General features: G+C 45.5%; 1 protein-coding gene across 1 annotated transcript; it reads left to right on the top strand.

The window, feature by feature from the left end:
* Positions 1-34697: 34697 nt before the first annotated feature.
* SOD1 (superoxide dismutase 1) lies at positions 34698-99232 on the top strand. Its single transcript, XM_086934004.1, has 5 exons — positions 34698-34851; positions 48646-48739; positions 59126-59195; positions 73418-73535; positions 98873-99232. Exons 1-5 carry the CDS (start codon positions 34777-34779, stop codon positions 98981-98983), a joined length of 468 nt encoding a protein of 155 aa, XP_086790130.1. The 5' UTR covers positions 34698-34776; the 3' UTR covers positions 98984-99232.
* The last annotated feature ends 44947 nt before the right edge of the window (positions 99233-144179 follow it).

The following is a 144179-nucleotide window of genomic DNA, read 5'->3' as shown; positions in this document are numbered from 1 at the left end:
CTTCAAAACATTAGCCGGCATATATTATGCATGGAGAGATGTACGCAAGCTTCTCGGAGTTGGCAGATATTCCCATTATACGAGCCTCTATCAGAACTATAATCTACCAAATATTTTTTCTGATAATTGTATGAAACAATGGGTGAATATTGAGATCACTCGAAGTGGCTATTTTTTTACATCAGTAGGCTTTAAATCATTGGAAGAATTAAAGAATGAGGTCGGCTTAGAACACAGAGATTTCTTTAAATTCCTTCAAATAAGAGACTTTTTAACAAAAAAAGGTGGTGGAAGCGCGGAGTTCCACAAAATTAAGACAATAGAAATCCTCAATAGAAACACCACAGCAAAAATAGGGGAAATATATAACAACCTAGTTTCCTTGCTGCCAGACGATATGGATAAACATACTATCAAATGGCAAAATAAGCTAGATATGAATGAGGACACGGTACAGCGAGCATTCAAACTCTATCAATCATTTCTAATGTCACTCAACTTGCAAGTGCAATATTATAAAACCTTTTTCCAATTATATCACACACCATACAAAATAGCCAAATGGAGCACAGGCAAAGGTACCCAGTGCACCTAGACGCTCGACACCAGAGGCTGATATAGTCCATTTATTTGCCACATGCGATACACTAGGACTCCTTAGAAGCGAAATATCAACATTCTTATCCGAAATCTGGAATTCAAACATAGAAATCACAGCAGCAGAAATTATGCTAGGAATGGACGGGGATATCAGGCCAAAGAGAATGCAAGGGCTCATATTCGTTTCCATGGCTGTTTACAGAATCTGCTTAGCATCCAGCAGGCTGGATCCAAATCCCCCGACTTTTTCACAGTGGCGGGCAAGACTTCTAGCTTCATACACTCTAGAGATAGCAGTAAATCGGAGGAAGGGAGCAAAAAGAAAGAAAAAGGGCCTTGAAATCTGGAATCCCCTTACACAGTGGATGCAACACCAAGAATTATAAAATAGAGTGTTATACTTATGAAATGAAGCTAATATGACCGTAATCTAATGTTTAATGTCGAAGCCAGGAAATCATGTATCAATGTTTTCTGATTTGGTTTATTCTTTGTCTTTCTCTTTCTTTCTTCTTCTTTTTTCTCTTTCTTAATTTTCTTTCGTCTGTGACATGTAAACAGCTGACCGGATCAGAGGGGGGGGTCCCGGGGTGGGTGGTCTATGTTGTAAAAATATCATAATAGAGAAATGTTTTATAAAAAAATACAATTCAAACCACCACAGGATTCTAGCCAAGAATTAACTGGTAAGGATGAGTGGGCGGGGCATGAGAGAAGAAAAACTGTTTTTGAAAGAGAAGTTTCAAGCAGAGTGAGGGGTGTTGGATGTAAGGCTGGTTTTGGATATCATTTGCTTTATGAAGGCTGGTGTTTGATATATAAGGTCCCTTTGAATACTGCGCTGATTATACGGATTTAATAAATAAAGGAGGATTTAAAAACTTGAAACTAACACTCAAGTATGGCAATTTTGCTGCATTTGTATAAACCATAAAAATATAAATAGACTTCCCTTAGGATACATTTTATCAGCATTTGTACAGCACTTTCAACAGTTAATGAAGCATTGAAGAGGGCCTCAATTCAAGTGCCTTTTTCTAAGGTTCTAGGATTTTCATGCATAGGCTGTGCATGGATGTTTGCTCATATTTGGTTGGGTCTAGTTAGTAGCGATTTGTTGAATATCCAATTTGCTTATGTTTTGTGTAGTTAATAAATATGTTTGATGTGTTAGAGGTCTTTGACTTTTTTATATATATGGATGTAAAGGCTTTGCCACTTTTCTTTGCGTTAGGAGGTCAATTGCCTTATACAGTTTACCTACACAGCATCATCAGCCAAATAGATATTGTACACAAAAGGTTTACAATATATGCATTAACTTTATTTGAATGACTTTAAGGTGAATGTTTGTTTGGTGAGGGAGAATGTTGTTGATTTGGCAGCGTTTTGCCAACCACATGGCTTTGCTGGCATATTGTGTATATGAGAGTGTTAAGGACTTATCTTGAGTATTTTGTTTGAGAAAGGCAAATTATCAATCGACAATCGACCCAACATGCCAGGTTGCACACTGCCTGACCTCAGGATGGCCACTCATGGCCTCCATACAAGACTCTCCCCGTTGCCCAAACTCCACCGATGAGCACAGGAAAACCCAAGGGAACACCAACACACCCCATACTCAACCGCGACAGCAATCAAGGTGATTTGGGCCCGCTGTTAAGCAACTGGATGCCTGACCCCAAAAGAGTGGCTCACTAATTCAAGCAGATCACTATCCTCGACCTCTCTCAATACCCAAACAAAGGCAGCTCACTAACTTAGGCGGAGCACTGTCCTCTACCCCACTCTCTACCTCCACCACCATCACCGTCCCACCTATCAGGGAAATAGCCAACTACCGATGCACAGACCCCCATATACAGAAGGCACACCTCACTACACCCCTGCACGCCTCATGTGACTTGTCCCTAGGATGGCGGCTCCCGACCATATTTAACGTACACCATCGGACAAAGCCCCTGACTCCCCCAGTGGAAACGTAACCCAACCTACCCCTAAAGGAACTAGCCCCCCGTCCAACCTGGACAAATTGCCTTCTATCACTCCAACCCCCCCACACTGAATTACCTAAAACCACATGGCCCGAACTCTTCCTCGATTAGCTTTCCCCCCAACCTCTCACCCAAAGTGAAAAAAAACTTCAAACACAAACTGATTAGACAACACCCAGAACCACTATTTGCGGACATATATCACTGCTCCTCCAAAGTTCAAAAAAAAAATCGATCTCATTTTCCACACTGAAGGACCCGAAAAGGGGAACTTCATCCTCAGATCACAACTCCACATTTCCAAAACTACTAACACTCCTCACAGCTGCAAACTAACGAGCTCAATCCCTAACCACACAATGCTGAGCGGGAACACCTCTGTGACCATCTAATCCAATAACACTGTCCTGGTTCAAGCCACCAACGACAACCTAGAGGCATTTGACTCACTCTTCCCCTCACTTTGGACTGCCCTCTCTCACGCACATCTCCCCCACCCAACCCACCCCTTCTACCCAGACAGTCGGACCCACCAGCAGAGCAGATCACATCTACCATTCCCGTGCCCTCTATCACTAACACCAGCTTTCCACCACAAGACACCACCCTCACCTCTGCCACCAAGAACAAGGCTCCCCTTTCCCCCTCTGACCGTCACCTTGACCACCCCCTGCTTACAACCTCCCCCAAATAACAATGACCGACCTAAACACACAATCAAAGACTCCCAACTACTTCTCTATACCCACATGCAAAAGAACGTGGAAGCCACTACACGACCCTCCACATCCCGCGCCCACTGCCCTGCTCAAAGCCTAAACGGACAGCACAATAATAACCAGATGGCAACACAGCATCGTCAGGCCATCCACCTCTTGGGATGACCAGAAACCCCCCACCCCCACCTCTGAAGAGACGGGACAGCATCTCACCCTGCTCAAAATCCAGATATCAACTATAATCCAGGGCTTTAACAAATTCCTAACTAACCTCGCCACATTCCCAAAATCCCCACCATACTCCCACCTTCCCCAACCCCACACACCAAAGGCTTCCCAAGGCTCCCTGCCCCAGTTGGATCTCAACCCCCCTCTCGATTCAGATACAGAGACCCAAAAGAACAAGAGAGGCTGTGTCCTCAATTGAAGCGGCAGATCTTGCCTACTCGTACGACACCCCATCTACTGCCAACCCCACAGTCCAAGATTCAGGTGATCACCGGATTCAGAAGAGACCACTCCCCTACGAAATCCCCAAGACCCCCAGCCTCCCTCACTAACATCCCCATGGCCCCTAAGGAAGACCCCGAAAAAAGTGGCACCCTCCACCAACTGCATGCTCATAAACTGCAGATCAGCCACCAAACATGCCACAGAGCTAGCAGAATCCATCCTCACCCATGAGATAGGCATAGCCTTCATCACCCAGACTTGGCTAAATGACTGCTCACCACCAATAATGGATACTCTTGTGCCCCCAGGCTTTGCAATCATCAAAAAAGATTAAAAAGACCAAAGAGGCAGGGGTGTAGCAATCATTCACAACAACAACATGTCCGTGACGGAAATTGACATCTTTAACTATAACACCTTCGAATGCTTAACTGCCAACATTAACACAACCGACAACCAAACTCTACACTGCCATTTCCTATACCATCCCCCTGGCAACACCACCACATTCACTGAACACTTGTCCGACCTCATTGCGCATTGTTCACTCAGAAACACCAACAACCTTATTCTCAGTGACCTCAACCCACACTGGAATGAAAACAACAACTCGCTAATCCAAAACCTGAACGAGCTGCTACACAGCAACAACCTTACCCAACACTGCTTGTATAAAACCCATAACAAAGGAGCAATCCTAGATGCCATTATCGCCCAAAGTGACACAGTCACAATCGATCACATCCTGCCCGTCAACTGGTCCGACCACCACCTAATCCTATTCCACATCACCCAACCGATCACATATCAACCTCCCACCCAAGACCCCCCAAATGGACGAGAAATCTAACTCAGATCACCATGGCCGACCTAGAGGAAAGGGTAAGCTCGCTCCTTCCTATCTCCATAGATGATCTCTCCACAACGGAACTCACCTCTCACTATAACACAACTATGACGTCCATCCTAGACCAATTAGCCCCCTGAAATAAAACAAAAAAAACAGGAACATTCCATCCAGATCCTGGTTCAACACAGACATCAAGGCTGAAAAAAGACAACTAAGGGCTACAGAACGACTATGGAGGAACAACCCCTCCACAAGCCTAAACAAACAACTCAAAGCAGCCCCTAAGAAATACAAAAAACACATCAACAACGAAAAAAACACCTTTTTCTGCACCGCTCTGGACAAAGCGAAAAAAAGGCCCAAAGAACTCTTTAACATCATCAGGCAACAAACTTCCAAGCCCTCTGCAACCTCAGTTCAGACCTCCAAAGACCTGTGCGGTAACTTTGCGAACTTTTTCAACGACAAAATTACCAAGATTGAGCTCTCACTTGACATCAACCTCAATCCCTCTTGCAAAAGTGCAGCCACAGAGACAAAAGTCAGCACACACAAGCACCCCACGAAAGCCTGGAAATCCTTCACCCCATCCCTGAAGCTGAGATTCTCAAACTTATCTCCACCTCCAAACCTGCATCTCACGTCCTAGATCCTATACCCACCCAATTGATCAAAAAGCTGAAAATCTCCCTAGCCCCGTTCTGATGCAACATCATAAACAGCTCCCTGAGAACTGGCGGCATACCAGACTGCCTCAAAGTCGGCCAAGTCACGCCACTACTGAAGAAACCAGGCCTTGACACCAACGATCTGAAATACTTCAGACCCGTTTCCAATCTCCCCCTCTTATCCAAAATCCTCGAAAAGTGCGTTCTCCTACAACTGACTCAGCACATGGACAGCATCAACCTTCTAGATCCCCACCAATCAGGCTTCAGAAAAGGCTGTAGCACAGAGACCGCGATACATAACGTTGTGGACAACATCCACAAGTCTCTAGATACTGACCAGTGCTGCCTACTCATTCTCCTGGACCTATCGGCAGCCTTTGACACAGTTGATCACAAGAAACTAATCAAGGCTCTTCAAGAAAGGGTAGGTGCAGATGAGGTGGTCCTAGACTGGTTCTCCTCCTTGCTACACAACTGCTCCCAAAGGATAAAAACCAAAACGCTTTCGTCCGACCTACACCCCATCAGCAGAGGTGTCCCCCAAGGCTCAGTGCTCTCCCCCCCAACTGTTCAACATATACATGGAACCCCTCACCAACCTTCTCAAAAAAGCCAACATCTCCTTCCACCTTTATGCTGATGACACCCAGATCTATCTGGAAACCTCCTCCATTGATGACATTCAGAGACTCAATGACACTGTAAGAGAAGTCCAACACTGGTTATCAATTAGGAATCACCCTAGACCCAAAACTCGATGTGGCAAAAAACATTAAGAACTCTGCAAAGAGTGCCTTCCTCAATCTGAAGCTACTCAACAAAATAAAACCCTTCATCCCGCCCAAAGACCTCAAACAAGCCACCCGATCACTGGTGCTATCTAGACTCGACCAAGATAATGTAGTCCTCACCGGTACAGCAAAATCCCACCTAGCTACCCTCAAAACAACTCTCAATGCAGCGGCCAGAATGGTCACCGGAGTTAAGAAATATGATCACATCTCACCCACACTCAGAGAACTAAAATGGCTCCCAGTCAAAATGCATGCCAGATTCAGAACTACCTGCCGCCCGCATAAAGCCCTGCACACAGGCAAACCTGACTACCTAGACTCCAAACTCAAGAAGGCTGGTCAGACTAGGAACCTCAGGAGCTCTAACACTCTACTACTCATCCTTATGAAAACACGCAAACAAAAAAACGCTGCATCATCCTTTGCTGGAAACTAGCCCAAAATCTGGAACTCCATCTCAGCTTATATCAGGAGTATCCATTCCTTTCCTCTTCCTCAACCAAGCCTTCCCGAACCGATAGCTGATGCCAAAGCGACAAGCCTGCACTCTGCAGCACCATGACACTGTGTCATTAACACCTACCTCTTCCCCGCACCACTACACCTTCCTTGTTCCATCCTCCCTGAAAGAGGTTCAGCCCAAGACAATGTGCACTCTTCAAGGTTATCTCAGGACTTCCTTACCACAATGTTGCACAGCACGCTGGGACTTCCGAACTAATATGTATATCTCTGCCTTACTGTGTGACTCTTGCGTTAAAACTGTTGTAAAGCCCTCCGATACCCTCGGGTCCGGCACGCGCTATATAAAACTCCTTAATAAATAAATAATCAGTGTGCTTGGAAAGGCAATGTGTAGAGGGTGTTGGGGGAATATGCAGCTGAGTGCCCTATCGTGGCTGATTGGGTACACAGTCAAAATATCGAGTTTTAAATTTCGACCTACCAAAATATCGTGTTTGAAATTTCGAAGGTGCAGAATATCGATGTCAATAATATCGTTGGACAGAATATCGACCCTAAGGTAAGTAATATCGAAATTCTTTATATCGATGTAAGTAATATCGAAGTTAGTAATATCGATAGCATATATATCGATGTAACTAATTTCGATGACACTAATTTCGATATTTGTATTATTTTTTGTTTTTTATTATGTATGTGTTATATGTTTTAGTTAAGTATTTAAAATAAATTATATTATATGTGTATTAATTTTATATATGAATAAATGTATTTATAAGAAAATTATATGTTTTAGTACCGGAGCGGGTTGTGTGTTTATAGGGGAATAGGGTGGGAAGTAATTTAATTGTAATTAATAAAATATTAATTTATGTATAATTTATTTTGTAATTAATTAATTGGCAATTAATTATTTTTATTGATAAATTAATTATTTAATTGGTAATTAATGTTAATTTGATTTAAATGTAATGTTTTAGTACTGGAGTGGGTTGTGGATTTATAGGGGAATAGGGTGGGAAGTAATTTAATTGTAATTAATAAAATATTTTTTTATGTATAATTTATTTTGTAATTAATTATTAATTGGCAAATAATTATTTTAATTGATAAATTAATTATTTAATTGGTAATTAATGTTAATTTTAATTAAATGTTATGTTTTAGTATCTGAGAGTGTTGTGCGTTTATAGGGGTATTGGGTGAAAAGTAATTTTATTGTAAATATATAATTATTTATACATTTTTAGTTATGGATAATTAATGTATTAAATAATTATTAAATGGTAATTAATTATTTTAATAGATTAATTTTTAAATTGTCAAATAATATTTGTAATTTGTAAATATTTTTTAATAACTACAAAAATTAATTAAATAATTGTTAAATATATATATATTAATTAGTATAATGTATTTTAATTTTTAATATTGATTTAAATTTAAATAATATTTTATTGTTATGATAAATAATTTATTCTTAAATATTTATTATTTGGTGAGTAATATTTAATAATTATTATTTATTGGTGTTTGTTGTTAATTTATTGTCAATTAATTATACAAATGGAATTTGTTTTATTAAATATTATTTGTTTTTAATTGATGTTGATGTATTTGAAAAATTAATTATACATTATTTCAAATATAAACATTATTTAGAAGTATGTTAAAATAAAAATCTATGTTATTAAACGCTTTCCCTACTGTTGCACCCACTGGAGTGGGAATAGTAATTTTTACCCGTACGCTATCCAACGCTTTCCCTACTATTGCATTCACTGGAGTGGGAATAGTAATTTTTACATACCCGCTATCCAACGCTTTCCCTACTGTTGCACCCACTGGAGTGGGAATAGTAATTTTTACCCGTACGCTATCCAACACTTTCCCTACTGTTGCACTCACTGGAGTGGGAATAGTAATTTTTACCCACCCGCTATCCAACGCTTTCCCTACTGTTGCACTCTTTGGAGTGGGAATAGTAATTTTTACCCGTACGCTATCCAACGCTTTCCCTACTGTTGCACTCACTGGAGTGGGAATAGTAATTTTTTACCACCCGCTATCCAACGCTTTCCCTACTGTTGCACTCTCTGGAGTGGGAATAGTAATTTTACTCCCTACACTATCCAACACTTTTCCTACTGTTGCACCCACTGGAGTGGGAATAGTAATTTTTACCTGTACGCTATCCAACGCTTTCCCTACTGTTGCACTCACTGGAGTGGGAATAGTAATTTTTACCCACCCGATATCCAACGCTTTCCCTACTGTTGCACTCTCTGGAGTGGGAATAGTAATTTTTACCCGTACGCTATCCAACGCTTTCCCTACTGTTGCACTCACTGGAGTGGGAATAGTAATTTTTACCCACCCGCTATCCAACGCTTTCCCTACTGTTGCACTCTCTGAAGTGGGAATAGTAATTTTACTCTCTACACTATCCAACACTTTTCCTACTGTTGCACCCACTGGAGTGGGAATAGTAATTTTTACCCGTAAGCTATCCAATGCTTTCCCTACTGTTGAAATGAATGAATGAATGAATGAATGAAATGAAATGAATGAAATGAAATGAATGAAATGAATGAAATGAATGAAATGAAAATAAATTTATAACGCGCAGAACTCAGCCCAATGGGCATCAAGGCGCCTACTGTTGCACTCACTGGAGTGGGAATAGTAATTTTTACCCACCCGCTATCTAACGCTTTCCCTACTGTTGCACTCTCTGGAGTTGGAATAGTAATTTTAACCCCTACACTATCCAACACTTTTCCTACTGTTGCACTCACTGGAGTGGGAATATTAATTTTTACCCGTACGCTATCCAACGCTTTCCCTACTGTTGCACTCACTGGAGTGGGAATAGTAATTTTTACCCACCCGCTATCCAACGCTTTCCCTACTGTTGCACCCTTTGGAGTTGGAATAGTTATTTTTACCCACCCGCTATCCAACGCTTTCCCTAATGTTGCACTCATTGGAGTAGGAATAGTCATTTTTACCTACCCGCTATCCAACACTTTCTCTACTGTTGCACCCACTGGAGTGGGAATAGTAATTTTTACCCGTATGCTTTCCAACGCTTTCCCTACTGTTGCACTCACTGGAGTGGGAATAGTAATTTTTACCCGCCCGCTATCCAACGCTTTCCCTACTGTTGCACTCTCTGGAGTGTGAATAGTAATTTTACCCCCTACACTATCCAACGCTTTCCCTACTGTTGCACCCTTTGCATTTGGAATAGGAATTTTTACCCTTACGCTATCCAACGCTTTCCCTAATGTTGCACTCATTGGAGTGGGAATAGTAATTTTTACCTATCCGCTATCCAACAATTTCTTTATTGCTGCACCCTATGGAGTTTGAATAGTAATTTTTAGCCTTACCCTCTCCAATATAATTTATATTTATTAATGTATTTTATAATATTTTAATTATGTTACATAATGTTGTGTTTAATTATTGTTTTTAATATTGAAAGTATATTTCATCGTTTTTATATATTCAATATAAATATTTATTATTTTTTATGTTATTATTTTATGAGTGTTGATGTATTGGTAATTTATATTATTTGTTAATATTTTTAAATTAATTAAAAAAATAATAAATATTATAATTAATTAAATATATATTACATATTGTATGTTTAATTTTAAATAAATGTTTAACATTAAATATGTATTATTTATTCATTTTAAACATTCTACAATATTTTAACATAAGTTTAAATTATATAAAAGTATTATTTACTTTATATTTCTTTTTTAACAACAAAAAACCCAATATATTTTATTACAATATTTTTAACATCGATATTTTTGTTTCAATATTTTTGTACTTACCATGTTGTAGATAGGGTGTCGATATACTTGCCTTCGATATTCCAGCGTCGATATTTTGTCTGTCGATATCCTGTATCTCGATATTCTGTCAGAGATTCGGCTGATTGAGGCTTATCAAAGGTACTCTGGGTGCATGGTGCGGTCTATCTATTTTGTACTTGTAGGGTGATTGTATGGGCGGTTTTGGAGTTGGGGCTGAGGTTCGTAGCACAGTAATAGGTGACAATCCTGCAGATCTCTGGAATCTGGTCAGCTCAAGAGCAGAAAAAGTTAAGCGAGGTGGACTGGTGGTGAAAGAGAAAGCGTTGAGAAATGGAGATGGCTAAATGGAAGGATGGATGGAAGGACAGGAAGAGAGAAATAGATAACAAGAAAAAGGAAAAGTGAGTGACAGCAAGAAATGGAATAAGTGAGAGTGTGAGGGTGTGTGTGTGTGCATGTGTGTGCATGAATAAGTCAGTGAAAGATTGAGTGCCTGTCTCTCTTTTTGTGGCGTTAGGCCATAATGGCAATTGAAGATAGCTTTAGAGCCCTAGGAAAATCTCATCTGAAAGTCTGTACTCAGACCAGTCTTCTATCTGTACTTGATCGATATTGTGGGAAGTGTCTTGTGAGACAGGGGTTACTGAGCTCAAATTACTTCAATCAGACCCTTTTACCACTGGTGACCTCAGGCTTAACTTTACTGCTATTTCCAAAACTGAGGACCCCTTTAGCACTTGACCCAGTAGGGTAGTGCAGTTGAGTAGCAAAATGCTTACTCATGGAGGTGGTGTAGGTTAGAGACTCATAAACCCTTCGCCAGCACCAAATAAATTGAGGGACAATCAGTGATTTTCCCTAAAGCTAAAACTGCTTTACTTCTACACACAACACTGTACTGTACATAAGATTCAGAAATGTGTGCATTGTGTTTGTTAGATTCGTGCGCTTGGGGACACAGCCCCTGCTGTTCCCTCTCAGGCAGAACTCTTGTTGGGAAGGTGCAATGTTCTGTCTGGTCTCACGGTTAAGGGCCGCCCTTGCAGAACAATCTGGTCTTTGAGTGACTCTCCCTACCTCCTTCTAGTGCAATCATGGCAACTCCCCCTCATCTCAGGAGATTAATCAAGTTTAAGGCTGGCAAGTCAAATACCTAAAGTTCTCCCTTCTAGTTGTACGCCCTCAATTGCAGAATACCTTTGATTTCTGTGCTAAACTGCTAGCCGAAATCTTGTGGTAAACTCTCTTTGGAAAATTTAGTAAATGTGGCAGAATTACCTTTAATTACCATTACCCTTTTTCTACACCAATATATATTCTTGAGGTGATGAATCTTTGCCACCGCATGTTGACCAAAAGAGCTCCTTTATAAACACAAGCATGTAGTCAGATAGAAAAATAAATATTTTTGTTAACAATGTGAGATTGTGAGTAGTTTTAAAGGGTTTTATTTTATCAGTAAATATAGAGTTTTCTCTGAGTCTTTATTGAGGAGTCAAATATCAACCAGCTTACAGAATTGATAATGAAAAAATATAATTAGTGAAACTCATATTAAAATAAATATACAACGCGTTCCATTAATGAAAGAATCCCTGTTCAAAGAATTGGGACACAAATGATGTCAGTCAGACCCCATGAAGAGCTAAAAAATAAATGCAAGTGCCCGCATACCTGTGTTTCCTTAAATTAGTGCTGGCTGCTTAGGGAAGACCCACAACACCACAGCATTGTTGCCCTGAAACATGATGGTCTCCCTAGCAAAGGCATGCACTCAGTTGGACAATGTCGGAAGGAAAGTGGGTGGGGGGTGGGGTTTCTTGTTTAATTACATATGATATCTTATGTTAATTCATTTTTGTTCACTCTGAGCAAGTGCTTCGCTTCCATTGCACACAGCAAATCATTGGCATGATTGTTATTATTCCCCACTGGCTATTCTCCATATTCATAACTTATTTCGCCACCAGGTTTGTACCCTCATGCGGCAGCCCATTTTGGGTTGTATGTGACATGCTGTGCACCGTCCCTTTACCCAGAGGTCACCTGGTTAATGTTCCAGGTACTGTTTGATAGTCTACATTGGAAAGCAGTTGGGGTTGTAGGCGACTTATTGTATAAAGGTTCCGCTTTATTCTCTGTCAATAAGAAGATGTAATCCTTAAAAATATAGGCAAGAGTGAGACTAACATGTAGCTAATAAATCAATAATTAACAACTGCAATGTTTCCCATAAAGAGAAAATAAAGCACAGACCAAATAAGCCTTGGTACAGCCAATTAGTTAAAGCATACATCTTGGGATTTTAATAAATGTTAAAAGTCACACAGCATGTCATTCTGCTCTGCAGCTTTGTCTTCCCCACTCCAGCGGAATCTGCTCTCCGTTTTCAGAATCTCTCTTCTCCTTTGCTCTTGTCTGAAGGCAGTTGTCTCCCCTCTAGTTCTGTTACTCTAACTCCTAAACTAGGAACGCGCTTAAAAATCTGTAACTGTTACAAAACATGTGGTCTTTTCTGGTTTTCTCCAATTGAAATCCAGCATTCTCCGGTAGGCACATCTCCTCCTCCTTCCTGTCCACGCATAATTCATCAGGCGCTGGCTATCGCTTTGTGCTTTGTCCTCACATCACATTTGAAACTTATTTAAAATGACCTACTTTCCTAACCGTGTTGTTCGGACTAAACACATTACATTTGCTACAAGAGAAAATTATTATTTAAACAGGAACCATTAGAACATATTGTGGCAATGCATTTTGAAAAGCGTGTGTGGTATATTCCTACAGTCAATAAATGAGGCTTTAAGTCAGTTCATGAATAGAACTCTTGTTTAAAATAACATTCTACCAGCAACTAACACAATATCGGGAAGTCTTCTGAGGTCATTCTGAGAATCTCTTGTGCGAGTTTTCTTTTTATTTCAAGTTAATTTAATACAAACTATACACTACCACTGTACATATGTTAAAAAATTATTGTAAGTTAAGAAAACACATTCTGTTTTTAAAACAAAATCTAAACTAGTCGCATTGACTATGAATTATACTTCCACATGTTTTAAAAGCGCTTGACTTATTATAGGAGAAAGCGTCAGTTTAAAGGCCTTTGACGCCTCATGTTTTTATTTTGTGCACCGAATGCCTGCATGTCATTTTTAAAAGTCCAAGGCAGATTGTCATTTTAATTTGCTAAGGAAGTCGAATTTTATTTTTCTTCATTATTTCCTACATCTGTCTGTGATGTATCAAATGTCTGGTCTACACTTCCCCCAGTGGTCACTGGGCTTACCATTTCAAATGGCGTGCTCCATGCACAACTGATTGAGTGGGATTTTCAGATCAGTGCCCCAGGCCTCTGATGTTTTATGGTGAGCATTTCTGGTGCAAGTGGACACCAAGTCAAGTGAGAGTCTGCAATGCTCGCACCAGCAATGGACCAGCTGACCTCAAGATGTGCTATTCGGGGTTTGGCTGCCATTGGCTTCCCGGTTTTTTGCTGAGGTTTCCTACTCAAAACAAAGTTAGGAGCCCATACCAGCTGTAAGAGCTTGTTTGGCATAGGTTGATGTCTTCCTGATAAGCAAACTCATGAAAACGGCCAAATTCACTGCGACTGTGGGACACAGTCAGGAGTGGTTCAGCTCCAAGTTCTTCTAAGCACTCCACCCAATAGGTTTACCACACAGCACTGTGAGTAACATTTAGGAAGGCCCCACAGACACGGTTGCTTGCAAAGTGACTTTTTGGACAAGGGAGTACCCATTATAACAATAATTGTGATAAATCCCGGTTCAAACTCTCACCGAAAATCACTCTATTCTGTCCCCCAATCCCAGCGCTTTACTGTCAAAGGTCAACCTACCACAGTGTAGTTTCGCCGCCCACAAGCCAATCACTGCATGGCATCTGGGTAGCCACGCGCTTTTCAAATCCGCTTCCAATTCCAATTCCAATCTTAATATCTTAATGATGCAATGCCCTAATCGCTTCTAGATCCTTTTTCAATCTTTTCTCTATTTGCCTGCTTCAACTACACAAAGTTTTTCAATAACAAATAGAATGCTACCTGCTTCCATAGATCAGTGAACACTCAACCTGAGAAAGTCATTACTCTCAGTGTGTCCGCCTCCCGTGCACTAGAATGAATGAATGGTAGACTTTACTTAGTACACGGCTACTCAATGAGTGTTCCTGGGCCAGGCAAAAAAGATCGGACGAGGGGTCGAACGAGGAATGAGTACCATGAATTAGGGTGTAAATAAATAAATTTTCAGACATTTCTCGAAAATTACTTAATCCGCAATAGACCTGAGTTGGAGATGTATCTGATTCCAGATCTACGCAACCAGAACCACAAAAGAGGCCCCCACCCTTATGTTTTTGTCTAAAGTGGGGAACGTGCATTACTTGAACGCAATGCCCTACCAGGTCTGTTCTCAAGTATCTGTTCCCAGTTTTGTGAAGTGCTTGATGAGCTATTGTTAAAACCCTAAACAGGACTTTCTTGCGGACCGGCAGTCAGTGTAGCTGCTCATGAAATTAGGAAACTGAAGAGTGCTTAGACAGCTTGTACAGAAAATGGATAGTCATGTTCTGTATCGCCTGGAATTGTTGTAATAAATAGTCCGGAACTCCCAGGTAAGGTGCATTGACATAGTTCAGCCTCGAGAGAATCAGTGCCCTAACAGTTTTCTGCACATCACCTGGAAGAAAGTCTAGGAATTTCTTGAGCATTCCTAAAATCCTCATTGCCACAATCTGGGCATTGAAGGAGATCTGAATGTCAAACAATCTACCCACATTTTTGGCCACCTCAATTGGAGGGATGCAGGGGGCAAAAGAGTGTTGTTGTTAGCTCAGACTTCCATTCAACCTGGTATCTGGTCGGGGTCAAATTACAGGCTCTCTGTTTTGCTTGGATTGCATTGTAATTGATTCATTCTAAGCCAACCCAACAGTGCATCTATGCAGAGTGTAAACATTTCTTTTGCACTTGCTGAATCACCTTCATATGTGAGCAATAACTGTGTGTATCAGCATATGATATGACCTTAATGCCACATAGCTCAACCAAGAATGCTAGCGGAGCCATATAAATATTAAAAAGAGTGGGGCTCAGGGAAGAGCCATGGAATGACCCCATTTTTAAGGTTTTATTTTAGAGGAAAAGGATTTCAGCCAATTTCACTTCCAGGAAGGCTCCTATCCAGCTCAATGCAACTCAAGCTAACCCCCACAGATTCCACCCTAGTAGTAGGATTTCATGGTGTACTGTGTCAAATGCTACTGACAAATCTAAGAACTCTAAGGCCACATTGGCACTAAGTTGAGGCTTGATTTAATGGATTCTGAAATTTCCAATATTGCTGTCTCACTCCTATGTCATGCCCGGAACCCAGATTGAGATGGGTGCAAAAGGTTGCCTTCCATCAAAAAAGCTGAGAGCTGGGGGTTTACTATCTTTACAAGGGTCTTAGTGGCAGCAGGCAGTAGAGAGACTGGTCTAAAGTTAACTAGAACTTTAGGGTCAGCATTAGCTTTCTTAAGCAGGGATATTACATTAGCCCTCTTTCACGAGTCTAGTACAACCCTAGAATGGAGGGAGGCTGAGAATAGCTCATGGTATGATGGTGTAATTGAGTCAGCAATTTGTTTCAGGATATACAGGTGGAATGGTTCAGAGGAGGACCCAGATTTACATCTCAAAAATTGGGCCTTCAGATCCTCTATCTTAAGTCGCTGGAGTTGGACCAGTTTCATCTAGGCCCTAGTATATTTTTAGACACTGTCTCTGGATCGGTACTGTTAAGGTTCAGTAAGTTAGCTTGGAACCTAGTGATCTTATAATAGAAAAAATCACTTAGTCTATACAAAGGTCCTGAATGATGTCATAAAGAGGTGCTGTCGCCTTTGGATCCGTGAACCTAGATATTATATTGAAAATCTCTTTACCATTATTGTCGACGACATACCCATCACCATGGTAACTCCCTCAACAGGTTCTACCTCAGCCCCAAGCAACTCACAAATAACCAAAGTCAAGACGGATCTTTACCCATTGAAAAACAATGCAAGTTGGTCAGAGTTCAAACAATTGACAGAAGGAGAAGTTCACAAGATAATTGAAAACTTGAAACCCACATTCTATACCTCCGATCCCCTCCCCTCCTCATTAGTACAGAACCTTAACCACATCATCTTGCCATTCTGGACCAAAATCATCAATGCCTCTATTGTATCGTCGGGCTGTGTTCCAGAATCCTTTCAACTGGGCCAAGTCACACCTATTCTTAAAAAACCTGCAGCAGGTGAGCCTAATGACCTCAACAAATTCAGACCTGTCACCAACCTTCCTTTCCTAGCTAAAGCGTTGCAAAAATGAGTCTTGATCCAACTCAATCAACACATCGACAAATTCAACCTTCACAACACCTTCCCATCAGGATTCAGGAATGGCTGTAGTACAGAAACTACTATGTATGATCAATGTATCAGACAACATTCTCAGATCGCTAGATGAAGGCGGCTCTTGCCTCTTAATCCTACTTGATCTATTGGTGCCATTTGACACAGTCAACCACAAAGCTTTACATGAGACCCTCGAGAATAGCACCAGTATCAATGTCTGGAGATGGCTTACGTCCTATTTACAAAACTGCTTTCATCAAATAAAAATCAGCAGCTGTCTTTAACAACTGACTCTGTTTTCAAAAGGAGTTCCACAAGGCTCCATCACAGCTCCAGCCCTTTCTAACCTCCACATGGAACCCCTCAGAATTATCCTGAACCAAGCAGGTGTGACGTATCACCTATATGCAAACCACACACACCTTTACTACAAGATATCTTCCTACAGTGGCATTTGCAATCGGAATACCACACTAAACAAAATACAAACCTGGCTAAGCACCAGCCAACTGAAACTGAACCCCAATAAAAGTGAATGTATACTCATCTCTCTCAATGACAAGAATTATCAATCCAAAAACGGTTTGAGAGCCTGGATGCTCCTAACTATTCTCTCACAATCTCCAACTCTGTGAAGTCCCTTGGAAACGTCCTAGATAAAAACATGTCAATGAAACAACACATCAACAACTGAGCCAAATGGGCACTAAAACATCTCTGGAAAATCAAACCTTTTATCCCTCCGAAGACTTAAAAGACTGTAGTACAATCAATAGTCCCCTTGAAACTTGACTACGGCAACGTCATAGCCACTGGGACCCCGACAAGCCACCATGGGCCTCTAAGAACAGCTCTTAATGCAGCCACCAAACTCCTCACAGATACCAAAAGATTCTAACACATGTCACCCGCTCTCAGGAGTCTCAAATGGCTCCCCATAGAAGGAAGATGCATCTTCAAGACAGCCTGTATCACCCACAAAGTCCTTCACACTGCAAACCCTAAATATTTGGAAAACAAACTATCAAGAGCGGGTAGAAATGAGGCACTGAGAAGCTTCAACTGTCTCCTTCTCATTCCCCCCGCCCCCAAACTGAAAAAACACATCCCAGAAGCGTTTGTTCTCAGGTAATGCGCCACAGTTTTGGAACTAACTTCCCAAAGGTCTCCACTGTAATCTCTCCTATACTTTCTTCAGACCGAACCTCAAAGCACTACTGCTCAACAAATACTACAACCTACCCCAATGAGCCCGCAACACCACCAGGATCATTGACCCAGCATTTGATCATGCACGAATCCCAATGATGGATGATGTTGTACTTTGATTACCTTTTAATATACACATATAATTTTTTTTTATTCCCTTTAATAGACCATGTCAACCTTGAATCCTTGTATTAATGCTGCAATCGTTGTTCCCATGTACTGTAGAGCACTCGAATACACTCAGGGTGAGCTAGCGCTATATGAAACTCTCAATAAATAAAAAAATTGTCGGTCTCCTGGATGCATTGAGAATAGAAAGCACTGTGTGTCCGCTTTATATTTCTGTGATACGTATTAAGGGCCTGTTTATATAGCACCTTGTTGGCCTCCTTATAGTACAGTCACCAGGCTCTTTCCAGCTTTTTGCACACTGCTCTTATGAGAGCAAGCTCCTGTGAGAACCAGCGATCAAAGCGGGCTTGTACACCGCCACTAAACTCGGTTAGTACTTTGGCGCAAGAACTGATTATGTTTCTAATTTGGTGTAACTGATAGCACCTCACAGTACACCTTTCCTAGCCGGCATTTTTGCCAATTCAAAATTCAACTTGAGGTACCTCTCTTTAAAAGTTCAAAAACATAATCAGAAGTACAATAATTATCACTACAAGATATCCGACAATCAGAGCCACATAATATTTGTTTTCAATTATTGTCCACTGCATCCCCTTGCTCTGTGCTTACTACTACTCCCAACATGCACTGCTTCTTACCTACTATTTCACATGCATTCTCTATTGATACTCATGTTGCTGTTCTTTTCAATCACCCCCTCTCACCAGAATCAGGATCGCATTGGGATTGGGTCAACTTAAATCTCAGGGTAAACCATCTGGACCATAAAGGTACAGTGCTCGGTTCTATGGCCAATTCATTTATCAAAATTATGGGTCGGCTCCAATCGAAACTATCACCTCTGCTACCAGATCTGCTGGCACACAAATATATTTAAAATTTTAACTCATGGAGGCGCCAATGTATAGGAACGGGAGCAGAGTATTCCCAATACGACCTTTGGTGCTCCCCGGCTGGAGCGTCACTTTTTCTTGCTAGGGAAATCCATATAACAAGGCTGAGACATTCTATTAAGAATGACAGACAAGGATTGTCGAAGAGAGGTCTCTCTAGTCACAGAAATCCACATACTTTCATTGGGCTTTAGACAAAGGCTTTCATACATTCTGTGGGACTGTATAGTTCTCACGGTTTCGACCAATAGGAAAACAAGCTAGAAGAAAGATTGTCCTACAGAATTCATTCGAAGATTCTATCAGGATAGCAATACATTGCGATGCAGTCATTCTCACAGTCTTAGATGTGCAGATAAGCCAATACCTTGTTTTAGCAAGCGCCTGGAATGATGAGAAGGGTCCTTGATTTGGTACAATAAGATAACTTTCTGAGAACACTCTCTGCTTAGTAATGTAAACATTAATACGTTTTTTAGCGCAGAAGATGATTTTAATCATCACGCGGCATACTGCAACATCGAAGCAAGATGGAGGACAGAGTAAACACATGCTAATGTTAGCATAAAATCCGTTTGTAATGCACTATATTAACAGAAAATCAACTCTCACAGTAGTTACTTCAAACCTGGAGCACTGAAGAATTTCCCATATGCCATTGGTGTGTTCAGTCTTGTTTCTTATAGAGAAATATTGTCACACAGGCTGGAAACTTCTGGCCCACGTTGATACTAAATTGGCAGAGAGTAGTTGTGTATGTCACCTAGTATGAGCAAGAGGGTGGGAGAGAAACCAAAAGTTTCCATTCTGAAGAAACCCAAAACCAGGGCCTAAAGGCAAGGACAGCTGCTTGTCTTGCTTTATACTCAACAAATAAAAGTAATTCAGCCTTCTGAAACAGAGGCACTCCCACATAAAGCAAGAAAACACCTGAAAGCAGATCAAATGCAAGAGAAATGGAACACAAGCAAGTAATAATGATACTAGGCGTCCACTGGAAGAATCAGGAAATAAACCCTGTCAAAGGAAAGTATGGAAACATAGAAAATATATACACAGAATACATCAGATTATTACACATATGTAAATGAATTCCAATAAGCAAGAACCAGGCAATACCTGAATGTGCACACAGACATATTCACACATCACAAAACCAATAATTAGAGAAAATACGTCACCGACTGCAATATCTTCATCTTAGCCCACACAAGACTTGGGGGTACCAAATCACAGTGCTGGGGTCAAGAGATTCCTCAAGCCGGGAAATGCGGCACTGAGCAGATGCGTCCATCCCAATGCATGAGAAGAAATCCTCTACAGAAAGGAAACTTACTGGTGCTGGTCGAGCTCCATGCAAGGATTCCAAGGCAAAGGAGTGCTCACATATTCTCCTCCATGCCCCCATGTTCCAGCTCCTTATCTTAGTAAAGCTTGTGAAAGTTGAAACATCTCCATAAATACAGAAAATGATCTTGAAGGTAAGTAAGTAAGTAAAAAGAAACTTGTAGAGCGCATGAATGACGAGGCGTCTTGGCTCCATGTAAAGCAGGGGAGCAAGTTATCAGTTGGGAGCAGGCGGCTTCATTCCCTTGCTGAGAAGAGCCAGGTCTTGAGCATTTTCCTGAAACAAGGTCTTGAATTCTGAAACCTTATAATCGATAGTAGTTAATTCCAGAGCTTCGATGCTCGGTATGAGATACTTCTGCCTCCCCATCTGGCCTTATGGATCTTGGGGACCTGAACGAATCCTTTGTTGGCCGATCTAAGCTTCCAATTTGGTAAATACTGCTGAAAAAGTTTCTGTTAGGTCCCCAGATCCTCCCCCATACAGTGCTTTATGCACCAGGCATAAAGCCTTAAACTCAATGCGCTGCTTAATCGGTAGCCAATGAAGCTCCCTAATGCTATTTGAGTTGTGTTGGTATTTAGGAACATTGAGCAGCACCCGAGCTGCTGCATTATGCAGTGATTGAAGTTTTTAACAGTTGGGGTTTATCCACGCTCAGAAAGATGCATTACAATAATCGACACAGGAGAGGACTATGGTGACTATAACCACTTTCCCAAGGACTAAGGGAATGAATGGTAGAACTTTACGCAAGATTTTCAGCAGGAAAAAGCAGGATGATGTCACCTGGTTAATCTGCCCAGCAAATTTAGTTGGAAACTCTAGGTTCCTAACCTTTACCGAGGGATTCGGGCAGTGACCCGCTTCTGACGGCCACCAGGATTGATCCCAAAGTGGAGGCCCTGTTCCAAACTCCATGGCCTCAGTTTTGGTTGTGTTCAGTTTGAGGTAACTTTGATGCATCCACCCTATGATTTGCTTCAGACAACTATGGAATTTCCCTGCCACAGTTTCGACAGTTGAGGAAATGGAGATGATGATCTGTGTATCGTTGGCGTGAGTCACCAACGAGAACTGTGAGCCTGTGTTAACTTGGCCAACAATGTAACATATATGTTAAATAGAGTTGGTGACAGAGCTGATCCCTGCGAGACCACACAGGGAAGTGAAAACCTCTCTGATGTAAAATTATCCCAGCACACCTCCTCTGTTCCCTCGTGGTAAGGAACGAGGTAAGAAGGGTTAGAGCTGCCTCTTTAATTACTATTGCCTTCAGCCGTTGCGATAAAACCAGATGGTTCACTGTATCAAACGCGGCTGATAGGTCAAGAAGTATCAGGACGGCTCTACCACCTCCGTCCAACTGTTTGCGTATTTCCTCCGTTGCCTTGATTAGAGCTGACTATGTGGACTGCCTTGGTCTGAAGTCATGCTGTGTGGAATCCAGAAGGTCACTGGCGTCCAAAAACACCAATTAGATCTTGATTAATTGATTTTTCTAATATTTTTGCCACCAGGGGCAGGCAAGATAAAGGCCGGTAGTTTTTCACATTTAGTGGATCTAGAGAGGGTTTATTTAAAATTGGTCTAATACAAGCTTTCTTCCAGGAGACTGCATAAATTCCTGACCTAATAACATTATTCAGAAGCGGCGTTAGTTTGGCACTGATCTTATCAGAGGACAGATGTATTATTGTGGGGGGACAGGGATCAAGCAGGGACCCAGATTTTGTAGCTAATAACAGCTCATTCACATTGTCCACAGTTAAAGAGGAGGGATTGATCAACTGATACGTCAAGGTGTCAGAGATTTACTCCTCCGCCGGTGGTGAGGTGGGTCCGAACGATGCCTGGACCATACCAGCAAGTTTGTTGCAGACTGTTGTGACCTCCTGGAGGAAATTTGCCATTTTATCACAAGGGGCTTGGTCCAGAGCAAATTGATTCACCTACTGCGGTTTGGACAAGGCGGTGACGGTCTTAAAAAGCTCTCTTAGAGAGTTTTTGGACGCTTCAATTTTATTTGTCAAAATTAAATCTTATTTTCGTCAGCGGCCATTTGTTTGACTGCAAGCTGCCGTTATCCCAAAAAGATAGTTTAAAACGAATAGCCATATTGTCAGTCCAGATGAGGGTTGATACTTTGTCCACTGTGATATTGGGGTTATTCGTGAACATACCATCCAGAGTGTGTAAGGCCTTATGCGTGGGCTCAAAGACTAGCTGTGTTAGTCTGAAACCTTCCAGGTTGTCTAGTAGAATGGAAGAATCCACATTCTTGTCATTCTCCAGGTGAAAATTGAAATCCCCCAATATCGTGAAGATAGAATATTCCAGACAGGATTCCATATGGGTCTGTAATCCTTGGATAAACGGGGCTTGCGGTCCAGGTGGCCTGTATAGAAGTAGACCGGTAAAGGACAAAGTATTAGAAATGTGTTTGTTAAAGGCCATAGCTTCTGCCCCAGGCAGCTGAATAGGCTCAAAAGTGGCTTTGAGCTTAGACTGATAGATAATTACTAGGCCGCCTCCCTTTTGCCCCATTCTAAAAACACTGCTTAGTGAGTGCGTATCCTGTTGGTACAGCAATGACCCAGTCGGGCTCTGATGTTTCGTTGGCCCAGGTTTCTGTTAAAAGGGGAGAGATGACTAACCTAAATACCGTGAGTAACCAGGGGATCTTGTCTGTGTGTGTGCAGAGCTCAAGCTAGACAGTCAGAATTCAAGATGGAGTTTAGGGCATGTCAAAGCCAATAGTAAAAACTTAATAAAATGTCTCAATGTACAACATAATGCACATTTGGGCATCCCTGCCTATAGCACTACACTCCGAGACGGAGAGTTACATTCCACACATTTCTCTCTCCTGCTTTCTAACACACCTCCCACATGCTCTGTTTCTGGAAAGGCTTAGGCTGTCCTACTCTGTAAAACACTCCCACTCTGAAAGCTACAAAGAGACACAAAATGAAATCTCAAGGCAAAATGCATGTGCTGAAAAAATGATGTTGTACATTCAAGATAGAGTAAATTAAAACATATAAAGTCAATTAAAACAAGGTTAGTCAAAGTATATCACAAGGTCCTGATATATAAGAGTGCCTCTGGCACTACACTGCTCCACTTAACTACCTGTTAATCTGTAGGGAGTAGCACTTTCAGATGTCAATGGGCCAGGAAAAGGGAGAGGGAAAATCCATAGCTTTAAATTACGCTCTCTCGCCTTTCTTTAACACTTCTTAGTCAGACCCAATACAAAGACATATGCTTGGGGAGGGGAACCCTGCACTTCACATATGCTGTCTGAGTGAAAATTTAGCAAAGATAAAATGGATCCCAGTGTGGCCATAGCCACCTGTGTCACACTACACAGTAAATTCATGCCACACTCTATATAATAAATACATGTCCCATATGGATGCTGGTATAACCCATTGCTGGAAACTGGCCAACCAATTTAACAAAACGCCCAAGAAACCGGTAAAACGCTCTCCCTAACAGGCGACATATAAAAAGGCATCTTTTGCTACCTAAACCGATGAGCTGACAGTAATTGTATTGCAATTGTATTTATTTAGAGCTTACTTCCCCTGACGAGGTACCAAAGCGCTTTTTAGTGAGTAGCACTCTACCCTGGAACCCAAAAGGATTAGTGGTGGATTAGTATAGGGAAATAGGAGTTAATTTGAGCAGTGGACATGTGACTGTTAGTTGGATTGAATGGGATAATGGAGGGAAGTGTCTATAAAGTGTTATTTGGGAGATAATAGTAGAAAGATGAGATTTGGGATGAGTAAAAGGGGGGATGGTGGGGGGAAGAGTCCCTAGCAAGGGATTAGGGAGATCCAATTAGTAAAATGAGGTATTGGACGAGTCAAAGGAGGGATACATGAGGGAAGAATTTAGAAAGGGTTGCTCGGGAGGTCGTCGTAGTAAAATGAAGTGTGGGGTGAGCCAAGAGGGATAGAGGGAACAGTCTAGAAAGTGTTATTTGGGAGGTCATAGTAGTGCGATGAGGTCTGGGGTGAGTTAAAGGAGAGATGGAGGAGGGAAGAGTCTCTAGAAAGGGATTAGGGAGATCATAGTAGCAAAATGAGGTTTCGGATGAGTCAAGTAGGGAAGAATTTAGAAAGGGATGTTTGGTAGATCATAGTAGCAAAATGCAGTTTGAGGTGAGCCAAGAGGGATAGAGGAGGGAAGAATCTAGAAAGGGTTATTTTGAATATCTTAGTGATAGTGCCATTCCTCAGCCGCAGCAGCAGAAGGAGAGTTCTCATTAGGATTAGGCCCTTCCCCTGACATGATATTGAAAAACAGTGGTCTGTGACCCTTTCTTTCATTAGACTGAATTGATCAGTACATGATCAATATTTCCATATCATTAAGGGGTATTTCTCTTAGATCATCCCTAATCAATAAATGTACAAAATTCACACAAGAAGAAAAATGCAACAGCAATAATTACAAAATCAGGGACAATTTTAATTCATTGTATCTCAAATTTACACTCGAGGCCAGGTTATTGTATGACCGTGAACTGTGGAACCGATCCTTTGTACAGTAAATTTGTGAATAATTTTATGTCCTTATCTGAACTTTCCCTTCTTTAATCACCTTACACTTTCCTTATTCTTTGCACGCTCTCTTTGGGCAACCTATAAGCTTCTATCTTTGGATAGTTTTTTGGAGATACAATGAATTAAAATTGTCCCTGATTTTGTAATTACTGCTGTTTCATTTTTCTTCTTGTGTGAATTTTGTACATTTATTGATTAGGGATGATCTAAGAGACATACCCCTTAATGATATGGAAATATTGATCATCTACTGATCAATTCAGTCTAATGAAAGAAAGAGTCACAGACCACTGTTTTTCAATATCGTATTATACCCAGGTCTATGACTTGTTTTGGGTCACCCCATTTTGTTAATGGCTTCCCCTGACATAGCATCTGCAGAAGGACTTGAAGTGGAATTAGTAACATTCCCCAAATGCAGAAACAGCAGGAGGGGGTGCTAACTTGGATGTGAACTTTTCAACAGATGGGAAAACCCATGTTATCTAATGCGCAGAGTAGGGATTTTTGGAGTACGTTGAAGCCCAAAGACAGATCCACCAGATTTCCGGCTATAGAACCTACTTCCTTAACCAGCATTATCATCATATTTTGCAGATCATCTCTTGTAGAAGGTGCGCTCCTGCCAATGTAAACCTACCCAACTCGGAAGAGGTAGGCTAAGTCTGTTTACACTCAAGTCTCCTTGCCACAATAAAGGTTTCTTACCTCAAACCAGTTCTCCGTGTACCACATCTCCCTTTAGGAGGACGACCTCTAAACACTATCAATCAACTTTCAGCAGACATGGTAACCACAGACGTTTGCAGGAATGGTTCTGAAAACTGAATGAAAAGACCAAATAATGTTCTGTGGTGTCAAGACCTCAGCTCGAGATGACGGAAAAAAGAATTTCAAAGTACCCTTTAGCGGAAAGCGGACCACTTTCTCCTAATTAAACCAAAATGCTAAGAAGATATCATGGTTAAATTGTGCTCTTAATTCTGGAAGATTAGCTGAACAGACACTCTAGAACAGATCCCATGCTTCCTCAACTCAGCTTAAAATAAAGCACTATGTTATCAAAAGACTGAAGACTGCTGATAAGGGTGTCCAAATAAGAACATGAGCTGTAAAGAGTATAGGAGACATTTTGCACATACAACGCAGAAGCCAGCATGAAACTGAAGATGGGTAGGAGAAAAAGTGATGGGAGGAAAGGAATGGTGAAAAGGTTATAATGTGATCTAAAAATGTGCAGGTTTTAGGAACTAATGCGTAGGATGTGCAGGTTCTTAAGCTGACTGAAAGGGGCTAGGTTCTGTGCGGTTATGTGGAGGAGGATACTCTGAGTTGAATGAATCTTACCACAACCAGACGCAGGCACGCAACGCCCATTGGCCTCAAAGAGCTTCTGCCCCACCGTTGTGTGTGTCAGCCCGGGCTGAGACACATTCCGGGCTGGTGACTCTCTTCTTGCAGCCGCACTCGAGTACTTCACAGGTCTTTAAAAGACCATTTACTTGTTAATGAGGCTTTGTTGTTCTTCACCCCTTCTTAGAGCCCCTTGATCCACCGATTCAGGACTATAATTTTTCCAAAGACTAGGCCCAATTTCCATTACCCAACATAGTCCCTTCACGCGGGGTTAGTGTAATTCTAACGACTTTACAAAATGTATTAATCTCCAATAATTTATTGTCATATTCTAGTTTACCAAAATTGGCGATTAAATCTTTTAATAGGTGATTGCATTTGGCAAAATAATACTCTAAATTGAATCACTCTTAATAAAGACAGACTCATTTGTAAATGTATATGTTTATCTAGATTTTGTGAAATAAATGCTATTAACACAGATAGACAGCATGAACCATTAATCGTCACAAGGAGAACACATTCAGAAGAGAAAATGACAAATTCATATCAATGACAATGCATAAAGGAGTGGATAGGCGAAGAGACAAAAGTTTCAGAGTCGAAATACATTTGCAAAATGATTATGCAAATTCAGATTTCAGTCTATACTAACCCAAATAGGAAATAGGATATCTACTCTCTTGCCATGAGGGCTACAAGGCCCCTCAAAGAGATTTGAAGAGGCAAAGACTAAGTCAGGAATCAGTAAACAGGAACAGGACAGAAAACCGACGACAGCGACGATCTCCCAACAGAGCAATCCTAAAACTCCTCTGACAAGACACCTCAGTTATACCCTAAAACCCACATGTCCAACCCTCACATCTAACAAACTACAGATTTTCTTCACATTTGATTGGTTAAGGTAGGGAGGTAGGGTCACGCCACTTTCAGCATGATACCCTCTCTAAATGCCCCTTTGTTTTTAATTAATCTTTGACCTAAGCTTCCACCCCAGGAAATACAATTCCAAACTATCATCATTGTATTCCTCTTCTCTGGCAAAATGTTTCAATCACTGTATATCTTTTTTGCTGAGCACCTCTCTGCAGAGGAAGCTTCCCTCTATTTGTAGCATTGTTCTTTCATTCTGATCTTGGCAGACACTCAGGACTTGAAGGACAAAGTAATGTTCCACTCTCTTCTTCGTGCTCATTTTCCATAATTTTAACGTATTTATGTTCTTGACAGCACCTTTAACCCATTATTTGTCATACAGAATAGAAAGTCATGCTTCTAGAAAAACAAACAGACATTATTCACTTATAATGGTTTTACCTTACGCACCAACCCAATGCTACAGTCACCCCTGGGTAACCCATATTAGTATTTATCAATTTCCTAGCAGACATTAATAACGTGCACATAAGCAGCATTAGTCCTTTTTATTTTCGTTAGTCAATGAGCATTTGCGGCTTACTCTAAGTACTTTAGTACACGCTTGTGCAGTAGCATTTTCCCTCATGTTAAGTCTTTTTCGTATCATTTTCACCGCACACAGTTAGTAAATGTTACTGAGAGCTCAATCTGAGCAAGTTTCATTTTCCCGAAAACCCTACTTGTTGATGAGGCTTTGTTGTTCTTTATCCCTTCTCAGAGCCCCTGTATCTCAACTCTGTCTATTGCTGGAGGAGTCAGCCCCACCTTACATTTTTAGTAGCCCCCCCCTTTGGAATTTGTCTCTAGTTGCACCTTTGACCAGACGCCTTGATTTGTCATCCTGGTGGGAAGTTCTCTCCCATGTGGATATCAGAGAACGCACAGTACTGGTCAATGGATGGTGCAGAGAGCCACCCGGCCTCTATCACACAATGTATCCACTGATACACGCATCCCCACACCCTCGGGGCGGGCTCGCCTCGAGGTATATAATAAACAGGCGGAAGACCGCTCGGGGTCTTTCTGGCATACCTGACAACTGTGTGTCCGTGTGCCTGTGCTGCTGCTAGCGACCACATGCGAGGCCCTGATCTCGCCCTGCAACATTGGCGACGATGCCGGTACCGTCCTCGCGCGTGCCCCGCCACCTGCTGTGGACATCGGCCATCTTCCGTCGGCGCCGCTTCAAAGCGTGCCGCCCGCACTGCCCAGTTCTGGCCGCGGAGCCCACCCGCTGTGGCCGTTCGTCTGTTCACGGCCTGCCTCCTGTGTCCCTCAGCCTGCGTGTTGGCTCGAGGCTCGCCCACGCGCCTCCTCCACAGGAGCGTGTTCAGCTGGCGGGGCTCGCCACACGCGAAGATCGGGTGAGTGCTCCAGCTGTGACCACACCCGCGCTGCGCGCCTGCGGCCTAGTCGAGGCCCCCCCGTGCTGCGCGCACTCTGGGCCTGTCTCTCACCTCTCGGCCCCAGGCGCGTAGCCCTAGCGCACCGCATCGCGCGCGCTGCCCCAGAGGGGGAGAGGTGAAGAGGAGCAACGGTGCACGTCGGCTCCGAGCCTGTCTTGGCCGCCCAGCCTGCCCTGCTCAGCGTGGGACGTGGATCACGGCGTTTTATGATTGACTGCTCTCCCGTCATCAACGACGCGCTGTGGCCTCCCCCAGAGTCACGGTCCAGTAACATCAAGCATTGGCAAATCCAAGAGATCTCCATTTTCAGTCACGGTCCAAACACAAAAACAAAAAAAAACAAGCAATGGCAAACCCGAGTGACCTCCTTTTCTGTCCTGCTGCCTGTAACACGGACCCTGCTTGGCGCCTACATATCCACACACTGCCCTCAGTGGGCTCCACCACCTAACATCCCCGTTTCTGGAGGAGGAGTAACACGTGCCCACAATCGAATACGCAATGACGGACCCCGCGCCAGGAGGCGCAGCGGCCACAACAGGCCCAGCACCACCAGGTCCCGCAGGACAGCCCCAGGACCGCGCCACCAGCCCACAGCTGATCGGCCATGCCCACACAGGGATTGCCCCCCTTCCCCGTTTCAGCGAGTCGGCTGACCCGGCAACCGCGGCACCGCGGTGGAAAGCGTGGCTTGGCCGTCTTAACCTGTATTTCAAAGGCACCCGTGAGACGGACGGCACGGTCAAGAGATCCCTCCTGATCCTCTATGGAGGCCCCGAAATATATGACCTCTTTGAGACTCCCCCGGAAACAGGGGGTGAAGACGACTATGACGCAGCTGTCGACGCGCTCAGCGCTAACTTTGACCCCCAACTGAACAATGACTTTGAGAAATTTAAGTTCAAGAGGGCTTGGCAAACGGAAGCTGAATCTGTAGACATGTATTATGCCAGACTACGCCGATTAGCCAGTAGCTGCCCGTTCGCCAACCCGAGGGAAGAGATCAGAGATCAAATTATCGTGGGGTGCCGGTCAAAGTTGCTCAGAAAACTCATCCTCAGACAGCCAGGGATTACTCTAGACGAAATACTCGTCCTCGCTCAATCCCATGAACTGTCGGATGCAAGATCCGATGAGATGGAAATGGCAACTCCCAAGATGAAGCCAATCAAAGAAGAAAGGGTGGACGCATTGCGGAGAAGACCGCAAGGCAATCGTCCGCGCCAATGGCAATCCCGAAACGCCCAGTGTGCATACTGCGGTGGAGACCATTCGATGACAGCAACATGCAGCGCCAAAGGAAAAACATGCTCTAAGTGTGGCAGACTGAACCACTTTGCAGCAGTGTGTCAAGGAGGGAGATACAGGCCAAATGCCCCTAGGTCGCGTGGAGGATATGGACCCAGGTCCTTAACACAAAGAGTGAGGCAGCTGTCGCTGGAGCCTGAACATCCGCCACCCGATAGTCAAGCTCAAGAAAGAAGACCGCGCTACGAAGATGACGATGATGACGAAGTATACGTAATATCAATCGTCAGCAGAATATCCACGAAGAAAAGACCACCACCCATGTGCACGATCTCGGTAGAAGGTACGGAAATGCGAGCGCTCATAGACACCGGGGCATCGGTGAATGTGATGGACTCCGAACAATACAAACAAATGTCACCCAGGCCCGCGCTTGCTCCCTCGAGCGTGCGCATCTACACCTACGGTGGCACTGACCCACTACCACTGGAGAAGTGTGGCTCAATGGTTAGAGTGGCAGACCTTGATGCAGAGCTCTGGCCCGGGACCAGGGTTCGATTCCCACCTCGGCGGGTCTCGAGCTCAAAAATTCCTCGGACCAGATATTCTCGCCTCAGTGCCTATTCCAATCATGGGTCCCACGCTCCAACTCTGGGCAATAGCTTGCTTAATCTCCACAACGGCCCCAACAGCGCTAGGATGCCTGGCTTCACCCTGGGGGTGCCCAGGAGTGGACACTTCACAGGGAAAGCCAGGAAGGGTTCCACAGCGGTATGAGTAATAGCGCCACAAAACCGCTTGGTAGCAATGCGCTCTACAAATACTTTACATTTACATTTACATTTACATTCACTGCGAGGGGTCATCAGCACCACCATCGTCAATGGTGAATATTCGACAGAAGCTCAATTCCATATCACCGAGGGGAAGAAGGGCACACTCCTCAGCTGTCACACGGCCGAAGACCTGGGACTAGTATTCTTCGCAAACCAAGTCCACCAATCACACGCAGACAGCATGTTACAAGAATTTCCAGCGCTATTCAGTGGCCAAGGGAAGCTCAAAGGAAAGAAGGTTCGACTACACATCGACACCTCTGTACGCCCAGTTGCCCTAAGACACCGAAGGGTACCCTTTAATCTCCGACCGCAAGTAGAGGCTGAGCTCAAAAGACTAGAAGATCTGGAGTCATTGAGAAGGTGTCCGGACCGACTCCCTGGGTGTCCCCACTGGTCGTAGCGCCCAAACCCAAGCAGCCTGGCGCCATCAGGCTGTGTGTTGACATGAGACTCCCCAATGCCGCCGTGAAGAGAGAGCGCCATATCACCCCGATGATGGATGACATTGTCGCCGACCTGAATGGAGCAAAGTGGTTCTCCAAGCTGGATCTCAATGCAGGGTACCACCAGCTGGAGCTTGAACCCGAAAGTTGATATATGACAACTTTTTCGACTCAAATCGGGCTCCGACGGTACAAGAGGCTGAGTTTCGGCGTGTCATCCGCTGCCGAAGTGTCTCAGAACGCGATAAGAGAAGTCCTGTCGGGGTTGAGCGGGGTAATCAACCTGAGTGATGACATCCTCATATACTCCAACACGCTGGAGGAACACCACGCCCACCTGAGAGCCACGCTGCAGAGACTGGAGGAGCATGGACTGACCCAGCACAGAGCGAAGTGCTCCTTCTACCAAGAAGCTGTCGACTTCTTTGGATATACATTCACGCGGGAAGGTCTAAAAGTAGACCCGAAGAAGGCAGAGGCAATCCGGACCGCGAGCACTCCACGGAATCCATCCGAAGTGCAGAGCTTCCTCGGAATGGCCACCTACTGTGGCCGGTTCATCCCCAACTTAGCAGCCCTGGCAGAACCATTGAGGGCGCTCACGCGCCACGATCAGGAGTGGGAATTGACATGCTCAGCGAATCAAGCATTCCAGGACATCAAAGCGAGCCTTCTAGACAAGGCGGTAATGGCATACTTTCAACCACGTCGGAAGACAGAACTAATCGTGGACGCTAGCCCGGTGGGCCTGGGAGCTGTGCTGCTACAAAAGTGTGGCCGAGACGAATGGAAACCCGTTGCCTATGCAAGCAAAGCCCTAACCGACACTGAGACTCGATATGCCCAGATCGAGCGAGAAGCCCTGGCCATTAAGTGGGCGTGTCAACACTTTCATTTATACCTTTGCGGACAGGAGTTCACCATAGTGACCGACCACAAACCACTACTACCACTCTTCAACAGCTCATCCAGGCTTGCAGGCCCACGGATCGAGCGGTGGGCCGTTCAACTGCAGGGCTACAATTTCAACTTGGTGTTCCGTCCGGGAGCACACAACCCGGCGGACTATCTGTCTCGACACCCAGATGTGACAAGAAAGCACTCCCGCTTGCGGATGGGCAAGAAGCAGAAGAATTTGTCCACATGATATCTCAAGCAGCATGCCCGGACACGCTGACGCTGCAGGAGATAGGAGAGGCCACCGCCACTGACGAGACGCTGACTCGAGTCAAACGGGCCCTCGAAGACAACAGCTGGACTCGATTCCTCGACAGAGTCCAAGGTCTGAGACCGGAAGTGAGCCACGCACGACAACAGATCTGGCAGATCCGAAATGAATTAAGCGTGGGAGATGAAGGGGTCGTGCTTCGAGGACATCTCATTGTTGTGCCCGAGAGCCTCCAACGGCACATGCTAACCATTGCACTCGTGGGCCACCAAGGGATGGCCAAGACGAAGGCCAGGCTGAGAAACAAGGTATGGTTCCCCGCCATGGACAGCATGGGAGATGATATGGTACGCTCCTGTCACGCTTGCACCATAACAGGACTAGAACCGGCGCCAGCCCCGGTCATCACGGAAGAAGCACCTCAAACCCCGTGGACTCACCTGAGCGTCGACTTCGGGGGCTTCCCGGATGGTAGACACACACTTGTGGTGATAGACTCGTTTTCAAAATTCCCTGTGGTAGAAGTCATCCCGTCAGTAGCGTTCCCCCAAGTCAAAAAGGCACTTGATCACATCTTCGCAACGATGGGGCTCCCCGAAGAAATAAAGTCCGACAACGGGCCGCCATTTCAAGGGAGAGACTTTAAGGCTGATATGGACAACCTCCGGATACGGCACAGGAAAATAACACCGTTATGGCCCCAAGCCAATGGGGAAGTAGAAAGACTAATGCGGACCCTAAACAGAGCCCTCCGGATCGCGGTTGATGGTGGGAACGACCCGGAGGCTGCCCTGGATCAATTTCTAAGTGCATACAGGCAGAGCCCACACAGCACCACAAAATGTGCCCCAGCACATGTCCTATTCAAGAAGGCACCACGAGGCAATATACCGACAGCACCCCCCTGGACACCAGAGACAAGGAACAACAAAGACATCCAGTCGCGGAGGCTCCTAACTAACCAGAAGGCGAGCGCTGCTCGGCATGCAAAACAACCCGGAATGCGAGAAGGAGACACCGTGGTGGTCCAAGATCGCCATCCAGGGTGGAAATTCAGGACTCCTTTTGAACCAGAGAGATGGACAGTTGAAAAAGTTCAAGGAACCATGGTGACGGCGTGCTGAGGCCGCCAGACAGTCACCCGCAACATATCCTGCTTCAAAAAGACAGGAGGACCGGCAGGCATTCCCGCAAACATCGTGGAAGCATCGGGTACAGAGCCAGACAGCCAGGACGGAGACGGACCGTGGGCGGAGGCCCCCGCTCCGGGACCGAGCCAGGAAAGGCCTGACGAAGGGGCCAGCCAACCGGACACATCTCAAGATACTCGGTTAGGCCCCCTGTCTCCAGTGCGGAGTGCTGAGGCGATCCCGGCTGGGGTCGCCAGCTCCCCAGCATGCAGAAGCCGCCGATACCATCTGAGGCCCAATCCAGGTCCAAGCCAGAGACTAAGAGATTTTGCCTGTACCTCGCCATAGTGGAAGTGTTTCTAGAAACGAACTGAATTGAAGGAGGGATGTAGAGAGCCATCCGGCCTCTATCACACAATGTATCCACTGATACACGCATCCCCACACCCTCGGGGCGGGCTCGCCTCGAGGTATATAATAAACAGGCGGAAGACCGCTCGGGGTCTTTCCGGCATACCTGACAACTGTGTGTCCGTGTGTCTGTGCTGCTGCTAGCGACCACGTGCGAGGCCCTGACTTCGCCCTGCAACAGATGGTGCACATGTAGTATCTCTGAGCACAGACACAGAGCACAGTTTTTGGTCTCAATCCTTGTCACAAAAGTACATCCAGGGCATATGCACGATCGTGTGTGAAACAACTGCAAACGTCTTCGGAGATACAGGCAGATCCAATAAATATTACATCATTACATATTGCATGCAGGTGTACGGCCAAAACACTAGAGCTTACAAGCAGCATACACATGGGCTGCGTAAATTAGTCATGCATGGAAAAGTTGACAGCAAGCTGTGCCAAAACCGACTTCAATGTATACTTTTACCGTAGATTAATATTTATGCTGAGATAAACAATGATATAAAATGCACTTCTGCGTTCAGCTCTAAACCAGGGTTTAAATTTGCATTAAAAATACACTACACTATGTAGTGTATTTTTCTACAAAAACAAGACCAACAGTCGTTCAGGTGCTAATTCCTGCAGCCTGCTCTACGAGAAACACCGTGGCTTCGTCAGTGCCTGATGCCAGCAGCATGTCGCCGGTCGCTGCGTCTTCCTTTATCATCTAAATACACGAAGTCAGCACTCTAGTTGTTTATCAGAACTCGGTGGTGGAGAAGGCGGTGACGCAGTTCCTTTCTACTGATTGGTCGGAGTGCTGTGACGTACCGTCTCCTAGTCTGTTGAAAGGAGAGGGTGTGATCCTCAGACCTGGAAACCTGTCAGTGCTTCCAGCAGTTAAAGCCATGGTGGGCAAGGCGGTGTGCGTGCTGAAGGGGGATAAGGGAGTGACTGGCACCGTCTATTTCACTCAGCATGAGGCAAGGAATATTTCTTAATGTGGGGGGGAGGGAGGATAAACCTGTTATATTATTGTGGGTGTGGGAGTCATTTTTCAGCACGAATGAAAGTCTTCCAAGTCCAGTAAATGCCTCTTGCTGTCCGTCGTGGACGTTAGTGACGTAGTTTCAGGGGTACTCGGATTTTGCTGACGTTGGAAAGCGCCAGATATTGTCCGGGCATCAAAGTACGCGTTGTGTCGTTTGCAAAGTGGCTTAGCGGCGATTGCGCATGCGTAAAGGCGATGATTTACGCGCCTTCTAGACCTCGGGCAGACTTACTGAACCCCTTTTCCGGGGATAGAGAGTCGTTAAACCGGCCGGGGAACTCATGCCCTCGTGGGCTCTTTGTACCTTGGTTCGCTCTAAGAGTGCTATGTCCTCCGCCCCCATGTGCAAACCTTGACCTCTGTCGGTCCCGCCCGTCGTTGCTGACTGTGTTCTTTGCCAAGGATCTGCGTGCCTTTCGGAATTGCTAACTTAATTCGAAAGGGAGCATCGTAGTCGCGTATTTAAATTATTTCTGCATTTGTTTTGTTAAATTAGAACGCGGCGAAGAAAGGAAAAACTGGGAATTAAAAATTGTAATCCGGCAACTTTTATTTTGGGGTGCACAGGATGCCGTAGTGCACGCAAAGAATCTGCTTCCCTCGATTTGTGGTAGGGCTGTAAAACCGCTGCAGTTGGGTACATTGGGAGTGGGACCCATGCCTCTGCTGCAATATTGCAATTGCTTTAGAAATCTGTGTATCTTTTAGTGTTTACGTCAAGCGCTTTATGTATTTGCTGCTGAAATCTGCCTTCAGTCCTGAGGTTTTGCTTGATCTCCTCCATATGTTGGTTATCCTGTTAAATACTCGTCCTTGTGTTTTTTCCTACCCCTCCCTTTCTACTCTGCTTTCTCCCTTTTTCTATATCCCACGGGGGCTGTAGAAATAACATATTTTAATCTCTTTACAGTATTTGAAGGATCTAGCAGCTGCCATTTGCTGCTCGACCTCTTTCACAAAAGTACTTTTGTGCAGTAATATGTTTATTATACTTTCCTGAGGGTGTCTGTCATTGTTGATCAGTAAACACAAGTAGAAAATGGTCTGTCTTGTTATTGGGTACAAAATAATTGTGATGCAACCTTTTGACCCTGCTCACAGGAAGGTCGCTCCCCACGCCACCACACAGCAGCCAGCTGCCTCGTTGCTCCTGCTGCCGTCTCCCCCTCCTCCCTGCTGCCCCAGCCCCCTGATACCCAGTGGGCACCCTGCTCCCCCCTCCCTTTTCACCTCTTAAGGGGGCTACGCAGTGGCGTAGGAGCGACCTTTGACCCTGATCAGTCAGGTCGCTCACCACACATCCGCCAGCTGCCTCATTGCTCCTGCCGCCGTCTCCGTGCTGCCTCCATGAGGGAATGAAGGCTGGCGCCGACTGGATGCAGAACAGCCGTCTGAAGCTGAACACAGACAAAGACTCATCCTTGAACCCACCCCCTTAGCCTGGGACGACTCCTGGTGGCCGACCACACTGGGAACAGCACCGACACCCACCGACCGTGCACGCAACCTAGATTCATCCTCGACTCCTCCCTCACCATGTCTAAACAGGTCAATACCGTCTCGTCCTCCTTCTACAATACCCTCCGCAGGATCTACAAGTGGATCCCGACCGAAACAAGAAGAACGGTGACACAGGCCCTCGTCAGCAGCAGACTGGATTACGGCAACACACTCTACGCAGGAATCCCAGCCAAACACATACGTCGACTACACTCATCCAAAACGCCTCCGCCCGACTGATCGTCGGTCACCTCACCCCCCCACCTGAGACCTATACTGGCTCCCTGTCGACAAGAGGATCACCTTCAAGCTCCTCACCCACGCACACAAAGCGCTCCACAACGCCGGACCAGCCTACCTGAACAGCAGACTCCACTTCTACACCCCGACCCGCCAGCCTCGCCCTCGCCGCTGTCCCCCGCATCCAACGAACAAACTCTGGCGGCAGACCCTTCTCCTACCTCGCCACCAAGACCTGGAACACCCTCCCTACCCACCTACGGCAGACCCAAGACCTACTCGCCTACAGAAGACTCCTCAAGACCTGGCTCTTCGAGCAGTAGCAGCACCCCCTCCCCTCAGCACGACTCGAGACCCTCGCGGGTATGTAGCGCGCTTTACAAGTACATTGATGCATGCTTATGATTTCAGAATGATACAGCTTCCAGAAGAGTCCTAATGCGTATACTTTTGTAGCAAATTGGTAATTTCTTCATGACCATCCCTTATTTTTATCCTTTTTTTCTGGAACCTTCTTTTCCGGCATTGGAACTCTGTGCACTTTAAAATTGCTAAATGGGAAGTGTGCCCCCCTATTTCACCATGGTTAAATTCTTATTCCTAATTTACATTAACTTTCCTGTAAGAATTACTATGTGGTTTAGGAAATGCATTAAGGACCTGGAATTTAAATGGCACTTGTACACTGTAACATATATTGTGCCGTCCAAAAGGTCAGCCTGTAGAACAAGACTTCAGGCCTACCATGTACCACTCCAGTGACCTAAATATGTACTGTGAAATCTGTTAAGATACCATTTTTTATAGACTTGAAACCCTGCTTTTTAGATACGAAGTCACCCACCATAAGTGCACCTTGCCACCGATCAGGTATGGTGCCTAATCTTTATGAAGAGTCAAATTTAAAGTTGACATGTCCTTCCTGTGATTAGACCCCCATAAGCTATTTTCACTCGTAAAGCTATAGCTGGATCTTAGAAAATCTGAAAGGTACAGATACATTTTAATCTGACTTTTGACAGGCAAATGCTAGAATAGTCATTCCAGGACTATTGCTCATATTTATTAAAAGTACAATTCATTGGTGAAGTTTGATTTTTAATAAATATTTAGGAGGAGTAACCTTTAGAAAGATAACTTATCCCTGAAAATTCATCTTTCAAACCCTATACCCCTTTAGAATTTGTCAAGGAAGAGAATGAATCTGAAAGGATAACACCATATGAGTTCTACTGCCCTCCAGATTATTGATATATTGGTCTCTTTTGGGTTGAGGCCAGGCAATGGTCACTTTCTATCAGATTTTGATGGAAGGCCAAAATTCAGTTGGGGCGAATAGAAGAGCCACATAATTTCATCCTTTTTGATGTTCGGGTATGGCACGAAATAAAACTTCACAGTGAAGGGTTAAGATCTGCCAATAGTTCAGCCACTTTTGCTGTCTCCCCCACCCCCTCCCTTTGAGATATAGAAGATTCAAGCCTGTGGGAGAGCTATGTATGGGGCAGATTAATGGGGACACTGTAATCTGAACACCATTGAGAAAGCCGAAAATGCCTTAATCAAGACTCCCCACCAGTGCGCCAACTATTCCAATTAGATCTGACCTAAGATCTATTTTTGATAGTGCTATGTTGAGGCCTATTCAATATTGGATAAGGCTCTGGACCAATGAGGATCCAGGTCCCTATAGGGATTACATTACAATCTTACTAGATGACCACCATGTTGGGAAGATCCCCTGGCTTGTCCATATTAAAAATTGGTTATTCAAGTTGGGTCTGGAAGGTTTTTGGCTTCAGCTCTCTGCGTTACCCCAAGGTGCTTGGGAGAAGCTGAAAATGTCCTACTGGAATTCTGTATTGGTTGAAAAACTGTTTCATACCCTGGTAGGTTCCCTCTTGATGTTCAAATGTGTACCAGAGTATGAGCAATACTGATGCACGTGCACTTTATGTTAAATTTAGATTGAGCATATTACAGTTAGCTAGGTTTACTCATTCCTGGACGAAAAAGGGAAACCTATCGAATCTGTGTCCGATGTGTTGTCAAGTTGCAGAAAATATTAAACACTTGTGATTTTTCTGTAAGGCCTAGGCTAAACAACGTACACGTTGGATTATTCCCCTTTGTAAGTTTCTGGTGTTGAGGAAAAGCCATAAAGCTCTTAGAATATGTAAAACCAACATCAAGGACTGTGTGGTGTATTCAATAACTAGTTACCTGTCAGCAATATGGTATATTGTGCTTTTTAAAATAAGCATATTTCTTACATATTTAATGTGCTGTCTCAATTGTATTTATGATTGGTTTTGTACCCTTTTAGCTATTAGTTCACTTGTCCTCTTTGTAAATCATTTTAGCTGTGGGTGGTTTCTTCAAACTACTTTTTATCATTTTTACTCTAATATTATGAATCTTAAATATGACACTTGTCATGTTGAACAGAAATTTCCCACATTATTTAGTATTACCTAGAAATATTTTCTCACAATTATTTTGTGCGATTCATTACTTCTCTATTTCAAATGGGTTTTTTTATACTCTACATTTTTTTATGGTTTTTATTCAACCAAAATAAGGGAAATATGATGATGGAATAATTTTTAAATTGTGAGTTTCTGTCCCAAAAGGTTATCGGAACCCCACATTATGGTAAATCATACAACCGTAGTGGTGGTCCTCTCAATTTGGGGAAAAAAATGGCCAATTTCCGTGTCCCATGTCTAAATATATAATAGTTAGACGGGGTGGGGAATTTTTTTCCAACCTGTGGCAGCTGCTGGCTATTTGCTACTTGGTTCAGGGCAGCTGTGCATAGTTTAAGTAGAGTTGTGCATTTTCACACAAAGTTGTTTAGCAAATGAGAACCACGTTTTGTTTTAGGATTTTACAGAAATAGTTAATAACTACTATGTGAGCGCACAGTATATAAAAAAAAAAGACCCTCGCAGACCCCACTCAGTGCCCCCAAGATCTGCCAACTGTTCTGTTCTTTTCTGGTTTTAATGAAACTATTGAAACTATCTGCACAAAAGCATATTTTAAAATGCTCCCTAGTTGCAATCGGAAATGCTCATAAACTGCCAGATTTCATGTTGGCTAATTGTGCATGCAGTCCTTCTTTGGCTGGTATTGGTACTCATGGCGCATAAATGTAGATAGTTAAGAAAAAGGGGTAACCCTGTGTCCCTCAGAACCTGGGTATTTATGGTTTACAAAAAAGTGGTTCTGTTGGGTCGGACCAATTACTTTTGCGAACATTCAATTAATGAAGACAAAACACAACAAAACTCTCTGATACGAGTCCAATAATTTGACAAAAATAATAATAATGAATGCTCAACAGCTGTAAGTCATATATTAAGTCAATTGTATTAAAAGTTTTCAAACATTTGGTATCTGAATTGTAATCATTCATTTAGATAACATTCAATGCTTGTAGTGACTGTCAAATAAATAGTGACTTTTAGTGAAAAGTGCTCAGTGCGATGCAGAGTTATACAGTGCAATCTATGTACAGGTGTATGCAAATTTCTTCATTGGCCAGATAATGCTTTTGGACCAAGGATTCCTAAGTTTCTATCCGGATCCTGGTCTTTCTGGGCCTATGGTGTTCGTCGACGTTTCGACCCTAATGCGCCCCGGTTGGTGGTCGCGGCGGGTCTTTCTCAAGACAGAAGGACAGTTTATTGGACAGACCGGAGGATTTCAGCCTGAAAACAGTGTGGCAAGCATGCCAGTCAGTTCTTGGGGGGGATAATAACTTGCAGGATCAACGGAGGAGCTTCCTTCCTCTCGTTCGAGCGCTGAGTCTGCTTGCCACACTGTTTTCAGGCTGAAATCCTCCGGTCTGTCCAATAAACTGTCCTTCTGTCTTGAGAAAGTCCGACCCAACAGAACCACTTTTTTGTAAAGCATAAATGTAGATGGCAAACAAATGATTGCTCTACTGGAATGGAGAAGAGAGCAATTTGTTTGGAAGTTGTGATGGCAAAGAACCATGATGCGTTCTCTCTTCTTGCTTCCATAACCAATATGATGATTACGTCTGCATCTTAGTGAGTGATCAGATGCTCCATGCAACGTTTTCAGCGTCTTTCTGACAATCAGGCTCATCCAATAATGGCATTAAGTGGACAGATGGACACTTGACCTCCCCATCAACCTGGTTTAAGACCTACCAAATACTTTCTTCGGAAATTAATATGTAATGTCGTCAAGCGCTACCTCGACAGAGTTGCATGCTTTGATTCTGGCGAGGGCCCCAAGGGCAGAGTTTTGGTCAGGTGACAAGTGTAGACCATGACACAAACCCATGGTTGCAGCCTAGGATCCATTGTGTACTCTGGAAACGCACTCTACGCCGGCATCAACAAGTCCCTACTCCGCAAACTCCAGACAATACAGAACACCGCCGCCAGACTCATGCTCAGTATCCCCCGACACGAATACCTCTGCCAACACCTACAAAGTCTCCACTGGCTCCCTGTGGAGAAGAGTCACTTTCAAAATCCTCACTCACACCTACAAATGCCAACATAACAATGGACCCATATACCTCAACGACAGAATCAACTTCCACGTACCCAAAAGAAACCTCCGATCTTCCAACCTTGCACTGGCCGAAACCCCAAGCATCCACAGAGAGCCAGAGCAGGCGGAAGATTCTTCTCTCACATTGCAGCCAAGACCTGGAACAAGCTACTGGCAGACATCATACGTGCCCCCCCGCCCCCGACACCTTCGGGAAGACCCTCCAGACCTGGCTCTTCGGCTAAACAAATCTGCAGAACCATCCACCCTTGACCCACCTCACAGGTGAGTAGCGCGCGTACAATTCCCTGATTGATTAATTGGCTGAGAAGAGCACTTTCTCTTTTGTGTGAGCTATCTCCATACTTGTCAATCTATGGTCGATCTTGGTGTGTACATCACAGTAGACTATGCCATGGTTTGCCACCAATAGTAGTTAAGGTTAATTCTGCAGCTCGTTTTATGTCTTCTCCTGTGTGTAAACAAAGCCAAAATTGATTTGATTTTTGAAAACGGAGGCAAAGGCATTGTTTTGGTACTCCGGCAAACTAAATTTAAGATGTGTGCAAACGGGTCTAGAGGAATGTGCTCTGTGAAAGATCCTCATAGTTTCGGGGGGGGGGGGGGGGGGGTTGCGCCATCGCATGGAGAGAGTCCTTCCACTGTGGGCGGAGTTATGTGGCCAGAGCTGGACTGGACATCAAAATCGCCCGTGTACAATGTTCAGAGCAGACCCGCTATGCAGGGAGTAGACTAAAAGTGGGGCATGGTTCGGTCTCTCAAAGCAGCCCGACAACCGGGGAATGCTAGACCTTGTCCCCGTGTACGGGGGACCTTTTATGTTTCATGCAGTCATGCTGTTGGTTCCAGCCGCTGAATGCTCGACCCTGAAGCCTGGCTTTTGCTCGGCACGAGGTCCTTTTGAACCCACTAGCTAAGCCTTTATGTGGCTTCTGCCAGCCACTTACTCTACCCTCGTGCACAAAAGTAAAAAAAAGTATTAATATATAGAGAAATGGAAACTTAAACAGAGACCCATTTAAGTGGCTGATTTGTTCAAAGTAAAACCAGAAAACCTTGGTTAAGTGTGGAAGCCACGATTAGCATAACGGATCGTTTAGCAGATATTCGAGTTTACAAATCCTCTTATTTTTTTCTACACTATCGCATGCGAAAGCACCTCGAAATGCGCGACGTCAGAATACCAGCTGTACACAACCCTATTGTCTGATTTAATACATAGTAGTAATGTTCGAACTGTAAGAATCCAGGTCACATACAGGGTTGAATCACATGACCCCTAACTTGCCTCATATTTCCCTAATGACACTGTCGCCAGGGTGGGGCAGGAACTGTTCTAAGTTCACTTTTAATAAGTACTCCGCAGTGCTGTTATGTGACCTATTAATATCAAAGCTTCCATATGTTTAATACCTTTTTTTTAATTTATTTTTTCATTTTGAAGAGACTTGCATACTTTACATATGTGCACATGGGGAACATGTTTATGGCTTGAGGCGTGCGCGGGCTCTAAGAGCCAAGCCTGAGCCTTCACTCGACTCGCCTTTGATGTGTTGGCTCTCCCACCTCTAATTCCTAGCTGTACTATTAGACCTGTTAAGTTCTACCTAACTCAACAATTCCGTATATTGCTAGCGGGTATTTGAACCGTAGCCAGGGCGGGATCTGTAGCCTTTGTAGCGCGTGGCTTACATCTATGTTCAAAGTAAATCTAAAAACAGTGTGTGAAGGAGTCAGTTAGCAAACATAACGTAGTCGTAAAAGGAGATCACATCAAAGGGAGTAGACATCCCACTTTGCCTCCCTCATCAGTTTAATTCTGTACAAACCAACTCTTGTCTCTCTGTGACAAAGTTCCTTTATAAAGTGGCGCAACACGGCATTACGCGTCATACAGATGGGCGGCATGTTAACCGGCATGTCCATTATCACACTGACGGCCGCCTTCTCTTTTAGCACCTGAGCCAGGGGCGGCTGGTGACATTTGAAAGTGGTGGGGCGTAAACTAATTTGCATATTGCACCCGAGCGAGCACAGCCAGCGAGCGAGCCCGAACCACCTTGCATCCATCCATACATCATTCATGCATCCACCCATCCATCCATCCACCCACCCATCCATCCATCCACCAATTCTGCATCCATCATTCATTCATGCATCCACCCATCCATCCAGCATCCATCATTCATTCATGCATCCACCCATCCATTCATCCACCCATCATTCATCCATTCATGTGTCCACCCATCCATCCACCCATCCTGCATCCATCATTCATGCACCCATCCATCCACCCTGCATCCATCATTCATTCACCCATCCATCCACCCATCCATCCTGCATCCATCATTCATTCATCCACCCATCCAGCATCCATCATTCATTCATGCATCCATCCACCCATCCATCATCCATCCATTCCTGCATCCATTCCTGCATCCACCCATCCATCCATCCATCCATCATTCATTCATGCACCCATCATCCACCCTGCATCCATCATTCATTCATTTACCCATCCACCCATCCTGCATCCATCCTGCATCCATCATTCATGCATCCACCCATCCATTCATCCACCCATCATTCATCCACCCATCCTGCATCCATCATTCATTCATGCACCCATCCATCCACCCTGCATCCATCCTGCATCCATCATGCATTCATCTACCCATCCACCCATCCTGCATCCATCCTGCATCCATCATTCATTCATGCATCCACCCATCCATTCATCCACCCATCATTCATCCTGCATCCATTCATGCATCCATCCATCATTCATGTATTTTTATGACCCTGTAACTTGCACACAGCTTGTCAGTGTGTAATACCAGTCTCGAACCTTGTACTCCAGCACCAATGATACATGATTAATATTAATTGTTTTTAAAAACATGTATTTATTCGACACCAATTTCACACCTTAGTCGGAACATCATTTTTATTTGTTTTTTAAAATATCTATTTATTTAACACCAGTGTAAGTCATGTATACATTTTTATGGTTCGATAAGAGGCTCGAACCTGGTTTCCCATCACCAAAGTCGGCCGTGCTATCCGTCAGGGGTTATGTAACAGGGCTATGTAGTGACCAGCCAATCCTGCGCCAGGATTGGCTGGGGGGGCACCATGACTCCTCGCCCTGTGTAACCCCGGGGGCTGCGGCCCGCCCCCTGGTCCTCTCTCTAAGGGGGAATTCACAAGAAAACGATCTGCGCATGCGCGGGCATGTTTGTGCCCAAAAATACACTTGCGCAGCTGCAGCAGCCCGATCCTTCCAAAGCGCCCCCCCCCCTTGCGCACTCCGGGAAGGTCGGGTGTCTCCCGGTTTCCCGGCCGGCAGATAGCGCGATTTTTTTAAATAATTGTGTTTGGCTTCTAGTGACAACGTGGTGGGTTCATGGGGCTTAGTGGGGCTTCGCCCCTACGCCCCAATGGACGCACCGCGCCTCGAGCAGATCTTGTAGCGGGGCCCATAAACCTGCAGAAGTCTGGATGGTCTTTGCTTGTAAACTTGAATCTGTTTAAATAAACGCGTCACTTCAAAAGGTGTAAAGCTCCTGGCTCACACTGTTAATTTCAAACTGCGGTGGTTGGCATGTTAGTCTTAACGGGATGACCCGTGATGTAACAGGGCAGGCGCTTCTGTTGGAAAGGCTGCGTGCTCCCCGCCTCTCCCTTCTGGCATGCCGCTCCACGCTTCTTATGTAAACTGCTGAGTCACTCGCTCTTGTGCAACCCAAACTTTGGAATTGTTGAACTGTGCTACTACTAAATGTGAACTTGAACCGTGGCAATTTTTTCCCCCCTCTTTTAGCGAGTTGGTGATTTGGGATGGTGGTAGTTTCGAGGTTATCGCCTGAAGACTAGTCTAGGTTAACGATAAACCGATATTTTGGACTTACATGTTACATAATTCAATGTGAATGTTCACTAAACAAACACGCTGGTAAGCTTTAGATCTGGTTTAGGAGCCTATATCGTACCTTCTTGACACGATGTACATTATCTAATTGCCCGTGATAATGATTTGATTCTTCCTTAATACCTCCAAGTTCACTAAATTATGTTACATATATTACATGTTTTTGTGGTTTTATTTCACAAAATGCAGTGGTATAAAAACCCAATTTCCCCAGGGAAGTGTGAAATAGGGACACTATTTTCCAGTTCTTAAAAAAGTAAAATAATGGGTTACATTATCCTGATGGAAGTCGAGAGTTCTTCAGGGGATAATGCAGGATGTTTGGACTGTTGCTCCATGTGGTGGGATATGCTGAATAACGCCCTCAGTTTTGAAGCAAAAAAATCCGAGACAGAGGCTTCCAACTGAGCCTTTGATATTTGTCACTATAAGGTGTGCACTGGAAAATCATAGCCACTGGCCACTGAAGTTCTTGTGTCGCTGAAGTCATCTTGAACCACATTCCTTCCCTGTCTTCGTTTGCACGTATTTTGTTGGAACTCAAAATCTTAAGGGGGGGGGGGGTGGAGCCTCGGTAGGGCAGGACTCCTCAAAGTGCATTAACTTCTCAAAATCCGAACTGCTTCCTCACTCTGGCCGCTCTAATACGGTTTGTACATTATCTAGGGCAAATGGGCACAAATTGCATTAGGAAACAGACTTAATCCTTTCCAAAGCCAGGACTTGGGTCAATTCCAATCCCTAATATTTAGCTGCATCTTCCACATAGATGCACTTCTTTGTCCTTTTACTTTTTGAAAACAAAAGTCCCAGCTAATCTCCCCTTTGAGCAGCAGTTTCACTTGCAAGGGATCCCACAGATTTTGTGTGGCAGTCCAGGCTTTACACTGAACTAAATGGGTCCGGGTTAAATGAGGTTAGTCACAAATCACTGGTTGAAACTGGGCCTTTTTGACACTCTTACTATAACCTGCATGTAGCATCTTGGGTCAGGTCATGGGCAAAGCTCATTAGTATCTTCTTTCTTCCTCCCTTAATCAAACCCCCCCCACCCCCCCCCACCCAAAAAAAAAACAGAGGAGCAGGTAAGAGGCTCTTAAACGCTGTGGCAGTAGAAAAAGTACCTGGCCGTAAGTATTTGAGTCTAATTAAGGAATTCTTTAAGTACGGCCTGGGGGACCTGTATTTGCGGCCCCCTGATCTACATCAGCACTTGGATGCTGTTCACTTGACTCGGCACAAACATTAAAGTTGTTAAAGAAACTGACACGCCTTCATTTAAAGGCTAATTGAAGTTTAAGGAAAATAATTAGGTTGTCATGCACCATGTAATTTTTTTTTTATATAGCGCAAACTAGACCCAAAGATATCTGGTATCCAAACTCTGTACATAGCACCAGTTTCGTTACACAAGGACACATTCATTTTTTATTAGACGCTGGGAGATTAAGTGATTTGCCCAGAATCGCAGGATGTTGAGCGTAGTTGCTGAGACTCTAACCTGGTTCCCCAGCTTTGACGTCGACCGCTCTAGCCATAAGGCTACATCCTCTCTCCATCTTCATTCTTTCTCCCACACAGACAAAAATGCCATTACTGAACAAGAGGCTCTTCAGTTATGTGCACTGTTAGGGTGGCCTAAGTTCCTATTATACATGAACAACATAGTTTATTAAATCAAACACAGGAGAATGCTTTGTACAGTACACATCCTGAAGTCATGTATTTCGAGCTCCTCTTGTATGTGATAATCAAGAAAAGAGAGAAAGTGAAATAAATCCATTTCCTAGGATGACACAATTTGGTAAAGTGGGAAAGCTTGGATTAATTACAGGTTTTCCGGGTTCACGTTGTGGAATTCAGCCACTAGATGTAAATGCTCTGCTTCTCCTACGACCACCACCCTTCTCGCATCAATTTGACCCTCGGTCGCATCACAGACCAAATGTTGTGGCCCTTGGCAAATGTTTGAGAGTACCCATTGTCTAGTATGAGGACATTGCCATTATTGGCACTTTTTAAAATGTAAAGTGCCATTGTTGCTATTTACTAACTCGTGGAAATGATTTCAGGACCTGCTTGATCCCACGTTAGTTATCAAAGCAAGGATGATGCCATCTCTTAAACGTGGCATGGCATAAAGTTCCCCAAGACGGTTGGCTATTGCGAAGTGCAGATTTTTTTTAGACTACTGTTTAAAATGTTGAATTCAACAAGCCAAGTAGAAATCCCAGTAGCATTTGGCCATTTAAAAACCAGAACCAGCCCTTGAGCCCAACGATAAAAACTCCTGTTTCAAAATTTGCATCTCACTCCACACCCCCATCTGTAGTTAACAGGGCCATGGAAAAACCTGTGTTCATATCCTTGAATAAAATGTTTTTAACTTTGCTACCCATGGCGAAATTTTTGTGATTAGTATGTCTTAGCTTTTCTCCCAACGACTCGCACCAAAAGGATCAAATTGCTGTTATTTTATCTAGTTTCATAATTTGTTTTTTCATTGGTATTCATTTGTAACAGTTTTATTGACTTGCAAATAAAGAGATAATTTTCCAGTTATATCTATGAATAGAATTTATAGTTTGCATGTGATGCGGAGTGCTACGTCTAATGTAAACCTACCTATGTGCTGTACTATATGATGCTGTGCACAAGGCGGCAGGGAGTTGTGGGATAGATGCACTATTAGGATGAGCTGAGAAAATTGGGCAGTCTCGACATATTGTCATGCCTGCTGCTACTGTGGACTGGCTCATGGCCCTGATCCACACAAAGGAGAGGAGTGCCTGTTGCTGGAGGGCTATGGTTGTACATTTGTCATACCTGCCTCTACTGTGTTCTGGCTCATGGCCCGATCCACACAGCGGGCTGCTGTTGGAGGACTAAGATGTACATTTGTTATATCAGTTATTTGATTTACTTCTGTTCTAAAGTGGATCACTGTGCAGGACTGAGTGTGGAGCGCCAACTGAATGGAAGTTGTAATTGTTATGCCTCGATAATTTACTGTACCAGTTTGCAAAGATTAGTCTTCTTGCTCATCATGGTAATCATTGCCTGTTCTACATTATCTCTTAGCTACAATGCCCGTTACAACAATTCATTTCTTAGTTGAATTCTGCACTATTTACATTTTAGGGTCACAGTCTTCTATATGCGTTTGATTGGGAAAATTGTTCTTGCGCATCTGAAGGCTGTGGTTTGAATGTTAAAAATTAAAGATGAGGTATTTACAGCTGCTGCGAAAAAAGGGCAAATGTAGTTAGCCATCCACTTAAACAATACCTTTCAGCTGGATCTGTGGTGGGGAACCTTTGTTTTCTGCTGCAATGTAAATGTCTATTTTGTTTTTTTTTGTTTACTCGATTCGCAATAGTAGGTAGTTATTACAGTGTCCCTAGACAGATTGGTTATCAAAAGTGGCAATGAAGTGGCTAGAACTACAAATGGCTTGAGACTAGTAACTATTGACACGTTTTTTCCTCTTTCCTTCAGGCAGGTGGACCAGTTACAGTTGAAGGAAATATTCAGGGATTGACTCCTGGCAAACATGGCTTCCATGTCCATGCGTTTGGCGATAACACAAATGGTAATGTGTTTAAAATCACAATCCAATCTGTTTATTACTAGTTTTAACAAATTACGAATAAAGGATTACAATAACATGGGGAGCAAGAAAAGTATAGATTTCTAAGATCCAAATGTAGATCCGAACAAGTGGCTCGTGTGCACTCACCTGAATTTAAAGCAGCCAGGTTTCTTTAAAAAAGATGTATTTAAAGATGAAGTATCATATAATTTCAAAGGAAAGAACTTGAGTAATGCATCGATCTTCTACCAAAGTGAATGCACTGGGACTCTGGGACTGACAGTTTAGGGAGATGGATGATAGAAACTGTTTGGCTTGTTCAGGAACTCTCTGTAGAGCTAGGATGGCGCCTGTCTCTGCAGAGTGTTATGATATCGGCACAAAGTTTTAAATCCAGCGTGTACTCTACAGAATTTGGAAGGAGTTGACTCCACCCCTGAGCATTTTTAAAGTGGAAAATGAGACCAGCTTTGTTTTGGATATGCTGCAAGTTATTTGAAACTTTAATAAAGTGGTGGCCGGCGCGGATCTGGGGTGGCGGGGTGTAAAAAAACCCCAGACATTAACCTCACTCCTGTCTCACGTCGCCTCTCCTCTGCCTAACAGGAAGCAGCTAGGCTCCTCTGAGCCAATCGCAACGCTGTACTGGGTAATGCAGCCTAGGTGGAAAACATACTAAGTGTGGGCATGACCGGCCGGCCTGAGACAGCCGGCCAATGCGTTGTGCACACTTAAGTGTGCCCACCACTAGTCCCCTGCTCTGTGAGCAGAGCAGCCCTGCCCCCATGTTGCTTCAGCAGGAACACATATAAGGATAACATCAAGCTGTTATATATATATATATATTTTTTTTTTTCTTCACAAACCCCCAAGGCTTGAGGCAGCACTCCATGAAGGAGGAGTGACCCGCTTTTGAAACCGGACTAAATTCTGAAGGGCTGGGAAACTAACTTAAGCCCTTACAGCACGAGGGTGTCAGAAAATAAAGTGGATGATATGCACAGAGGCCCACTGGAGGATTGAAAGTGTGCAGAAAGCCGGCTGAGAAAAGGAAGTTTGGTAAAACACTGGCTATACTGGAATGATGGAATCGGGACTTCTACTCCTGGCGGTTTATTTACTGGAAAATGAACGCCAATAAGGGAATGAATGCAGAGGTCCGTTCCAGGCTTTGCCATATGCTGCCCCATGATTAAGATGCTTGTTGGCATTAAAACGCGTTGGGATACAAGAGGAACATCCGGTGCAACCATGCCGCTTTTTAAATAAAGGTTTTGTTAAACTCACCTTTGTGGACCTTCGTGGAGTGCTGCCTTGGGGGTTTATGAAGAATATATATATATATATATCGTATTTTCCGGCGTATAAGACGACCCCCCTACTTTTCATGATAAAATGTAGGTTTCATGCTATACTCGCCGTATAAGACTACCCCCACTTACAACGCAGTCCTGCATAGCGATTTTGGTCATTCACGGCGCCATTTGTTCTATTTTCCTATTACTTTTTATTTGCTATCGATACTTGCACAGTGCTTCCACAACAACCCGAAGTGCTAGCAGCTGTGACTCCAACACGCCGCAGATGAAGGGAAGAGGTCCCGAAACGCGTCCGGCGTATATATGCTTGGAAAGGTGCTTTTGAACTGCCACATGCCAGCAACATTGCCATTAAACCCTGCTGAAAAGTTACCTTGTGGTTTTCCTCAATTGGAGCGCCTGCTACTGTGTGGATATATATATATATATATATATATATATATATATATATATATATATATATATATATATATATATATATATTCATATATTCGAAGGTGTCCACCTTTGAGTTGTACGCGAACAGCAGCTTGGTTTATGTATAGGTGAGGACGGGGATCCACTCGTAGACGCCGCTCCGTACGGGATCTGCCCGACGCGTTTCGAAGCTCCATCTGCTTCTCTTCAGGGGCTTTAACGGAAGCGGTGTGCGCAACCGCCGACCCACTTCCCCATTTTATGTATAACACACCCACCGATGGGAGGCTCAAATGAGACTGTGCATTCTGGGAAGTGTGGTCCGGGAAGCACACAATAAATATATATTATACTCCTACTCATACTCTCTCCAGTTGCACCCTTGACCAACGGGGTACTCCCCAGGTGGGTGCCGAGGACACGGTGGTGCTCCGTGTTAATATTACGCTCAGAAGGTCCCCTCTCCCAGCCGGGAAAGCAGCACGGCACTCACGGGGTAGTCGTCAGTAATATTCTTTATTCACAACGCTCGCACAGACGCGTTTCGGGAAACTCCTTTCCTCAGTGTGTTCACAGAATGTGAACTGCGGAAGAATATATTTACACAGTATTACCAGATAGGAAGTAAACGGCGAGGTAGGGCTATTCACCTTCATGATTTGGTGAGCGCCATCGTGGAATGTGCAACACATGTACTATTTCATATTTTAAAAAACGGTATCAAATGTCATGGTTTCATATTCTTTATAGTAATATGTTAAACTTTCAATCCATTAAAACATATGTACATCTGGTATTGTTATCACCCATTTTTTCTGATCTTGCACATTCAAAAGTCATGATCTTGCTGTGGATCGGCGTTTGGCGGCTCCGTAAGCTGGGGCCGCCAGTTACCTCACAAAATTAGGCCGTGTATCGGCATATTTTATATACTTCTTAACTTAACTTCTGTTTTTCAGTTTCTATATGAAAAAGGTTGGCCTAGTTTCCTAGGTGCACTGCCAGTTCCTCCCCACTGTTCAGGCCCCTGGGAATCTTAGTTTGTAGGTCGATAATGAATCTGGACTCCAGTCTTCTTAGTTTTAGTTTCATGTCCCCACCTCTTATGTGAGCTGGGATATGATCCAATGCAAAATATTGGAGCAAATCCCGATTACTCTGATGTTTGATGGTGAAATATCTCTCCACAGGGTAGGACATATCTTTGTTTGCTATAGCACGCATGTGCTCTAATTGCTTAGTTTGACTGCATTTATCGTACTCCCTATGTACTTCAATTTACAGGGACACTGTAGACCATAAACTACATGGGTTGTCTGACATGTAATGAATTTATTAATTGGTCTTCTGTTTTTTAGACCAGGAACATCATAACCCAGTACTCTTTGGCTATGTGCACACGCTTTGCATCTTCCACATGGGAAGAAGCCTTTCATTGATGCTAATGTGTTAGATCTAGGTAGTGGAATGTCTAAATGGCTATGCACCAGTTTGTCCTTAAGGGACTTGGCTCTCTTGAAGGTGACTAATGGTTCCAATGGGATGTCCATCCCAATAATTGGATCATTTTTTAGTATGTGCCAATTCTTTTGTAGGGTAGTCTTTAAGAAATTGGTATCCTCAGAAAATGTGGTTATTAAACGAAACTTATTCTCATTTTCCTTTTTTGCTGTTATCTTTTTTCAGTAGTTCACCTCTCGGTATGCTCGTCACTTTCTTTAGTGTGTTCTTTAAAAGTTTAGCATCATATCCCCTCACTAGGAATCTTTCGATGCCATCACCTGCGCCTTTTAAGAAATCTTGCTCCTGAGAGCAGTTCCGTCTAAGACGTAACAGCTCCCCGTAAGGAATACTTTGCTTTAGTTTCTTAGGATGACTGCTCTCAGCATGTAAAATGCTGTTAACAGCGGTTGGCTTACGATACAGTGCTGTCGTAATATTGTTGTCCCTGATTTCAATTTTGAGGTCACGATAGCTCACTGCCACTGAGCTTATTTCGCCTGAAAATCTTAAGTTAATATTATTGTTATTAAGGTGGTCCACATATTATTTCGCACTTTGTCGATCCCCTCAACACAAGGAAGAGATCGTCTATATACCGATACCAGGTGACAATTTTTTCTGTCCATTCCGCATTTCCTGTGGACCAGGCCACCTGCTCCTCACACCAGCCCACGAATACATTTGCGTAGCTGGGGGCGAAGCAGGTGCCCATCGCGGTCCCTGAGACCTGTCAGTAAAGCTCCCCCTGAAAAAGGAAAATATTATTTAACAGACAAAATTCTGTCATTTCTAATGGCATTGTGCTATGTCCTGCAAACTTCAACGGTCTTTTCTTGAGAAAATATTCCACTGCTTTTAAGCCTTGTGAATTCACTATACTTGTGTATAGGCTCGTAATGTCTACAACCAGTAGTTTGTAGCCTGGGACCCAAGTGAGTTTCTCAATATGTGATATGAAGTCTTTTGTATCCCGAATGTAAGATCTCAAGGATAACACCGACTGAAACAAGAAATGATCTATGAAGATCGATAAGTTTTCAGTGAGGCTTCCAATCGAGGAGACGATGGGTCTTCCCGGTGGGTCCTTTGTGTCCTTGTGGATTTTTGGTAACTGATAAAACGTAGGGATAATAGGATTCATAGTTCTTAAAAACAGATATTCTTCAGTGCTTAACATTGTTTTATTGTGCCATTTCTGAATCAATGTGTGATACTCGGTAATACTTTCTTGATATTTTTTAGTTGTTGTGAGTTCATAATGGTCTTTATCTGTTAATTGTCTTAATGCCTCTCTCACATATTGGTCTCTTGATAGTAAAACAATATTTCCTCCTTTATCCGAAGGCTTGTAGATGACATTAGGATCCTCCTCCAATCCTTTAAGAGCAATAGGTTGTGCTTTGGTAAGATTTTTCTTTTTTACCGAACCAGGCTTGACCGAATTCCCCTTTGATCTGAATTTAGTTAGGTCTTTTATGACTGCCTCCGAAAAGATGTTGATGGCATCCTGTGGTATTTGCGGCAGGAATTGCGATGCTGGTTTTAAATGGAGTCTCAGGAGCTTCCTGATCCACTCCTACTTCTCTGTGTTAGAGTCCTAGTGTTGTTATCGCTGGCAGTTTCTTGCCTCATTTCTTCTAGCAGTTATAGGGTTGTTAGGTCGTCCAGTGTCAGTAAATCAGTGTCTTTGATTCTTGTTTGTATTTGTCTTGTTTCTTTGATGGTTGGCTTGATCTTAAAATATTTATGTAATTTTTAATTTTCTCGTGAATTTAAAGAGGTCTATTCTTGTTTGTGTGAACTCAAGTTTTGTCTGTGGACAGAAAAAGTCCCAATTTTAGAACCAATTCTTCTGTTAGTTGTTTTCCACTTAAGTTCACAATTGTGAGCGTGTCCATTTCATTTACCATCTTCCCCTCCTGGAGCTTCTGGTCTCTCTCACTGGCACGTTTCCTCTGCCTCTTCCTTTTCCGGCCCGCTCCTTGTTTGGCGGTGACTTGTTCCGGGGGTTTGCTTTCCCCCCCCCCTCTTAGCCAGGGTAGGTGGATGAGGTCGAACTCCTCCTGAAAAGGAGTCTTTTTGCGTGTTCCAGAGGGACCAGCTACATCTTCTCCTGAGAGTTCATTCTCTGTAATATCTGATTCGGAGGTTTCTACTCTCACAGGTGTCTGAGCTGGATTAAGTTTCTTTTTATTCATTTCCTTTCTGGGTCCATCGCATTTCTTTGCAAATGTTATGACCCTGCCCAATGAATAGTCTCGCTCATCGCGATCAAATTTTTCTTCCTTGGCTTCTCGAAACTCGAGGTGAGTGACAGTATCACAGGTACTTCCTGGGTCGCCAAAGCGGTGATATTAAGATTTACTGAGCAATGCATTGTTCTCCGAGCATGACAATTGGTGCCTGCATGGCTGATGGCCTCTTTTCTTGCCACATAATTGTGGTCCTTTTCTAAGATTGTTATAATTTTATTTAGCCTTTACCCAAGGGAAAGATACCTTCATTAATTAGTAGAGAAAAGGAGGAGTAGATAGTACCGTCCCTTCCCTGTCCTGACGATCGCTCCCACAGTGGGCATTACATAGACCTCAGACACAAACACACTGTTGAGAATGTAATATTAAAGTCTGGCTCTGCCTGCTTGCCTCTTTCTGCTTGTGTCTGTCTCAGTCTCTCTGCCTCTCTCGCTCTTATTTACTCCATTCTCCTCCACTCTGCCCACCTGTCTCTCTCTTTGCATTCCTCACTCTTGCTCCCTAGCTTGAAAACCTGGTTATCAGAAGACTGTGGTCTGTAGTGGGGAATTTAGTACCACAGGATTGTTAAAGCACTTCTCTAAGACCTAGTAGTCCTTATTTGCTAAGCTTCTCAGTAGTTGAGGAGTGGAACCTTTGTGCTGAATTGACAACCAGCTCACTAGCCAGCCAACTCCTGGATAGTACGACTGTGTGTAGCCTTATACATTGAACACAAGTGCCACAACATTGCTGGTGGTGTTCATTTTGAGGGCAGTTAAGTACCAGTAAATATTGGTTGGGCAGATTAATTTTTAGTTACTTTTGAGATTTTGAAATTAGAGTTTGCTGAATCGGTCTGAGCCCTACCTCCAAATTAAAGTTTGACAGAACTGGTAAAATGTTACTCATAACATGCTTGAGGAGAAGATCTAGACTGTCAAGCCCCACAACAAACCCACGGCTGACCCAACTGACCTGAAAAACTACCGGCCCATCTCTCTGATCCCCTTCGCTGCCAAAGTCGCAGAGAGGCTCGTAAACACACAGCTTACCACCTTCATCGAAGAGAACTCCATCCTGGACTCCTCCCAGTCCGGATTCTGCAGCAACCACAGCACCAAAACCACCCTCCTCGCCGCCACCGATGACATCCGCATTCATCTCGACCAGAGACACACTGCGGCTCTCATTCTCCTTGACCTCTGCAGCCTTCGACACAGTCTCACACGCACACTCTCATCCAGACTTCACGACGCTGGGATACGAGGAACCGCCCTCAACTGGATCTGCTCATTTCTCTACGGCAGAACCCAAAGGATCAGACTCCTTCCTTAATCTCCAAACCCACAGATCAACTGCAGGGTACCCCAAAGATCATCACTCAGCCCTACACTCTTCAACATCTACATGGCGCCCCCCCCCCCCCCCCCCCCACCCTCCTCGCTGCCATCGTCCGACAGCATGGGCTCAGCATAGTATCATACGCCGACGACACCCAACTCTTACTATCCCTCACGAAGAACCCCGAAGACACCAGACTTGGCTTCCAAGAAGGAATGAACGACGTCACAGCCTGACTGAAGGACCTCGCAGCCTGGATGAAGGACATCTGCCTGAAGCTCAACTCCGAGAAAAATGAGGTCCTCATCCTTGGACCCTCCTCCCGGGACAACACCTGGTGGCCCTCTGCCCTCGAGAGCCCACAGACCACGCACAGAACATCTGCATCATCCTAGACTCCTCCCTCACCATGACCCGCCAGATCAACGCCGTCGCCTCCAAGTTTCAACTGCCTTCGCATCCTCCAAAAGGCCTTCAAATGGATACCCCCGGAATGCAGAAAGACAGTCACCCACGCACTTGTAACCAGCAGACTTGATTCCAGCGTAGAGGGCAATACCGTAGTCCACGGAACCCTTCTACACAAGCTCTAAACCATCCAGACCGCCGCGGCCAGACTCCTCCTCCGGATACCACAGCACAAACACATGACCCAACACCCATGAGACCTCCACTGGCTCCCCGTCCAAAAGAGAGACCTTTAACTTCTCACCTACGCCTACAAATCCCTCCAACATCAGCTCCAAGTACCTCAACAGTAGTCTCCTTCCACGTAGCCAAAAGAAACCTCTGCTCCACCGATCTTCTCCTGGCAGAGACCCCATGCATCCACAGAACCAGAGCGGGCGGGAGATCCTTCTTACATCGCAGCCAAGACCTGGAACGAACTCCCAGTCAACATGAGGCACTCCCTGACACTGCACACCTTTTAGGAGAGCCTAAAGACCTGGCTCTTCGACTGAACCGGAGCTGCGCTCCTCCACCCTCCCCCCCCCCTCTACACACACACACACACACACACACCCTGCCCCCCTCTTCCCCCAGCACCTTGAGACCCTCATGGGTGAGTCGCGCGCTTACAAACCCCTGATTGATTGATGCTAAATCAGGAATCATCCATAACTTTATATAACCCATTGAAGAGCCCTGTAGAATAGAATTAGATTCATGGCCAAGACATCATTGCTAGTAGGCCTAAACACACACAGGAATAGATTGGCTACAGGATAGAATTGCATATAATAAATAAGAGGCCCTCCGTGCTCCTGGTACCAGTGTTTTAGACCCGAACAGCAAACTGTGGCTGCTGCTGACCAGAGAAACAATTCTGCCCTCCTGCTGCTGAGCCAAGCTCTAGCAGGGGAAGGCAGGGCAATAGGTTTCTTGTCACATGGAAGTTTGACCACCTCCCGGACAGGACTTCGTTTATTGGGTGAGGGTGCTTGCCAGTGCCACTGGACTGCTTTGAAGAGTACATTTGGTGCCCTCCTTGAATACTCCAGTTGGAACCTGTTCAGGGAGCCGTTGGTTCCTTCCCGGGCAGGAAACTGGACAAAGGACATGGGAGTATCCTTCCCACTGTCCAGCCCCTCCTGTGGAGGGACCCATGAACAGTCCCAACCCTTTCCTAAGGATACTTAAGGGCTTACCTGTGAGTGGTTCCTTAGATTCGTTGTGGGACAAGGTTCTGATCCGAAACCATTTAATCTTCAAACGTCTGGGCATTTTAAACTTCATTGGGAACTGAGACTGCAACTTGGAAGCCTCCTGGTCTGGTCACCCTACCAGTCTGCTGCGTCTGTACTCCATACAGGTTCTTCTATAGGTCTGTTCCATCCTAGACACCCGAAGGAGTCTCCCTTTGAGTGAAGGAGTCACTTTCCACATCTGCAGGCCCCTTAACAAAGCTGACCGGTCTGCTTTTCCTGAGCTCCTTTGGACTATGAAAGGTTCACTAACACAGGTGGTGGTTATGCAACTCCATAGATGCCTGCACTGTATTCATAGCAAGTTTAAATCCAGTATCCCTCATCTGAACCACTGGCACAGTACCCCTGTGCATCGCGTCAACTTGCCGTTGCCAAAGTTTGACTCTCTTCACCAGAGATCTTCGCCCTCCAAGAAGCTCCAGCCTCAAGCATCTCTTGCAACCAAGATCTTCAACTGCACTGCATCCTTTACACGGGGGGGTCCTTCATCCTTTGAGCTGCTCTAGGTTCTCTTGCAACTCCTGTTCCTTTCGGCCCGTGGTCCTCTGGAGGGTCTAGTGGCTTGCTCAGTGCCTGCTGTGACTTGCCAGCACATGGTGAGTCACTTGAACCTTGCTGGTACCGATACTGCACCTTTTTCGGCCACTACGTTGGTTGCTGTTACCAAGTCTTGTTGGTGCCCCTGCTGAACACTGAACCACTGGCTCTTGACATCCAACTTGGTACAGCTCATGAACTGCTCCTGGTCTTCCACAGCGTCTCCTGGTCTGCACAGCTGCAGCTAAAGGGCACCGTCAACTCACATGCAGCTCCAACATCGTTGGGCATTTGTCTCCAGTGCCGCCTTGTCACTCCTGAGTGACATAGGCTCTGTCCCCTCTGCTTGCAAGCACCTCACCGTGACTCCACCTTTGGGTTCCACCGGACTCTTTCACCTTCGACAGAGGCATCTTCACTGAAGTCCTCCATTGTGGTCTACTGCAGTGTCCAACATCACTTCGCAGCTAAGCACCTGGCTTTCTTGGTGTAGGTATCCTGGTTTCCCGGGTATCCACGGGTCGGGTGACTCCCCAGCCTTCCAACTTCGACTGGGTTTCACCAGGGTCCTCTGAGAAGGGTCCTTCTTAAAAACTGTAACCATAACTTACCCATTGACTTGTATTGAGTGAGCTGTTAGGTTCCCACTTAGCACACAGCTTCCATTGGGTTCTTGGGTACTTACCACGGGTGGTTCCTTGGGTCCGGTCTCGACTTGGATCTTGGTTTGTATTCCACTATTTTAGTATATGGTTTGGTCTCCCACTGGAGACCGCCGTGCATTTGTGCTATTATCGAAGTATTGTGGTTATACCTCCGGATAGAAGATTTTGTAATGTGTTTATAATAAATATATATATTTTTATAACTACACTGTGGTTCTTTTTCACTTAACCTACACTATATGATTAGTACTCGTAAAATAAGCTGATTTACACTCCTCCTGAGCTACCTCTTCAAGCTTTCTAAGGTTGTCTAAGACCACTAAAATCACTATAAGGGTTGGCTGGATTAGTGCAGGGTGCTACACTTAAGTGAGCACCGCATACTAAGGCAGCCTCCTACACCTATACAAGAGAATAATTCCCAAGTAGGTATCCTTGGTGCTACACAGACTTGTACGCCTGTGTTTGTGCATGCATTCACTTTTAATGATGCAAGGTGTGAGAGGTAGTCGGGTTAAAGTTGTCTAGCAGTCTGCACATCGATACTCTTTGATATGAAAATCATTGCTTTGTTAGTTTTTTCACTTCTCTTTAGAACCTGCATTTGAGACTTTACATTGTAGTAATTTTCTTCTCTGCCCTATATGATTTGCTGTAGGCTGCATGAGCGCAGGGTCGCACTTCAACCCAGAAAACAAAGACCATGGTGCACCTGGTGATAAAGACAGGTAAGAAATGTCTACTTTGTAACCTCTGCAGCCTATGTTCTGTAATTATTCCACAGGGGCCCCTCTGCTAATTAACTAAAGTTCAACCTTCCATCTCCTCCATTAGTGTGCTCTCCACGTCCAACTGAAGTGATCTTGCAAAGCGACACGAAATGAAACTACTTGAAGCTATTCATTACTTTGCCAGTCATGTATTTGTATTTCTGTTTTTCCGACATCTCCTGCCATACAGTGTTGGGAGTTTTGCAAGATGTCGGGTGTTTATATTCTTTGGGTGTCAAGCAGCTATTGAATGACTTGATCAAGTTCTCCCCGAAATCCGCTCTGTAGCAGGACTGAGTGATCAGTGTACTTGAATACTAAGTTTTGTTACTAAATGATTAATCTAAATTCCTTTATCCGGGTTGCTGGGCCTACACAACTGAATTTGTTAAACCAGTAGAAGAAAAATGTTTGTTACAGGTAATTAACATTTTCAGTTTACAGCATATGTTGTAGATCACATGGTTTAATTTTGATAAATATTATAGAGCACAACAAATGCCCATATGCTGATAAAGCATAAAGAAGTGTAAGCCACCTCTGTAACGCAATGATATGCACAAATGTGCGGAGGATGTATTAAAAGATTGTTTTGGGACTCTAACTTGAGCCTCTATTGTCTGCTGACTTTTTCCCTATGAGTGCCATTGCAGCTTTTAAAATTTTTATTTTTTTATTTTCTCTCACTTCTCTGCTCCAGATCGAAGGCTTTCCTTCCTATTGATTCACGTCCAGAAGGAGATTTATCTCACTGTTTTGATTGGTCTATGTAATCTTCAACTGCTGATGTCAGAACTTGAAAAATTGTTCGCCATCAGCTGGTGGTCGGCCAGATTAAAATGGGGTTTTTGACAATTCCAAAATTTCCACTAGAACGTGCACCTTTTCATATGGCTTTTGTTTTCGTTTTACCAAACCCCATTCAAAGGTGGCTTTTTCGGATGCACGCATATTCGCGTACCAATTTATTTAGGAGAGGCCTGAAATGTGACAAGTTTGCAGATTTGCTGCTTTCCTTACCAGCCAGCTGGTTTAATATTGATATTTTTCCAATTCAGCATAAGTGTACAGCCCCTGACGCAACATTTTTGTAAACACTCTTGATGCTAACTTCACTTTTAATGGGAGAACTTTGAACTGATGACTCGTCCAACCTAAGGAAAGCTGTAGGTGTTTGCACTCAAATGGATGCATAGGAATGTGGAAAGGCCCATTCTAGCGATCCAGCTAGTTGATATGATCCCTTTGTTTAATGGCAGTATAACCTCTTGTATAGGAGTAGTCGTGTATCTTTGTGGCATAACAATTCAGTGGTCGTAGATAATTTTATTTTTATGTGATGCTCCATCTTTTTTTGGGGATGAGTAAATTAGAGCATTCCCCAATCCTGTTTTCGTGGTGGAAACCTTTGCAACAGAGTAGTAATTTCTTTATAGCAATAGCGATAGATTCAAATTGATTTAAACATTCCACATACAATCAATTTGTCATTTAAGATGGAACACAAGTATTACTTGAAAAAATCGAGCAAAAAATCACCTTCATTCATCATACGTAAATTTACGTGAAGCGTGTAAACATTTATAAGTATTAAAGTGATAGTGCATAACTAGGTTGTATCTTGGCCATGTTGGTAACCTGCAACAGTCTTTTGACATGGGGACAAGCTTCCAGTGCCGATGATTTTGATGGGGAAAGTGCAGTTGCTACAATAGACGTTAAGCGTTTGGTATATTGGTTTTAAAATCAGCAGTGCTCTTCAAAGTTTTTACCTTGCCACTAAATGTTGCTGTATATGTAACCATCCGCACATTTAAGTAGGGTTACTCTGGTTAAGTGCTGCAATGAGGGCTTTTCTACATGTTGGTATCTTGATGTTTTTAAATCTGACTTGTTGCATTCCTTGCTAATCAGTGACTTTTGATACACAGTGCAGGAGCATTTTCTCTGAAACCATATTGCTTACAACTCCTCTTCGTAAGCATACCATCTTGACACCTTTAACATTAAGAATAAGGTCTAAACGTCCATTGTGCATATGTCGTTGGTGGCTTATTCATAAGGAGACACAACTATAACCAGAGGATAAACCACGTGAGCCTGGCCAAGGCCTTGGCACGGAATCCTGGATGCTGTTAGATATACACACACATTTCTGTGTTCAAATCAGAAGAGCACTCTGCTATCACAGTAAGGTTGATGTTTGTCCAAGTGACAGCCCAGCTGATTCCTGTCTTCCCACTAAGAAGGGATGTCCACATTGTGACTAAGACTGGGACCTGAAGACCTTCACCCACAGGTAATGGGGAGTTGGGTGATCCAATAAGGGATTTTGGCAGATCACTGGCCCAGGTAACTGTTAGAGGATGCATAGTAGTACACTATACACAGTATTTGTATGCAAGCCTGTATGTACACAGCTTTAGTATAATGGTGGCATTTTTTATCCTTTTCACGGTTCTCCTATTGCTAATCACTTATCTGCTTCTGTCTAATACATTGCAGCGCATTTATATTCTACATGAGAATCTCGATGGTTCAATAAATATTAAGACACCCTTCTGTGTATCTCTCTGGGTATGCATGAGTGGCTGAGGAGGGGGTGGGGGGGTATTGGACGCTCTACATCTTTCACCACGATTCCTTGGGGAGTCGGGTTGTCCTGATCTGAGGTTGCCCAATTCATTTGTTTTATTCTCAGGTTTGGGGGTACTTATGATGGCACTGTGAGCTAGCAGGACTATAAGCCAGCATATCCTGAGGGGGTGCATATGATCAGTCTGGCACTATCTCAATGTTTGTTCTCCAACAAACGCACAGTTCCTACTGAGAAAGTAGAAGCTGTAAGATTGTGTTACCCTGCAGTGCATTTATGAGAATGCATCTGAGTGAACTGCGCGCTAGGATGTCATGCAGAGTGCTTCCACCCTGTTTTTGTTTCATGATGATATTCCATCTTATGGTGGGTGCTTTCATTGGGTATGTTTCTGATTGAATCTTTTCAGCTTTCAAAGTTGTCTCCTAAAGCTCTTTCGAAGTCTGAGAAGGTTTACTACTTTTTCAGTGCCAAACGTTTCTAATACTCATAATTTCTTTTGAGGCCATACTTTTTGGAACAATTGTTTGTCTGTGAATGGGTCAAATTAATCTGAAAGCACTTCTCCCATGATGGTCTTTCACGTTTACATTTCTTCTGCTAAGGTGGGGTTGTTAAGCTTAGGATTTCTGGAGCGCCTGAACTGATCACAATGCGTGGAAAAAAATATTCACACCCTAGAACAGACCGAGGGGCCTCTTTAGGCTGAAGATATGTGGATACTGTTTAAACATTAGCTTATCTACTTCACCTCTTATTGTGCAATAAATAAGCCTTGTGTTTTTGCTTGTTCTATCGTTGCCTTGTTGAGTTTGGTTTTTGAAAAATTCACTTGCTTATCTATAACATGACAACTGGCATTGGTGCCATCTTGCATAAGCTTGGAGAAAACTGCAAGTAGATTTAGATAATGGGTAGAATTGGGAACGTTTTATGGTAAGGTGTATTTTCTTGTGTCGGCTGCAAGTTGTTTCTCTGGCTACTAACTGCCTTGGAAGCCCGCCTGAGGGCTGATGAAGTGCATTTTTGAGTTAGTTTTATTTGCCTGGTGTTTAGACTTTGTGCTGTAGAACTGTCAGTCATTCTTCGGAAATGGTGAGATGCATCTTCTTGTATGGTGTACTGTATCACTTGGGTCTACTAGAGGTCAGCACTGAGCCACGACCCACGAGCAGCCGTCAGTCGTCAGTTGTGCTGGACAAGACCAAACGAGTGGAAGTGAGAGCCTCTGTGGTCCGGAGCCGTCTTTGGGGGTTGTTTCGAGCCGGCAGCAAGAGGGGGCACCTGTGAACCCTGTGCTCTGCCCTGTGCTCTGCCCTGCTTATTGCTCGCTGCTACGAGCCTCGGAATTCATGCTGTCTCTCACGCGGTAAACGCGGGAGCGACCCGGTGGAGGCGGGAGCTGCGGAGAGTTGAGCTGCCACACCACGGGTTCCGTGCAGCCGGCATCTGATTCACAGCAGCAGATACTGGGTGAGTGCTTGGAGCGGAGCGGCAGAACCAGCGGCTGAACCAGCGCGGAAGGGGGCCAGGGGAAAGAAGAGGTGAGAGGCGGCCCTGAGGGCGTAACGGGCACTACGGAGGGAAAGCTGACAAGGGGGAGAGCTGGCAAACTGTAATGTCGCCGCAATTCTGTTAGCAGTGGAAGCAGCGATCCTGGCTAAACTGAGCACTGCACTGCACTGCACTGCACTGAGCATCGAGCAAGGGAAAAGGAAAAAAACTGCATAACTGTGGGCGGGTCCACGGATGCTCTGCAGGGACAAGCTTTGGAGGCGTCGGAGCACCAGAGCACCTCGTTCTTGCGGCGAGGTGCATTCAAAAGGTGCATTCAAAACGCCGCTAAGACGTGTAAGGGCTTACTGGAGGCTGCCCTGGACCAGGGAGAGAGTCAGCTGTGCCTGAGTTAAATCAACACCTGCAAACTGGATCTAACAGCTGCGCATAACAGCTGTACATCATTTCACAGGTGACCGGGTGATCAGGTGAGAGGGCAAGGGGGGCTGCGCAGCTCGGCGCTTAGAAAGCCACTGAACCCCTTAAGGATTTTGAAGGACCAGGCAGCTGCAGAGGGAGCAAACATTTGTCTAGAGATTAAAGGGTACAGAACATATACAGAGCATATACAATCATAAACATTTAAAACCCTTCTTTTTAATTAAGGCTGAGTTGCAGTTTTGGAATATTCGCTTTAGCGGAGCCGAGCCTCTTATATACACTGAGCCAAGAAAAAGCAGATATCACCAACATCGCAGCCCTACTGTCAGATCTAACTCTCGTCCTGCCCCTTTCTGACGGCAGCTGCCCTAAAACTGGGGTAGACTGGCTTGGGGGGGCAAGGGTTTGCTGAAGGGGAGGACCATTGATAGTAGATTGAAAGCTGTACAAAGACTGAAGAGTGATCAACTGAACTCTACCACTGTTTTACTTTACTCTTGGCCACCACTAATCATTTTCTTAAATTTGGGAGCGTTGCCCCAAGTGATATATTGGCATCAAAGCAATCAGTGATGCGTTCTGGGAAGATAAGATCATCAGGCACCCAGATTAAAAAGGCACGCAAAACCCAAGCACTCAAGGTACAAAAAAATATCAAAGCACAGACAAAGGGATTAAACCAAACCCAAACTCTTATCTCGCCAATTGCACGGATGTTTCAAAAGTTGACAAAAATACCGCAGAAATTTGATTTCCTGACCAACCCTACTGGAGTTTTAATGTCAATGGAATCAGACACATCCAAACATCAACTACAAACCCCAATCGAACCATCAAGACTCCCTGAGGAAAAAGGTATTGACATAGAAGTTTCACCGAATGAAAACATTTTAAACAAAGAAATGAAACCAAAGAGCGCAGCAAGTGAAACATTGAACCTAGATAGAGACCCTATAAATCATACTACAATGCACGAATTATCTAAACACTATGTCTACAATAATCAATGAAGCCGCACCCCTGCAAATGAAGAGAGTCGCCACCAAGAACTCAAACCCATGGTATGATGGTAGACTCAATGAGGACAGACGTGCTATGCGCATGGCAGAGCGCACGTGGAGATCTGACCCCTCAGCACGGCACCTTAGAGCGCTTAAGAGTAAGAGAAACGCTTACTTCAGAAAAATCAAACGATCAAAATCAGGCTTCTTTAGCCAACAGCTGGACCAAGCAAAAAACCGACCAAGAAAACTGTTCGAGCTAGTCAAAACCCAAACCAAGATGCAGCCTCCACAACCTAACAGCTCAGCAAAGGATATTCCAAGTTGCGAAGACTTCTCTGCTTTCTTCAAGCAAAAGACCGACAACATAAGGAATGATCTCATCAACGACGTAAGTCAATACTCCTGCTCCATAGGTATAACTAACACTCAACCTAAAAACAACGCTTCATGGACGTCCTTTGTCACCTACTCTGAAGAATCAATTCAGAAGCTGCTCGGCAACCTGAAACCCGCCAATCACCTCACAGACCCCCTACCTGCCAACGCTGTTAAAGCCCTCACCCCCATGCTCCTCCCACTCTGGACTAAAATCATCAACTGTTCCTTGCAACAAGGAGTCATCCCAGACTCCCTCAAAATAGGGCAAGTCACGCCTATACTCAAGAAACCCACAGCCGACCCGGCCGACCTAAACAATTACCGACCTATCACCAATATCCCCACTCTGGCCAAATTGCTAGAAAAATGTGTACAACTCCAACTGACAAAACACATTGAGCAGTTTGACCTCCTCAACCCTCACCAATCAGGATTCAGAGCAAAACATAGCACGGAAACGGCTATGACACACATAATTGATGATGCCCTCGAAATCCTTGATCACAACGAGTCCTGCCTCCTCATCCTCCTTGACCTCTCCTCCGCATTTGATACGGTCAAACACGAGAATCTACTGGAGCTGTTAAACAACAGAATGGGCATATCTGGGACGGTTCTCAAATGGTTCACTTCCTTTCTGCACAACCGGTCTCAGAAGTTCAAGATCAATAATGCATTGTCCTCGCCTGTGCCCGTAACACTAGGCGTCCCACAAGGCTCCTCCCTATCGCCCACACTGTTCAACCTCGTCATGGAACCACTCACCACCTTGCTTCAAGCATCAAATGTACACTTCCATATGTACGCAGATGACACTCAGCTCTACCTCAAACTTCAATCCCCTGAAGACATCAAACTTCTGAATGCCACACTAAGAAACACTCAAGCATGGCTGGCCGACAATCACCTTAAACTAAATGCTCTGAAAACTGAGTTCCTCCTGATCTCGCCTCCTGCGAAAAAGGCCATCACCCAAACCTGGCTCAATCATCTAACCGCACTAAATGTCCACCCCACCATCGTGGACTCGGCGAAATCCCTTGGCATCACACTTGACTCCAATCTCGACATGCAGCAGCATATTAGCAAAGCAACCAAGGGTGCCAACTTCCAAATCAACACGCTGAGAAAACTCAAACCCTTCCTACCACCCAAGGACTTCCGAACTGTTGTACAAGCCCTAGTCATTCCTCGCATAGACTACGGAATTGTGGCTCTCAGCGGGCTCCCCCTAACAACAACGGCGCCCCTACGAGCCTCCTTGAACGCGGCCGCAAGGCTCATCACTGGTTCAAGAAAACACTCGCACATATCCCCTGACCTAAAAGCCCTGAACTGGCTGCCGTTTGAAGCCAGAGTACAGCTGAAAATTGCCTGTATGACACATTCGGCCGTACACCACAAGGCACCCAACTACCTCACTCACAAACTGACTATATCAGGAGGCTCAAGATCCAACAGAAGCACAAAGAATCTCCTCCTGAAACCTCGCAGATTTCGGAAGGAAAAAACATACAAACGCTCCTTCTCAGGAATGGCACCCAGGATCTGGAATGCACTCCCGCCAGAAACTAGGCTTATCCCCTCCTCTGTACTTTTCAAGAAAGAGGTAAAAGCCATCCTTATGGCTAGGTTCACCTGAACCCTATTGCTACTGGATCAATGACAATACAGGGCCCCTAGTCTACCGGCTACCTGATTGCTTATCTATATTAGACTCTTATACGACTGCTACTGGACTAAAATCATAGCACGGATGCCTTAATATTTGTTTCCAGAGTGTTACTAGGGATGTACACTGTGACTGAGTGCCCTACTAACTTGCATTCCATTCACTACTGCCTATTATTCCGTTCTCAACAGTGTGTTTACTCACCCTCTGGGGTGCTATAATCTTACTCGAATCGTCATTGCACGGCCTCAATATTATTGCTTCTAGATTGTTATTAGTGTGCATACTCTTGTGCAAGTACTACCCTACTTTGCAACTCACTCCCTACCGTATATTACACTGTTTTCAAAAGATTGTTTTCCTACCTACTGTTTCTGTAAAGCGCTCTGATATCTGCAAAGATCTTGTTCGCGCTATATAAAACTCTAAAAATAAAATAAATAAAATACAGCTGAACGACGCACAGCCAACAGGCATGGTTAAAAGAGATCGGTGAGCCAGTACTAACTACTCCTATGCGTCAACAACCCTTAGACTTGAAAAGGCCAATACCATTAGAGATTAATGTGGACATTACAACTAATAGGAAACTTCTTGAAACAAGTAATAAGGCCACTGACAGCATGACAGCACTGGCAGCAGATCCCTCCCATTCAAACCAGCCTGAGTGGGAACCCAGAAATATTGTACGGGAAACGTTACTACAACCTTCAGTTGAGGTCGAAGTTGATAAAACTAAAAAACTGAAATTTCTTGAATTAAGAAACCACGACTTGGATATATCAAAAAACCATGTGGTAGAATCTACACCGACAAATTCTTGAAAGGAATAACTCAACTTACAGGGAAAGGGAGCAAATTTGTGCGACCCCCAAAAACGGGGATTTGACTTGTCCAATTAAAGATTATAACCTCACAAGAGAGTCAAAGGAAAAAATGATTCTGGAACTTCATGGGACATATTTTACCAAACGTCTGCTCTAATACTAGAAGCGCTGACATATCAATCAAACAAAATGGATACTCAAATTGACATACTCGGAGTAATGGCCAATGCAGTCTCTGGAATAGACAGAAAGTTGTCGGCGTTGAACTGCTTAATAACTAAAGCCCTAGAACACGCAGCAACTAACTATTTTGAGTGCCCCTGTGAACCAATCATAAATAAACTTTCAACCATACCCGATGTAGTAAATACTATATTGGAAGATGTAAAAGATCTAATTCCCATAAAAAACATAGGCAAAGCAGCCGGAGCAGGTCAAATCACACAGCCCGCTGAAGATCACAACGTTATTCAAACAACAATAAAAAGCAATCTAGAAGAGGTTAATAAACCAAAACACCAAGGAAAAGCAATAGGGCAGAATGTGGAAACCGAATCACCCCCCGTAAGCATGCAAAAGCTTTATGGTCAAACAATTGCAGAAAAGGAAAAAGTAAATTGCCAAGGATATAAACTCTCAAAGAGACAAAGGAAAAAAAATCTGTAAGGCTAGAAATAAGTTAAGAAATCAAAACACAGTAAATCTATACCCCCCCAGCAGAAGAATCCCAGGATTTCGATCCGGAAGATTTAATCGAAGAAGAGCCAGCTCTGAAAAAAAGTGAGATGGAGGAGATCCAGCTTGATACTGCGGGCAAGAGCATAAAAGTTGAAAACTATTATAATATCTTTAATAATCAGACCGATAAACAGACTGAAAACAAGCAAAAAACCCACATCGAAACCAAACGGAAAGATAATGTGGCCAAAATATTCGGTGGAAATTTTCCCCTTGGGAAAAAAATGCCGTCACACGATAACCAGACTGCATCCCAGGACCCTAAAGTAAGAAATACTCAAAATGGAAAGGGATGTATAGCCTGGAATTACCCATGCAATATTCAAAGTGACTCTAGTGATACTCAAATTGCACTATCTGAAGTAGAGCCTAACATCTCATTAAACGGAGGAAACAACCGCTCAGGTTTAAGGATACGGAGAACAATTTGTCAAGAAAAAAACAACTCACTGAATGATCCTACAAATTCCCTCCAAAGGGAAGATTACCGACATGGTATTGGAAATCAGCCAGAAGACACTGCAACTGGTGTAGAAACAACAAGCAAAAAGAGGTATATTGGAGATCTTCACAGTAACCATGAGGAATTAACAGTTACAAGGATTGGAGAAGAGAAACAAATTATCCGTAAAACTATGCAAAATAAAAGCGAAAACAAGATGGTATCAATGAATTCAAAGAAATTGGAACAAATAATATTGACACCAGTATACAACTCAAGAGGCTCTAGTGACATTTTGAATAGAGGGAATATCTTACAACTATTCAAATCGATTCCCGATCTAGAAAAAATAACATCAAAAGACATTGAGTCGGTGGGATTTGTAAAAAATACGGACGGCTCTCAGCCAGAAACAGTCCTAACGGTCAACACCCCTCGTCTAGCGGAGCATATTATAAAACAGCAAGAAATTTTTGATGGTTGGTGGATCAAAATTGCTAATCCACCGCACAAACCTTACCCAAGTCCGTTTAAAAAAGATCTCCCAAAAAACGCCCTTAAGGAAGTAACGAGCATCCCAGTATATTCAATATTAAAAAACCCACAGGGTAGATCACATCAGATTACCTTACCTTCCTAACTGCTCCCTCGTGTACCCACCCTACCACTCATTTATGCCTGTGTAAAGCGCTCTGTTATCTGCAAAGATCTTGTTCGCGCTATATAAAACTTTCAAAATAAATTTTTAAAAAAGTAAAAGAAAAAATAAAGCAATGAAAACAAAAAAATTGGGCCATGAAAGGCAATTGTGTAGGAATCGCTGCTTCAACAGACTTTCCTGGCCCTCTTACAGCGCTGTGAGAGGATGTGATTTGGTGTGAAAGCAATGAAGGAAGAAACTACTTCAAAAACATTTAAAAGGCAAAAACAAAATTAAACGAGATTTACTTTGTGCAGCAACAATTCTACAGACTGCTCTAGATGCGAGTTTGGAGTCTACATAATCACGCAACCCTGGAGCTGCCCCAGCATCTGTACAGGAGCATACACTGATCTTCCACCTAATTGATCTAATAATCCAGTCTTTAAAATGGTTCAATGTACGAAGCACTTCGGTGGGAGAACAGTGGAAATGGTCTCAAAGGAAGGAGAAATGTGCAGCCTAGTATTGAAATGGCTCGAGTGAACGGTGGAGCCCAACTCTAGAAATGGTTCCTAGTTGTACAAATCTTAGAATGCTGAAGATGCACAGGAGTATGTAGGCCTGTCAGGAGCACTAGGAGGTCGGGGGTGCACTAATGTGCAAAACTCCGGCAGCACCCTGTGGGTGTGCCGAAGCCATCCAGAAGCATAACTATGGAAATGACAGCAGTATACATACAAATACACAGTTCTAGAAGCATGGAGTCATGGTCAATGCTCTATTTCTAATGGAACAGGCAGCATAATTTGGCTAGATGCCAGTTGTCGGGCTACAATCTACAAAGAAAGAAAACTAAGTATGTGAACAATACAACTCTCCAGATATTATAGCCCTCGCTTGGTCAGGTCAGCCACATATCTATCTTTGTCATAAAATTTCTGCAAGTACAGATGATGATGATATTAGTCTTAATTTAAACTGAAATGTATCCCATTTTTAAGTGTTCAATTGGTAAATTATGAAGCACCCCGGTGTACCCTGACATCAAAGACATGCAAATGTTCGTAATGACGACAAGCAATAAGTTCTCTGAAAATCAAGTCTGCAGACACTGAAATATGCCCACATTGGCATCATACAAGTTGTGCTGAAGTGTTTGAAATAATTTTAAAAGGTGCAGCAAGAATGGAATGGATAAAATTTTTCAGTCCTGTAATCATGTAATGCATTATTTTCACACATTTAATTAACGCTTGTGTGAATTTGGTGTAGCCTGCATATTTCTGTGCTGTAATACCACATGATGACTGGCCCCCTCAAGTCTTTAACTTTCTACAGTGACTTGAAACAAGAGCTCCCTGGTTGGTTTAGGAAATAAAGAGGTGAATGCACTTGCTGATCGTACCGCAGTGCGCCAGGTGGGGAAGAAAAGAGGCAAAGAGCCAACTATAGCCATTCTCTGAGCCCCTATTTCTTGCGTGGGCAGCAGTGTGGATGCACCAACAAGGGTGTGCATACACAGTACAACATATTTTGGCGCACAAGAAGAGATCTACACTTTTTCTTGCCTGTTAAGTAGCTAAACTATCTTCCATTAACTCAACGGGCGGTCTCTTTCTGTCACTGTTCTCCTTGTCATCTTGGTGATGAACAGTCCGATCAGGGAGGCTGTTGATGTTAACATGCACCAGAAGGTGCGCACCCACTTGTCTGCTTCATTCTCAGCTCCTGGCAGACACCGGAGTTGCAAATCCTGGCATCCACACTCGACACAGGCCTGCAACAAGCAGCGGGGGAAACGCACCTCGAGTCTGTGCAGAAGAGAAACTGCGCAGAATCCAATGCATCAGCATGACGCTGAGGCATCTCGGTCAGTGTGTCACGTGACTCATCATAACCGCAAGCCCTGGCCCCAAGTAAGAGGTGTGAGTACTTTTTGTTTAACCTGATAGATAAATACTTTGTTTTCACGTTTACAATTGCTGATGGGGTGATGCTTGTTTCCGGTCCAGGGAAGACTTGGCTTGGCAGTTCGGGCTGGACTGTTCCCATGAGGCACAAGGTCAGACTGATTTGCATATGGCCATGTCTGAACTGGGTTGGCTGAGTGAGCTAAAGAATGGTGATGGATTAAACCCAGATCAATTGACTGGGGGGGTGAGTGTTTGATTGGCTCAAACGCTCCGTCCATCATCCCCTTTTGTATCGCTTTGTTATTACCTGCCCTTTCTTTTTCTTTGGCGGGGGTGCAGAGCTACCTCCGCCTTTTGATTTAGATTTCTGGGCCCTCGTAACTACATTTGGCATAACCGGAGTAACCTGGAAGTCTTATATCGCCTGAACATTAGGGAGCTCAGGGCTTGGGGAGTGTGACCTGCTAGTGCATGGTGCTCCGTCAACAGGGTTTGTTTGTGAGCTTAAAGTGCTACGGGTATGACGACTAGGTAGCACTTGCGGATCCTGGGATAATCTGCTCCCTGTTAATTCAATTCTGTGCATGAGAGCTCCCATCCTCGTCGCCAATAAATGTAGGAAGTGCGATCCAATCCTTTCAATGAAGTAATTGTCCACGAAATGCAGATTAAGGAAACTGGATTTATTCCATAGTTAGGACCCAGGACATGAGGCATGAACAACAAGGCAGTAACTGAATTACAAAGCCAGTGCCTGAAAGATGCACTTTAAGAATTCCAGAACAGAGAATTAAGAAATACAAACCTTCCATAAAGAAATACACTCTCTACAAGAGCAGATTCGGCCCTTGATAAGAAGGCATCTAGTGTACCTACTACCCCTTGACCAGTCTTGGGTTTCATCATGTTTGATTAAAGCCCTACCTTGCAACACAAGATAGTAACAGTCAGATGAGAAATATTATCAGGTAAAAATTTCAGGGTTGAGGGCTGGGTCCCTAACAATCGCATTCAGACAGTAAGAAAGTATAGCGCAGCCTGGCCTCTTTCTGCCTATGACGTTATTCAAACCCAATACCTTGCAAGCACAGTTCAAATTCAGTTCAGCAAATGTCCTTTGGTCGCAACTAAACCTGTCCTGTGAATGTTAATAGCCTGGCCCGCCCGGCCTCGGATGGGCACTCGCTTGTCCCGCGCTATAAGAATGCCTGGAGTGCTTTAAGGGCGCGGGGAGGGTGACATCTCCTCCTGAGACGAGTCCCACCCCAGCTGTGTTGATGGCTCACCAGGGCAGCTGCTCCTGCGTGACCCCACCGGGGCAGAAAGAAGGCAAATGTCGGTAGGGCTCATAAGCCAGAGTAAAGCGGCCCACGCTTCGGGAGTGCAGGGAGGGTGACGTCACCTCCCGCGCCAAGTGCTCACCGGAGCCTGCTGGGGTACAGTCACACCCTAGCTGTGTTGCTGGCTGCTGCGTGCCGCCCCCACCCCCCCACCCCTCAATTCTCTCCCTCAATTCTCCCCTCCCCCACTAGCCCCCCCCCCCCCCCCCTCCCCCGGGGGGCTGAAAGAAGGCAAATGTGAGGGGGCTCACAAGCCACAGTAGAGCATCCCCATATTGCAGATCTCGCCATCACTTGTGGGACACAGCATAGATCAAACCCATTCCATGACTGGCACCAAGACCGTTTGTTCCAACAAATGCATAGATTTTACTGAGAACTTTGCACCTGCAGAGTGGAACATTTTATCACTTCTGATGAAATCTGAGTCCACATTATCCATAGATGTTCTCTTCGTAATTATCTTTACGTCCCCGGTAATGTATATGCACCTTTTTCCTTGCTGAATAAAGAAGCACCTAAATATTAACCTGAAAGCACTAGTTGGAGATAGTGAATCATCACATTTCTCTGCAAGCAGGGGAAAAATAATAGTGGTAGGGTTGCTGCGACGTCTGTCTTCGAAACTGATGTTCTGCTAAATGGAGCAAATGTTTTTGCTAATTTATTATTCATCTATTTATTGACAGGCATGTTGGAGACCTCGGTAATGTCGAGGCGAATGCAGCTGGGGTGGCAGATTTCAAATTTGAGGACAGTTTGATCTCCTTAAATGGGCCCTCTAACATTGTTGGGCGCTCAATGGTGGTAAGTACTAATTTTGTTGTGTTACATACTGTTCTCCATTTGACCTAGGCTCGTGCACTTAAGAAATGAGCTGGTGTATCATGTAGTATAAGCAGGCCCTTTGTTAAACTGTGATATATTTAATGTTCAATGGTCTAGCTAAAGTAAGATGTGTACACAAGGCTCATAAGCTGTGTTCCCTGTAAGGCGCACGCTTAGGCGCCTGCCCACGCGCCTCCTTCCTGCCTCTCACACCACGCTTTAGAGCATTCACATAATGGCAGTGAAAACACACCAATAATTAGCCTAACTAAAGGGGTGCCTGGCCCATTTGGCTCACCAGACAAAGGCCCTTGAGACATGCTGCATTCAATGCTTTAGGGAAGTCCCTTGTTGCCTTCGGGCTTCGACACATTTCTCCTTATCAGCAAAGATGCACATTTTGTTAAAGAGCAGCCAGTAATCGCGAAGTTGTGCTGAAGCTCCTGCCCCTAGCCATCCACATAAACAAATGTTGCCTGCTCAAGACACCTCATGTTTATAGCGTCAAGGCGGAGGCATTCATTTAAAAAAGAAAACAAATAATCTTTATTTCAGAATTGCACATTTATCAGTTGTATTTCTTTGCCCTCCCACATAATCGAAATTCCGCCCTCCCACACGGAGGCACAAACACGGCGAAGCAATAAAAACACCACTAGGAAAGGGGTTTCACTCTTATAAAATGAGAACCATCGAAAGACTGTTCTCTGAATAAGGCATGGGGTTTTATTTGTGCAACACTCTCTAGCAGGAAAGTTTTTCCAGATGTCAAATAACCAACATTCAAATGTGTGTGTTCTATTTGCAATGATAACACACTTATAAGTAAGCAAATGCAACTGTTAAATGCATGGGATGAAATGCAAGCAGATAATAATATGGACTTCCACTGCAATAAATCAGAACGATGTAATATATATCTATATATCACAGAAGGCTTGACTGTGTACACAGACACACTCTCATATCACAATGTCCGTAATCAAAAATAAAACCCCTCACTGGCTGCAAACACTACATCTTAGCCCACTTCAGACTAGGGGATTCGCAGCCGGGTTTAAGAAACTCCGCAAGCCGGGTTCCTGCACTAAGTGGAAGCGTCCATCTTTCAGGCCAAAATCCATGTTTGAAAGTCAACTAACCCCAGTTGTATAATCTCCAAGCACTAGAAGTTTCTGAGAGGACGTCCTCTGCGCCAAGGAAACTTACTAGACTTGGCCACTCTCCATGCAAGCATTTCAAAGGCAAGAGTTTATGCATTCTTCTGAGCTCCCACATGTTCCAGACCCTTATCTACACAATGCTAAAGACTCCAACAGTACACAAAACAATCTTCAAAAACAACCTTGAACGCAAATTGCCTAAACAACTTTAGTAATCTGGGAGCCTGTGTGTGCAAAAGCTCAAGCTAGACAGTCAAAATTATTCATGAAGGCATGTCCAAGCCAATAGTAAGAACTTCATAATACTTCCCAGTGTACAACACCATGCACATTTGCGCACCACTGCCTATAGCATCACTGACTTAATCAACCTATGTACAACATAATGCACCTATGAGCACCAGCGGTTTAAACACTGCACTCCGAGACCAAGAGGTACGTTCAACACCTCTTATTGTGTTTTTATCTAGGAACCTGAATCCATATTGCTATTTTATGCCCTTGTACGGCTATAATCAATAATATCCCTATAATGACATAAGAATCAGATCCATATTTAAGTAAATAGCCCTTGCAGTCCAAAGCACGGCAGAAGCTACTTCCTTGGATTCCTAGAAAGCACAGAGTTCTTTCGACACACCAAACCTCCAGCAACCTGGGAAATCCCCATTTGCTTTTGTTTTGATTTCATCATAGAACTCCTGTACTGTAAGAACGGCCACTTCTTAGTGACCTCTTTATTGACGTCTTATGTCCACCCTTACTTCAAACCCGGCACCTTTCAGGTATAAATATACCAATGTTGCCTTAAGCAAACACACAGTGGTGGTTTTGGAGCAGAGCAGCTATCTACTTGCCCAAGAGCCCCGCTGATGCGAGGGCCCACGGACGCTGCCCCTCCCTTTTGACGCACTGAGAGAGACGCTGTCTTTTCTCCTGCAGAGAAAATCCAGCTCCGGTGTTCTCAGCCGCCTTCGCGGGCTGCTGGGATATCGAGTCCTGAAAGAGATACCAGACCTCCTGCATTCTATTACCCAGGTTTGGAGCTGACTAAATCCTTAAAGAGAATTCTTGAATCAGATCCTTGGCAAAACCAACTTAACTTAAACTGCTACTTACTTTCTCCTTCCCAGTATTAGGCTTAGGTCAGGTACACCGCGGTAGGCGTATTTAGAAGCACCAGTTGAGTACGTTAGTCAATGTATATATGTATGTATGTATATATTCTATCCATTTTAAAGTATCTTATGGCTAAGAAACCATATCAATGCTTTTACAGTATTATTTCATAATACTCCTTTTACTGTACGCACTTTACTTTATATTAAGTATTGCAATTATTGCAATTCATTTCTCTTGCATGAGAAAGAAGACTGCTCAATAAATTCCACCTTTGTATTGATAACGCCCGTCTCTCTTTTTTCTGCACTCTGGTGAAACTAAGTATGCACTTCTGACTGAGTGAAATAACTGTCTATTGTTTTCACACGACTCTAGAGATACACTCTTATTCTGAGGGAGCAAAGTTGTCATGTTATATGGTTGTCGGAAGCTAATCCCTTCTTGTCTATCCAGGGAGGTTAAACTCCTCGTTTATTCGAGAACGTTTCTAGTGACTTCCTGAGCTAGCTGGCAAACCTTAAGTCTAATATAGTCAGTAGAGACCTAGTCGACCTCAGTCCTACGTCTACACTGCTGAATATATTATTCCAAAGCGCAGAGCCTATTGGGAATATAGGAACTACACTACACTCTCTTGTGCTTTCAAATGCTCATCCCACACGTTCTGTTCCTGGCAAGGCTGTTCTACTTTGTGAAAGCAAAATCTTCAAGGAAATGGGCACATGCAGGAAAAATGATATAGTAGATACAAGAAAACACCTAAAGTCCATTAAAACAATGGTAGTCAAAGGTCATCATGTGGTCCCAATATCTAGCGCTACATCAGTATAGATCTTATCTTGACAAAAATACGCCTCCCAAATAAGTACCATCCCAATACCTGCAACAACCCCAGGGCCAGCCCTGAACATTGGCCCATGATTAAAGTCATGTTGCCCATATCTCCATGCCGAATGTACTGTACAATTCCTATGAAATGAATTGTGCATAAAAGTAGTGTAGTTCCTATTTTCCCAATAGGCTCTGCGCATTTGAATAACATAAACGATAGTTTAGACGTAGGACTGAGGTCGACTAGGGCTCTATTGAAATAGTTAGACATAATTAGGTTTGCCAGCTAGCTCAGAGGTCACTAGAAACTTTTTCGAATGAACAGGAAGGAGTGAACTTCCCTGATTTAGACAAGAAGGGATTAGCTTCTGACAACCGCATAAACATGACCACTTTACTCCCCCAGAATAAGGAGTATATCTCCGGAGTCGTGTGAAAACAATAGAAAGCCATTTCACTCAGTCAATCGTGCATACTTAGTTTCACCAGAGTGCACAGAAATAGAGAGACAGGCGTTTTCAATAAAAGGTGTTATTTATTGAGAAGTCGTCTTTCTCATGCAAGAGAAGTGAATTGCTACAATTGCAATACTTGTCATAAAGTAAAGTGCGTACAGTAAAAGGAGTATTCTGAAATAATACTGTAAAAGCATTGACATGGTTTCTGAGCCATATGATACTTAAAAGGTATAAAATATATACAATTACATACAATGATAAAAGTTGACTAAACGTACTCAACTGATGTTTCTAAATACGCCTACCCCAGTGTACCTAACCTAAGCCTAGTACGTGGGAAGGAGTAAAGGAGTTTTTAAGTTAGTTTTGTCAAGAATCTGACTCAAGAATTCTCGAAGGATCTAATCAGCTCCGTACCTTGGTTTTAGAATGAAGGAGGTCTTGTATCTCGCTCTCAGGACTCGATATCCCAGTAACCCGCAAGGGTGACTGGAAACACTGGAGCTGGATTTTCTCGGCAGGAGAAAAAGACAGCGTCTCTTTCAGTGTGTCAAATGGGAGGGACGGCTTCCTTCGGCACTCTCATCAGCTGGGCTTCGGATAAGTAGATAGCTGCTCTGCTCCAAACCACCGTGTGTTGCTTAAGGCAAACGCGGGTATATTTATACCTGGAAGGTGCTGTTTGACGTAAGGTTGGACATAAGACGTCAATAAAAGATGTCACTAAGAACTGGCCGTTCTTTCGGACTCTCAGGAGTTCTAGGACAAATCAAAACAAAAGCATGGGGAATTCCCAGGTTGCTGGAGGTTTGGTTTGTTGAAAGAACTCGTTGTACTTTCTAGGAGTCTAAGGAAGTAGCCTTGCCGTATTTGGATTGCATTGGCTATTACTAAATATGAATGATTCTTATGCCTTTTATAAGGGTATGATTTGTTATAACCACATCAGGGTATAAATCGGGAATATTTAATTAGGGTCCTAGATACGATCACAATAGAAGTACACAACAATACAATGGAGAAACAAAACTAAAACCTAAGCGACTGCCAGTCAGGTGATGTACGCTACAGTTTCTAGATTCATAAAGACAGGCTTGGTTACATACTGGAGTCCATCTCTCCCACCTTCCGGAGCGGACCCTCTTCTCTCTCCGTTATAGAACAGGAATGTAATGTGGGGTATCCAGTTGGATTAGTAACCTTTCATTGACATGGGCGTAGAGTTTATCTAACATTCAATGACGGTCTCTCGGGGACGACTACTCCATCTCATGTAGGCCCACTATAAATATTTCCTGTTCCAGCACTGTCCATGATGCACGGATCACTACCTCCAACACTCTCTCTATCCATTTCCCTCACTCAGTAGCTTTCATTCAATGGATCAGTGTCCTGTGTCCATGAGGCGGAGTAGATCGCCGTTCAGGTCAACCCTGTTGCTGCCTCTCCCGTGGCTGAGGCATCCTTCATTACAACACCTTAACTTTTCATAAACAAGGACTCCAACAAATGACCACACCTCTTACTGTCCTAGGCATTAATCTCTTTTTAGATTATTTCATAGATAGTATTAAAAAGAAATTGAGCGGCAATTCTGCTTTCATATCCACTGAACGTTGTGATTTACATCTAGTGTCTGCTTGATATAATGTGATGTGTTTTGACTGGACATAGTGCACTTAAGCTCATGAGAAAGCTGAACACCGACCATTGTCCCTTGTTGACTGGTAGGAGACATCCTCAGGCTGAATTGAGCACAGTAGTACCAGGAGGTATGGTCACTAATTCCAGTTTCCTCTCTGTATGTAATTGTGTGGTCAGTTTAGTTCAGTGCCTCATTTTCCGTGAATGACCAATCTGAGAGCACCAGTATGTGATTAAATTCAGGATGTGCGATATACAAGGTCCCTGCTCTGTGGTTTAATAGGGAATATTGTTTCCCATTTAACAATGTCATTTTTTGTTGCAGAACACAACCCAATATCTTGCAAGGTTAACTTATGCCAACATTGCTGCGGCACAGACTTATTCTTGAATATTTCTAAATTAATGTTTAAAAAATGTATATTTTCAATAAATGTCATTCAGTACAGTGCTAACGTCTAATGTATAACATTTAAGAAAAGTTAAAGAAATAAGTAATCTGAATATTACAGACAATTTCGTATTTTAATTTAGTTTGTTGCATAAATTACGTTCTAAATCTTTAGATGGCTCTGCCCACAGAATGCTTTGCTCGTATTTACTTGCCACGATTGTCAGAGGCCATAGTTTCTTTACCTCATGCTGGCTCACGTGTACTTCTATGCCCACTATATACAAATTCTTTTGGGTGACCTTAACACCAGTCTGGCCATTGTCTTTCAATAAATAGTCACTTTAATATTGAGCTTGTACAAAGGCTATTACACCCCGCTTTTACCTGATTAATTAGCTCCTAGTTCTTTTATGGCGTACATAGCCCTAAGAGAAGTGGACAAACATGCTGCTGGCATACACCAACAAATAATTGGGAACATTGGTCATGAGTGTCTTTCAGTGGATGTGTAATTTGAGTTCTTAAGTGACCTGATTAATTTGCGCTTGGAATGCTAGCAAGAACCATTTTGGTGACTTGTGTTGCAAAAAGACACCGGGTGTGGCTGTTTTGAATGTGTTACTTTGGTGCTCTTTATCAAGGTTGTGGTTTTTTTTTTTTTTTTTTTTTTAGCTTAACCCCTTCGATGCTGATGACGAGCTCAGCTCGTCATCACCCACGGGTGTCGTGTGCTGATGACGAGCTGAGCTCGTCATGGTGCCACTAAAATGGCAATTTCCAGCACAGGGGGGGGAAAACGCCTAGCAGCCAAGTGGTTAAACTGGTGTCATAACTTCAAGTAGGCTTGTTTGGGTGAAGACACTTACTCAATCTGTCCTTAATTTGAGGATTATGTATTTGGGCTTGTAAGGGATCGGTTTTTAGGACTTATCAATTTATGTAAAAAATCCTAAACCATTGACACTTCTCTAGATTGTGCTAATCTGCCACTTCTGCCAAAAATGCACCAAAATAATTTTTTCATCTGTCTCAGCCTTTTTCAAGGCCCCTTAATCTACCTTTGAACCTCACCGCCTGACTGTTGGATTGGGGTGGGGGAAGGGGGTGTGAAGACTGGTTATTACTTGTTTAATCCCCAACATCCTTTTATATGAAATAAGATGCGTTTCTTTATATTGTATAGCAGCACACCTTCTATGGAAAAACCTCCTTCAAAACTGCGACAATTAATTATTGCGCTTATGAAAATTGCTTCCAATCATTTGGAATGAACATCCGCCATAATGGCAGCATAACACTGGGTCTTTAGCAAAGCAGCAAAAAGAGCCAATTCAGTCCAAACTGCCATTAACCCATGACACAACCGGATTCTGCGCAATCTGATATTGATTTGCTCCATCAACTCAATCTCTTCTTTACTTTTCTGCAAACCCTGCAGTCCTTAATATTTCTAGTGACCTCTGCTTTGAGACTTGACCACCACCACCGTTCTTTGAGGCTCGCTTTGCTGTCATTAGACCAATATGGCTCTTCTGAGACGCCCATCAATTATGCTCCTTCTCCATGGAGGAACAAATCTCCCCCTAGGTATGACCAGATGTTCATTATAAACAGTAAACTCACCCAAAATCTCCCAGCACACCCTAATGCTCGCGGGTGCACAACTCTGTTCATTGCTCCCTTCCAGAGCAACTCCACCACTGCCTTCATAGCTCTCCCTCTCCATAGCAGCAACCAACTCTACTTCAGAGACTGTGTCATATAGACCTACCTTCTCATGAGACGCTGGCTACTACTTTCTTAGTTTGAGTTTTCTACATTTTCACTTCAATACAGCAAGCATGAAAGATTGTCTAACAAGCAATTTCACGAATCTGGGATGTACTCCTATCCTGTGTAACATTATGTAGCCTAGTCACAAACCTTCCGAAACCTGGCTGAGCTTTGTCTGTACCACCTGGACTTAAGAGTCTAAGCAAGGTCTTATGATCTGTCCTTAAAATTATTTTCGTTCCCCCCCCCATACACATTTTGAAGTACACAGAACACCACGCTGACCTAATTACCTATCTCTAGGATTGAGTAGTTCTTTTTTGGCTTTGTTAGAGCTTGAGAGGCAAAAACAGCAGTTGTTGCAGGGATTCTGCACATATACAGAACTGTGCACAGGAAAGGGTACCTTGGTGCATAGGGACTGAGCCTTCCTACCACCTTAGTACCCACAAACCCAGGACCGACTGGCTATAGTGTCTCATTTGCTTTCCTACTCACTCAGAGAAAAATGATTAGGCACCCAGAACACAACATGCCCAGATCTCTCCGGAATTGCGGTAACAAGACACATTTTCGCTCACTCTTGTCCTCATCCACAATAAGATCTGACGGAGACACGAAACAGTTTAAAATGTTTATTCAAACTAACATGCCCTAAACGTGCCACAACCATAAAATGCATAATACAAGTCCGCATAGCAGTCAGACACTATAGTCCTTGCTCCAGTGTATTTTTATAATAACCTCCTCCTTCCCCTTACTTAGAAGAAGTATTGTTATAAAAAACATTCTGGGCTTTGTCAGCAGACCCCATACATTAGCCTATAGATGGTAGCTTTACATCTGGGTGCTCTTCTCCCTGGCAAGATCCCTCTCCAAGTGTCACCAATTTGTGGATCCCACTAAAAACCCAAGTACGCTGTCCAAACAGCTGCATCTGTATGTTTTGTCTAAGGGCTAAGCACTGGCCAGAACAAAATAACATGGGGCATTGTTCGGCCTTGCACATAATGTTCAGTCAAAATCCCAGGAACATGCAGAGAGCAAACACAGTGAGTTCTCACGTGAAAGCAGTCTTTGAAAACATTGCAAAATATAAAGACTTTTAGTAATGTGTGCAAAGCAGCAGGCAAGCTGAAACCTGCTCATGCTAAGTTAGTGAAAAACGTCAATGTCCCTATGGGCCAAGTGACCGTCATTTCCTTGCCACCATGCATTTGAAACCGGACTGCCTCCGATCCCCCATTTCATCAGCATCTGCTGTAATAACAGATTGTCAGGAGCCCAGCCTGGGCTATCGCTTGTTCAGTTTCCACAGAGGCCCTTTGAGGTCCTTCCCACAAACACTGCTCCCTTTCTTTAAGAGAATCTTTGTCTTCCATTTTATTGGCAACATTCTACACAAATTTCACAGAGTATTAAGTCAACCCCATAAAAAAACCAGTTATTTCTTATCAGAAGGCAAAACAGGATTGACTGGGAGCAGTAGAGATGGAATGCCCCAAGTATTCTACCTCTTCCTCAAAGAATCTGCAAATCTTTGTTTAGGTTCATGCCCTGCTCGACTTGCTAAAACCTCTCCCATTGTGGTCATCAGTAGTATTGCCAAACACCAAAATGTTATCTTGTAGGGAGGTGGCGTGGTGGGGGACAACACATTTTGGATGTTTTTCAAAATTGTCTGCATGCATCAAAAACTTTAGCAACTGACACTACCCCCAAAAGGAAGCCACGTACATTAGAAGATGCCATTGGGGTGTTACAAATGGTATGCCTTTTGAGTCTGGTGAAGCTGGATCTGGTAGTAAGCACTTCTAATGTCTAACTTCCAAAAATACCTACCGCCCCTCAATAACCGATGTTGACAGTCAAAATAATCCGTTATTCTGGTTCAAAGATCTGAGGTCTATTTAAAGTCTGAGGGTTCCATCAGCTAGTTTTATCGCAACTGGAGAAAGCCATTCTGAGGCTTCGACTAGTTCTGTACATCAGTCCATCAGGATTTATAAAGCGCTGCCTATCACCTGATAGGGTATCCGGGCGCTTGTAAGCCCAAGAGGCTTATTTGAAAAGCCAGGTTATGAGGTCCATTTGGATTTCTCGAAGCGAGGTGATGGTCCAGAAGTTGTGGGAGAAGGTGCATCCTCCACTTCTGCTTCGGTAGATGTGGGTAGTATGGGCAAGTGAAAGGGAGGCGGAGCGTAGTCTTTTTGATGGCGGAAGTTCAGGTGGTGGTAAATGTAGGTGGGGTCCTTGGTTGTGTAGAGCCTTGTGTGTATTGGTCAGCAGCTTGAATTGCATCGCTTCCTTATGAGCAGCCTATGGAGTTGTATGAGGTGGGGTGTGATGTAGGTTCGTTGGGGGAAGGCTGAAGAGGAGTCCAACTTCGGCATTCTGTATGGTCTGAAGTCTCTGGAAGGTGTGCAGCGATTTCTATTTAGAGGGCATTGCCGTATTCCAGTCAGCTGGTAATGAGGGCTTGTCGGTGTCTCTTGTGTAGGGGTAGCCACTTGAAGATCACAATATAGCATTCGCAGAGTGAGGAAGCAGGCAGAGGAGACTGCGTTGATCTGTGCTTTCATGGTGAGCTTGTCAATGATTATTCCAAGGTTTCTGGCGTGGTTGGAGGGAGTAGGTTCGGGTCCTAGGTCTGATTGCCAACAGGCATGCTGTTCCCAAAGATCCGTACTTTAGTCTGGTCTGTTTAACAGCAGGCATTTGTTCTTCATTCAGTCAGCAACGTTTGTCATGCATCTCTGGAAGTTTGTTCTGATGGTGGTGGGGTCGTTGTCTAAATGAGGGGATGAATTGGTCGTCATCTGCGTAGGAAATTATATTAAAACCATGGGATCAGACTATGTTGACCACCAGGGTCCTATATGCATTGAAGACCGTGGGACTGAGGGTTGAGCTCTGGAGGACACCGCAGGTGATCTACTTGGGCTCTGAGGTGAAAGCTGGAACCTCTGCATTCTTCCAGTGAAGGAGATGATCCATCTGAGTGCGCCCCCCCTTGGATGCCGATGTTGTAGTCTTTTGATCAGTGTGGTGGGATACGGTGTCTAAGGCTGCCAAGAGGTCAAGGAGGATTAAAGCTGCTGTTTCTCCTTTGTCAAGGAGGGTTTGGATGTTGTCTGCTGTTATCAGGGCGGTTTGGTGCTGTGATGACTGTAGAGGCCAGATTGGGAGATGTTAAGTAGCTGGTTCTGCTCCAAGTGTGTCATGAGTTGATTGTTCTTTTCTAGTACCTTAGCTAGGAATGGGAGCAGGGAGATTGGCTGTTAGTTTTTGAGTTTGCTGGGCCAGCAGAGGGTTTTTTGAGTGGTGGTCTGACTTCGGCTTGATTCCATGCGTTGGGAAATGTGGTGGTAGTGATGGGTTTTGAGTAGGGTGGGGGAGTTCCTGGCTTATCTTTGGTTTCTAATGTTGAAGATATGGTGTAAGCATGGGTCTGTAGTTCCCAGGTGATCAGTGTGTGGTTTGTGTCAGTTACGGTGTTGGTGTCTGAAGTCTACAGGTGTGGATTAGGGTTCGCAGTTTCTGTATATGGTTGCGAGCTTGTTGTGGAAGAAGTGGGCAAGATTGACTCACAGCTTCTGTGAGGATGTAATTTCACTGGCAGCCGGGTTGGACAATTCCTCAACTATGTTGAAAAGTTCCTTAGTGGTGTTTGTGCTGGTTTCGATGCGTGCAGTAAGGCAACATCTACTGGAGCACATCCTGACCTCTTAAACAGCAAGAAAATTCTTCGAGCCTTATGTTTGACAGGGTTTGGCCCCTTTTTCATGACTGTCTATAACGATTGAATGTGCTAAAGTTTTATATTGGAACACTGTTTGGAAGTTTGAAAGAACACCACCAATATCCTTGTCCTACATAACCATCATCTGGTCTTGCGCTCTTAGATTAATGGCTATACTAAAGCTCTACTGATTATACCCAAGCTAATATTGGGAGCCTAGGCTTGTCTACTTATAACTTTCCCTTACCCATTCTATCTCGGAACTTAAGGTCAGCCGACTATTTCAGTACTGTTTCTCTGATAACCTTTCGGACTTACTTCCTTAAGGTGCAACTTGACCATTGGGCATGTCTCCTCAAACATGTATAGTGAACCTGTCTGCCATGAGGGCTTATTCTAACCACAAATTTGGCTTAGGAAAGTACCCCTTTGTTGCCATGTTACCTCACACTTTTTTTTTGCCTGACATCTCATGCAACCTGACTTTGTGACCTGGGACCCTGCCAATCAGGTTCCCAGGGCCTGTGTACTCTCCTAAACCTGTACCATTGTAGCCACAATCTGCACATCTCTGGCCACACGTAAGCCCCTTGTAAAAGGTACCAAGGGCACTGTGACAAGGGAAGGTCTCTAAAGGCGGCAGCACCTGTTGTGCCACCCTTGGAGGCCTGCACCTTGGCACCCACACACTTCTCTGCACCAAAATACACAGCCTGCAATGGCAAAGTGAAGACTCCACATGGAACACATCGTAGTGTGCCATGCCTACAACCCACTGACTGAGGCCTAGGTAAGTCACCCTTCTAGCAGGGTGCACTAGGCCTCGGGTGAGGGTACAGTAGCATGAGCACTGTACCCCTACCATGTCTAAGTCTATTCTTGGGCATTGTAAGTGTAGTAAAGCCATAAAGAGTATTGTCTGGGAGTTAGTCATTACGAACCCCACAGCTCCATGATGGCTTTACTAAAACCTGGGAAGTTTGATAGAAAACGTCTCCTCACATTTAACCCACACTGATACCAGTGTGGGATTTAATGTAAAATGCCCTCATAGGGCATCTTAGTGATGCCCCCTGAAAAAGACAAGCCCTGTTGTGGTTTCTGAATGGCTGCCCGCCATTTGCCACCACCAGACTGGTTTCTGGATCTCTGGGTCGAGACTCCGCTCTGAGTCCAGAGACCAAGCCCATTCTAGTCAGAAATATCATGCCTTCTGCCCCAGGATGTGCTGGGTCCATGAAAGGGACGCTTCAAAGGCCTGCCGCCTTTGGAAGCTGTCACTGCCGCCAGCAACTGGATCACACCTCTTCTACCCCCACTTTGCGTGGAAAAATCAGCTGGATAACCAAGCTAGGAAGAGGTGTGCCCATCTTTGCCAACCCCACCCCTCAGGTGGGGGGAGGCGAGGTGAAGCACATATCTTGCTCTCCTCCATCTTGACTATAAGGGGACTCAGCCAATTGGGGATAGGCTCATGCTCCCTCCCAGTGGAGTGTGGCATAGGGGGTGTACCCACCGCAAGGAAGGAACCCATTTATCCCAACCTGCACACCCCTTTAAAAACCCTAAATTTTAGTATTTTGGGGCAACCCTGAACCTTGCCGCCTCAGATTAGGGGAAGAAAGAAGGAATGAAGAGCCGTGCTGACCCAGGAAAAAGAGAACTATTACTGCTTTGGCCCCAGCACTACCGGCCTGTCTGCCCCTAACAAGTCTACAGTTAAGAAACCGGCGTGTCTAGCAGCAGCCCCCTTGCCCAAAAACCCCTTCCCTCCATTTGGGGGAACCGTAGGGCATTGCAGCGCAGGTTCGACTAGGAGCACCCTCCTGATCAAGCGGGAACAATGATCTCGAACTATGATTCCCCCGGCCTCAATTTTTGTTCTGTGACAGCCAGCCATTTCTAAAATCATTTGCAGCTCAAATCGTTGCATTTACCTCAATCATTCGTCTGACTCATCTACAACTTCTGCAGTTATAATTGCTTCTTTGGGGTTTGCATTGCTTGCAGCGTGAAGAATATTCTTCTAACTACTACACTTCGGTATAAGTTGGTCCATGATTAACTCTTCTAACCTGAGACAGGACAATGAAGTTTGCCAATTCACATTACCTTGACGCAATTGTCATGTTTTGTGCAGCTGTATAGAATTTGTCTTGTCGTGGCAATAGTGACTGTCTTTTCAGATGTTTACAAAAGGCCAAACTGAGACTATAGTATTCCCTGCTTGAGTTGTGCACTTAAAAATATGCTTCCCTTCCTTGGTTCGGGTAGAGGAGACGCCTAAAGGTTTGGAGCAACATGGATTGCTTAAGCGAATAAAATGCTTGTGGCAGAAGAACGATTGAGTATTTGATTACATCCAAAGATAAAACACGGAGACCGGCTCCTGCATTGACCCCTTAAAGAGTGAGGATCGGCAGAAAACAAAAGAGCAGAGTCCAGGCTAGCAGCTGAACTTTACACAGAACCTGATCCGGCCCGTGATCCCCAGTCCTTGATCCCCAGCGCTCCTACGTGGATTTACATGTTGATGGGCGTTCATGAACTAAGATTGATGGCCGCAGGCTGTTACCCACACTTTGGAAATTAATAAACATCCTCTACTTAGGGTTCTCCAAGAAGATCATTCATCCTTTGCCTATAATAAGAAAGCCCTGATGAAAGCCCGTGAAGAATATATGCGCGGCTGGAAACGCGTCAGCATTTATTCATGATTGTGTCATTTAGCCATTATTGTGTTCATGATCTGAAGGATTTATACTAGAGCTTTTTTCATAATCGATTTAGATATCCTCCTAGTTCACAAGAATTAACTTTATTTGTGAATATGTTTTTTTTTATAAATAGGCAAACATGTTTTTTACATGCTGCTGGTAGGGATGAATTATACTTAGCAGCAAGTCCTGTTGAAATTGTAAAACGGAGCAATTGGTGTTTATTGTTATGTGATTGTCGTAAAATTGATTTTGGTAAAAATTATTTGTACATATGTGTAGTAATGTTTTGTATTGTATGAATTATATGTGGTTCTGAGAATGGATGAGAGTCCACTTAAAAAAAATAAAATTTAAGAAAATAAAAGGTTGAATAGAAAACCTAACTGCCAAAGGAATATAGTGTGGTTTCTGAAATTTAAGAAGTGGGAACCCAGGTCTTCCTTTTTTTTTTTTTGTAACTTCCCTTCCTTGTCAAGCACATTTAGTAATGGCACCTTCTTGTGAATTGAAGGGAAATTGACACCAATTTCCTCAAGGTAATTATCGCGAATATCAAATTCTACTCCCTTTTAATAAGAGTAGGTCCAGCTTGCACAAGGAAACTTGGTGGTGTTACAGTGCTTTGTGGAAGGCTCATGGTCTACTATGCTCATGGTCCACTTTAAATGAGTGCTGAAAATATGTCCAAACAGAAGACCTATATAGGATGGCAAGTCCATGGCTGAACTTGTGCAGGCAAAAAAATAAGATTTTGTATTGTGAAATAGAGGTGCCACCGAAACAAAATTCACAAGAGTTTGCAATGCAACATGCCTTCATTTGTCAGAGTTGGAGCTGTTGGCTTGTAAATGACAGTCTGTTTTGGTTTGTAGTGAATGTATGAACAGAATCAGTTGCAGCACTGCCTAGAGGACTTAAAATGTGAGCAATTTCCAACGGACCCTCCGGCGCCTCTTGGGGCGCGACATCGCTAGTTGCTCGAGGACATCTTCACCCGTTTGCTACCTAGAGGCTCCCGGACTAGTGCTGAGACCGCGGTTGCTGCCTCACCTCGGACCCCATCTGAACCCTGTTTCACGATGGTATAGCACCGGCACTGATCCCCCGCTGCTGAATGCTTCGATCCGACCTGGAGCCCGTATTGCCTCGCCTTGGACCTCATCAGCATTTGGTCCCTACAGACCTCTGAGATCGGTAACGATCCCCGCCCGGTGGCCTGGCTTCCATCTGCCTTCATGACCCGGATGTTCACGGGTCCCCTCCGCCTCAGGCTCTATGAATCAATCGCCAGGTATTTCTTTTGTTTTTGTTTTTATTAACGATGGGCTGATGTCTCGCACTCGCAAAATGGCGGGCCCCAAACAGGATGAGTCACCTCTGTCAGTCCCTCATAACTACTCCAATTTCAAAAACTAGTCATTTTTTAAAAGCGCTTTTGACTCGGTTTTCATTGCTGCCCGACTAGTGTGCTGTGATGTTTTTGGTTATACATCACAGCCCCTCCTATCCTAAAAGGTGCAGAGCAATGCCTGACTTCAAAATGGTGGCAGTTTAAGTCACTTTTGGGTCGCCTTTCATGCCCTCATAATTACCGCAATCACAAAATGAGTCGTTTTTGACTCGATTCTTCATTGCTGCCCTGGCGAGTGTGCTGTTTAACTGGGTATACTTCACAGCTCTTCTTATTTGAACTGATGCCGAGCAATGCCTGACTTCAAAATGGCTGCAGTTTAAGACATTTCCCTTTTGGTCGTCTTACAATGCCTGACTCTAAAAAGACGATGCTACCAATTCTTATTAGCTATACCGTTGATGTTAAGTGACTACCCGGAATTACTGATTGAGAGTGACGTTCTGGACTCATTGCTACTTCACTTTAAAACCTGGCTTCCTATACTATCCTCACTGAATACGTGCCTGACTTCAATCTGGTGGTGCTATAAATCTATATAGATTACATCCTGACAATCGCGGCTCACTTGGCCCAATGAAGACACCTTTACCACTTGTGCAGCGGAAGCACTGATGCTTACCCCTCAAGCACCTCCCTCCGAATGACTTAAGCCTTTAAACTTATTTGCTCTCCTACCCGGCTTCCTACCAGCGCACCTACCCCAAACTAACAGGATGGGACTGGATCTGACTGCCTCTGGGTCAAACACCTTCACCCTGATCTACCCCTCAAATCTCTCAAAAACTGCCACAAAAGCATTCAAACACCGCACCCTGAGAAGCCATCCCGAAGCTCTGATCCCGACCCACGTTTCTGTTCGGACAAAGGCACCATCACCAATGACCTCATCTTCTACTCCAAAAAAATTCCAGCCTGGCGCAATACCCTCTCTCTACTCCTCAATGTTCGCTTCTCCAGGAACATTCCCTATGGCATTAAGCTCTCAATAGGGCCCTCGGTATCACTACAAGCTGACCTAACTATCACCCTCTACAAAAGTGCCATTGTACTGATCCAAGCCTCTACAAAAAAACCTCGATAAATTTTCAGATCTTTATGCCACTCTCCGAAAACATGTGCATGATTCTGGAACGCCGACCAACACCCAACCCGACGGTAATCCGTCCCCAATACCAAATATAGAGCACACTTATCCCCTCACTACTCCTATCAACCCCCCTATCGCCAGGGACCAGAGACGCTTGATTTCCCCCCTCCACCCTCTTCGTTCGGAACACACTGGTCCACCACAGCACACCTCAACATCTTCAATCCTGCTACAACCCCCCTGATCGAAATAAACCCTGGACCCTCGATCCCCTCCCCCCTTGCCTCACTTTCCGACTTTAAGTCCTTAGCGACCCTTGCTGATACAGGTCAAACCAACCCTGCCAACACTCTATCCACCCCCATCTGACTCCCAACACTGTCCACCCTTGTCCTCCTAAACCCCCCTCCCTAGCGATGTCCCTTTCAGCTGGTCAAACCAGCCCCGCTAATACTCACCCCCCCCCCTTCCATGACTCCTTGCACATCCAACCCCACCACCCAATCCACCATAACTGTCCACCCCCCCTCCTCCATAACGTCCCCCCCAACAGATCAAGCCAGCACCGCTAACACTCTCACCCCCTCTTCCATGAATCCTAACAAAGCCCACCCTACCACACAATCCACCATATCTCCCAACACAATCCACCCCAACCCTCCTACCCCCATCCACTTTTATCCGCTCTCTGCACTCCAGAGCCGCCAAAATAATTCAGAGCTGCCACTCCTCTATCCTCGAGCTAACTATCTCCTCCACCTCGCCGAACTATCCTTCGCAAACCTCATGCCTCAGCGTTCTCCTCCACCCATCCCAGAACTTCACAAACGTCTGCTACCAACTACCTTAAGTCATCTTCGCCCTCGCAAGCACACTAGCTATCTAACTGAGGAGGAAATCCTTGACCTCACCCGCTCCTACAACTTCTGCCCTGTCACCACCGACACCCTAGACCTCACTGAAAAGGAAATACAAGATATTCTCAAAGACCTTAATCCAGGCCCTCTCCCTCCCTGCCCACCAGATGTAAGTGCCGCACACCCCATCTGCACGGTCACTATCGATCCACACAGACTGGCCTCCCGTTGCAATAGAAGGGCGATCAGAAGCAATCTTGCACCCGTACCCCTGTCTGCTCCCGCTACTACAACCTCCCTCCCTGGTCTGACAGGGCTCCTAATCAACTGCCGATCGGCAGTAAAGCATGCCGCCGATGTCGCTGCTCTCATTCTGAGCAATAACACTGACCTAGCCATCCTAACTGAATCATGGCTTAATGATGCATCATCCCCATGCCTCGACCTTAGTCTTCCTCCCCCCCCCCCCCCCCCCACTTTTAACATTGCCAGACTAGACAGACCACTTGGAAAAAAAAAGGTGGCTGAATCGCATGCATCGATCGCTCTAACCTCCTTGTCTCAGAGCTTTCAACGGATACCACGGACTCCTGCGAATATCTAGCCCTCTCTGTCTGGAGCAACACCACCCACCTATGCAACCTGCACACTTTTTACCACCCCCAGGCAATAACAATCAATTCACTGATTACCTTATGGAAATTATCACGGCTAAGCACTCCCCCAACAACAAAGACATCTTCCTTGGTGACTTCAACCTGCACTGGAACGACCTTAAGGATCCTCATGTCAACGCCATTAAAGATCTCATGACAGATCTAGCCCTGACCCAAGCTTGCCCATTTCCTACCCACTCGAAAGGGGCTACTCTCGACTGGATCATCTCTAACGAGAAAACCGTCAAACTTGTATCCACCGACCCCTGCGATTTGTCTGACCACCATGCTATCCCCTTTCTCCTACCCTGCACCCTCAAAACATGGGCTCCAACTAGTGCTACTAAAACGTTGGGTCAGAGACACCAAATACCTAGACCTAATTGAACTGGAGACCCGTTACAATTCCGGACTCTTCCCCCCCCCCCCCCCCCCCCCCCCCCCTCCTCACATCACCTCAGTCAGCGACCTCAATAATTACTACACTGTTTCGTTGTCGAACATTTTAGATGACCTAGCCCCTCTTAAACTAAAAAGGACTCGAGTCAAAGATAGAAACCCTTGGTTCACCGGCTCCCTCAACGACGAGAGAAGAATTCTCAGACAAGCCAAAAGAATTTGGAGACAACACCCATCGGCAGATCACCTAAAACTTCTCCGCCAGGCCAGAAATGCTTACAACAAAAACATCCTCAAATCAAAAGTTTTTAAGAGCGGAACAAGGAAATACCCAGAACAGGCCTCAGAAACTCTGAGATGATCGAACTCCAATCGAACAAACTTTCTAAAACCGCGAAAGAAAACCCCAAATCATCTCCTTCAAAGATTTCTCCTAATTTTTCTCAAACAAAATCCTAACCTTAGGTACCGAACTCAAAGCTGCCTCACTACCCCCCCCCCCCCCCCCCACCCTCCCACCCCCCACCTAACATTGACCTTCCGCCTCCTCCATCACTGTTACCGACACAGACCTCACCCAAGAATCTAGCGCACTGGTCCGAATTCTCACCTTACGATGAAGACTCTTTCGCAAATATCCTTTCCTCCTTAAATCCGAACAACCATTTCAACGACTCACTCCCCTCGATCTGTCTTGCGACTATTACCAAATCCATCATTCCTTGCTGGACTGCTATAATCAAATCCTCTCTCCGGCAAGGATCAATCCCGATCTCACGGAAAGCAGGCCAAGTCCTCCCCATTCTGAAAAAAACCATCGCTGGACCCAGCCTCCCCAGATAACTTTAGACCAATCTCCAACATTCTCCTCTTGGCAAAAGTGATTGAAAAATGTGTTCACACACGGCTAAATCAGCACATCAGCAATTTCCGCCTACTCGATGACTGCCAATCCGGCTTTCGACCAGGACATAGCACTGAAACCACCATGCTCCACATTGTTGATGATGCTCTTCAAGCCCTGGACCAAGACAAAACATGTCTCCTAATCCTCCTTGATCTATCCTCTGCCTTCGACACTGTCAACCACGAGATGCTACTCGAACGCCTCAAACCTAGGATGGGCTTAGATGGCACTGTACTTGACTGGTTTAGTTCCTACTTTCAAAATCGATCTCAGAGATTCCTGGTCAATGGTTAACTCTCCTCCTCCTCCATGGTTACGGTGGGAGTCCCTCAAGGATCAACATTGTCCCCCACCCTTTTTAATCTCTATTTGGAACCTCTTTCCGAAATCCTTCGCACTGCAAATATCTCCTTCCATATGTACGCTGATGATACTCAGATCTACATAAAAATCTCATCACTCGCGGAGATCCTCGCACTGAATGAGACCCTGAAGCTGACTGTCCGATGGCTCGCTTCAAACCAACTCAAACTCAATGCTAATAAAACGAAGTTCCTTCTAATCTCCCTGCCCAAGAGCAACTCTGAGATACAGACTTGGATCAAAGCTATCACAGCCTTAAACTGTTCCCCGACAATCACTGGGTATCACCTTAGATCACAACCTTAACATGACAAACCACATCAACTCCATGGCCAAATCCGCCAGATTCCACCTGAGCTACCTATGGAAACTGAAACCCTTTCTAGCTGCTCCCGACCTAAAACTAGCAGTCCAATCATTAGTTATCTCTAGACTGGAGTATGGTTGCTCCACCCTCTCCGGTTTACCCAAGGTCACTCTGGCACCCTTAAAAGCCTGCCTCCACACAGCTGCCAGACTACTTACTGGCTCTAGAAAATTTGATCACATCACCCGCCCACCTTAAAGCGATAAATTGGCTTTCCCTTGAGGCAAGGATTCACTTAAAGATAGCATGCATCACGCACAAGGCCTTACACTCCAACTCTCCGGCGTATCTAGCACAAAAGCTTGTGATATCCGGAGGAAGCCGAAACTCACGTTCGGCTAATACCCTCCTACTCCGGCCTGCACGTTTTTAAGAAAACAAAAACCTCCAACCGGGCTTTCACCGGGACCGCTCCAAGAATATGGAACTCCTTCCCGCCTGACATCAGAAGTATCCACTTCCTGGCACGCTTCAAAAAAGAGGCTAAATCCTTCCTCATGGGTAAATACCTTGGCTAACCCGCTCCACAGCCACCAAGAGACTTAGTACCCATGTGATTTCCTGTTCTATTGCATGTTCTTTGACTCTGTACATCACACTGTGGTACAGCTTTCTTTTCCTTTTCAGTCCCTTAACGTAAAGCACCCCTGTAACATCCTCCCTAAGGTATGCCCCTCTATTGTGTAAATTGCTCCTATGTACAGTTTTCTTCCCCTCCCTTGCACATTCCCCTTTTGACTCCCCGCCTACCATATGACCCCTGATTCTGTATAACCCTCTGATGTATTGTGGTGTATTTTTTTTTTCCCCACTTTGATCTTTCTTGTATTACTCTATGAACCTGTAAAGCGCTCTGATACCCTCACGGGTCAAGTTCGCGCTCTATAAAAAGTTAAAAAAATAAATAAATAAACAAAACTGGCTGCAACATTTAGAATGAGGAATTAACACTGTGACCAGAGACCGCTGCAGCACTGCCTAAAGAGGACTTGGAATGAGTGATTATCAAAGGGACCAGAGTACCAGCACTGTCTTTAGGACTAAGAATGAGGAAGTCCCATGGGACCACAGACGCAGGTAACTGCACTGTAGAAGATAAACTAGCATTTGCAATGCTATAGGTCTTGCATTTATGCAAGTTTAAGCTATAGGCATTGTAAATGACAATGCCTTTTTTATTTGTTTTGGTTGTTAAAACAAAAAAAGGCATTGTCATTTACAATGCCAATTGCTCAAACTTGCGTAAATGTGAGATCTATTGCATTGCAAATGCTTGTTTTCACTTGCTAAGATTGCCCCAGAAGCCCTGCCCCCTCATGGGAGGGAGGGTGCCAATCAAGGAGGCGGGCGCGGACTGGCTGAGGGAATGGGCAGCGAAGAAGCCGAAGCATGTTGATAGCAGCAGCTGCTCCTGGATTAGCGCTGTGTCCCTTAGCATGCAAATACATTAAAACAAGATGACATTTTCCACATCAGTGTCTTTAAACAAAATAGTGCTCACCCGCTTATAATGCAGACCGTGTAACAAGCCAAGTAAAAGATAGTCGTTATGGGCGGTAACAAATGCAGACAAGGCGGTACTAACCAGCCTATTTACAAATCAGAAGCCAGCATTTAAGAAGTACAATGACACAAGCCAATGACAAGTGTGGGCGGGCTTCCACTGCATACTCCTATCACAGCATGCCTCGCGGAGCGAGCAGCACATGCGCGCTGCCACTAGACTCAACCTAAAAGTGAAGAATTGACACTGGGAACAGAGACACAGCTGCAGCACTGCCTATAGGACTTAAAATGTGGGAATTGCTAACTGGACCAGAGGAGCAGCTAGCAGCACTGGCTAGTGGACTAAGAGTGAGGAATTACCACTGGGTCCAGAGCAGCAGCTAGCCTCACTGCCTAGAGGAACTAGAAAAAGGAATTACCCCTGTGAACGGAAGCAACTGCAACACTGCTTCGAGAGGCTAATTACCACTTGGAACAGAGACCCAGCTGCCCCTTTTTTGACCAGATAAATATTTACAGACCTGTTTACAGAAACTGAGCTCTGAGCGAATGGAACATAATTAATGCTAAACACTAAAGATACGATGAAAGGGAGCTAACCAGTGAAGTCACATTTCTAACTTAGTAACTTCTCAACTCCATCTTCAGTGAGCCAGACTCTGTAGATCATAAGTGAAGGGGAGAACACACAGGAACAGTGGGTGAGAGGAGAAAGTATTTACAGCGGTCAGCTGCTCGCATTCGCAACATTTCCAGAACACGAGAAAATAGTGCCCGAAACTAACTGAAATAAACCGAAGTGACATGAGCCCTGTAACAGAACCAGCTGCTATTGAAGGGAACCACGGGACAAATGGGCATGATTTACCATTCAAAAGCAAGGAATTTAGCAAGGCAACCAATGACCAGTGATGGGCCAGCTTGAACCCAATTTACTGAGTACACCATGCCTTGCAGAGCAGGGCACATCTGAGTTGGTATTGTAAACACACTTGAGCTTTCACACATGCTAGTGGCTCAAGGTGTTCAAGTAGGTGGGGTGTGCGGCCTGTCACTTGTATGCAGTGGTATGCTCTTGTCCCTCAGCAGTGCATCATGAAAACGCAACCGAATTCTGTAGCAGTCAGCCTGTGTTTAAAGTGCAGTTCCGGGTATGATTTAAAGAACACTCCCCATTCGGGTCCTTTTTTCAAGGTGGATTGGCCTCCCTTCGTCAACAAATGTAATAATGTGCGGGATTCAAATCTTCTGTACTTCAGTTTATTGGGTACCGGATCCTTGGAGTTTTAGCTTGGAGAAAAGCTCAGTTACAACTGCCCCAGGAGAACACAACAGGGAGAACAAATAGAAACTTTCCAAGCTGAGCGTATTTTAACTTGGCCAAAGCCGCAACAGACTCATGAGTTTTTTTCTTTTCTTTATCCATCATGATCCGCAAAGCATGCTTTTGTCGTGTAACTTGAGACTAGCCCTTTTGTGTAAGACTTCATCTCTCCCATTGCGTTTTAACAATCTTCTTGACTGTTACCTCGATTTGAAGGTATAAACAAATGTATGTTGAAGAATGTAACATTCATGGTAGCGTTCTAGGTGGTTATTACCTTACACCAGAGAGTAAATAAAGCTATCAGACAGATAAGTGCAGAATTAGTCTGAGAACATACACAATCTTGTATTGGTCTGTCTTGAGGATAACCTGCAGGAGCTCTCTTTGTGCTATATGTTCGAATTGCTTTAATGTACAATATGGAATGGACAATGGGGGTTGGCACATGGACCTCATTTTTGTAGCCTTTGAATCACAACACCAAGGTAACCCTACTAGAAAGGTTGAGATTATACAAAAGTAAGTGACGTGTGTGCTGCGCGAGGGCGGGGTCAGTCGTAGAGCAAGGCAGGATGTGGCAGCCGCCTAGGATGCCAACAGCAGGGGGCAGCAGAGTATGTCTGCAAGAACCAATGGTTGATCAACATTAATTTAAGGCTCACAGTTAGTTAACCCATGAGACAGAACTTGGCATTGGGCTTCAGAGAACATTACACAGCAGTATCATATTTTATGTTAGTAGCAGTTAATAGAACATAAATCCCATCCATTTTAGTACATAACAGCAACAGAGTTGATAGTGTTAGCACATAAAGCAAGATATTTGAGAATAAAGAGTGCTCAGGTGGAAAGTACATACTGTGGAACAACTGAGATGTCAGAGTGTCCATGGAGTATGATCCTTTGTACTCTCTACCACCCCTATATATTACCCTTAGAGTGCTTCCAGTCACATCCCTCCTGTTAGGATAGAAGACAACTCTAACGATTAGTATCCTATGTGATTATTAGATTGTATCCATGTGTATCCCCTCCCTGTCTTTATAACTATAGCCTTAACGACTAATCGACTGTGAAACTGCTGGAATATAGCCATGTGTTCCCCTCCCCCGTGTGAAGTGATAACCCTACTCACTAGAGCAAAAAGAAATGTGTTCCTGAAATGTGCAACGTAACTGACTCTATGTAAAATGCCTTGTAAAGGGGCAGCTGACATTCCAGGAGCCTAGTCCCGACAGCTCGACGACTTCGGAGGGTTGGAAGTGGTCCCCCGCTACACGGCGGAGGAGGGCTCTGGACATCGAATGCTGTCCTTGTAAAGCGCGCTGATAACCTAATCGGTTCAAGATCCTGAAATGTGCAACGTAACTGATTCTATGTAAACTGCTGTGATAACATGTAACTGTTGCTATGTAAAGCGCTCTGATAACCTAACCGGTTCAAGTTCGCGCTATAGAAAACTCTAAAAATAAATAAATAAATAAAACAAAGAAAGGCCTTTTTTTGCTCTCCTCTGGCTCACAAGAACCCTTAACTAAAGAACAACGTCATTAGCCTTTGTCATTCGGTCTACATTGGATACATATAAATATGGCTATTATCTATCTGCCATGCCTACATTTACCAAACATTGTATTCATGCTAGATTCAAAGCAGTCGTAGTGCACACATTAAGTGTCTCTTGCCCACAATAATAGCATGTGTACAAACCCTCTCGCTACTTTGACTGTAACATGTGGACAATAACAGATTAATAGCATTATTTGTTTATCATAGTGGTTTTGAACTTTCGAGTCACAAGCACCAATTCAACAGCCTTGTTTTGAAGTAAAAGAGTAAGCAAACACGTGCGAAGCTGGTATTTCGACACGGTGCGACCTCCTGTGAGGTAGGAGGCTTTCTGAAATTGTGTGAATTCACATCCGCCATTCTTAGTCTTTAAAAGCACACCTGTAGATCGATGCATAAATGTGAACTTCGAGTAGGCATAATTTAAGAAAAAGTTAAAAGGTTACATGCTGGATTTGGACATACCTTGTGAATGTAGAACAGCCAAGTATCAAAAGTTGCTTGTGTAGCAAAAAAAATTAGTTGAATGCCATATTATCTGTTAAGGCTCAATCCCACATCAGCTCCGTTCTAGTAATAGTGATGAGAGTTCCATATTTTATACTGGTCCTAGTTGCAACAGAATGGCGATCAATGCTAGGGGTAGGGCAAATGAAAACACAAAGTATCGGCCCCTTGAATAATAGGTGAACATTACTTTATAAAGCATTCGGTTTCTTTGTGTTTTTGGCAGCTTGGAGCAGATGGAACACATTGCTGTTTTGTTTTTGCCTAGCAAAGAACACCAAAAGAGTAGTACATGTGCAGTAGTACTTGATTGACATTGAAAACCATTTGATTTCTCATCATTCTCTAAACCAGCATTGCTGGCGTCATTTAGTTTTTTTTGTTTAACAAATAGTCTTGTTTTATTTTCTTGTGTGGCAAATAAGCTTTTGCTATGTGTATATTCCGGTGAAGCTCTCCGTTTTATACAGTAAATCAGTAATTCATGTATGTTTTTATGCTTTCTTGCAGGTTCATGAGAAAGAAGATGACTTGGGCAAAGGGGGAAATGATGAAAGCCTGAAAACTGGAAATGCTGGTGCTCGTTTTGCTTGTGGTGTAATTGGGATTACTCAATGCTGAATCCCATTTCTTTCGGCACCATACAGTACTTGTTACAGCATATAAACGGTGGTAGCTCCAGCCAATACACTATAGTTCTAAACTGAACGTTTGTCATACCTTCTTAAACCTAGCATGGCAAAGCCATACTTATCAGTGGCACTTAATTTCTATGATTTAAGTGTTTAAATTGTATTGTATTACTACTAAAATAAAAAATCTGGATATTGTTATGAGTGTACAGGTGTTCAAATATATTCAGTTACACTACTTCTGTTGCCTCTTTTTGTAATTTTGTTATTAACCTTTGGGAGACCTGCTGGGTGGATTAAATATGTCATGTAGACCACTATCTTTTTTGTGTACATATGCTGAAGTTATCCTGCATTTTGAGAACATGCCAGAAAACCTTAATGTAGGTATATTAGCAATGTGGGCATGGGTGTATTGTTTTAGATAGTTAATGTAACATTTATTTGAATACAAGTATAAGAAAGCACATTTTATATTTAGGCTACAAAGGTTTGCCAAGTTCAGGGCTTTCCGAATTTAAATCTTTCGGGCACTCTTGTGCGACTTGGTCAGTGACCTTCCAAATGACATCCAGTTTATGTGAGCGTTTCGTAAAAGTTTGTTCAATTTAAAGATATACTAAGCTACTACATATGTTTAAAATGGTATAATTTCTGTAGTACTAATGAGTGATAGCATTTCTAACATATGCTATCGGAGTGGCTGTGCGAGTGGGTGTCTCGATCGCTGTATGGGTGGGTGTGTGTGAGACTATGGATCTGGGAGTGGCTTTGTTGCTGTCTCTGTGTGTGCGAGTTGCTCTATGGGTCTGTGAATGGGTGTGACTGGCTTTCTGGGTGAAAGTATTTTCTAAGTTTTTGATTGTTAAACATATATACTAAGCTACTACAAAATTTTTATTAGTATACCGGGTGTACTACTCAGTGATAGTACTTCACACATATATTATGTGAGTGGCTGTGTGACTGGGTGAGTGGCTGTATTAATGAATGAATGGGTGTGTATGTGGCTGGATAGGTGGGTGTGTGGGTTTCTGAATGGCTGCACGAGATAGTGATTGTGTGTATAAGTGGCTGTATGGGTGAGTGAGGGGCTGTTTGAGTGGGTGTTTGGTTAAGTGAATTGATGTAAGAGGCTGTATTGTGAGCGGGTGTGTGAATGCGAGTGCTTATATGGATGTGTGAATGGGTATGTAAGTAGTTGTATGGAGGTGTGAGTGCTTGTATGAGTGGTTTTGTTGAGGGGCTGAATGGGTGAGTGGATTTGTGACTGGCTGTATACATGTGTGTAGCTGTGTGGGTGAGTGACTGGTTGTATGCGTGAGTCAGTGATGTCACTGACCATGTCATGAGTGAATTTTTTTATGAGGTCATAAGCGTGGCGCAAGTTATAGTTGAGTTACTTTAACTGCAGAATTGCAATGGTTTTGTACGTGTGAAATGGGAGTCTAATTACAACATCCATGTAACCTTTATTTTTCCGCTGTAAAAAACGTGTATGTATATATTCTCAGAATGGGAAAAAAGGTTAAAACTTAGTTATAGCTAGAAAAAACGTTACCCCAGTATTGGAACTTTCATAGATTCCCATGCTTTGTATCATTCCCCGTCGTCGGAATGGGAGTCTCGGTAACAAAAATACCATAGCTGTAGGTACAAAAGACAATGGAAAAAGGCCTAGGCCTCATTACCTTTTGTAGCATATCACTCTCTTTGTGTAAAAGAGACCAAACTTTTGGCCTCAGCCAATCAGAAGTGCCTCACCACTTAGAACCTTCCTGAAGGAACCTCAGAGCCTCAGATTTTCTACCGCACGTTGTGCTAGGGAGTCTCCATTGAGCTCTGCTCAACTTCTACAACTTCTACAGGATTTCATCAGGTTTTTTCTCAGTTTTTTCTTCAGGATCTTTTGGATTCTTCTCAGGATTGTTGCTGTTTGCCAGTATGTCGGATATTGTGAAGAAAAAAGCGCTTTTCAAGCCTTGTTCCTCCTGTGGCAAGAAAAGGCTGTTTGTGGAGGACAAGCATGAGGACTGCATCTATTGCCTCTATCCTGACCATCTAGTGGGTAAATGTGCAATCTGTCGCTCTTTTCCTGCCAAAACCCTCCGGGACCGTGAGGGTAGGCTCCTGACATGGCTGCAAAAGCTTAAATCGAGGAAGGATTCTGTCTCCAGCGACAGTGAAGATGCTGGATCGATGACATCTACTAGAAGGTCAGTGAAAAGGGGTAGGGGTTCCCCTTCTTCTTCTGTCAGTCGATCTTCTAAGGCCTCAAAAAAGACCCCCAGTGAGTCTGAGAGCCAAGGTCCCAGCAAATCTCCTCACGGAAGTGTAAAGGAGAGGGATGGACCTTCTACGCAGTCTGCTGGCGCGAAGACTTCCACAGCCTTCAAAACGCCTCAAAGCCAGTCTTCTGAGAGGACTTCTAGGTCCTCGACGACGAAGACGTCGACAGCGGGAGACCCGTCGACTAAGTCATCTAAGGCGCCATCGACTGGAGGCCCGTCGGCGACGAGACCGTCGTCGGCGGAGAAGGCGCCGTCGACGAAGGCACCGGCTACACAAGTGTCGACGAAGGAGCCGTCGACGAAGGAGCCGTCGACGAGAGGCCCGTCGACGCCCAAGATCCAGTCGACGACGACGAAGGCCCCGTCGACGAAGAACCCGTCGACGAAGAACCCGTCGACGAAGAACCCGTCGACGATGGTACCAACGAAGGCGACGACGACAGTGTCGACGACGAGAGTCCCGTCGACGACAATGACGACGATGTCGTCGACGATGGTCTCGTCGACGAGAGCGTCGACGACCACTACGATGACCATGACGACGGCTGGTGTGTCCACAGTCTCGTCGACGACAACGTCCACGACGCCTATCTCGACGGCGTATGTACAACCGTCGACGACGGAACCCACGATCTTGGCCACGGAAAAGCGTATCACCATTTCTGTGACGCGGATTACACCGGAGATGACTTCTCCAAGGGCAGTGTCCCCTCTGCTTCCAACAATGCTCTTGCAAGAGGGTCAGTCAGAGGAAGATGACCAAGATGCATACAGTTATGCCAATAGTCCTTCGCAACTATTTGTCAAATGTCAGGACACCGACTCAGAGGGCGAATACACCCACGAGGAGCATGATCATAGTCATGGTCACTATCAACAACGGCACTCGGACCAGGGAATGGTTTCAGTGCCAACATCTTTCCTACAGGATCTTCATAGGATGCTGCAGGACTATAAGTCTAAGGCCAGTAGGCCTTTGCCAGCTACGTCAACACCTGCTACGCCTTCCACAACTCAGGCGTCAGTGGTGCCACCTACGCTCTCGGCTCCAGCCTCTCCGCAGCCTCAAACAACCGTCCCTCAGGATTCCTTTGGGGTACCAAGATCGCATGATGTTGATGACTCTTCGGATGAGGATCAACATTCGGATCACGTCTCTATTCCTGACACGGAATATGATGAGTACATTATTGACAATCCCGCATCGCCAAATCCAGAGCCAGCGGACTCCCCGCCGGCGGATATTGGAGGTTTCCATCAGCTAATGGAGAGGGCGGCGGCAAGATTTAAGTTGGCAATGCCTAAAGTCACCACGGATTGCTTCTTATATGACTTTAAGGAACCTTTCCAGAAAAATGCCAGATCTATTCCGATTGTGGATCATGTATGGAAAGAGGGCCTAAAGACCATGACACACCCGGCGACGGTGGTGCCGGTACTACCGCGTCTGGAAAAGAAATATAGAGCAACCGATGATGCCCCAGCGGCCTTGAAAGGTCATCCAAAACCGGACTCTGTAATCTCGCAGGCAGCGCAGAGGAAATCGCGCAACCCTTCGGCACCGCTGACAACTCCTCCGGACAAGGAAGGACGGAGGCTAGATAATGTTGGGAAAAGATTCTCAGCGATGGCGAGTTTGCTGGTGAGAGCGGCTAATGCCTTAGCCATCCTGGGAAGGTACGACCGTCAACTTTGGTGCGATGTCTCCCCGTACCTTGACCAGTTACCTCCTGAATCAATGTCGGAGGCAAAGAAAGTTCTGAAAGAGGGGGAAGCGACATCGATGGAAATAATCGATTGTGCAATGGATATTGCTACTACGGCATTTCGTTCACTAGCTGGAGCGGCAGTGCTCCGTCGCCAAGGGTGGCTTAAAGCTACTTGGTTCCGACCAGAGGTCCAGAACAAAGTGTTGGATCTTCCCTTTGATGGTGAGGCTCTATTCGGCAAACTTATTGACGACACCCTTCAAGATATTAAAAAAGACACAGAGACCGCTAGGTCTTTAGGAACACTTCAGTACAGGAAGTCCCCCTTCAAGGGAGCCAGAGGCAGGGGTGGTACGTATAGAGGATCCTTCCAACACCAACGGTATTCCAACACAGGATCCGGTTCCCAACAGCACCGCCAATCTTACCAACAGCGGCAAGGCCAGTCTACCAACTACTCCAGGCCTTACAGTAAAGGAAAGCAAGGTGCGCGAGGACGGGACTCGTCCAAGCGCCAATAGCGGCCTCCTGGCTCTTCCTACTGGACCCTCCTCCAGGAAATCAGCAGTTGGAGGCAGGGTCAACAAATTCCTTCACAACTGGTCCCTCATAACATCGGACCGTTGGGTGCTCAACATCATTCGGAAAGGGCATACCTTAGAGTTCACTCAAGTTCCGCCACCCAAGCCCCCGACAGCCACTCCTTCAAAACACCAGCGTCTCCTTCGGCTCGAGGTTCAACAAATGCTCCGAAAAGGGGCGATAGAGCCAGTTCCATCGAATCGGAGAAACCAGGGATTTTATTCCAGGTTCTTCCTGGTGAGGAAAACGCTCGACAAGTGGCGTCCCATTTTAGACCTCAGGGGCTAAACACCTATCTCATCTCTCTATCCTTCAGGATGGTGTCCCTCCAGGACATCTTGAAACTAATCAACCCAGGAGATTACATGGCCACACTCGATCTCGAAGATGCCTATTTTCATGTTCCGATTCACCCAGCACACAGAAGGTTTCTGCGATTCACAGTAGCCAAGAGCCATTACCAATTCAGGGTTTTACCCTTTGGACTCCGTTCAGCCCCGAGGATATTCACGAAAGTGCTGGCTCCAGTAGCGGCTTTCCTACGGAGGCACAAGTTTCAAGTCTTCCCCTATCTGGACGACTGGCTGCTGAAGGCTCCGTCCAGAGAGGCAGCGCTACAGGCGGTTCAAGCGTGTACCAATTTATTCCGAAACCTGGGTCTCACTCTAAACGACGAGAAATCTTGCCAGATCCCGTCCAGAAGAGCCCGGTTTCTGGGAGCCATCTTGGACTCAAAGCTTTCACGAGCTTTTCCCACTCTGGAAAGGAGGCACAAGTTACAAACGATGGCCCAAGACTTGCAATCAAAAAAGTCTCTTTCAGTTCGCCGCTACAAGTCTCTGCTGGGAGTAATATCGTCGTGCATTCCACTGGTTCCCCATTGCAGACTAAGGATGCGTCCCTTGCAGGAACAACTGGACAATCAATGGCGGCAAGTTCACGGTTCCTTCGACGACACAGTGGCGATCACTCCGGAAATGAAGAATGCGGCCCTATGGTGGACAGACCTAGACAACTTGTCCCAAGGCCTATCCTTCGCAAGCGACCCGTCTCCACAAGTGATAACGACGGATGCGTCGTTGGAAGGCTGGGGAGCAGTGCTGCAGGCACTTCATGTCAGTGGGCATTGGTCGCCCCAGGAGAAAGGCCTTCACATCAACCTGTTAGAACTCAGGGCGATACGTCTGGCTCTGCAATCGTTTCTTCCTCTCCTGGAGGGTTCACAAGTGCTTATCAGGACGGACAACACCACGGCCATGCACTATGTGAACAAGGAAGGAGGGACCAGATCACGCCCATTGTCACAAGAAGCCCAGCAGATTTGGGATTGGGCTATTCAACACAACATGTCTCTGATGGCGGAACACTTGCCGGGCGTCCTCAACGAAAACGCCGACAAACTGAGCAGGTCATCCTCGGTCACCCACGAATGGGAGTTGAATCAAGACATTTTGGAACAAATCTTCAGCCGGTGGGGAAAACCGGACATCGACCTGTTTGCCACCCCGACCAACAGCAAATGCCGGTCTTACGCAAGCAGGCTTCCCCATCCAAATTCTCTGGGAAATGCCCTTTTGATACCCTGGTCGAAGACATTTGTCTACGCTTTTCCTCCCATTCCTCTAATACCACGACTAATCAAGAAATTCAAGATGGAACCGTGCAGGATGATCCTGGTAGCCCCGGCTTGGCCGAGGCAGTTCTGGTTCACGGAGCTCCATCTGCTGTCGATCGCTCCTCCTGTACCTCTCCAAATTCTGCCGGATCTTCTCACGATGTCCGAAGGACAGATTCTACATCCAGACCCTCAGTCGTTACACCTGACTGCATGGCTCTTGAGCAGCGAGAATTTATGAACCTGCCATTGTCTAAGGAAGTTAGGGAGGTTTTGTCCCAAGCAAGGGCCCCTTCCACTAACAAAACTTACCGCCTTAAGTGGAAAAGATTCTGTTGTTGGTGTCGACAGCAACACATTGATCCATTCAATTCCAAACCTCATCAGGTCCTCCCATACCTACTGTCCTTGGCCAAGTCTGGTCTGGCCCACTCATCGATTAAAGTTCATTTGGCTGCTTTGTCACGATTCAGGAGGACGGAATCTGGACCTTCATTATGGTCTTCAAGGATAATCAAACAGTTTCTTAAGGGTCTGTTCAGGGTCTATCCACCGGTCAGACCACCTCCACCAACGTGGCATTTAAATCTGGTCCTTTCTCAACTCATGAAGGGCCCATTTGAACCAGTCCATCGTTCTGACATCAAATACCTTTCGTGGAAATTGGCTCTTCTCCTCGCTCTCACGTCGGCTCGGCGTGTAGGGGAATTACAGGCCTTGACCATTCAGGAACCTTTCCTTCAATTCAAAAGGAACACTGTCATCATGAGGACTAACCCTAGGTTCATGCCAAAGGTCCCCTCGGACTTCCATTTGAATGAACCGGTCATTCTGAAGACGTTTTTTCCTCAGCCTTCCACACCGGCGGAAAAAGCCTTGCATTCACTGGATGTACAGCGATGCTTGAAGTTTTACTTACAGCGTACTAAGGATTTTCGGAAATCTACCCAACTGTTTGTGGCCTTCGGGGGACCAAGTAAAGGCCTTCCACTCTCCAAACAGGGTGTTTCAAGGTGGATCACAAGTGCTATATTACATTGTCACAGGGCTGCTGGTAAGCCTCTGACTGGAAAGATACGAGCGCATTCCACAAGATCTGTGGCTTCCTCCACAGCACTCTTCGCAGGGGTGCAAATTAAGGACATCTGCAGAGCTGCGACCTGGAGCAGCGTTCACACTTTTACCAAGCACTACTGCTTGGAATCTCTGCAGCAGGAAGATGCAGCAGTTGGACAGGCTGTCCTGAGGAACCTCTTCCACTAATGGTGAGCTTTCCTGTCTTCCCACCTTCCATTTTTTCACATTTTGTATCTAATGTTATGTTGTCTACTGCTATTATTTATGATGCAAAATGTGATTATCTTGCTACTGCTTGCTACTCTGATACAAAGCATGGGAATCTATGAAAGTTCCAATACTGGGGTAAGAAAACAAGTTACTTACCTGTAACTTTAGTTCCCCAGTATTGGTAACTTTCATAGATTCCCATGCGCCCACCCGCCTCCCCGGGGAAAGCTCAGCCTACAGCACAGATGGTGTCTCAGTACACAACGGCTACGAAAATCTGAGGCTCTGAGGTTCCTTCAGGAAGGTTCTAAGTGGTGAGGCACTTCTGATTGGCTGAGGCCAAAAGTTTGGTCTCTTTTACACAAAGAGAGTGATATGCTACAAAAGGTAATGAGGCCTAGGCCTTTTTCCATTGTCTTTTGTACCTACAGCTATGGTATTTTTGTTACCGAGACTCCCATTCCGACGACGGGGAATGATACAAAGCATGGGAATCTATGAAAGTTACCAATACTGGGGAACTAAAGTTACAGGTAAGTAACTTGTTTTCTTCTTTGTACGAACCAAACTTGAATTTCACAAACATTAGAAATTTTAAAGTTAGTTGCACCTTAAATTTAGAATTTACGCACCACCTTCAAATTACTAGAACTTTAGCACCTCCTTACACATTGGTGTCCACTCGCTAGCCACACTGCGTTACCTATAACTCACACCTTTATGATGCACTGCTTATACCCTTTTATATTAATTTATAAATGTAACATTACTGTTTTTTTAATTCAATTTCTTTCTTTTATTAATTATTATTTTAAAAATGTTTCAAATTGTCAAGTGGAGCGTCAGGTTACATTGGAGGAGACTGCCGTGGAATGACGTACAATATAGCAGAGTGCAGTGGTATGGTGTGGAGTAAAGGTCGGAGTGGAATGGCGTCTGGTACAGTTTAGTGGAATGTTTTAGTGTCTTAGAGGGCTGTAGAGTGTAGTGGAATGTCAAAGTGGTCTATGGTAGAGTGAAGTGTCGAACAGAGAAGTGGCATTCGAGTGGAGGGGCATACAATAGAGAAGAGTGTTTTAGTGAAGTGACATTCAGTAGAGTAGTGTCATACAGTACATTGGCATAGAGGGAGTAGCGTGTCGTACAGTATCATACAATGGAGGGTTGCGGTGTGGCTAACAGTGTAGTGGCATGCTGTAGGGTGGAGTGTTGTATATTGGAGTGGTGTGTCCTATAGTTGATTACTGTGTACTGGCATGTTGTACAGTGTAGGTGAGTGGCATCTAATAGAGTAGTGTCAGAGTTGCGTTTTCCACAGTGTCTTCGATTAGATTTATGGAGTGGCGTTTTGTACAGTATGGTAGAGTGGAGTATCTTAGATTGGAGTGTTATAATGTGTCGTACAGTGTAGTGGTGTCCTGCTTTGGTTTGTCAGAATGGTGTGTTGAGTGTTTTATAATGGAGTAGAGTCATGCAGTGGCATATGGTACAGTGGAGTGGAGTGGCGTGGCGTGTGATATGCTAGAGTGGTGCCATTAAATGGAGTACAGTGGAGTGTTGTACTATTATTTAGTGTTGTTTATAGAGGAATTGCGTAACTGGAGTGGTGTTGTAAATGTGGTGTACAGTGGAGGGGCATAGTGGAGTACTGTCATGGCATGTTGTACAGTGTGCTAGGGTAGAGTGGCGTAGTGGCGTGGAGTAGTTGGTACAGTGGAGTAAAGTGCAGTAGTATGTCAGAGTACAGTGGTATGTGACAGTCCAGTAATTGGTGTGCAGTGGTAGTTGCAGAGTGGCAAAGTGGAATAGTGTCGTAGAGAGGAGCGTAGTGTCCTACATTGGTGTCGAGTGGCGTTTCATAGATTGTCATGGCGTACAGTGGGGGGGCATAGACGAGTAGAGTTGTGGAGTGATACAGCCTGTGGTATATTAGAGTGAAGTTACATGTCGTACAATGGAGTGGCTTTCTATAGACAGGTGTGATAGTGTCTTAGAGTGGAGGGACGTAGAGTGAACTGGGATGTTGTGGAGTGTCTGGCAGAGTGCAGCGGGTGTCCTAGAATGGAGTGTACTACCGTAGATTGAAAGGGGTGTGTCGTGGAGCGTATTTTAAAGAGACCTGGGGAAAAATGGCTGAATGGATGTAGATGAAATTTCACAGGAATATAGATTATGGGCAGGTGGGAATCCTTTTTGGTAGATGTAATTTGGTTTAGCAGCCTTAATGTTAAAAGGCACAGAAAGTTAGTGATTATATTGGTTCTCAGTATATCGCGGTACATCCCATTTCAAAAGAACAGTATATGATCGGCTAATGACTAGCTTTACAAAAGTAAAAGGCAGCCATGTTGCTTAGCCCACACCTAGTCTGCGTTTTAAGTGGTAATCTAGTGTAGTACTAAGTGCATAACCACGAGTGAAGCAAATTAGGTAAGTCGGTAGATGTAGGGAAAATTAGTTTTATTACATTACTAGCAGCCCGTCCCGACCTTGTCCGGGAGCAATCAGGCTTCCCCGCCCGCCCCGACATTGTGCAGCAGCCGGTCCCCCCCGCGCCCCCCGACATTGTCAAGCAGCCCGGGCCACCGCCCGTCCCCCGCCTGCCCTGACCCTACCTGCCCGGAGCCTTAACTCACCCGCCGCTCCTCCCCCGCACTCCTCATTTCACCGCACATTGTGCAGCAGCCCGGCCCCCCACCCGCCCTGACATTGTCAAGCAGCCCGGGCCCCCGCCCATCCCGACACCCGCCTTCCCCGACCCCCGTCTGCCCGGAGCCTTACCTCAGCCGCTGCTCCTCCCCCGCGCTCCTCATTTCACCGCTCCGCTGCTCCTCGCCGCTTACCGCTCCTCCCGCCTGTCCGCCGGTCCTCACCACCATTCCGCCGTTTGTCACCGCTCCTCCCCCGCACCATGTCCACCGCTCCTTCTCGTGTTCCTGGACGCCGCTCCTCCCCGCGCTCCTGATGTCCGCACGCAGGTCGCGGCAGGCGCTACTTCGAAGGGACTACTTTTTTTTAAATAATTTTTTTAATAAAGCACAAGGCTCTGCCACTACAAGATGGCAATCTATTTACGTTCAGACAGCACAGTTCTGTCCAACCAAGGGAATGTGGTGTCTAGATTTGCAAAATTATTTATTTGAACCTGTGGCTTCTGTTTCATTACCGGCAGCAAGGAATCTACACAAACGTTACTGGGTAAAACCTGACATTTGTTTTTCGGACATTTCCCGTATATGTTGTCAATACAGGTTTAAAAAGCGTAGTAGTGCCACCTGATGTCAAGGAGTACCCCCTTTCACCCTGCATATTTTGCGCTCATTTTATTTAAACACTGAATGCACTGAAATGGTAAACCCACTGTGACTACTACCAAGATCAATATCTCCTGATCAAAGAAACCACCTTTCCTATTTTACCGTGTGCAAAGAGAGCGCTTTGTTATTGTCATGAAAAGGCTCATTCTTGGAAGGTAGATGTGTCGCTGTGAATTTGTGCCTGTGCTATGTAAGAAATCAGTCCCGTTTAACGATTGAAGTAATTCTGGCAGGACATTTCTTGTTAATATCAAATATTCCCAAAGTGGGACAGTGAAATCACCAGTGCTGTGCGCTCACCTTCGTACTGACTCCTGCAGATTAGTGTGACAGACATAGGAATACACCGGTATAGCAGCATGAACAAAATATAATCATAATATCAATATTCATTGTATTTCATTCTGCTCCTTGCTAAGCAAGCCGTCCAAATATGTATCCTTTACTAAGCAGTTCAGATCCTATGTAGTGTACTGCACAGGGCTGCAGCTTTTTACTGAATATAGCACAAATACTTGAAACATTGCTAATGTCGTCAATTTTGGTTAGTCTTCACTGGTGGCTCTTCCTGTAAATGCTACCAAAGATTTTGCCTGCACCATCACAGTTGGGTAAATTCATATGTTCTCCTACCTATCGTGTCCTCATTCACGAAGCCCTGCAAACCTCCTGACTGACCTATAAAAACCTTCACTACCATGAGCTGCAGTAATTTGGTGCTGCACGTTAGAACTGTGTGTGGTTAGATAGGCATCATATTTCATAATAATAATTGCTACTTTGAACTTTCCTATTCATTTCGTCTGCAGGTAGCTCAGTGGGTAAATTGGACTGCAGTGGGAGATGTCTGCATTCTCACTTAACATGCAGCCAGTTGCATGCGACGCTCAAGACATCACTGTATCCACCTGGCGTTCGATTAAAATAAAGCACTGTATATGTATAACAGTGTCACTGGGCTGAAATGAACAAGATTCAAGTTTTAAAGCTGCAGCCCACCATTCAATAGTTTTTCAACTACTCTGAAAATACATTTAAAAATCATAGATACGCCCATTTCAGTAAAAGTGTGGGTGTTTTCAAACATGCGTGTGCCACTGCATTTCAATGCTTTCTTTTACAGTATATACAGAGTGGTGAACGTTTTTAAAGAATGGAGCATGAGCAGTTTGGATCCTTAACTTTGGAAAATATGGCAAGCAAGCTGAGAACATGGTATTTTCAGTGGCAGGAAAGATTACAATGTGCATAGCACAGTTTGCCAGAAATCTCAAACACCCCCCCACAACTCCAGAAACACTTCAGCTGATCGTAATTTAACCCCTTCGCTTAAAATGATCATGTTTACCCGATTTTTCAATTATAAGAGTGGCTGACGTTAGCAAAAACACTCGCTCTGTCCTGATTGTGCCTGGCCGCACCTAAGCCCACACGCTCTTTATTTGTAACACGTCATGCGCTGGTTCAAACCGTTCAAAGCATTCCAGACGCCGACCGGTGTGGCTTCTGTAACTCCCCCACATGGCAGTCCCATATGGGGTACACGGGGCCTGAAAATGCACATTACACAAAAGATAAGTGCATGTCTTTATAGCGGAGCCGTAGTACGAAAACCAAAGAATCACAGAGTAAACAAATGCAAGGCAGTCGGCATCACGTGTTAGTTAAAGCTACAGTACAAAACCTTTCCCACGTTCCCAAGAAGTGTGTGGCGCCCTGGTGACTTCTGATGGCGCACAGTTTGGGAACTACAGCGCTAGAGGAAAGTCATATCAGGGATCATTAGCTGCGAGCATCCCAGCTGGGATCAGGGCTGAGAGCAATGGGTGGGGAAGGGGAGGCGGCACTCGGGGATGGAGAGCGCGGCGAGGAGATGGACGCGCTCGCAGCTCAGGCAGACTACCAGGTTAATGAAAGCATGAGGTGCTTTTAGGCAGCAGATGGCGGAAATGTGGACATGCTGGCAGGGGCACGAACGAGTGGTCAACCAGCGAGCCGGGCCTGCCGCTTCTGGAAACCCAACTGCAGGTCACTCACGTTCCTGGACGCCGCTCCTGACGTCAGCACGCAGGTGTAGGTCACGGTTAGCGCTACGTCGCAGCTGGTGCTTGTTTTAGGGGACTACTTTGTTTTAAAACTTAAATTTTTTAATTTACGTTTTTTTTTATTTTATACAGCCTATGTCCATCTACACACCCTGAGGATTACAACAATATATTGGGTGTGTGGATTGGCGCTGTGGTTCCCGAGTTTACCTTGCCAAAAGGTGTCTGTTCTCTCTTTATAATAGTAGTATAGATATATTTTTTATGATACAGTTTAGAGTACCATGCTAGTACCTAGAAAGTACCCGGGTAGCTACATAAAGATAAACAAGCATTGGAAATGCAATAGGTCTCGCAGCATTAGAGTTAGTGCTTTTAGAATTGTTTATGGGTTTTTTTTGTAAATCTTTAGCATTTTTGTTTCCTGTAGCCAATGCTAAAGAATTACAAATAAAAAAAGCCATAAACCATTCTAAAAGCTCTAACTCAAATGCTCCGAGACCTATTGCACTGTGTGAGGGGTTGAGGGTGAGGGTGAGGGTGAGTGAGGGTGAGGGTGAGTGAGGGTGAGTGGGGGGTTGAGGGTGAGTGAGGGGTTGAGGGTGAGTGAGTGTGAGTGTGAGTTAGGGTGAGGGGTTGAGGGTGGGTGAGGGTGAGGGTGAGGGGTTGAGGGTGAGGGGTTGAGGATGAGTGAGGGGTTGAGGGTGAGTGAGGGTGAGGGGTTGAGGGTGCCTACTGTTATATGTTACATATTTATTATGTGTACATCCTGCTAGAAAGTGCTCTATTGTATTTTTGTGGGGAGCTACATATTAATGTCAATAAATAAAGATAAGTAGCAGAATTCTCAATATACTTTCATCAAGCTGCAAAGGTAACGAGAAGAAAAAACAGCAAATCCGCATAGTGCAAGCAGTCATAAATAATAAAGCCCCCATCATAGAACACCCTTCATTCCTACATGTCGTATGAAGCGAAGATAATGAGAGGGCCACCCGTCACGGCAAGAAGCAAAAAAACCGACAGAATGAACTAGCCTAAAAGTCAGCTTGCCAACGTAAGACTTACCGAGATAAGACTGTTGCGGTTAGCTGGAGCGCTGGTGCACGTAACAGCAACAGAGCCGGGCAGGAAACCGCAATGGTATTGGGTTTGTTTAAATAACGCGGCGAGCCTAGAGAAACCGGAACACCTGCGTCAATTGGAGGGGGCGTGCCCATCGCGGGTCATATAGTTCGCTCTTTTCATAGCGGCCATATTGTGGCGATAGTCATTATGTCCAAACCTAATTATTGTTAGGATATTTTAAAGATCAAAAGCGTAAGATGGGCATAATTTTCATCTATGCCCAATATGCAATGATGCCAAAAGAAGTCTCAGTAATTATCAGCGCAATGACGAAAAAGGTTGCACCTTCTATAAATAAAGCCCATAGGTTGCATATGCGGCGCGAGCGACTAACAAAAGATACATTGCATCAGGGAGCACTGTGTGTTAGGAGGGCATTGCTGTGGGGAGGGGGGAGGAGAAATGCGACATGGGGCTACGTTTTTTATCTGGACGATAAACACAAATTTGATATTGTGCTCTACTTTAGTGCTACGCGCTTTCCAAAATGTGTTGGTGACCCCAAACAAAGATCTATATTGTTTCACAAATTTAAAAATATTTGCAAGTTGGCCAAGTTTATGTCCATTTTGTGTTCCTTCTCTATCCCTTTTTAGAAAAGAAAGATACATTAGAGACTATTTGGTATATAATTCATTAGGTTTATGGCCATCAGAAGTTTAAACAGAATCATCTATGACTTTCGCTGAGCTTCTGGGAACTCAAACATTTAGAGTATGAACAGTAAGTAGAGTGGGGTTGGGGAAGCTACATTGTACTTCTAAAAATTTTCTGATCTGTGCAATGCAACTGGTGCTATGTGAAGTGCTCTGTTACCCGATACAGAGTCAAGTTTGCGCTATATAAAACTCAGTAAAAAAAAAACTAAAAAAAAAACTATGTAGAAATGCTGCTGGCTTTTTTTTTCTTTAAAATTATGAATATGTAAATGTGGTTAGTGCAGATCCTGAGTTGCTGAATGTTTGCACAGAACGAACATCCTATTTGCGTTCTTTATATCTGTGTTCGAAATGTCGCTCGGGCTGCTTGTCTTGGGAGGGAGGCTGCATCTGTTATGACAGGTAATAATTGGAATTCCTGCAGCTTGCATTGCTTTTGCCAGGGTCAGATGATTGGCAATTATCAAGGAGCAGCTGGACTGCGCACCTGTCTCACGTTATTGAATGCAGCGCTAATCTTCCTGGCAAAGGACAGCGACCCTGTCGCTCATAACGAGAGACGGCACCCAAGACTATATTTGAATTTAGAGGAAGACACAACGCCTACCTGAGAGAATATTTTAATTTAGAGGAAGAGTTAAGGCGGACCTGACAGAATATTTGAATTTAGAGGAAGATAGAATGCGTACATGAGAGAATATTTACATGTATAGGGAGGCTGAGGACACAACGTGTGCGGCAAACCTGCGACATGGCGGGAAGAGGGGGGAGAGGGTGTGTGTGTTGTTAGGAGGGCATTGCGTGACTGGGCACACGCACGATGCACCTTCTTAGACGCCACTGTGCTCGTGAAGGTGCTGTGACATTTGTCCAAGTTTTATCTTGCTGTGAATATTGTTACAAAAAATATGCGAGGCTTTGAGGTAGGTCCCGCCTGCTTCCCGTGCTACAGGCTCCAGTTATGGCTCATGCTCTGGGTGAGATCAGGAGGGAGCAAACATCTTCCACCTTCAAAGACTCGTTCGTACGCATCCCACCTCGTCAAGTCCTGTGATGAATTGTGCGCGGGCCTAATTAGTTTACGTATAGTTCAATCAGGAAGGCGGGCCGGAGGTGGGCTTCTGTGTGTTAGGAGGGCATTGCTGTGGGGAGGGGGGGAGGAGAAATGCGACATGGCGGGGAGGGGGCGGAGCGGGGGAGAGGGTGTTAAGCAGCAGGGTACAGACGGCTGAGGGAACAGACGGCGGGCAGGGGAGGGGGCGGAGCGGGGAGGGGGTGTGAAAGCAGCAGGGGCCTGGAGTGCGGCTGAGGGAACTGATGTGCACGCGCTTTTAAGCTCAATGCGCATGCGCATTGAGCTTAAAAGTCACGGGCACTGCAAGGAATCGCCACGATTCCTTGCAAGTTGGGGAAAGAGTGGATAAGTCCCAATACTCTCGCTTGCTCGATGCGCATGCGCATCGACCGGCGAGACCTAAAAATGAATATGTAAAAAAAAATGTAATTACACTGTAGCACTCGATTTATGAAATAGTGTATTACAATGTACCCATTTTTGTACAATTCTTTTTAATGTGTGTAAGTACTGTAGTAGTCAATTTTCTGAAATATCAAACATAAAAACACTAATACACTATTTGTGAAATATAGTGTGATACAGTGTACCGCACAACTTTCTAGGTAGTACCGCCGTACTCTAATTGTTTTTTATTAAATTTGTAAAAATTACAAATATGCGTTGGACACTTTCTGAAAGCATTTAATAACTTTTTTTTTTCATTTAAAGTATAGCTGTACTTTCTATGTAGCACTGCGGTACGCCGTAAACTTTTTAAAATATAAAGTAATGAAACTACTTTGACCTGCCTTTACAGACTTATCTAAAGTGCCTCCAGCCTTTAGATGGTCTCATTAAACAGCAGTATACTAAATTTCAACTTAAAACCCACAAAGCAAATTAAGTGAGCTCAACAACGTGGCTGCCTTTTTACTTTTGTAAAGACAGTCATTAGCCAATCCTACACTGTCTTATTAGCATGTACCATGGTATATGCAGCCTAATATATCACTACGTTTTACTGCCTTATAAGTTTGAAACGACATAGCCAAATTATGTCCTGTACCCAGTAGGATCCTTTCTACCCTATATGTATAATCCTGCCAATTTGTATAGGAATCCTAAAGCCATTATGCTGGTATGTCCTTGTAAAAAGTCTATGAAAAATTCACTGGTGGAAAAACGTATTTTGGCTTATTTCTTTGCACCTCCTTAATGAATTACCTCAACTTTGCATCATTAGCCAATATAGATAACGCAATAGGTCTGCAGATTTTCGTTGAGCTTCGGCAAACTGGCAAAAAAAATAAGCAAGGAAAAATCCATGGAATTTGTATCTGGAAATCCTAACTATAACTGCAGAGTGGCTACAGACACTCTGTAATTTTAAAGTGTATGTGTGGAAATGAGGTCTGTCCTTTCTAGCACCCATATCATGGTGGTTCCATAGACCTTGATGGTTCATTGCCTTGGATATCTTTATGGCTCGCTCCCTTCCTTCAAGATGCATGTGGTGCATGTAACCTTTCAAAGCCAGTTGAGTGTAACCCACTACCTTCCCCGATTCTTTTCACTCGTAACACAAAGAAGATTTTAATCTGTAGGCAAAATGTTTGGTGGGGTTGTGTTTCACACCACCTGTTTTGCATTTAATTTTTTTAAATGCGTTTGATTGCACTGACTAGTCTGTGTATAACCTTAAGTTGCCTACCTCCATATAATGATCCTAGAACTGAAGGCTGGTGTCCTTTAGGTTCTGAAAGAGAATAGAAGCTGGTCTTCACTTACATCAGACAGTTCTTTTTTTGTGTGTTTTTTTTGTGGATTTCCCGAGACACTCAAAGGTATTTTTGGAGAAATACCCACTTGAAGAATGTCAAATGATCTCTTGTATAGAGAAAAATGTGTTCTAGAATGGCGAGTCGGAATAATAAAAGTAAATCCTGAACATATGACCATTGCTAAATTTGTGTATTGAAAGTTAAAATGCGGAGTATAAAATAATTAAATTGTAGGATCATGGTAATCTCTACCTTGACATAGTGAGTACAAAAGCAAAAAAGTGTGTTGTAAAGGGAGCTATGGTGTGGAGAAAGGAAAGCTAGATAAAGGCGAGAAAGGAGGAGCAAAGGGGGGGGGCGGAGGAAGAAGCTAAGTTAAGGTATTAATCAGCAGATGTGTCTGGGATTGACCAACCCTGGAGTGGATTTTGGGGGTTGTCCCCATAACACAGGTAGTTGAGGAGGGAAATGAGTGTAGATGCGGGTGTGGGGAGGGAAACTGATTCGAGAAGGAACACTTCAAGGAAAGGTGTAGGTAGAACAGGAATAGCCTGTAACTTATCAGTAATCAGTGACCTCCCCGTCAGTTATTTCCATAACAAGCTTATGCTTCTCCCACCAGAACAAACAAGTAGATTAAAGGCCCTGTTTCCCCATCCCACACTGCTGACTTACCATTGCCTTCCATACTGCCTATAAATTTTGTAAACACCAACCTTACTTCCTGAACTCCCTAATTCTAACATTGAAGGAGGGGAGGGGGAACTGGACTGTGACTCGAAGCTTGTTAACTCGGAATAATGGTTACCGGTAAGTAATGAACCATTACCCTCCTCATTCCAATCTCCACATCGGTCATTACCATATGAGCCAATAACAGAGCTGAAAAAACAGCTTCAATTAAATGAATCAGCCAAAATGATGCTACAATTATCATCACAACCCGAAAAGGGAATCGGGTCTAAAATACTTTAAAGCCCCCAGAACAGACCCCCAAAATCGATAGAAAGTTTCTGTCCTACACACAACTGATAATGTTTGCTAAAAGTATTAGGCGAGGACCATGTAGCCGCTTTACAAACATCTGACATTGAGACCCCTTTGAATGTTGCAGTAGAGGCCGCCACTCCTAGTTATTCGTCCCTGAATAACAGTAGGAAGAGCTTCACTCTTTGCCTTGTAAGCGGACGTAATTAACCATTTTAGCCATCTACTCAAAGTAGCAATGGACAGCTTCAATTTCAGACCAGTAATGCCAAATGTCATACACAAGGCAACCCCTTCCGCAATTTAGCTGTCTGCTCCATATAAACCGAGAGCCTTCCTTAAATACAACGTATGAAGTAACTTCCTTTCCTGAACCTGGGCAAGGATAAAGACGGGAGTACTGCATATTCGGAGCAATGAAACAATGGTAGGACTTTCAGCACAAACTGAAGACTGTCTAAACACTATCCAAACCACGAGAAACTTCAAAAATAGTTCCAAACACAACAGAGCCATCAACTTCCCTAGCCTACTTGCCAAGGTTAGAGCCACCAGAAATCAGACCTTCAGTCAAAAAGTTCAAAGAAACCTGCTCCATTGACTCAAACTGAGGAAACTGCAAAGCATCCAACACCAATTGCAAATCCCAAGGTGGAACGTGAGATCTTTACACTAGTCTATTTAGAAAGGTTTAAAAAAAGCCTAGTAACTGAATCAATAAAGTGACTCTGAAAGCGAGACTACGAACCTGTACTGGTCTCAAGGTGCTGGGGCCTAATGGGTGGGGTGGCTGCTGATTTGCTGAAGGCACTTTGGTTCAGTCGAAGAGCCCGGTCTTGAGGTTCTTCCTGAATTGAGGCAGTGACTGAGGTGGAGAGGCAGGCTGTTCCAGGTCGTTGCTACATGGTAGCAGGATCTTGCTCCAGCTGTGGTCTTTCAGATATGTGGGATGGTGGCCAAGGCCAAATGAGCAGGGGTCTCTTGTGGGTGCGTGGAATTAGTCGGTGGTTGAGATACGCAGGTCCTCTGTCATGTAGGGCTTTGTAGGCGTGTGAGGAGCTTGAAGGTGATTATATATATATATATATATTTTTTTTATGACTGGGAGCCAGTGGAGGTCTCTCAGATGGCTGGTGATGGGTCTGCAGCGGGGTATATTGAGGATGAGTCTGGCTGAGGTTTTCTGAATGTACTGCAGTTTCTTGAGGAGTTACTTGGTGATGCCAGCGTAGAGTGCGTTGCTGTAGTAGTCTGCTGCTGATGAGTGCGTGGGTGACTGTCTCTGGATTCGGTGGGGATTCCACTTGAATATCTTTCGGAGCAGGTGTAGTGTGTGAAAGCAGGATGAGACGATTGATCTGGCGGTTCAAGGAGTCCAGGATGCCACGGTTTTGGAGGAGTGAGAAGGGGAGAATCCTTGTTCTGTGGGCCACCAGAAGTCATCCCAGGTGGAGGGGGTGGAGCCCAGGATGAATACTTCGGTCTTCTGAGTTGAGCTTGAGGCAGCTGTCCTTCATCCAGGTAGCGACAGCCTTTATCCTGTCATGGAAGTTGTTTTTGGCGACTGTTTGTTTGGGAGAGGATCAGCTGGGTGTCAAACTATGTTGAGTTTGTGGTTACTGACGATGGCTGTGAGTGGGGCCATGTAGATGTTGAAGAGAGTGGGACTCCGGGAGGATCCATGAGGCAGCTGATCTCTGTGGGTTCAGAGTGGAATGGAGGTCGTCTGACTTTGTTGGCCGGTAAAGGCACCGGCGCCTCACAATCTGGACTCTGAAAGCTCTGCCTGCCCATTGAGCCCACAAGGTTGAAATAGCCAGGCCAATGTAGAACCCTTGCTTTAAGGAATCCATAATTACTCTAGTATTGGAGCTTTCATAGGTTCACATACCTAAATCATTTCCCCGTCGTCGAGACTGGAGTCTCCGGTACATAAAAAGCAATGGTTAGCAGTATAGCTAACCGAAAAAAGGCCTAGGCCCATTTTGCTTTTGCAACCCATAACCTTTATGTAAAAAAAAAAAAGGCCAAACTTTTCCCTTAGCCAATCGGAGCTCCTCACCCTCTAGAACCCTCCTGAGAGAACCTTTTGCCCCTCAGATTTTCTACTGGCACGTTGTGCTAGAGAGTCTCCTTTGAGCTCTGCTCAAACTCAGATTTTCCTACTTTCTGGAAGCTTCATTTCAATCTATTTTCCTGTGGATTTGAGATTCTTGAGAACTGTTTCTCATCTACATTCTGAAAAATGTCTGGAAAGGAGAAGGGTCTTTTTAGAGTCTGTGCCACCTGTGCTAAAAAGAGACTCTACACTGATGACCCACATGAAGACTGTATTTATTTCTTTATCCGGACCACCAAGCAAAGGACTGCAAGGTATGTCGCACTTTCTCTAGTAAGACCCTTAGAGATCGTGAGGGAACCCTTTTGATATGGCTACAGAAGATCAAGGCCAGATAGTAGGTGGTCTCTAGTGATGGTGACCAGGAATCCTCCATTTCATCTAGATCATCTCAAAAAAGACCAAATCTCCTCAGGCTCACTCCTCAGGGGGAACGTCCTGAGAAGACCCAAAAAAGACCACTCGGGTCTTCAGGGCGTAGTCCTTCCAAATCTCCTCAGCCAAAGGAAAAGGAGAGCAAAGGACACTTCTAACTAAAAAGTAGCCAAGAGAGCCTCTTCTGAGCCTTCAAAGACCCCACCTTTGGCCAAGGAAGCCATTCTCCAGTATTCCTGAGGAGAAAGGAAAAAAATCGACATCGTCGACGGGAGCGTCGATGAGGAAATCCACAGCAACAGAGGTACAGAAGCTACCATTGATTGTGATAGTGTCAACTGAGTCAGCGTCGACGCCAGTAACATTGATGGCAGTGATGACGACTGGATCGTCGTCGATGACAATGGGGTAGTCGACGGCAACGACTATTACTATATCGTCTGCGAGGAATGACACTGGTGCAGTGTCGACGACGACAACACCATCGTCGACGGTAGTGTCGACGGCGATATCGTCGACTGGAAAAACTCCAGAAAAACAGAGGAAGATCACACAGCAGTGACTTTCCCAAGTAAAATTACTCCTCTGGTTCCATAGCACCTTATGGAGGAGGAAGAGTCCGATGAAGAGGATGACGACGGGCCTTTCGGGTATGCCAGTAGCCCATCACAACTCCATGTGAAATATCAGGAGGAAGAAGAGGTTTATAAAGAATGTCACAACCTCTCACAGCATCGGTACCAACAATTACCACGGGAGGAGAGGATCGCTATGCCATCCTCAATGTTAATGGACTTGCAGTTCATGTTGGCAGATTACAAGAAAAGGTTTCCTCCGTCAGTAGTACCGCAGGAAGTTCCCCTTTCATGTCCATGTTCTACTCCGGATACTCCAGTCCGCAGCAGAGAATCGCTACTGGACACTACTCCGCAAACTCCTAATTTCCAACAAATGCAAAATCCGGTTACCACGGATGAGGACCATGAAGAAGGGGAACTAACCGAGCCCCACAGAGAATGGGATTACTATCTAATCCCATCTTCATCACCCACTCCAGGGCCGGCGGATTCTCCACCAGTGGATATTGGTGGATTCCACAACTTGATGGAGAGAGCAGCAAAAAGATTTCGGCTGCCTATAATGAAAACACAGGTAGAATGTTTTCTTTATGATTTTAAAGAAACCCATCAGAAATCAGTTAGATCCATACCAATCATCGACCATGTATGGAAGGAAGGTTTGCAGGTGATGACAACCCCAGCGACGGTTACGCCTGTGCTCGCTAGGCTGGATAAGAAATATAAGGCACCCTCGGACGCTCCAGCGTATTTGGGTCATCCTAAACCAGACTCCATAATTTCACAGGCAGCGCAAAAAACCAGTCCGCGCCTATTGCTGCACCTCCGGACAGGGAGGGAAGGCGTTTGGACAATGCTAGTAAAAGGTTCTCTTCGATGTCAGCTCTTCTAGTCAGAGCAGCTAATGCCCTTGCCATCCTGGGCAGATATGACAGACAAATGTGGTGTGATATAGCACCATATGTGGACCTCCTTCTGGAAGACAGTAAACAGGAAGCCAAGAAGATGAGAGGACTTCGGCTGAAGTCCTCGAATGTGCCATGAACATAGCTACCACAGCCTTTCGTTCCCTAGGAGGGGCAGCTGTTTTACGGCGCCAGGGTTGGCTGAGAGCCACTGCCTTTAGACCAGAGGTCCAGAACAAGATTCTAGATCTACCTTTTGACGGGGAAGATTTGTTTGGGCGTCTGGCTGATGAGACCCTTCAGGGTATTAAGAAAGACACGGATACGGCCAAAGCCTTGGGTACGTAGCAGTATTGGAAGGTGCCCTTTCGCACGATGAAGGGGACAAACTTCTTATAGAGGTGGATACCCACAAGGCAGATACACCTCCTATTCTTCCTCATCGCAGCACTACCGGCAGCAATATGGCCAGAGGCAGTCTGGAGGCTACTCTATATCTGCTCCGATAGGACGAGGAGGTCGTCCAGGTAAAGACCACAATAAAAGACAATGACCACCTTCCAATTCTGAATTCTTATCCTCCTACCCCGTCAAATGTTCACTGGGTGGCAGAGTAACTTATTATTTACGCCAGTGGCAGAGAATAACATAGGACAAATGGGTCCTCCACATAATAAAATTCGGACATACTCTAGAATTTCTACACTTCCTCCTCCTACGTATCAAGAAGTCAAACGTCTAGCTCAGATGCGTCGGGAGATTCGGACAATGCTCCGAAAGGGAGAAATAGAACCGGTACCAAACTCCCCAAAGAGGAAAAGGATTTTATTTCAGTTCTTCTTGATCCGAAAGAATGCTCTCAAGTGGCGTCCGATCCTGGACCTAAGATTTCTAAATGCCTATCTCAAGAAACAATCATTCAGAATGGTGACCCTCCAGGATATTCTGATACTCTTAAACCCGGGAGATCAAATGACCTACCTAGATCTACAGGATGCATATTTTCATATTCCCATCCATCCTTCCCACAGAAAATACCTTCGATTCACAGTGGCCAAAAATCATTTCCAATTCAAAGTGCTGCCTTTCGGCCTCAAATCGGCCCAAGAATTTTTACAAAATGTCTGGCGCCGGTGGAAGCTTATCTTCGAAGACAAAAACACCAAATATTCCCGTACTTAGACGACTGGTTGATAAAGGCACCTTCGCAGAAGGCGGCTCAAGCTTCAACTTGCATGGAGTTGTTTACGGATCTAGGTCTGACTTTGTATGTAGAAAAGTCGTCTCTTCAGCCAGCCAGAAGGATCAAGTTTCTAGGGGCGATCCTGGATACGTCACAAAACAAGGCCTTCCCATCCATAGAAAGACCATTGGGACTTTTCTCTCTGGCCAAAGACTTCAAGAAAAAGTTTCTTTCAGTCCGAAAATACAAATCGCTTCTGAGGACGATGTCTTCATGCATACAACTCATTCTCCTGTGTCGATTGAGAATGCGTCCATTACAGGAGGCATTAGATCTACAGTGGTGCCAAGCAAAGGGATCCTTCGAGGACCAGATCAGTCATGCAACCAATGTTGCAGGCGGTAACGTGGTGGACTCAGAGAAGCAACATCTCGGTGGGTCTTTCCTTCCTGACAGAACCATCTCAATTAGTGGTTACCACGGATGCCTCTCTCGAGGGATGGGGAGCAGTCCTCCAAGATTTACAGGTCAGCGGCCGATGGAAACAGGAACTGCACCTTCACATAAACCTATTGGAATTGAGGACAATAGGGTTGGCATTGGTGGCCTTCCTACAAAGTATAGAAGGACGATTCGTGTTAGTGTGGACAGACAACCCGACCGCAATGCACTATATAAACAAACAGGGGGGCACGAAATCACTCTTTGTCAGAAGAAGCTCACAAAATATGGAAATGGGCTATGAATCACGAGAACCCTAAAAGCTGTACATTTTCCAGGGGAGCAGAACACAGCAGACACCCTCAGCAGCCACAAGATGACCCGTCACAAGTGGGAACTCAATCAGGACACATGGCTGAAAATCTTTGCCAGATGGAGAAGACCAACAGTGGATCTGTTTGCCACAGCCCAGAACAAGAAATGCCAATTCTTTGCAAGCTGGTGTCACCAGAAGGGATCGTGAGGAAATGCGTTTTCAATGGCATGGTAAGGCGTCTTTGCCTACGCTTTTCCGCCGATTTCCCCTCCTGCCGCGGGTGCTCACGAAGATGAAAAAGGAACCGTGCAGGATGATACTGAAAGCTCCTTGGTGGCCCAGGCAGCACTGGTTCACGGAACTGCTTCTGTTATCCGAGACAGAGCCAGTACGTCTTCAGCCAATACCAGCACTATTGACTATGGCGCAGGGACAAGTGCGGCATCTAGACCCGACATCACTGCAATTAGCGGCCTGACTCCTGACTACTGAGAATTTCATAGCTTAGGCATTCCAGCGGAATGCAGAGAGATCCTAGCAAAGGCGAGAGCTGAAAGCACTAATAAAACCTATAGGATGAAATGGAAAAGATTCTGCTTGTGGTGTCAGGAGAACGACTTGCATCCTCTGCGAGCAGAGGCACGTCGGATCATCCCATATTTACGGAGGCTGGCAAAGTCTGGGCTGGCCCATGCATCAATTAAAGTGCATTTGGCGGCGATCTCTAGATACAGGAGAAGCTCAACGGGTCTATCTCTGTGATCGGAGAGGATTGTAAAACAGTTCATGAAGGGGTTGTTTAGAGTTTATCCACCTATCAGGCCTCCACCTCTATTATGGCAACTGAACATTGTTTTATCACAATTGATGAAACCACCATTTGAGGCAATTCACAAAACTGATCTAAAATTCCTATCCTGAAAGGTGGCTCTATTGATAGCTCTAACAGCAAGGAGAGTGGGAGAAATACAGGCACTTACAACGCAAGAACCTTTTTTGTAATTCAGAGAGGACAGATTGGTGCTCAGAACGAATCTGAAATTTATTCCAAAGGTACCAACGGATTTCCATTTGAATGAGCCATTGATCCTTAAAAGATTCTTTCCTCAACCATCTTCGGCTGCAGAGAGGACTCTCCACACACTGGATGTTCAGCGTTGTATGAAGGTTTATTTGCAAAGAACACAAACTTTTAAAAAATCTACTCCATTATTTGTGGCTTTCAGTGCCCCGGGAACGGGTTCTCGTTGTCAAAACTCGGCATTGCACGATGGATTTCAAACGCCATCCAATTCTGTCATCAGGCGGCGGGGAAGCCTTTGAGTGCACGTGTTTGTGCACATTCCACAAGAGCGGTATCAACCTCTACTGCTCTATTTTCAGGGGTCTCCATACAGGACATCTGCTGGGCGGCCGCCTTGAGTAGTACGCATACCTTTATCAGACATTACTGCCTGGACGCTCATGGAAGAGGCGATGAGGCAGTGGGACAAGCTGTGCTGAGGAACCTTTTCCAATAACGGTGAGCCTTCTTGTCAACCCTCCTTTCTTGGTTGGTGAGATGAGCAAATGTTGTTGTTGTATGCTATGTGGTATATCCTTTATAAACAATCTGTTTATGCAGCTACGTCTTTGAGAGCATAACACAGGTTACCTATTTGTAAGAAGTAGGTGACAAAACAAAATGTGCTAGGTTTACTGCTCGCTATTCTGATTCAGGTATGTGAATATATGAAAGCTCCAATACTGGAGTAAGAAAACAAGTTACTTACCTGTAACTGTAGCTCTCCAGTATTGGAAGTTTTCATAGATTCACATACACACACCCTCCTCCCCTGAGAGGCTCACCTCGGATTTGGCACAAAGGGTGTTGAAGCACAAGTGCCCGAAAATCTGAGGGGCAAAAGGTTCTCTCAGGAGGGTTCTAGAGGGTGAGGAGCTCGGATTGGCTAACGGAAAAGTTTGGTCCTTTTTTACATAACGGTTATGGGTTGCAAAATCAAAATGGGCCTAGGCCTTTTTTCAGTTAGCTATACTGCTAACCATTGCTTTTTTTGTACCGGAGACTCCCGTCTCGACGACGGGGGAAATAATTCAGGTATGTGAATCTATGAAAGCTTCCAATACTGTAGAACTACAGTTGCAGGAAAGTAACTTGTTTTCCTCTCGACTGTCAGTCCTTACACCAGTGACCCCTTTTGAGACTCATGATCTCTCAAAAGACTACCAATGTCTTGTATAAGCCCTAAGTGTTGCCAGGCGACTGGAATGTTGGATAAATGGAGCTACCTCTGGTGAACACTGTAGGAAACTGGCTCTGTGCACACTATACCTAACTTTGGTATAGTATATTCAGAGTCCAGTGGATCCCCCAGAGGTGTTACAGGGCATAAAGTAGAGGATACTAATGGTAGCTTTTGTGGTAGTATCAGTGAGCGGTTAGGCTTATCAGAGGGCAGTGCTAAGCATTTGTTGTACACACAGGCAAATGATTACACACACAATGACTAAATCTGAGACCAATTGTTTGTAAAAATACTACTTTTAGTATATTTATTATGTAGAACCAAAGCTACTTTGATGCAGTAAAATAAGTTTTGCAATATCACGGATTGTCTATGCAAAAAGTCAATCTGGTTTTGTATAGACCAGCTGCTTTACCCGTGAGGGTCTCCAGGCACTGTTGGATAGTGCTGCCTGTTCTATTGGTTGAACATCCATATCTTGAGGTCCTTCCTATATTGCTGGAACTACGGTGAGGCTCTAAGGTGCACAGGGAGGTCGTGCCAGGGCTTGGTTGCCAGATAGGAGAGGGGGTGGCCTCCACTGTATTTCTGGTGTATGCAACGGGTAGCAGCTAGGGTGAGGGATCTGAGTTTCCTGGTGGGCTGGTGTAAGGTCACGGGTTGGTTGAGATATGCTGGTCCTTCATTGTGTAATGCCTTGTATGCTTGAGTGAGTAGTTTGTTTTGCCATCTCTTCATGAAAGGTAGCCAGTGGAGTTTCCTGAGGGAAGGGGTTATGTGCATCCTTGGACACTTAATGCATTTTTCAACCAGTGCATCGTTATCATATGGGAGGAAATACAATCAGCAATATGTAGGTAAGTAAACTATTTATGGTATTGAGCTTTTGGAAAAAGAATATGTACCAGGCAAGTTCAGGTAAGTGACCTCACTGCACCTCCAGTCGCACTGTGGTGACCTGGTACAGATGTCAAACTCGTGCCAATGTTATCCAATGGCGAAAGGGGGCAATCCAAGTGGTACTATTTGGAGGTAAGTAGAACTGTTGTTAACCCAGTCTCCAGGATTTAAAGTAATGATAGGTGGGGTGGCCCCCACAAGGCAGTACCAAACTTACACCCTCAGCGGCAAAGGGGCGGTCTGGTGCTGAGTGTGAACACAGTGTCAGGCACCCAATGCAAACAGATGGAGAATCTTGGCAGCTCAAAAAGGCTGCAGGCTCAGGCCGAGAAACTGGGCAAAAGAAACCTAGAGCTGCACAGGAAAGTTGGGGGTGTTCTGGAGCGCTGGGAGACTTTCAGTAGAACTCCCAAAGGCCCAGGGGCTCCGGGTGCATTGGTGTCCTTTGACCTTGGAAGTCTGATTACCAGTGCAGGTTGGGGGCGTCGGTGCAGAGACTGCAAGCGTCGGCGTGGAGTCTGACTGGGGTTAAACCACAAGAATCTCTTGCTTAGGATCGCTAGGGAACCTTTTCTGGACTGGTTGGCCACTTGGTTAGAGGCGGCAGACCCGAGAGCAGAGAACGGCCCGGGACCAGGGTTCGATTCCCGACGCGGCAGGGTCTTGGACCAGGATCAGCGGACTGATAATTCTCGCATCGGTGCCTACTCCGACCAGAGATCACACTCGGCAACTCTGGGCATTAGCTTGCCTCATCTCCACAACGGCCCCACACAAACGCTGGGGATGCCTGGTTTCACCTTGGAGACCCCCAGGAGGGACTATCTCACAGGGAAAGCCAGGACGGGTTCCCCAGCGGTCTATAGCGCTACGAGGCCTGCGGTGCGGGTAGCAGTGCGCTTTACAAGACACAATTTACAATTTTTTTTTTTTACTTGTACTCTGGCTGTGTGCATGTGCTGCAGAGGTGGTCAGTTTCGCAGTTCCACAGCCAGAGCTCTTTGTCTTGAAAGTTGTTTTTCTTCTGGATAGGTCTGCTGTCCACTGGAGATTAGGAGTCTTTAGAAAGCAGGCAGTCCTCCCAGGGTTCTGGAGGTTTCTGGGCTGCAAGAAGAGTCTCTCTTTAGCAGGGTCTTTGAGGGCTGCAGACAGGACAGTAGGGCTGGGGCCAAGTCAGTTGGAGTCTTCAGACTTCGCTGCTGCATGGCTCTGCTTTGACCTTCTTTGTTGGTTGTCCGTAATCTGCGAATTAAGGCTCAAGGGTGCCCCTAAATACTAGTTTTTGGGGCTTAACTGGATCAGAAGGCAGTAGCCAATGGGCTACATACCTTTAGGGTGCTTAAACCCTTTGTATGTCCACTCCCTCTGGGGCGGGGCCATATCCCTAACCCTATGGGCAAGAGTCTTCCAAAACAATACGAATGATTGTCAAAGTAAAGGGGAGGGGGAGGGGGGTCACTTCAGCTCTGGGCACCTTATGGGTGGGCCTGGCTGAGAAGGAACATGCCTTTCCTGCTAATCAACCCCACCCCCCCCCCCCCCCCCCCCCCCCACCCAAAAAAATGGGGCTTGGTCAGGGTGGCAGGCATTTCCATTAGCTGGAGAGGCCCTGATCAGCATATCAAAGGACAGGAAGCATTTGAGGCTCACCGCCTTTCAATGCTGTTCCTACTGAAGAAGGGGAAGAGGAGATTGACTTACCTATGCCTCTTGCAGTTATTGTAGTCCTGGCCCACACAGATGTGTGCCAGGTTGACTCTTCACTTTATCTGCACCAAAGCATGCAGACTGCAGTAGTAGTATGCCTGTGTTAGGTGAAGGGTCTCTTAGAGTGGCACAATACATGCTGAAGCCTCCAGAGGAGACCCTCTCTGGTCACAAGGCCCTTGATAACACTTGTACCTTTTACAAGGGACTATTATGTGACTCAGGTGCACCAATTGTGGAAACAATGGTACAGTTTTAGGAAAGAACACAGGCACTGGAACCCGGTTAGCAGGAATGCAGTGCACTCAGTCAATGATGCATCCGAATCAGGCAAAAAGTGTCAGGCGGGGTTACTGCAACAGAAGCCAACTTTACTTCAAATACCCTTTTACCTCAACTGGAGGTGCCTCTGACTTGGAAGAGCTATCGGTGAACAAACCTGAGGATATGAATCTAGGGGAATGCTCCGCACTGGAAAAATCACCAACTTAAGCAGCTATGGATACCATGGATGATGGGACTAGTAAGGACCCACCATCAAGGCAATTGTCTGATCCTACTTCACCTTCAACTAAACTTTCTGAATCATGGGAAAAGCGTAGCTCAAGCCCCGTGGACATCTGAAGGACATTACATCTACTCCAGGCTTTGGGGGATGGCATAATTGTGTAGGAAAGGGACAGCTGAGCATTCATTTCTGAAGCGAATAGGTCTATTTTGCGAATGCCAAACTTCTCCAGTTTCTCAAACACTTCCCTTGTCAAATACCTCAATGAGTGGACTGGAAACACACTGAGCTGATTTACCCTGAACACCTGACAGATGGATTTCTCTTAAGTGACAGCTAACTCAACTGCCAGATGTTGTGCCAACCCATTCAATGCTGGAAGTTTCACACTGTCCTGATAATTCAGGTAGCTTACTGCCATCATTTTGTCTGATCTGAACTTCCTACTGAAAATCAAAGGACGCTTCGACCTCCTGAGTAGACCCCAGACCCTATGCTGTCTGATGCCCCAGAACTGAACCCTACCTCAACTTGCTGGCATCCGGTCTTTACACCCATATTGGCAGGGAGGCAAACTGGGTACCCTTGCACAAGTATTCCCTCATTCAGCCACCACTACATTTGCTAGTCAAGATTAGAGTCAACTGGGATGGGCTGATCGTAATTTGCTGAACTGGGGGACCATCTCAGCAACCGAGAATTCACCAGGGGATATATGGGAAGTCTCGACCAAGGCAGAACGGTCACTGGCAGCATCAATCCTTGAACCGGCAACTACTACCTGGCGTTCAGTTGAACAAAAGGGTCAATTCTGACTGCAATGTTCGTATTCTTTTTTTTTTTTTTTTTTTAACATCATTTTTATTGCATCACCAACATAAAAGTACAGACAAGATATTCATCAACATCAGTATGAACATGGACCAAGGCAATTGAGGAATTTTGTGTCTTCCTTCCGGGGGTCTCTCCCCGCTTGTGATGCTGGCAGCTTCGTCTTCCATCTTGGTCTCGTACTTCTTACATTGTCTGACTACTTCATCGTGCACATAACCCTGGAATGCTTTTGTGGTTTACGCCCCTCCCCAAATTTTGGTGCCCCAACATCCCTCCAAATCAGCTTCCTACCCACCCTCCCCCGTGGTCGCGTTGCGCTTGAGTAACCATGTGTCAGTGTCTGGTGTGTTGCAGGAGGAAGCAAACAATCGCTAAGGTGTGTTCTCCTGTATAGTGTTGGGGTCTGCTCCTGCTAGTTCGCTCTCGCCTTCCTGCTCCTCATCGCCCACATCCCTGAGCGCCTGCACCATCATCTCCCATGCAGTCGCCCTTTCCAGTGCTTTCTCGTCATTCGACCTCCAGGCCATCTGATATCGCAGGGTGCTATCACACGCGGCCCATCTCAGACACTCCCCATACCATCTTTTATACGTGGGCCCCACTCTGGACTTCCAATTTCGTGTGATCTCCCGCTTGGCCAAGATAAGCCCTAAATCTATAAATTTACTCGTCATCGTATTTCTAGGTGTATGTGGGAACCAGTGGAGGATGCCAACTGCCTTTAGTATACTGAATATCCCTATCCGTCGCCTCGTTAAGGGCCCGCCCAACTTCCTGCCAATAGTCGCCCAGAGAGGGGCAATCCCACAGCATATGACAAAGATCCGCCCCCGCTGTACTACATCTAGGGCAAGCAGCGTCGGCCGCCCCAAAGTATTGTTGGATTTTCCCGGGTGTGAGGTATGCCCTGTGGACAACATAAAAGTGGATCAATTGGAACCTGGCATTCCTCGAGCTCTTCCGCGCCCTCCTCAGCAGTTGGCCCCAGGTCGTGTCTGGTATCTCCACCTGGAGGTCCAACTCCCACTTGGCCTTCAGGGCTGCCAAAGGTTGCAAGGCCTCCCGCTGCATTCTCGAGTACAAGCACGTGACGGCCTTAAAGGTTCCCGCCGCCATCATGGCGTACTGGCATGCCATTGAGGTACCCGGTTCCTGCTGCCCTTCCCCCCAATGGGCTCGCATGGCGCCTGTGACTGCCGCGTGCAGCAGATAGTCACCCCTCGGTAGGTCAAATCTCTCTTGTAGGTCCCGAAACGGCAGCAACACCCCATCTTCGTAGAGGTCACCCAGCACGTGTACTCCCGCCTCCTCCCACCCGAGCAGGCGCGACCAGTCACCTCCATGTGGGAGGGCAGTGATCATACCCAGCGGTATTTCGGGGGCGTACATAAGGCGGACACCCGCCCGCTTACGGGCCCGGTCCCAACATAGACGGAAAGTCTGCTCCTCAACCGTCAGGTCTCCCACTCGGAGTTTCTGGTGCAGCGTGATATACGCCAGAACGTGTCGCGGGGTGCCTTCGGCTCTTGCGCCCTCGGGACCTCTATACACCCTCGCCACCTCCTGAGTAAAAGTCTGCAGCTGGGCAGCGAGGTAATATCCTTCGAAGTCCGGCACTGCCATACCTCCCTCATCCTTGGGGCGTAACAGCGTGTCGAGCGCTATGCGTCTCCTGCCCGTGCCCCACAGGAACAGTATGATCAGTGACCTCAGGCGTTTGAAAATCGAACTCGGGATCCATACCGGCAGTGTCCGGAAATAGTACAAAAGCCTAGGCAGGGCTATCATTTTAAGCAGGGAAATTCTACCAGCCAGAGAGAGCGGTAGAGTCGCCCAGAAGTCCATAGATCCACGCAGGGCGTTAATACAGCGAGTTACGTTGCCATCCAGCAGGTCGGATGAGGTGTGGTAGATGTAAACCCCTAGATAATGTAGGCAGCGCGGCTCCCACCGGAGTTCCTGAGCAGTAAGTGGGCAAGGCTCTCCCGGCCTCAGGGGGAACAGACAGGATTTGGGCCAGTTGACCCTCAGGCCCGATAACCTACCGAACTGCTCCAGTAGCCTCCGTGCCCCCTGGAGTTCAGCGCTGGCATCAGCCAAAAACATTAACAGGTCATCCGCATAAAGTGAGATGAGGTGTGGCCTCCCTCTAAAAGGCAAACCTGCGTAGTGGCGGCCCATTCTGGCTACCGCAGCGAAGGGTTCCATTGCTAACGCAAACAGTAGCGGGGATAGGGAACAACCCTGTCTAGTGCCACGCCTGATCGAGTATTGTCTCGAGATCAGCGCACCTACCCGGACCCTTGCTACCGCCTCCGTGTAGAGGACCTTGGTCCACCGTATATATCCGTCTCCCAGTCCGAAGCGACGCATCACCTCATACAGGTATCCCCATTCGAGGCTGTCAAACGCCTTTTCAATGTCGATGGACAGGACAAAGGGGGAGATGGTGTCTGGCCAGTCCACACCCATCAGTCTCGTGAGTCTGCGGATATTATGAGTGGTGTTGCGTGTCGGTATGAAACCGCACTGGTCACCATGAACCAGGCTTGTCATATGCACTAGCAATCTGTTGGCTAGAATTTTACTGAGGATTTTGTAATCCGTCGTCAACATAGACAACGGGCGGTACGAGGACAGCGCCGTACCCTCCCTGCCCGGCTTCAAGAGTGGGATCATAAGGGCCTCGCACATGGAGCCCGGGAGTCGGCCCTTCTCCTGTGCCTCATTGTATACCTCGCGTAGCCGTGGAGCAAGATGCTCCAGGTATTTGCCATAAAATTCGATCGGTAGACCGTCAAGGCCCGGGGTCTTGTTTCTAGCCATCTGTTTCACAGCGCAACCTATTTCTCCGAGGGAGATGGGCCGCCCCAACTCCTCTGCCTCCGAGTCCTCCACTCGCGGCAACTCCAGCCCGTCCAAGAACTCCTCAAGCTCCTCCGTCCCTCCAGTATCACCACTCAGATAGAGCCCTTCATAATAGGCTCGGAACTTGTTCAGGATCCCGGGTTGGGAGTGGCAAGGCTCCTCCCCTGGCACCTGGATCCTCATGATCGGCCCTCCCCCCCGGATAGGGTTAGCAAGCCAAGCCAACATCGCCCCCGCCTTATCACCTTCCGCATGCGCCCTCGTCACGTACGCCTTGTGGTCGAAGCTACGCAGCCGCTCTAGCTCTACCGCCAGCCCCTCCCGCGCCCTGCTAAGCCCCTCCTGCAATTCTGGGTGATTCGGGCGCCTCTTCTCAAGATCCCTCAGCCGCGTCTCAGCCTTATCTAAGTCATCCAACAAAGTCTTCCGTGCCCCTGCCGTGTGCCCAATACAGTGTCCCCGCACCACCACCTTGAAAGCATCCCATTCAACCGCCCTCGTGGAAGCCGAGCCACTGTTCTCCTCAAAATATCTCTCAATACGGTCACTCAGGGCCTCCCTGAACAACAAGTCGTCCAGGGTGTCAGGTTGCAGGCGCCATGTTGGTACGCTGTTAACAGTCACCATCCATTCCAGAGACATCAACAAGGGGTTGTGATCCGATATCGTCCTTGCCAAGTATTCCGCCCCACCCACCGCAGGGAGCACACATTCCGAACAAAGAAACGCATCCAGCCTCACATGTAAATCATGCAGGTGTGAGTGAAAGGAGTAATCCCTAGTGGTGGGGTGTAACGCCCTCCACGCATCCGTGAGGGCCCAGCTCTCCTGCCATTCCAATCTACGCTTGGCGATCCTATGTGCTGGGGATGCGCGAAGCGGGGGATGGGACCTATCTAGTAGTACATCCTCAACCGAGTTGAAGTCCCCCCCCAGGAGGACCGGCCCTGCCAAGTAACCCGCCAATTTGCCCGAAACGTTAGATAAGAAAGCGGGCAGGTCTACATTAGGAGCATACACATTGCATAGCGATATCATCCTGCCTCTCAGCCTTCCTTCCACAGCCACATATCTGCCCTCTGGGTCTACCGACGACTTCGAGACTTGGAAGGGGACCCCCGCCCGTATCCAGATCAATGTCCCCCTCGCAAATGCTGAAAATGTCGTGTAGAATAACTGCCCCCTCCAGCGCCTTTGTAGAGCCGCCCCTTCCTGCTTATTTAGGTGCGTCTCCTGCAGGAACGCTATGTGAACCCCCCTACGCTTGAGGTATGCCTGAACCTTATGTCTGCGTGTCATGGACTGCATGCCCCGCACATTCCAGGTAACACATTTCAATGCTCCAGTACTAGCCATTCCCTCCTACACAACCGGACCACACAACGAAGAACAGTGTTCGCCTAAGTCCCGCGACCACGGGCCCTCCCCCCCACCCTCTCCAAACAGGAAGCCAAACCCCTCCAACAGCTACAACCCCTCGAGCAACCCCAACGGCCCGCAACTCCCACCCCCCCAGGACAGGCCCCCCCGCAACTGGAAGTACCCCCATCCAAACCAACACTCCCGACCACCCCTCAAGGAAAGGTGATAATATTCGCAGTCCCCACTGCGATGACCTTAGGGGCCAGCAAGGCGCGGCTCAATGCTATAAGACCTCCAACGAATCAGCCCCGCGTGCTCCATCCCACAATCCCCACATTACAGTTCCCCAAAACCTCAATCAATGTCTTTCCACTGCCGTGGGTCCATCGCCCCGGTGTCCAACCAGCGGGTCCATTCCGCCAAACCAGTTCAGCACGCCTCCAGTATCTCTCCCGAGGTCTGCGGCGTCACAATAGGGCCCCGGGCTCCACCAAACTCCGATTGTCCTGTCTCTGAGCCCGTTCCCGGGGCCTCCGAATCCGTGCCCTTCCCAGATTGAGTCCTGGCGGCTTTAGATAAGTCCACCACCGCCTGTAGGGCCGCCTGCCTCTCCGCCTCCGTCTGTGACATCGAGGGTTTCCCGGTCCTCTTGCGATTCTTCCTGATCCGTTGGGACTGTCTGATCGGCCTATCCGCCTTGGCCTCTTCCTCCCTGACCTTGGCACCGTCCGTTCCTGCCTTATAAGTGTCCCACCAGTCCCATGCATCCGCGGAAGTCGTGAAGAATAAAGACTTTCCGTCCACCACCACTCGTAGTTTGGCAGGAAACAACAGGGAGTACTTGATGCCTTCCTGGCGGAGCTCTCGCTTGAGGGACAAGAAGTTTGCCCGAAGTCGCTGAGTCTCAAACGTGTAGTCCGGGAACATGGTGACTCTGTTGTTTTCCACCTGAAAGGGCCCTGCCTCTCTCGCCCTCTGCAAAAGCCAGTCTCTGTCCCGGTAATGGAGCAACTTGAACACCACCGGGCGAGGAGGAAGGCCCAAAGCTGGCGGACGCGCCGGAACTCTATGCGCCCGCTCCAGGGAGAAGAAGGGGGACAGACCTTCAGGTGCCACCTCCGTCCGCAGCCAGTTATCCAAGTAGCCCACCATGTCGTCGCCTTCAATTTTCTCCGGCAGGCCCACTAGGCGCACGTTGTTGCGCCTGTTCCTGTTTTCTGCATCCTCGGCCCTCCTTTCCAGTACCTTCAGACGGTCCATCACATCGGCCATCTGGGCCTTCACCGTTGCCTGGGCCGGGGCTAAATCCTTAACCGTGGTCTCCACGGATTTCACCCTGTCCTTCAGTTTGTCGTGATCGGCCTTCAGGAGGCCCAAGCCCGTCGCCACCTGAGCTATATCTTGCTGCAGGGCATCCTTTGTGGTGGCGATGGCTTCCAGGATACGATCCTGCATCCGTTGTAACGCCGCCTGATCCCTCTCCGCTCCTTCCGCCGCCTCAGTGTCGGTCGCGCCATCTCCCTTCCCCTTCGGTTTCCCCATCTGGGCCGGGATGGGCGGCGGTCCTCAGAATACGTTCCTGGTCGCCCTCCAAGCGACGCCGGGCACCGTCCTCCGGCCGGGTTCTCAGGTCTAGAAGTGTCACCGATAGGCAGGAAGCACCGAGCGGTCGTGGCTCGGCCAGCGCCAGTTGCGCCCGAGATCCGGGGTCTCGTCTCCGAGGCACTGTCGCTCCGTTGTCGCCCCAGTTAGGAGACGGTCCTCAACCACCGCCCAAGGGTGCGCCAAAAGTTCTGCCAGTGCCGGGGGAGAGGCGCGACGCGGCCGCCAACACCTCTAGCGTGTCCGGGAGCGAACTTCAGTGGGTCTCCGGGCAGATGTCTCCGTCACCAGCGATCTCATGCCATCGCCGCCATTTTGGGGTCCGCGACTTCTCGGCCGAGTTCAGCTTTCGAAGTTACGATACTGCTGCGGGAATGCTCGGTGTCGTCTTCCGCGGGTCCCGGACCCTCCGCAGCATCGTCTAGTACCGGATTATGTCCTTTATCTTGGGGTTCGAATGGATTTTCAGGATATTTTCGGGGATCGGGCACGGAGCTCCGGGCTCACGCTGCCTACCTCCTCGGCATCCAAGCCACGCCCCCTGCAATGTTCGTATTCTTGATTGGAACAAAAACACCTTCCCCAAGTCTGTCTGGAAATGGCCCCCAATGAACTGCAGCTCCTGAGCTGGAACTGTCTGCAACTTCTCATGGTTCAGTGGAGACTTGTGCTGTCACCACCCTGCATATCTCCTCAGTCTGAGCCTGTGCCTCGGAGAAAGTAGATTCACAGATTAACCAATCCTCTAAATTTGGAAAAATACTGATATCCCACCAATGTAGCCAATATCTTGCTGAGTTTTCATGTAGCTCTGTTAGTTCCGTCCACTGACTTTGCCATCACAGAGGATATTAAAGTTACAGTTCTGAAAATGCCACTTAGAAATTTGGCATTTTTCCCCCAACCATTTGTGCCTTGTGTCAGTATCCTGGGTCCCATGACTATGAAAGGTACTGCTGTTGGGGTTTGTGTAGGTGTAGACAGGCAGGGTGGTGTGGATCTGTGCTCTGTCCCACTGTCACTTCAAAGGGCTTGCCTCAAGCACCCTGACACCAGCCTATTGTCACCCTAGACTGTTTTAGAGCATTGATTGAGGAAGGGAAGAACTTTCCAGAACCAGATATGAGTATGACTGGGTTCTCCCTCACCCTTCCCCCCCCCCCCCCCTCCCCTATGAATACAGGCTGCCCTGCTTCTACCAGAGGACTGCCTTGCTGTCTGAGAAGGAAGACTGTACCTACTCTTTTCATCCCAGGCTAACGTGAGTGATTCTAAGGGTCAGTTTGCTGAATTCCTGTCTGTGCTACAGGGACACAACAAGCTCTGAAAGCTCAACCGCCCAACTGACCTGCTGCACTGGACCTGTCTGAGCCCAGCTGGCCTCTGCTGAAGTGAGCTCTTGATTGACTAGAGGCACCTCTTCTGGTCTTGGAACCTTGGCTAGCATCAGTTGAGCTCCCCCTGTAAAGAAAGGTGAAATCCTAGAGTTGTGAGCTCTTCGTGACTGTGAAAGCGCCTGTTAGTTCTGAGACTCTCCCACCTGTTGACTGCCAACTTGAAGCTCTAGTGTGCCTGGCACTTCATACTTCAGTGACTGCTAGAGATGACTTGCAATGTAAGATCTGTACTCTGCTCTACAGCAGTTATAGCCCGCTGTGACCGCCAACACAAAAGCTCCAGCAATGACTGTACGTGACATCCGATCACACCTTCACACTACAGCAATGACTGACCGCGACGCCAGGCCTGCTCTTCGCACTTAAGCAATGCCCATAAGCAACACTTTCCCTGCTCCTCGCGGCCGCCTCCGCCACGAACAGAACTCATTTGTGCCTGAATTGAGAAAGTAACCTTTTCAGGGGGACTAACAACGGGAAATAACATGGTACCTGTATCTGGCCCACGTTCCATTGTAGTCGGCCCAAGTTTCTGACTTTCCCCTTTTTCGCACAATCAGATGACCGCAAGTAGCCCTTTGTGCTTTCAGGCGCTATACTTACCTAAAACTTTGAAATTGCATCTCCCTGATTCTATTGATTGGATTTTTGTCATTCTGGTCTCATTTTATTGGTTTATTTACATGTATTCCATTTTTCTAAATTAGTTTGGGGGGTTTCTTGTCTTCTGTTATGTTCTAACTTTATTACTGTCTGTGTGCTGCATAAATACCTTACACTTGGCTTCTTAGTTACCAGAGGGTTCAGCACAGGTTAATTTAGTGGCTCACTCTTACAAGGATTGTGGTTGTTCCGTGAGTGGGGCTTCCACCCCCCCTTCTCCTCCACTAATAAACCAATTTCTTACATTCATTTAATAAAGCTGAGGTATGTGATTTAACAAGTCTAGGACCCCGTTTCTTTTCTCCTCTGACATTAATGTCTAGTACCTGTGTTTTATTTGCAGAGTTGTGGTTGTTTTTTTTTTATTGTGCATGCTTTGTTTGGGCCAAGACTGTTTCTAGAAGTTTTGAGGGGGGAGCTAATCACCCTTTACCATGGGCATGGGCTGAACAGGAGGTCCTGAATTGAGTATTTCCTGTTGTAAAGATATCCTTTAATTAGTTGATGACCTTTTGTTTAAAGGAATAAAGAAGTTACCCTGCGTCCCTGATTCCCTCGAGGCAAACGAAACAGGGCAAACACATGTGGGTGGTCATTGAAACATAGCCACTGAAGTGAGGGATCTCTCGGTATCTAACCCCTGGGCCGAGCTAGCGTAGTGCCACTACGCGGAGGTCCACAGAGTTTGGAAAAACCCTGTGGAACTCCGCTCCGCCACCCGTCTCCACCCCCTTAATAAAAATTTTAAAAGAAATAGTCACTTACCTGTAGTGTGGTTTCCCAAGGCTGCCATCCTACTCCTCGCTGTACATCTTGGAAAAACGGCACATGCAAGGGGCACATTTATAATTTAAAAAATTGCGCAGCGGTCCACTTTGCTGAGCCGCATGATGGGGAAAGTGCAGGGATGCACTGTAATTAACATTCTACTGCGCATTCCTGTCTTTTCCCTGCGCTGATGCACAATGTGTTGCTTCGCGCCAGTGCAGACATCCTGGTGCAAGGGTGCCTGCGTTGTAAGCAGGAATATTTTTTGTGCAGGAAGGGACATCTTCAGGCACAAAAACAATGTTCTCTTTCTCTGTCTGCTACAGAATGCAGAGCACTGAGAAAGAGGAAAGAAACCAGGACAAACATAGATGTCTCCTTGTTACGCCTCATCAGGGGAGGTGTAGCATATTGACAACATTCCCAGGTCGACTAGTAATGGTAGATCTGGAAATGCGTCAAAATCCATGGGTGGATGCGTGGGAGAACCCATGGAACGTCTCCGTGGAGCAAACTAACAAAACGCAGCAATTTGCGCTGCGTTACCCTAGCTTTATCAAGCGACTCCGGGCCGCACATGGTGGCCTTGCATGGCCTGATAAATCTTACTTAGTAGTTGCATCACCTTTGCGGCCCATTACATGGCACAAGGGCGACGCAACTGTTTGATAAATATGCCCCCAATTTTCTTGAAAATTGAGAATATTCTATTTTAGTAGGAAAGCAGCTATGACTACCTTTTTTCCCTAGGTTTCTCAGATCTACTTCCTTCTGGGTCACAAATGGGAATTTAAATACTTCCATTCAATCGAATTTTGATTGGCATTGTTAGGTATACCGGTTAAAGGAGACCCCTAGTGTAGACGCTAACCAGCTCCAGTCCTTCAGCCTGTTTGATGCATACGTTGGTACAGAAGAGAAGTATCAACCACAATCTTTCCCTTGTGTGTTACCAAAAGCAAGCTTAATGGTCTGGAATGGATTTATACCACCATGGCCATCTTTTCAGATGAATTGGAGGCCCAAGCTTAATTTAGCTTTTTGTGGTGCGGAAACGAAACATCCTGGTAATTTTCTACCTCCTTCTTAGTGCCATTTTTCTCCCATTCAGCAAATTCATCTTTAAAGCTGAAAACTAGAGCTACTGTTTCAATAGATTTCCACTTGACTTAGGTTGCCATCGTTACGGGGAACGTGATTGGGCTCATGAATGATATGCTCCAAATATAGGGCTGTGTTTTTACTTTTCTCTCATGCAATGTATCTTTCTGCGCTGAGCTGCATGAAAGGGAGAACATTGAAATGTGTCATATCTACTAACTAATGGTGCACTTCTGCTCTCGCCCTGCGTTGTCGTACGGTGTGCTGCCTTATGCAAGGCATCCGTGTACCATGCTGCAAGGGTGCCTGTGTTATGGGCAGGATTGTTATTTGTGCTGGAAGGGATACAAACCAATGCTAGCATGCCTGTACATCGCCGTGTTGGACACTGGGACCATATTAGACACCATACGGGGGGGCTGAGGGAGTGGATCTCTATTCCCAATGTTGGCAAAGACCTGATGAATTGCAGTTCATAGAGGCCAATATTTGTTCTGATCATAGATGTAATGCTATTCACATAAATAGTGGCAGCTCGTGTGACAGTTCGGATCAGTCTGGCTTTATTCAAGGAGAAACCAGGATGACAACACAAAGGGGCATATTTATGAAAACTGGCGCATCGCTGTAGTGATGCATTAGAAAGTTGCACTGTGATATGACACTTTCATGTGACATGGAAGTGCTGTATTTACGGTATGGCACACCATGTCGTAATGTCCGTAAAAAATGTTGGCGCATCCGTTGGACATATGGCATAAAAGAATGTAATGCTTCTGCTGCCAGTGACACTAAACTAATTTGCGGGTCGTAAAGCAATCTTTACGTGCTTCAAATCAGCTTTGCATCACATTGGAGTGCATTATGTGTCAGAAAGCTTGGATGCTGTAACTTGCCGTCATTCCATTGACACAGCCTTTGAATTGTTCACTTACTTTAGAATGTGATTTTGCTACACACATGTTACATATCTAACGTGGATAGTTATACAATTTCTTGTCATCCTTCAGCTAATGCTTTTTTACAGGCAAGTTGTCATGGTGCACTTGGAGTGGGCCATCTTTATGTACGACACAACATGTAGCTTTCAACTACCAACCTCAACACTACTTTTCACATGTGTGTGTATGACTCCAACTTGCATGGGATTCTGTACTTCTATGCGTTGATTTTGTCATCATTGATGTGGCCTGGTTGCACTTTATTCTATATTAATTATGAATGTATGGCATGTCTGCCAGCATTTTGTTTGAAGTTGTTAGATTAACATTGCTAGATTCATACGCATGTAATTTGGCCAATTTACACAACAAAACTGATGAACTATCACATTTGTCAATGTGGCTTGATACCTATGTGTATGTGTGTACCTAGACTGTCAGTATGGCAGAGACATACTTGTGTTTTGTACTATTTGCATTACATTGTTACCCAATATTGACATTTGCACATGTATGGGCCCTACACTTGCATTGCATGTCACATATGAACTTTTGGAAATACATTTTCCAGGGTTGATCCTCAAACTTTGTTCAACCGACAACTGTATACATGTGCTCATTTACACAGGGTTGGTTATTACACCATTTGAAGTTGTCACTTTAACTGATACCGAAACTAGGAACACCATTGAGGAAACACTCCTCTCACACTGATCTCTTGTATAGACTTTGTACTCGTATGGACTTGTCTGGAGTATCACATGGGTATTTGGGCAATTCGTTGACCAGCGCAGATGGTGTAGGTCCATCCACTCAGTGTGAAATGGCACTTTACTACGCATACAGATGTTATGTAGTTACTGCCATTGCCGGATTAGTAAAGGAATGACAGTTTGAAAATCATTGTCTAATGTGAGAAGTTGGCCTGATATGTGGTGTTTCCAATTCTGGAACCACCTTGTATCAGTCCAAACAATCCCTTATGGTGTCTGGTTGTAAGTCAACCTTGTTAGACAAGCTATCCTAGGGGTAGCATGGACTAAGCAGCCTTAAAGGCTTAACTTAAGAGGTCGTGTTAAGCGAGCTGTTTTACCACATACAATCCTGTAATACCAAATGAAAGGACACCACACAAGTATATATTATAAAAATATGTGTTTATTTCTAAATTAATCCCCAGTACTCTTTATGAGCAAAGGGGCACAAGCGTTAAATCAAAAGCACAGTATAACATATAAAGTTGCACAATTATGGATGAGGGCGGGTGGCCACTCAAACCATATATTGAAAAAGTGGTATAAGAGATACCAATCGAACAGTGGTTAGGCCTAGGGCCTAGAGAATTGCTGGGAGCAGTCAGGACTAGCAATGCTGAAGTCGGGAGAAGCCCGCGGGATTCGGGTGCAGCACGTAAAGTGCGGCTTGCACCAATGCAAAGTCAATGGTGCGTAAAAGTTACACAAAGTTAGTTTAAAGATACTTCCGCTGAACCTAGAGGAACAAAACTTAAGACACAGACCCTAGAGGTGTGTACCAATGTGGGCACACCGGCGTTGCAATGTTACCTCACCCCCAGGAAGTGGGTGCACAGGGTTTGAAGTGGCGTCGGGTTTTGACACGCAGGCTCTTGGTGCTTGGAGCTGAAGATGCTGCAGGTGATGGGAAGCAGAAGTGTCCGGTGTGATCCAAGGGTGGATCGAAGTCGAGAAGAATCTGAAAGCAGAGGGGACAGAGTCTGGGTCACTCAGCAGTGACCAGGGTGGAACCAGGAAGGAACCAGGCAATGTCGGGCGCAATCAGATGGTTGTCTAGGAGCTTCTCTCCACTGTCACGTGGGTTCTGGGGCATCTGCGATGTCCAGGAGCAAGTCACGATCTGTCCCACGCAGGCTCTCGCCGTCAGCGCCATCAGCTTCAAGATTGCAGCAAACAGCACTTGGCAAAAGCAATCCACGCAGAACCGGGAGATTGCTTCTCACTCAGACCAGGAGGGTCAGAGCGGGGGCTCCTTTTCACAGGAGCTGGTGCAAATCTGGAGCAACCGGAAAAGCAAGTCTGTTTAAGGTTTTCGTCGGCACAGGGGCCACAAGCCAGCTGGCAAGTGACCGGGCCAACGCGTCGAGCCAACACAAGCAGAAGGGCCCCACGCAGCACTTGTCGAGTGTGGACGGGGTAGCTTTGGTGCAAGTGTAGCTCAGGGTTGGGGCTTCTCAAACCCCGGTGCACAGCTTTGAGGGTCACTCGTGGGATGCGCAGTCAGCGTCTCGTGGCCTTTTCAAGATGGCATGCCCCACGCTTCCGGTCGCCTCCACGGGTCTCAGCTCTGCAGGGACTGTGAATCGGGCTGGAGGAAGGTAGGCAAGCTTGATCTCGTCGATCTCTGTCGCTCGAGTTCCGCAACAAAGCAAGGGTCGAGGTGCTGGATGGTGCCTGTTTGCACAGGGTGGTCACTCCTTGGCCACAAGGGAGATTCTTCAGTCTTCTACGTTGAGTAGGATGTCGAAGGGTCCAGAGTTTCGTTTCTTATGTTTCGTCAGGATAATCTGCTGTGCTAGGGCACTGCTCCCACTCTTATTCCAATCTGAGGGGTGGATCTCCTGCTAGGTCCCTCCCTATGGGTGGGACCAGGAAGGGGGGCGGTTACACCCCCTTTCCTTTGTCCAGGTCACACTGGAGCTGGGGCTGGTGTGCCCCAGAACCGGTTTGACCGGATTATGCAAGGGGAAGCCTTGTGCTCCCCAGGCACTGTCTGGTTTCTTTCAAACTTCCCTGCTACAATCCACTATCTCCTGTCTGGGGTGGTGTGACACCTCCCTGCGACAGGAAAGCCTTTGTCCAGGCCTCCTATGCTGAGTTTCGGTCAGCAGCAGGAGGTCAGACATGTGTCTGTGGCAGAAGCATCCATTTTGTGGATCTGAGGCTCTTTTAAAAATCAACTGCGTTTTAGCAAAAGTAACATGTCGTCCCCTCTAGAGGGGTGGAATGCTATCCCCGTCGACAGGACTGTCGAGGGGATAGTATTCCAAATCGTATGACACCTTACACGACATGTATTGATAAAGCCAAACCAAAGTTAACATATAACCGCGAGGAATATAATGCACTTAAGAGTATATGGTTTGGCATTATCCCGGAACAAAGAAGGGAATTGGTCCCGACAGCTGCAGACAGGCTCAGCTCATGCTAGAGCACCATCTCACATTAAACCACGCACTCTGCCTTCAGGATTGTCAAGGCCTGCAATAGGAGTGACTCACAGGTTTATGTGTCCAGATAGGTTTAGATATAGGCATACTATATCTAAGCAAGGGGTGATTACACCACCTTGCCCCAGCTGAGTGATCAGCCAGTTGTGTCAATTTTAGATAGCCACCCAGGGGTGGCAAAAGATATGCTGCAGCCCCTGGTAGGCCTTGGATGCACCTATGCCCTGGGCACATATAGTGCTCTGTACAGGGGCTGATAAGGTGACCCAAGCCAATCTAGTTATGCACCTAGGGTACATGGAATCCATTTTACAGAGAGAGTATATAGCCTGGGGCCCTGATTAGCAGGGAACCAGGCCAACTAAGTCGAAAACCAGCTAAACACAAGGCAAAAAATCTGGGGTAATCATAGTCAGGTAGCCACCTTCCTACATCTACACCTTGCAATATGTTATTCCCACTATGTGCACATGACACTAGGGACCATATATTTGCCAAAGGGGCATAGTGCAGTGCAGCAAGTCACCTAGGTGCGCGGTGCTACATCACTGGGAAAGGCAGTAGTGCACATCATTTAGCCATATGGCACGTTCCTGTCCTTTCACTTAAACTGGCACACAATTGAGTGTCTAGCACAGACATACACACCTTTGCACGATGGTGCAAGTGTGCCTGCATTGCACGCAGGATTGTTTTAGTGCAGAAAAG

The sequence above is a fragment of the Lissotriton vulgaris genome, chromosome 8, assembly GCF_964263255.1.
Source record: "Lissotriton vulgaris chromosome 8, aLisVul1.2, whole genome shotgun sequence".
Classification (NCBI taxonomy): domain Eukaryota; kingdom Metazoa; phylum Chordata; class Amphibia; order Caudata; family Salamandridae; genus Lissotriton; species Lissotriton vulgaris.
Note: the sequence above shows the minus strand (reverse complement) of the source record. Positions and strands in the feature narration are given on the sequence as shown.

Excerpts from the sequence above, each read along its gene's own strand:
- SOD1 (XM_086934004.1), top strand. The coding sequence starts at position 34,777 with ATGGTGGGCAAGGCGGTGTGCGTGCTGAAGGGGGATAAGGGAGTGACT. Across the intron at positions 48,740-59,125 it reads GTTTGGCGATAACACAAATG|GCTGCATGAGCGCAGGGTCG; the intron begins GTAATGTGTTTA and ends GATTTGCTGTAG. Across the intron at positions 73,536-98,872 it reads TTGTTGGGCGCTCAATGGTG|GTTCATGAGAAAGAAGATGA; the intron begins GTAAGTACTAAT and ends GCTTTCTTGCAG.